The sequence below is a fragment of the Rana temporaria genome, chromosome 1, assembly GCF_905171775.1.
Source record: "Rana temporaria chromosome 1, aRanTem1.1, whole genome shotgun sequence".
Classification (NCBI taxonomy): Eukaryota; Metazoa; Chordata; class Amphibia; order Anura; family Ranidae; genus Rana; species Rana temporaria.
In genome coordinates, this window is record NC_053489.1 from 403370861 (window position 1) to 403504775 (window position 133915).

The 133915-nt window shown below is 43.6% G+C and overlaps 1 protein-coding gene across 7 annotated transcripts; it reads right to left on the minus strand.

Annotated features, from left to right (window-relative positions):
* Nucleotides 1-10913: 10913 nt before the first annotated feature.
* PWWP3A (PWWP domain containing 3A, DNA repair factor) lies at nucleotides 10914-111390 on the minus strand. 7 transcript variants are annotated; one of them, XM_040323611.1, is made up of 15 exons: nucleotides 111223-111390; nucleotides 105559-105608; nucleotides 99693-99779; nucleotides 90976-91049; nucleotides 78781-78851; nucleotides 73553-74272; nucleotides 58717-58836; nucleotides 58182-58252; nucleotides 57990-58075; nucleotides 48808-48868; nucleotides 36754-36829; nucleotides 33475-33525; nucleotides 32901-33328; nucleotides 12029-12117; nucleotides 10914-11942 (listed from the first exon to the last, which is right to left on the minus strand). In XM_040323611.1, the coding sequence occupies exons 3-15, from the start codon at nucleotides 99747-99749 to the stop codon at nucleotides 11876-11878; spliced, it is 1971 nt and encodes a 656-aa protein (XP_040179545.1). In that variant the 5' UTR covers nucleotides 99750-99779; nucleotides 105559-105608; nucleotides 111223-111390; the 3' UTR covers nucleotides 10914-11875. The 7 variants fall into 7 exon arrangements, with proteins under 7 accessions (XP_040179545.1, XP_040179554.1, XP_040179563.1 ...); XM_040323620.1 differs by lacking the exon at nucleotides 111223-111390 and adding an exon at nucleotides 111015-111191; XM_040323629.1 differs by lacking the exon at nucleotides 99693-99779 and having other exon boundaries at nucleotides 111223-111389.
* Between the last annotated feature and the right edge of the window lie 22525 nt (nucleotides 111391-133915).

Consider the following 133915-nt stretch of genomic DNA (forward strand, 5'->3'; position numbering starts at 1 on the left):
CAGTAAAAATATTTAAAGCGTCACCTATGAAGTTCCCTTACACTGTACGGGGGGACTCTGCAGACTCTGATTTAAGAGGGAACACTGAGAACTCTGTTGTACGAAGAAGACTCTGATGTAAGGGGAAACACGGTGGCTTCTGGTGTACTCTGATGCAAGGGGTGCTCTGAGAACCCTGATTTGCCTTAGTGTACTTACTCAGAGGCAGGACAAAGAAGGGGGAGACTTCAGTCCCAGACAGGGATGGATGGTGAGCTCACACACCCCTTGGCAGTCATCACCTCTCATCCAGATGTATCTGAGGCTGCTGGACTTCAAATTTCCAGCCCCCACTTTCTTTTTCTGAGGCACAGCGCCAGGGATGAGTGTAGACAGACACAGAGGGGTAGGTGTGTTGGGGGGGGGGGTTTAGTGCTGGCTTTGGGCAGTGTGATAGAATGTAACAGACACACTCAACTTAGACAACTGCAGCCAGCAACTCTGCTGGGAAGACATAATCCACTCTAAATAATGTGTCCGGGTTTCAGGCAGTCTGAAACCTGGACGCATGATTCCAAACCCGAACTGTCCGAGTGAATCATGGACAGGTGGCAACCCTATGTTGTACCGAAACGAAACTTGCGTCCTTTTCTTCCCACAAATAGAGCTTTCTTTTAATGGTATTTGATTGCCTCTGCGATTTTTATTTTTTGCGATATAAATGGAAAAAGACCGTAAATTTTGAAAAAAAATGATTTTTCTTATAACAAAAAGTAAAAAATATCGAATAAACAAAATTTTAGTCAAACATTTAGACCAAAATGTATTCAGCCACATGTCTTTAGTAAAAAAAAAACGCAATAAGCGTATATTTATTGGTTTTCGCAAAAAATTATAGCGTCTACAAACTAGGGTACATTTTCTGAAATTTACACAGCTTTTATTTTATGACTGCCTATCTCATTTCTTGAGGTGCTAAAATGGCAGGGCAGTACAAAACCCCCCCAAATGACCCCATTTTGAAAAGTAGACACCCCAAGGAAACTGCTGAGAGGCATGTTGAGTCCATTGAATATTTTTTTTTTGTCCCAAGTGATTGAATGATGACAAAAAAAAAAAAAAAAATTTACAAAAAGTTGTCACTAAATGATATATTGCTCACACATGCCATGGTTATATGTGGAATTGCACCCCAAAATACATTCTGCTGCTTCTTCTGAGTACGGGGATACCACATGTTTGGGACTTTTTGGGAGCCTAGCCACGTACGGGACCCCGAAAACCAATCACCGCCTTCAGCATTTCTAAGGGCGCAAATTTTTGATTTCACTCCTCACTACCTATTACAGTTTCGAAGGCCATAAAATGCCAAAATAGCACAAAACCCCCCCAAATGATCCCATTTTGGAAAGTAGACACCCCAAGCTATTTGCTGAGAGGCATGTTGAGTCCATGGAATATTTTATATTTTGACACAAGTTGCGGGAATATGACAAACTGATTTTTTTTTGCACAAAGTTGTCTCTAAATGATATATTTCTCACACATGCCATGGTTATATGTGGAATTGCACCCCAAAATACATTCTGCTGCTTCTCCTGAGTACGAGGATACCACATGTGTGGGACTTTTTGGGAGCTTAGCCGCGTACGGGACCCCGAAAACCAATCACCACCTTCAAGATTTCTAAGGACATAAATTTTTGATTTCACTCACACAAATCTTGAAGGCGGTGATTGGTTTTTGGGGTCCCGTACGCGGCTAATATATCATTTAGTGACAACGTTTTGTAATTTTTTATTTTTTTTGGTCATTATTCAATCACTTGGGGCAAAAAAATTAAATATTCCATGGACTCAACATGCCTCTCAGCAAATAGCTTGGGGTGTCTTCTTTCCAAAATGGGGTCATTTGGGGGAGTTGTGTGCCATCTTGGCATTTTCTGGCCTTCAAAACTATGATAGGTAGTGAGGAGTGAAATCAAAAATGTATGCCCTTAGAAATCTTGAAGGCGGTGCTTGGTTTTCGGGCCCCCTATGCGGCTAGGCTCCCAAAAAGTCCCACACATGTGGTATCCCTGTACTCAGGAGAAGCAGCAGAATGTATTTTGGGGTGCAATTCTTTTTTACAGTAAATGGGGTGCAATTCTACATATAACCATGGCATGTGTGAGCAATTGATAATTTAGTGACAACTTTGTGCAAAAAAAAAATCAGTTTGTCATATTCCCGCAACTTGTGTCAAAATATAAAATATTCCATGGACTCGACATCCCTCTCAGCAAATAGCTTGGGGTGTCTACTTTCCAAAATGGGGTCATTTGGTTTTTTTTTGTGCTATTTTGGCATTTTATGGCCTTCGAAACTGTGATAGGTAGTGAGGAGTGAAGTCAAAAATGTACACCCTTAGAAAGCCTGAAGGCGGTGATTGGTTTTTGGGGTCCCGTACGCGGCTAGGCTCCCAAAAAGTCTCACACATGTGATATCCCCGTACTCAGGAGAAGCAGCAGAATGTATTTTGGGGTGTAATTCCACATATGGGGGGAGTATGCGTTGCGCGTGGGTGTAAGCGTTACTGGCACTAACTAGCTACCTAGCGGCACCAGCGACACTAATACAGCGATCAGAAAAACGATCGCTTAGTGACGCTGGCAAAAGGGGGTGAAAGGGTTAACTCTAGGGGCAATCAGGGGTTAAAACCTCTATTAGAAAATGTATGGGGGTACCCAACGCTATAAAAACCTAGCGGGCGAACCTCAAAAAATAACTAGCTACCTAGCGGCACTAATACAGCGATCAGAAAAACGATCGCTTAGTGACGCTGGTAATAGGGGGTAAAGGGGTTAACTCTAGGGGCAATCAGGGGTTAAAACCTTTATTAGAAAATGTATGGGGGTACCTAACGCTATAAAAACCTGGCGGGCGAACCTCAAAAAATAACTAGCTACCTAGTGGCACTAGCGACACTAATACAGCGATCAGAAAAACGATCGCTTAGTGGCGCTGGCAATAGGGGGTGAAAGGGTTAACTCTAGGGGCAATTAGGGGTTAAAACCTTTATTAGAAAATGTACGGGGGTACCTAACACTATAAAAACCTGGCGGGCGAACCTCAAAAAATAACTAGCTACCTAGTGGCACTAGCGACACTAATACAGCGATCAGAAAAACGATCGCTTAGTGGCGCTGGCAATAGGGGGTGAAAGGGTTAACTCTAGGGGCAATTAGGGGTTAAAACCTTTATTAGAAAATGTACGGGGGTACCTAACACTATAAAAACCTGGCGGGCGAACCTCAAAAAATAACTAGCTACCTAGCGACACTAATACAGCGATCAGAAAAACGATCGCTTAGTGGCGCTGGCAATAGGGGGTGAAAGGGTTAACTCTAGGGGCAATTAGGGGTTAAAACCTTTATTAGAAAATGTACGGGGGTACCTAACACTATAAAAACCTGGCGGGCGAACCTCAAAAAATAACTAGCTACCTAGCGGCACTAATACAGCGATCAGAAAAACGATCGCTTAGTGACGCTGGTAATAGGGGGTAAAAGGGTTAACTCTAGGGGCAATCAGGGGTTAAAACTAGGGTTGTCCCGATACCGATACTAGTATCGGTATCGGGACCGATTCCGAGTATTTGCGGGAGTACTTGTACTCCCGCAAATACCCCCGATACCGAAATAGAATACTTGCACCCCCCCGCCGCCGCTTGGTTAATACGGGCAGGGAACATTACAGCTTTCATTTGAATAGCTGTAGTGTTTCCCGCCGCGCATAGACACTCCCCCTTGCTCGGGTGAACTGTCCAATCCCGAGCAAGGGGGAGTGTCTATATGCAGCGCGGCGCGAAAGACTACAGCTATTCAAATGAAAGCTGTAATGTTCCCCGCCCGTATTAACCAAGCGGCGGCGCGGCAGCATGTACGGTAAGGGGGACATGGCTGCATATGTGGGGGGGACATGGCTGGATATGGGGGGGACATGCTGCATATGGGGGGGGACATGGCTGCATATGGGGGGGACATGGCTGCATATGGGGGGGACATGGCTGCATATGGGGGGACATGGCTGCATATGGGGGGGACATGGCTGCATATATGGGGGGGACATGGCTGCATATATGGGGGGGACATGGCTGCATCTGTGGGGGGACATGGCTGCATTTGTGGGGGGACATGGCTGCATTTGGGGACACATTTAAAAAAAAGTATCGGTATTCGGTATCGGCGAGTACTTGAAAAAAAGTATCGGTACTTGTACTCAGTCCTAAAAAAGTGGTATCGGGACAACCCTAGTTAAAACCTTTATTAGAAAACGTATGGGGGTACCTAACGCTATAAAAACCTGGCGGGCGAATCTCAAAAAATAACTAGCTACCTAGCTGCACTAATACAGCGATCAGAAAAATGATCGCTTAGTGACGCTGGCAATAGGGGGTGAAAGGGTTAACTCTAGGGGCAATCAGGGGTTAAAACCTTTATTAGAAAATGTATGGGGGTACCTAATAAAGGTTTTAACCCCTGATTGCCCCTACAGTTAACCCTTTCACCCCCTATTGCCAGCGTCACTAAGCGATCGTTTTTCTGATCACTGTTTTAGTGTCGCTAGGTAGCCATTTATTTTTTGAGGTTCGCCGCCATGTTTTTATAGCGTTAGGTACCCCCATAAATTTTCTAACGCTATAAAAACATGGCGGCGAACCTCAAAAAATAACTAGCTACCTAGCGGCACCAGCGACACTAATACAGCGATCAGAAAAACGATCACTTAGTGACGCTGGCAAAAGGGGGTGAAAGGGTTAACTAGGGGGTGATCAAGGGGTTAAAACCTTTATTGGGGGGGGGTCCCCTCATCCCGGATCGCTCCCAGAGCCACGGGGACCGCCGCAAGTACCAGGGGGGGGGCTCTCGATCGGACCCCCGACCCACATCTAGGCAGGGACGTACAGGTACGGCAATGTGCCTGTACGTGCCATTCTGCCGACGTATATGTACATGTGGCGGTCCTTAAGTGGTAAAATAAAAACTTTTGTGTGTAGCAGCCACCCCAGCACCCCCCTAATACCTGAGCCCCATTTCTCTCGTCTTGTCCACAAATGTCTAAGCCGTTCAGGACACTCCTGATTGGCTGAGACACAGCAGCTGTGCCAATGGCTCCCACAGCTGTCAAAGTCAGTCAGCCAATCAGGGGAGAGGGGTGGGGTTCATTGTCTGAATAAACACATGGAGCTGTGACTCAGCTCTTGTACCCCCATAGGAAGCTGCTGACTGTGGGGGCACTGGATTGAGGGGAGGGGCCAGGAGCAGTAAAGAGGGACCCGGGAAGGAGAGGATCTAGGCTGCTTTGTGCAGGTAAGTAGAATTTTTTTTATTAAAAAATAAGAGACTTTACAATCACTTTAATGGATGTAGTCATTTCATTATATATATGTTTCCCTTTTTTATGGTTTGTTGAGCCCATACTCTGGGTGTTGTTTTTTTTTTTTTCTATATCATTACCCTGTGAATTGGAGGCTTCATAGCACCATGATACACACTGTAGGACCTCGAGACAACCCTTGATTTTTGAAGGTCTAGCGAATCCACTGTTTCTGCTATAGGATTCCTGTTCAGTATGTTGAACTTGTGGGGTCTACATCCAGCACAGGCTCCATTCCCCAGGTCCATATGCAAATGTTTCAACAGGGTTTCTTCTTTTGTTGCGTTCTATTTTTTTGGTGAACGTTTTTCTAATCCACCGACCAATCTAGCAGTTTCTAACTTGCCAATGAAAAGCAGATCCCACTTAAAGAGTATCCTGCATAACCTAGATTGGTACATGGGTCCACGTAACCAAAAGGACCCTTACTAAGAAGTTGACTGGGGAAGTGATCCTACCTGTTTACAGTGCCTTGCGAAAGTATTCTGCCCCCCTTAAAATTTGCAACCTTTTGCCACATTTCAGGCTTCAAACATAAAGATATAAAACTGTAATTTTTTTTGAAAAATAAACAAGTGGGACACAATAGAAGAAGGAAAATCACCGCTCAAGGTGGGTCTGCTATAGGGTCATACACAGGTGTAGGATTCCAAGGGTGCTGGCAGTGCACTAGGCAAGCATGGGCGTAAAATGAAGGATGGATGGCCGCACTCCAAACCAAACAGGTTGTCTTTATTTAAACAAACAGCAAAACATACCAGATCACAGCAACAGAAACAGGAGGATAACCGACGTTTCGCACTGAGTTAGTGCGACACAATCATGAAGTGGAACGAAATTTATTGGATATTTCAAACTTTAACAAATAAAAAAAAACTGAAAAATTGGGCGTGCAAAATTATTCAGCCCCCTTAAGTTAATACTTTGTAGCGCCACCTTTTTCTGTGATTACAGCTGTAGGTCGCTTGGGGTATGTCTCTATCAGTTTTGCACATCGAGAGACTGAAATTTTTGCCCATTCCTCCTTGCAAAACAGCTCGAGCTCAGTGAGGTTGGATGGAGAGCGTTTGTGAACAGCAGTTTTCAGTTCTTTCCACAGATTCTCGATTGCATTCAGGTCTGGACTTTGACTTGGCCATTCTAACACCTGGATATGTTTATTTGTGAACAATTCTATTGTAGATTTTGCTTTATGTTTTGGATCATTGTCTTGTTGGAAGACAAATCTCCGTCCCAGTCTCAGGTCTTTTGCAGACTCCATCAGGTTTTCTTCCAGAATGGTCCTGTATTTGGCTCCATCCATCTTCCCATCAATTTTAACCATCTTCCCTGTCCCTGCTGAAGAAAAGCAGGCCCAAACCATGATGCTGCCACCACCATGTTTGACAGTGGGGATGGTGTGTTCAGGGTGATGAGCTGTGTTGCTTTTACGCCAAACATAACGTTTTGCATTGTTGCCAAAAAGTTAGATTTTGGTTTCATCTGACCAGAGCACCTTCTTCCACATGTTTGGTGTGTCTCCCAGGCGGCTTGTGGCAAACTTTAAACAACACTTTTTATGGATATCTTTAAGAAATGGCTTTCTTCTTGCCACTCTTCCATAAAGGCCAGATTTGTGCAATATACGACTGATTGTTGTCCTATGGACAGAGTCTCCCACCTCAGCTGTAGATCTCTGCAGTTCATCCAGAGTGATCATGGGCCTCTTGGCTGCATCTCTGATCAGTCTTCTCCTTGAATGAGCTGAAAGTTTAGAGGGACGGCCAGGTCTTCGTAGATTTGCAGTGGTCTGATACTCCTTCCATTTCAATATTATCGCTTGCACAGTGCTCCTTGGGATGTTTAAAGCTTGGGAAATCTTTTTTTATCCAAATCCGGCTTTAAACTTCTCCACAACAGTATCTCAGACCTGCCTGGTGTGTTCCTTGTTCTTCAAGATGCTCTCTGCGCTTTAAACGGACCTCTGAGACTATCAAAGTGCAAATGCATTTATACGGAGACTTGATTACACACAGGTGGATTCTATTTATCGTCATTTAGGTCAACATTGGATCATTCAGAGATCCTCACTGAACTTCTGGAGAGAGTTTGCTGCACTAAAAGTAAAGGGGCTGAATAATTTTGCACGCCCAGAATTGTGGATTCTTCAAAAAAAAAATTAAAGTTTTATTTCTTTATGTTTGAAGCCTGAAATGTGGCACTATATATAGATAGAGATTCTGCTGCAGCATCAGCAATGTGCCTTATTGCTTCGATAGGATATCCCAAAACAAAGGGAATCGGGTTCTCAACTTAAAAAAGCATCTTAAAGCACCTCATCAGTGCAGCCTCATCAGCACACATCAGTGAAAGAGAAAAATGACCCGTTTGCAAAATCTTATAACAAACTATGAAATGTCCCCCCCCCACCCACAAAAAAATAATTTTTTTTTTTTTTTTTTTTTTGCTAAATAAACATAACAAACAGTTATTAAATACCACAAAAAATTAAGCTCCAATTGTGTGAGAAAAATGATAAAAATGTTATTCGTGTGTGTTGTCATGCGACACTAATTGTCATTCAAAATGAAACCTGAAAATTGGCCTAGGCAGAAAGGGGGTAAAAGAAGGCAAGTGGTTAAAGAATTAGGAAGAAAAATCACCTGGTCTAAAGATTACATGCATAAGACCGTTGCAAGAAAATAAATGGCTGCACATCCAGGAATTCCGATTGCCCTTTATTGTTCAAAGTGATAACACCAAAGACACCAACACGAGGTCACGTATACGTGTTTCACACAAACATCTTGTGCTTAATCATGATAAGACCGTTAGTGCCGAGACTTGTTTCACTGAGGTGAACTGTACAAGTAAGGACATCCTTACGGGCAAAACAGAAGCACAGATGCAACAATGTGACCATCCCCTAAAGGCCCTTACCAGTGAGTGGATAGAGGTTTCTGAGAGAGAATGCTCAAGTTTTGACTTTGGCCAATCAGGGTGCTGAAGGAAAAATGTTGTCTCAGCCCAGACTGGAGGGAGGAGAAACAGCATCATGCAAAGTAAGCTTGCAAGTGTGCAGCCAAGCATCAAAAGGGTCAATTTGCAAGCGTTATTCAGCATAGGAAAAAAAAGGCAGGCGAGAATCCAATATCTCAGGACTTGGGTTTTAACAGATAAGCCATTAAAGGCAGCAACCAGGAAGAAGGATGGTAGACAGCAAGTGGAGTCAGCCTGGAAGTGCCCACAGAGTGAGTTAGAGCATGTTCAAAATCCAAGTCCTTCTGGGTCAACTTGGCACCAAGATCACTGGAATGCTCTCTATCTTGATCCTGCAAAGCAATCGAGAATCACATGGGCTTGAGTCTACAAGTAGGATCACAACCTATGTATAAACAAAGTAAAAAAAACAAACTCTTGGTATCTCTGAGACGCTGGAACACAGCATCTCCCCGTAGTCCCAAGGGAGGGGGAGTGAGCACGCTGACTAACCCCCAGCCAGAACGGCTCGGAAGATGGGGGCAAGCTTACTGAGGAGGAACAGGAAGTGAGAAATTCAGACAAAGAAAAAAAAAACATTTAGAAGGGAAATGGTTCGAAGGCAAGGGTAAGTGAACCAACAATGCACTAGCTTAAAGGAACCTATTTATAAAATAGAAAACAAACCTTTACGACCCCTTTAAATACTGTGAGGAGTACAGCTTTTATTTGGACTTTGTAGAGTATCTCCATTCTACTTGCCTCAGCATCCAGGCCCAGTCTACTGGTGCATATCTGCTTGGAAAGGGTGGGTTCCCCTGCCACTAGTTCAAAGACTGAAATAGAAGGTACTACTATGACGTTGTTCCTGCTAGGCCAAGGAAACTTACAAAATATTTGAGCCAGACTTGCCACAGAAACCTTTTATTTGAGGCAAGTCTTGTTACCCGTTTTAGATGGGTGCAGCCACTCTGGTGCGGTCCTTGAAGATGCTTCATGTTATTTAAGGTACTTTTGATTTCTATTCTGACGGGAGTAGTATTTAATAAAGCCACTAAACATCGCCTCCTACTGTAATGTCCACAAAAGGTAATCGCTAGGCTTACATGTGTTTGAACTTCGAACGTGTCTATTAGGCCCCTTTCACATTTGTGCGACCTAAAAGCGATGCAACTTTGATGCGACTTGAAGCAATGCCTGTGTAATCTTGAGGTCTATGGACCTCAAATCACATTTAAAGTCCGAACAAAGTAATGCAGGGACTACTTTGAAGTTGCACAGAAATGAACGGTACTCATTGGATACCATGGGGTACGACTTGTCAGTCCCAAGTAGCACAAAGTGTGCCTTACAGTTTCAGTTAAAGTGGATGTAAACCCGAATTTTTTTTTTTTGATGTCACAATGTACAGTATAAGATTTCCTATCATCTGTGCCCAATCTTGCCACACAGAGTTAATCCAGCTCTGAGCAATCCTCTTTTATTGTTCAGTGAAACAAAACAGACTTGGAGAAAAACCTTAGTCCGCCCCTCTTGCTGTGAGTGACAGGTTATTTACATATCTCATGTACTAGCCTGTAGACATCATAGCAGAATTTAGTGTTGTGTTTAGTGCATGTTGACAAGGGGAGTGTAGAGGTGGGCGGGGAGTCTACTGACATCACGACTCCACCCACCGAGCTCCAGACAACATACCCCCCCCCCCCACACAGAATCTGCAGTTTTTCAGTTCTTATAACAGACAGAGGGGAAACATTTGACAGGTATGGATACATGTAGGAGACATGTATTTCCTTATAGATCAGCACTATGGCAGTAATTTAGAAAGGATGAGAGTGGGTTTACATCCACTTTAAACCATTATAAGCCAACTCTGGGATAAAAAAACTTTTTTCCTTCGATTTTTAAACCCTGCGGCATTAGTTACCACTACTATATCATGTGATATATAATTTTGGCTGGGTTATATACATGAATTGTGTTTTTCCATTTTACTGCCAAAAAAACTGTACTCTTGGCAAATTTTGAATTTAAAATTCAAGAATTTTGGAAAGGCATAATTTTATTAAAATAAAAAAACGATCTCATGAAATGAAATAGTCTTCTGCAATTTGCCACCCACAATTCCAATAATTTAACATTTTTGAGCAGGAAAAAGATCAAAAATGGTGTTGGACATGAACTAAACCTGCAGGTGGCAGACTGTCAGGGACCATATCATTTGAAGCAATACATTTTTTTTCAAGTAATCAACTGCTGGAATGCTTCAAATAATCTTATACAGCCAACATGTATGTGCACATATATGGTTTTGCTTCCGCACAATATCCATAAAATATCCACAACACGGTGGCGCCTAAAACTTCAGCAATGGAGACCCACTCAACTGCAGTATTGCTGGCCTTATTTCTGGCCAAGCAAGATTTTTTTATGAAATTCATGCTCGAACAATGTCAAAAACTCACTCATGGTGCATACCCTTAAGGACCTTTTCTGCTTGCTTGATATGGGTTACTGCACATTACAATGACTAAATAAGACTCATAATCATACAGTAAAGAAAAGGCTACATGTAAACATTTATTTTTCAACCAGTATTAATATGTTCGCATGAATCTGTCTGCAATGGTAGCAATAATGGTTTACAGAATCAGTGCAATCTGAGCTAAATAATCCCTGATTATTTCTGGTTGGTCACTCTTCTACAAGGCAATACAGTTCATATGGGTTTATATCGCCTCATGGCTTCTGGTTAGTAAAGAAAAATCAATCAGGGGTTAACACTTTGAGGTAAGCTATCAAGTAAAAAAATATAGTCAAATATTATCTGTAATAAAAAGGCAAACAGATGATTAGTTGTCGTCACTGAAAAAAACAATAAAGATTCATGTGATAAACAGCAAAACAGCCACCGCTGGCGAGTGCGCCAGAAAGAAAAAACTCCACGGTGTCCTGTGATGATTATGGGAGAGACCACCTCAGCCTGGGCCCTTGCTGGCATCACCCACACTACTCCCCACAGTGATCGAGCCTGAGCGGCACACTAACAAATCGTGCATCACAGTGTAGAAAAAAGGTGGTGCTTACAGCAACCAACCAGAATTTAGTTGTCTGCATTTCCAACTTCAGTAATGAAATCAGGTTCCCGATTTGTTGGTGTGGTTTACAATTTGGTCCAATGTTTATAAATGATCTGCATGGATAAAAACAAATGCCTAGACAATTAAAGCACAGCAGAGAAGACCGGCTTTAACTGCATGTGCTGGCCCAGTGCAATACATAGCAGCAAGAGCTCAATAATAAACTATTGTACAGAGACATGTAGAATCACGTACACAGAGATTGGTTTCTTACGGCTGTCTGTAGTTTGTAAATGGTACTTACTCTCAAGATAGTCAAACAATACATTTAATAGAAAATGCAAAGGCAGAACTTTATATAGAATAAGATTGGTTTCAATGTATTCAAAATGTCCAATATTTGCTAGTGGCAAATTCAAAATAGTGCGATCTCCTTTAAGGCTACAAATTTCCCTCAAGTTTGATCCTCTTCTTATCCATAATCTGCTTCTCAAACTGTTTTCTTTCTCTGCAAAAAACAAATATTGTACTACATTAGAATTTTGAAATGATGCATTTTTCAAACACAATTGTAACTATAGATGTTTTTGTTACCTCTTACTGAGTAAAGGTCCTGCTAAAAATTTCTTCTCTGCTTTTTCAAAACTCAAGCCTTCTGTAGCAGATAGAGCAAAAATGACAGCCTGCACATGAAACAATTGAAAATGAATATTCCTGAAAAATTGCAAATGTAGGGCATTTGTATAAGCTGCAGTGTACAGCTAAGGATTACAATTTAACAGTATGTCCTATACATATTTGTACTAAACTGCTAAAATTATGGCAAGTATTTTGCACCATGTGCTTCAAAAGGACAACTTTGTACACCTGCTCTTAAATAATCTCCTCCTACCCCTCTGAGTACATCCAACTAGAACAAATACTTTTCATTCATTCCTCTGAGAAAAATGTACTTCCACATGACCACCAGAGGCCACCATGAGTAAGGCTTTCTCATAAGAATAAATGTTACTATGGTGTGTATGCACAGTACAAAGTGGCTGTGTGGCCACATAGTGAAAATTGCTGGATTGAGGCGGAGTGCATCTGTCCCAGTGGGATGCACTCAGGAGGTTGTGGGGAATTTATCCAATGACAATTGTACAGTTTTCCCTTTAAAGTAAGCATGTCCAAGAGAAATACTAGGGCCAACACCATCTGTTTAACCACTTAAGCCCCGGACCAATACGCGGTCATGCACTGTTGTACCGAAACGAAACTTGCGTCCTTTTCTTCCCACAAATAGAGCTTTCTTTTGATGGTATTTGATTGCCTCTGCGATTTTTATTTTTTGCGATAAACGCAAAAAGACCGTAAATTTTGAAAAAAAATGATTTTTCTTATAACAAAAAGTAAAAAATATTGAATAAACGAAATTTTAGTCAAACATTTAGGCCAAAATGTATTCAGCCACATGTCTTTAGTAAAAAAAAAAAAATCGCAATAAGCGTATACTTATTGGTTTTCGCAAAAGTTATAGCGTCTACAAACTAGGGTACATTTTCTGGAATTTACACAGCTTTTATTTTATGACTGCCTATCTCATTTCTTGAGGTGCTAAAATGGCAGGGCAGTACAAACCCCCCCCCCCCCAAATGACCCCATTTTGGAAAGTAGACACCCCAAGGAAACTGCTGAGAGGCATGTTGAGTCCATTGAATATTTTTTTTTTTTGTCCCAAGTGATTGAATAATGACGAAAAAAAAAGGGATTTTTAATACAGCTTACCTGTAAAATCCTTTTCTTGGAGTACATCACGGGACACAGAGCAGCATATTCATTACTATGTGGGTTATATGGAGTACCTTCAGGTGATGGACACTGGCAATCTCAAACAGGAAGTGCCCCTCCCTATATAACCCCCTCCCATAGGAGGAGTACCTCAGTTTTGTAGCAAGCAGTATGCCTCCCAAAATGGTCCCCACAAGAGGGGTGGGAGCTCTGTGTCCCGTGATGTACTCCAAGAAAAGGATTTTACAGGTAAGCTGTATTAAAAATCCCTTTTTCTTTCTCGTACATCACGGGACACAGAGCAGCATATTCATTACTATGTGGGATGTCCTAAAGCAATGCTTTACTGAGGGGAGGGAGAAATCTTCCCAAGACACAAGGATTTAATTCAGAGATACTCTCAAATAATAATAAATCCAACTTAGTTGAGAAAATTAAATTTAAACTTAAATTTTAACTCAAGGGTGTCCCCGATTCTGAGGGTCTTAAATCGCAGCCCGCAGCACTGCCTGCCCAAAGGCTGTATCTGTATTCCTTCTTACGTCCAACTGGTAAAATTTTGTAAACGTGTGGACTGAAGACCAGGTTGCCGCCTTGCATACTTGAGCCATAGAGATCTGATGGTGTGCTGCCCAGGAGGCGCCCATGGCCCTGGTAGAATGGGCCTTTACTGACAACGGAGGAGGCAACCTCTTCAAGCCGTAGGCCTGAATAATTAACTGTTTAATCCATCTCGAAATGGTGGATTTTGCAGCTGCCTGTCCCTTCTTGGGCCCATCTGGCAAAATGAATAACACATCTGTTTTCCGAATCTTCTCTGTAGCTTTAAGATAGGCCTTCATGGCCCTGACAATATCCAAGGTATGCAGCAACCCTTCCTTTCTGGAAGTGGGCTTTGGAAAAAAGGATGGTAATACCAAATCCTGGTTCAGGTGAAAACTGGATATAACCTTTGGTAAAAAGGAAGGATGAGGACGGAGAACCACCTTGTCCTTATGCAGAATAAGATATGGCTCCTTACAAGATAAGGCTGCCAACTCTGACACTCTTCTAGCGGAAACTATGGCGACCAGAAATACCAACTTCCTTGTTAGTAAAACCAAAGGAACTTCAGCCAACGGCTCAAAGGGTTGTTTCTGTAGAGTTGACAGAACAAGATTCAAGTCCCACGGACAAAGTGGTGACTTAACCGGAGGATTAATACGCAAGACCCCCTGAATGAAGGTCTTAACCAGCGAGTGGGTGGCCAGCGGCCTCTGAAACCACACTGACAAAGCTGAAATCTGTCCCTTGATTGTGCTTAATGCCAATCCTTTATCCACTCCTAGCTGGAGAAAACTTAATACTCTATCAATGGTATATTTGCGGGAAAGCCATTTCTTGGACTCGCACCAGCCTACATAGGCCCTCCAAACCCTGTAATAAATTACTCTGGAGACTGGCTTTCTAGCCTTAATCAGGGTAGAGATTACTTGTCTAGATAGACCTCTACCCCTAAGAATCAGGGATTCAGCCGCCAGGCCGTCAAATTTAGACGCCGTAATGCAGGGTGGAGGATCGGGCCTTGTGAGAGTAGGTCTGGTCGTAGAGGAAGCGTCCAAGGGTCTCCCACTGACATCTTTAGGATTAGTGAGTACCATGCCCTTCTGGGCCATGCTGGAGCTATCAGAATGACTGGCTTGTGCTCCACCCTGATCCTGCGCAACAGGCGGGGTAGTAACTGGAGCGGAGGGAAGGCATATAGAAGATTGAACTGATGCCAAGGGTAAACTAATGCATCGGTCCCGCAGGCCATAGGGTCCCGAGTCCGGGACATGAACCTGTCTAGTTTCTTGTTGAGCCTTGATGCCATGATATCCACGTCCGGCATTCCCCACTTCTGGCAAATTATCTGAAATATTTGCGGATGCAGAGACCATTCCCCTGGCGACAGAGTCTGACGACTCAAGAAGTCCGCCTGCAGGTTGTCCACCCCGGGAATGAATATTGCCGATATGCAGGGCACATGATTCTCTGCCCATAGGAAAATTAAGCTCACTTCTCTCTGAGCTGCTTGACTCTTGGTTCCCCCTTGGTGATTTATATATGCCACAGCCGTGGCATTGTCTGACTGTATCCTCACCGGGCACCCCTGTAATTTGGAGGTCCAAGCCCTGAGGGCTAGCCGAGCAGCTCTGAGCTCCAAGATATTGATGGGCAATTGACTCTCCTCCTGTGCCCACGTACCTTGGTGAGTGCACCCATCCAAGATCGCTCCCCAGCCCTTCAGGCTGGCATCTGTGGTCACTATCTTCCATGTCACGGGGCTAAAAGATTTTCCCTTCAGTAGATTCTGAGGGTCTAACCACCAACACAGACTCTGCCGGACTCTTGATGAGAGTGGCAACGGAAATTCCAAGGCCTGTGGCCTCTTGCTCCATGCTGACAGAATGGCTGCCTGCAGGACACGAGTGTGACTTTGAGCGTATGGCACCGCTTCGAAGGTGGCCACTAGCTTGCCTAGTAATCGCATGCATAGGCGAATCGTTGGTTCTCTCTTGCTTAGAACCAGATGTATCAATTCTTTGATAGCCTCGACCTTTATTCGAGGCAGGAACACCCTTTGTTGTTCCGTGTCTAATGACATGCCGAGATATTCCAACCTCTTTGTGGGTTGGAAAGCTGATTTTTCTCGGTTTAGGACCCAACCGAACCTCTCTAGGTATCGAACCGTGAGAGCCACTGCTCGCTCCAGGCCAGGAGATGAATGATCTATGATTAGAAGGTCGTCCAGGTATGCTAGGACAATGATCCCCTGGATTCTTAGGTTGGCTAGAATTGGAGCTAGGACCTTGGTGAATACTCGAGGAGCCGTAGCCAACCCGAAAGGGAGTGCCACAAATTGAAAATGACGCCGAGCCACTGTGAAGCGTAGAAACCTTTGATGTGGCTGAAAAATTGGCACATGAAGGTAAGCATCCTTTATGTCTATGGAGGCCAGAAAGTCGTCTTTCTGAAGTGCGGCGGCTGCCGATCGCACGGATTCCATCCGGAACGAGCGTACTTTTAAGTACGCATTTAATCCCTTTAAGTCCAAGATTGGCCTGACATCGCCGTTGGGCTTTGGGATGATGAACAGATTGGAGTAGAACCCTAGCCCCTGTTCCTGGGCTGGTACCTCTACTATCACGCCTTGGTAAAGCAAACGATTTAATGCCGCCATTAAGGCGGCCTTCTTTGTCGGCTCGACTGGCACTCTCGACTCCTGATAATGAGGTGGAGGGATTCTTAGAAATTCTAATTTGTAGCCTGTGGCCACGGAAGACCAGACCCACTTGTCGGGAATGTCGGTCTCCCAAATTTCTGAAAAAAGACGCAGCCTTCCCCCCACCTTCGTGGGTGGGGGCGTCCCTTCATGAGGCAGACTTAGGGGCTGTCTTTGCTGGTTTACGATACCACTGCTTCTTGCCTCCAAAGGCTTGTCCTGGTGGCTTATTGTTAAAGTATGATCTCGCAGGAGGCCGTCGATACTGCCTGGAATTGGCGGGCCCCTGAGCAGGGGGAAGCTGCCGTTTGAACGCAGGTCCCCGGACCTTCTTTTTTACTGGTAGAAGTGTACTTTTGCCACTTGAAATAGTCTGAATGTATTTATCCAGATCTTCTCCGAAGAGTCGTTCTCCATGGAAGGGAAACCCTGCCAGGAGCTTTTTGCATGGGGGCTCAGCCTCCCAGTTCTTTAACCATAAGAGCCTTCTCATATGTACTAAAAATAGTGACAGACGAGACGCTTGCTGGATGGAATCCCTTATAGCATCCACCGCGAAGCACATGGCTCTAGGAATATCAGATAATTCTTCCGCCTGTTGGGCCGGAATAACCTTAAGCATTTGTCTTGTCTGGTCTGTTAGTGCCTGACAAACTCCAATAGCAGCCACCGCTGGCTGTATTACTGCACCCGCCGTAGTAAAGGATGCTTTTAAAAGCGTCTCCAAACGCTTATCAACCGGTTCTTTAAACACCTGTATGTTTTCTACCGGGCAAGTCAAGGACTTATTTACACAGGAGATGGCGGCATCCACCACTGGGAGAGTCCACTTTTTGGCAAATTTTTCTTCCATAGGATAGACGACGGAAAATTTTTTAGGTGGTAAAAAGATTCTGTCTGGTCGTGCCCAATCCTGGAAGATTACTTCCTCTAAAAGAGGATGGACTGGAAAAACAGCGCTACTGCGAGGCGTTTTCAAAGAGCCTAAAGATGATACGGCCGGACCCTGAGGTTCCGGCAAAGGCAAATTAAACGCCAAGTGGACCATGTCTGTCAGAGAATGAACCCAGAAGCTTTCCGCTTGGGAGGCCGAGCAAGGCTCTTCATTAGCCGAACCCTCAACCTCTGAACCAATTTGGTCCCGGTCCAAATGATCCTCCTGCAACTCAAATCCCCCCGGGGAGAGAACCTCAGCATCTGAGGGTCCACACTCAGGCGACGGAGACCTAGTCCGCTTTTTACCCGGTGTAGATTTGGCTATCATAGCCGCCAATCTTTTCTCTAGCCCCTCCAAGGAGGCGGCTAGCATACTCTCTGTGATAAACACAGGGTTGGGTGGATCTGATGTAGCCTCAGCACCAGATCTCCCTAATGGCTTAACCAAGGTGCCCAATGGTGTAATAACCTGTGGGGAAAGTACCGGCATAGGCCGATCTGAACCGTCAGAATCTGAGGGGGGGGCCCCTTTCTTTTGTACCCCCTGATCCTGAACCTTTGGAAGCCATGGTACAATACCGAGGTACCCCTGCTTACAACCCTTGATGGTTGTAGCTAGGAGAAAGAAATAGTACGGTTTTAGGGAACGGTATTAATAATTAACGTCCAAAAACCAAAACGGGAAGACCAGTATGTTTCCTATATATTTTTTTTTTTTTTTTTTTCAAAAACCTTTTTTTTTTTTTTTTTTTTTTTTTTTTTATGAAAACATGCTGTCTTTCCTCAAAAAATTGCAAGTATCCATCTGCTGTATAAGGAATTTTTTAGGCTAGTAACCACACAGCTAGTTCTGTTCACCAGAACTGCAATACTTCCTTGCGCCACTGGGTGCCCTCAGCCGCACTGCAGCCGCTCTGCGTCCTCCTCCTTCAAGCTCGGCAAGCAACTGAGCTACACAGCATAGAGGAAGGGCCGCCCCTTCCTTTTATGAGACTAGATGTCCCGCCCCTCTTTCTCCACAACGGCGCGAATCATCACCCTGCGCCTATATTACAGGGCGCGCGCCCGTGTTGCGGAGGACGGGGCCACGCCGGAAGCGTCTGACATGCTGGAGGAGGACACCGCACGGCACCCAGACAGGTAAGGCCTCAGGTGAGTCACTGACCCCCCAGTCCTGGGAAAGCATAGCTAACACACAGCTCCTTTCCCAACCCAGCGCCCAGCAGACAATTTACAATGCAACACCTATCTTTAGGAAGATCACACATGGGAGCCCATACATAGACCATCCTGTCTCTTTGATAGACATAGTGGCCCAAAAACTGCCAATGCAAGAGCATACTCAGGCACATCCCCCAAAGATCTCCCTAGAGAGCCTGCCGACGAACCAAGTCCCGCAGGCCCCCCCTTTCTTACCTGCTCCATGCCGCAGGACTTTGCATAGCAAGCGGTCCAATCTTCCCCCATCTCCGTGGGTGGCGTACTAGACCTTCAGGCCCTGGGGTCCTAAAAGGAACCCACTGTCCTGGGCCCATATAGCACTCTGGCAAACAGGTTACCTTAGGTACCGCAGAGGTTCTAAGTCCTGGGCCCAGGGTCCAGCTCTCTAAAAAGAGAAGCATTATGGGCAAAACCCCACGGTTTGGGGCCCGGGTACTGTCCACTTTGGCTCTGAGGCACCTTGGACAGATCCGGTTAGCCTGCCTTGATCCCAAGGATGTAGGAGACAAGCTATTCCATGACCAACACCTAAGACACTGGCGAAAAAACTGAGGTACTCCTCCTATGGGAGGGGGTTATATAGGGAGGGGCACTTCCTGTTTGAGATTGCCAGTGTCCATCACCTGAAGGTACTCCATATAACCCACATAGTAATGAATATGCTGCTCTGTGTCCCGTGATGTACGAGAAAGAAAAAATGTTTACAAAAGGTTCCACATATAACCATGGCATGTGTGAGCAATATATCATTTAGTGACAACTTTGTGCAAAAAAAAATCAGTTTGTCATATTCCCGCAACTTGTGTCAAAATATAAAATATTCCATGGACTCGACATGCCTCTCAGCAAATAGCTTAGGGTGTCTACTTTCCAAAATGGGGTCATTTGTTTGTTTTTTTTGCTATTTTGGCATTTTATGGCCTTCGAAACTGTGATAGGTAGTGAGGAGTGAAATCAAAAATGTACACCCTTAGAAAGCCTGAAGGCGGTGATTGGTTTTTGGGGTCCCGTACGCGGCTAGGCTCCCAAAAAGTCTCACACGTGGTATCCCCGTACTCAGGAGAAGCAGCAGAATGTATTTTGGGGTGTAATTCCACATATGCCCATGGCATGTTTGAGCAATATATCATTTAGTGACAACTTTGCGCAAAAAAAAAACGATATATATATTTATATTTCCCGCAACTTGGGTCAAAATCTAAAATATTCCATGGACTTGAGATGCCTCTCAGCAAATAGCTTGGGGTGTCTACTTTCCAAAATGGGGTTATTTGGGGGGGTTTTGAATTGTCCTGGCATTTTATGCACAACAATTAGAAGCTTATGTCACACATCACCCACTCTTCTAACCACTTGAAGAAAAAGCCCTTTCTGACACTGTTTACATAAAAACATATTTTTTTGCAAGAAGGTTAAGTTGAACCCCAAACATTATATTTTTTTTTAAAGCAAAGGCCCTACAGATTAAAATGGTGGGTGTTGCAATTTTTTTTTCCACACAGTATTTGTGCAGCGTTTTTTCAAACGCATTTTTTGGGGAAAAAAAATACACTTTTTTTTATTTTAAAGCACTAAAACACAATATATTGCGCGAATTATTGATGAAATAAAAATTATGATCTTAGGACGAGTACATGGATACCAAACACGACATACTTTAAAATTGCGCACAAACGCGCAGTGGCGACAAACTACATACATTTTTAAAAGCCTTTACAGGTTACCACATTAGATTTACAGAGTAGGTCTACTGCTAAAATTACTGCCCTCGATCTGCCTTCGCGGTGATACCTCACATGCATGGTGCAATTGCTGTTTACATATGACTCCAGACCGACGCTTGCGTTCGCCTTTGCGCAAGAGCAGGGGGGTACAGGGATGCTTTTTTTTTTTTTTTTTTATATATATTTATTTCGTTTTTTTTATTTGTTAACTGTTCCTTCCATTTTTTTTTTTTTTTACCATTTTTATTGTTATCTCAGGGAATGTAAATATCCCTTATGATAGCAATAGTTAGTGACAGGTACTCTTTTTTTTTTTTAAATGGGGTCTATTAGACCCTAGATCTTTCCTCTGCCCTCAAAGCATCTGACCACACCAAGATCGGTGTGATAAAATGCTTTCCCATATTCTCAATGGCGCCGTTTATATCCGGGGGGGGGGGGGGAACATTCCCTCCCACTGAATGTAAAAGCAGTCTAGAGGCTATTTTTTTTTCCTTTAACACTTTTTTTTGTAACTGTTCAACTTTTCGGTTCCAGGTTTGGGTCTCTCAAAATGCGATGGCATCTTGGGAGACCCTGTGTAAGTGAGCCTAGCCTGTGAAATGTTTCACCCTACACTAAAAATTAACTTCCCCAATACAAAGACCAGGATTGTCAAGACAGCGGGGACAAAAATAACGGGTGTCACGCCTAAATCTGCGCTTGGTACAGACACGACATCTTCTTTGGGGGGCTCGTTGGGTAGGGGTACTCTCGAGGACATAAGAAAAATGCCTCATGCAGTCGGCTTACTGCATTTGGTAGGGGATGGTGAGGTACAGTACCGCCTGGATACAGGAGTTCTGTGATGATCTCCCTCTGGAATTGAAGGAAGGATCCATTCTGTCCTGAAGCTCTGTATAAGACATGAGCATTCAGTAGAGCCAATTGAAATAAATGTAGAGACACTTTTTTGTACCAGCGTCTCGTCTTGCGGGCAATATGATACGGCACCATCAGCTGGTCGTTGAGGTCCACCCCTCCCATGTTTTGGTTATATTCGTGGACACAGAGGGGTTTCTCCACAACACCAGTCGCCGTACGAATTTGTACTGTCGTGTCTGCGTGAAGGGTGGTAAGAACGAAAACATTCCTATTGTCCCGCCACTTCACAGCGAGCACATTTTTACACTTGCAGCAGGCTCTCGCCCCCAGGCTAAGACGGGCATTTACAAGCCTCTGGGGAAAGCCCCGGCGATTAGGTCGCACGGTGCCACATGCTCCAATCTGACGATCAAACAAGTGGCTAAAAAGTGGCACGCTGCTGTAAAAATTGTCCACATACAAGTGGTACCCCTTTCCGAATAAGGGTGACACCAAGTCCCACACGATCTTGCCAGCGCTCCCCATGTAATCTGGGCATCCTTCCGGCTCTACCTGACTATCTTTGCCCTCGTAAACCCTAAAGCTCCATGTGTAGCCTGTGGCCCTGTCACAGAGCTTATAGAGCTTGACCTCGTATCTGGAACGCTTGCTGGGAATGTACTGTTTGAAAGACAAGCGGCCAGCAAATTTAACCAGGGACTCATCAACGCAAACAACCTGCTGGGGATTAAACAAGGCTGCAAAACGTTTGTTGAAATGGTTTACGAGGGGCCGAATTTTGTAGAGCCGGTCAAATTCAGGGTCTCCACGTGGACGACAAAGTGCATTGTCACTGAAATGCAGAAACCGCAGGATCGCCTCGTATCGTTTCCTGGCCATGTGAGCAGAGAACACGGGCATATGGTCAATGGGATGTGTGGACCAATACATCCGCAATGACGGAAATGTGTGTATGCCCATGTTGAGGGTAAGGCCCAGAAAGATCTTAAATTCGGAAACCTCAAGAGGTTTCCATTCTTTGGCAAGGAGAGACTGGGGGTCAGCGGCGATGTAGGTACCAGCATATAAATTAGTCTGGTCCACAATAGATCTATAGAGATCTTCCGTAAAAAAACAGGGAATAAAAATCAAGTGACGTAAAATTCGCTGTATCCACCTGAATACCGGGTTGGCCAGTGAATGGGGGAAGTACGGGTTCTGCAGAAGTGGTGGGGACCCAATCAGGATAGGCGAATTCTGCAGGAAGGGCACTATGGGCACGACGGGCCTGTCTTTGTCTTCTTCTTGGTGGCAGCGGGACACTACTTGTGCTTGCCACCTCGCCAGCTTGAACTGCACTTATGGGACTCGCCACGTCTTACTGCAGTGCTGGATGAACGACCAGGGTGTACTAGGCCGCTGGTGCTTGCCAATCCACCAGAAGGAATAGCGGCGCTAGTACTGGCTCTCTGCTCCATACGAGGGACCTGCGGTTCTTGCTGCTCAACAACATCAGAATGGGGTCGGGTACGCCTGGCCTTAGCAGGGACCACCACTCCGTCGTCCGAACTATCTGACATGGAGCCGCTGTCGTAAACAGGATCGTATTCTGAGCCAGATTCTGTCAGATGCGTGACCTCCTCTTCTTCACTATCTGACATGCACAGAATCCTGACGGCCTCTTCACCAGTGTACATTCGCTTTGCCATTTTGGGTTTTAAATTTAGTGGTACACTGGTGATGATTCACAGGTAAAAAAAGCACCTGACTATAGAAAGGAAAATGTAGAAAAGGCTTCCAAAAAAACTGTTAGCGATCGCAGGGATCAACCTGTCTCTGCGAACGCTGCAGTTGTGTGTTGTGTTTTTGAAGTGACAGTGATCGATCGATACTGCACTTGGGTGGGTTGGGCTGGGCAGAGGGGGAAAACGCAGGTGCTAGCGGGTATCTGGGCTGATTCCGCTAACAATGCGTTTTTGGGTACCCTAAACTGCTGGGTACGCTAGTATAGATCTGATCAGATCAGGTATCGATCCGTTCAGATACTATACCACTAAGGGGGGTGTATGCTTTGCGAGTGGGTGTAAGCGGTACTGGCACTAACCTAACACTGCCTGGGGCGACGCAGACCCTGACTGACGCTAAAATTTAATTTATATCACCCGCAGGGCGATCAGGGGGTTAAACCTTTATTGGGTTATATACGGCGGGTGCCCTGATGCTATAAACAGCAAACTAACTAACCAGCGTCAACCGTAACACTTATACGGTGATCACTGGTGAAAGGGTTAACTAGGGGGCAATCAGGGGTTAAAAACTTTATTTATGGGGATACCCAACGCTATAGAACCTGGCTGCGAACCTCAAAAAAAACTAACTGCCTAGCGGCAACAGTGACACTAATGCAGCGATCAGAAAATCGATCGCTTAGTGACACTGGCAATAGGGGGTGAAAGGGTTAACTAGGGGGCAATCAGGGGTTAAAAACTTTATTTATGGGGATACCCAACGCTATAGAACCTGGCTGCGAACCTCAAAAAAAACTAACTGCCTAGCGGCAACAGTGACACTAATGCAGCGATCAGAAAATCGATCGCTTAGTGACACTGGCAATAGGGGGTGAAAGGGTTAACTAGGGCGGTGATCAAGGGGTTAAACCTTTATTAGGGGGGGGTAGGGGCTACCCTGGACCTAAAGGGGGCTAAAACTAACTGCCCTAACACTTTTTTCTGTAACACTGACACTAAATGCAGAAATCAGAAAATAAATGATCCCTGCATTCAGTGACACTGTTACAGGAGACTGGGGGGGGGGGGGGGGGGCGATCGGCGGTGACTGGAGGGGTTAAATGTGCCTAATGTGCTGGTGTCAGTGTGCTGTTTAGGTGCCACTTACTTGTGTGATGTCTTCTCTCCTCAGCGGTGGTGGTTATTACCACCACGAGGAGAGATCACACTGTTCCTGCTTCCTGTGTTTACACTAAACACAGGAAGAGGAGGGGGGAGTTCAGGCATTGGCTGAGAGCGATCGCAGAGGGGGAGCTGAAAACGAACAGCCGCCCCCTCATCACGGATCGCTTCTACAGCTTACCGACCCGCGCCATGTACCGGGGGGGGGGTCCCGATCGGACCCCCCACCGCCGTCAAGCAGAGGACGTACAGGTACGTACATGTGCCTGTCCGTGCCATTCTGCTGACGTATATGTACATGAGCAGGTCGGCAAGTGGTTAAAAAAAAAAAAAAAGCTAGCTAATACATCCGTATGTGTGTTTTTGTGCTGGCAGGGGATTAGGTATAGTTTTCTTGCAGGTTTGTTTTCTACAGCATTGAAGGGTACTGAATGCAAATTGTACTACTCATTGTAAAACACATAGGGGTTGACTTACTAAAGGCAAATAGACTGCAGTTGCACTTACCGTATATACTTGAGTATAAGCAGACTTTTTCAGCACATTTTTGTAAGCTGAAAACCCCCCACCCCCCCCTCGGCTTACACTTGAGCATCCCTGTGTCATAACTGCAGTCGGACGCCCTTGATTGTAACAAAGCCCTGCCTCCTCCTCGTCCGTGATCGAGCATCCCTGTGCCATGCTGCAGTTGGCGGCCGTCCGTTGTAACAAAGCCCCAGCCTCCTCCTCATCTGTGACGAACGGACGAGGAGGCGGGGCTTTGTTACAACGGATGGCTGCCGACTGCAGCATGGCACAGGGATGCTCGATCACGGACGAGGAGGAGGCAGGGCTTTGTTACAAATGGATGGTCGCCACATGACACACTAAGATCAAAGGTAAATGAGTGAGGGCACACACCCCATCGCTGAATAGGTTACAATTTGCCAAAGAACACATGGACTGGCCTAAAGAAAAATGGTGCAACATTTTGTGAACTGATGAAAGATTATGCTTTTTGGGTCTAGGAGCCACAGACAGTTAGTCAGAAACCCCAAACACTGAATTCAAGCCACAGTACACTTTGAAGACAAGCATGTTAAGCAGTTCTCAGAAACCATGGCTATACTAACTAAACGAATAACTAAATATCAGTTCGGCGATTCACAGGAAAGCTAAATCTTCAAGCATGTTTCAGTTCATACAGTAAGCCTAGAAAGCCTATCGCACGATTGCAACTTGGCAATGCAGTCCGACTTCAGCGGCGATTTGACAGACATCTGTGCAGGTTTCTGCACAGATTTTTCTACAAATCACCCCCCGAAGTTGCAAAAAGTAGTTCAGGAACTTCTTTTGAAAATCAGGACGGTGCAATTGCTGGCAATAACCGCCGATTTGTCAAATTGCATGCCAACTCGTACCAATGTGAACCTAGGCTTAAAGGGGTTGTAAAGGTTTGTGTTTTTTCACCTTAAAGCATCCTATGCATTAAGGTGAAAAAACACCTGGCAAACACGCCCCCCCCCCCCCCCAGTTTTACTTACCTGAGCCCGTTCACCTGCTCTGCATGTCCCCCTGCATCCTCTTCTCCATGGAGACTCAGCATTGATTGGATAGATTGATAGCAGCGCAGCCATTGGCTGTCAATCAAATTCAATCACGCGTCGCAGGGCCCGAGTCATACACTCGGCATCTATGGACACTGACTGTATGACACAGGAGCGTGCCCGCAAGGTAACCCCCTCAGGAGAGAGCTTCCCAGAGGGGGTTAGCTATTGCAGGGAGGAGCCGCGAGAGCCACCGTGGGACCCCTGAAGAGGATGATCGGGGCCACTCGATCAAAACGAATTGCACAGTGGAGGTAAGTATATGTTATTTAAAAAAAATAAAAAATTAACCTTTACAACCCCTTTAATGTTTGAGTTTGTAAAGAAAAGGGCAGACACTATTTTTTGGAAAAGCCTAATGTTCCCCTTTCTTCACTTTCTGTAAAGTAATTGGAAAATCTGAACAAACTTGAAACATTTTTCTTCATGTTTTGAGTTGGAATAGACTGCAGTGTTCCCAATGTATTTGCATGTATGCAAATAAAAGCCATTATAAGGATTTTGAACATTACACACTTTTTTTAAACACACTGCCATCATTTTTAACACAACTGTATGTTTAAAGTTCATATGCTCCTGATGAAGTATTCAAATTTTTTTTTTCTTGTTGCTGTTTATATTGTTCTCAAGTGCCGCCTATGTAAAAAACGTAAGCTTGGGTTGCCAATTGCAGTCCGTTCCCTCCACCGTGAGGTGGTCCTAAAAGAGCTGCCATCATTGTGCTTTCCCTATGCACCATTTCAGGTAGGTTGCAGTTTCTAGTTTTTTTGTTGCGCACCCTACACCCACCCAAATGTCACCAACTACCCCCACTATGGTGATACTTGGGTGTATTATTTTCTGCTGTCGCAGACATTTCTGACTTCTCGCCTTCACTTGCTTCTTCTTCCCGTACTACAGGCTTCTTTTCTCTTTCATCTTCTCTTCGCCTCAAACCATCCCTCTCCTCCGGCTGTCATGGAGGTTCTCTTGCCCATTTAACCACTTACGGACTGCCTGCTGTCGTTCTAAGTCACTACTTTGAAGAGGAATACCGTTATGGTGGCAGCTAGCTACCATAACCCGGGTATCCTCTTCTTCAGCGGGCGGTCCTCTTTCAGATAAAAGTGGTCTCTTAAGATCGCTTTTATCGGCGGCAGGGAAGGGCCCCCCTCCCGCCACTCTCCAGTACCCTCCGCTGCTTACCGGAGCTGTCCGCAGCGGCGGAGGCGATCGTGTGTCCCCTGCCTGCGTATGGAGATGAGTGAGGGGGAGATGGCCCCCACCTGTCTCCATATCACTGCAGGGTGGAAGCCACGTCAAAACGTCACTTCTGCCCAATGCTCTTAAAAAAAAAAAAAAACTGTGCGAGATAAAAAGTTGCAATGACCGCCATAGTATTCTCTAGTCTCTGCTAAAAAAAAAAAAAACAGTGTTTGGGGGGTTCTATGTAATTTTCTAGCAAAAAAATATGATTTTTACATGTAGAAACGAAGTGTCAGAATTGGCCCGGGCCTGAAGTGGTTAAGGAAGTGGTGTGACATCCATGATGGGAGTGAGGAGTAGACGGATAGATTTGGGTGTCATCGGGGTATAAGTGGTATTGGAAGCCAATGGTCAAGTGACAAAAGGAGGAGGTGTAGATAGAGAAGAGGAGTCGTCCAAGAACAGAGTCTTGTGGTATGTTTTTAACAACCATATCTCCAAGGTTTGGGGCTTTTTGTATATGTAGCTTGGTTTATTTGGGAGGGAGGAGCCTATATGAATCTTTTCTTTTAAGATTTCTCCAAATGCTTTTTTATAATCTTCTCTACTGCCTTATGTTGATTATAATCCATCACTACAGATAGTTTGATGTTTTTACTCTATTTTCTATTCAATTTTCCTCTTTTAAGTTGAATATTTCACATTGGGATTGTGTTATTTGCATAATAAATTTGTTCAAAATAAAGACTATAGGAGATTATAATTTTGGGGCTTAGAAGCCCTAAAATTGTCATTATGGCGCCAAAGGAGTTAAACAAAGATTTTGATTTAGGTTGTTTAAATTAGAAGATATAGGATAAGAGAATTAGGGGGTTACACATTTATATATATATATATATATATATATATATATATATATATATATATATATATATATATATATATATATATATATATATACACACACACACACACAATATATATATATATATATATATATATATATACACACACACACTATATATATATATATATATATATATATAGTGTGTGTGTGTGTATGTATATATATAGTGTGTGTGTGTATATATATATATATATATATATATATATATATATATATATATATATATATATATATATATATATATATATATATATATATATATATATATATATATAGTTATATAGTGTGTGTGTGTATATATATATATATATATATATATATATATATATATATATATATATATATATATATATATATATATATATATATATATACACACACACACACACACACACAATATATATAAATATATATATATATATATATATATATATATATATATATATATATATATATATATATATATATATATATATATATATACACACACACACACACACACACACATATATATATATATATACAAACACACACAGAGTATACCGTTTTAATGAACATACACATTGTTTTTAAAATGTTCACACTAATATTATAGCAACAATATAGACATTGTATTGTGCTAAACCCACGATGCGCCAGCGTCATCGGAGCAAAGATTTGTTTTGTGTCAATACACACACAGATTGAAAGGGGATTGATTGGATTCACCAGTCAGACATAACAGACACACTATGTAAGAGGCAGGTGTAAGCATTAACATAGAACACCTGCAGGCAAAATTTAATTGGGTAGAGTGGATGTAGTATAAAGAGGAGATGGCGTCTTGTCTGACTTTAGGAATCCTTCTGATGAGTCACGTGACCCTGCAACGTAACACGTAGGGGAGGGGCAGATTGGTTTGCCAAGACACTTGAATCTTTCACAGACAGGCATGAAGTAGCTGCAGTATCGTGGTTTTATATTGATATACATTGTATACAGTTGGTGAACTAGAGCACCCAACCAAGTTTTATGCACATATTTTAATAAATTGATAATTATAAAACGATATAAGCACTATTTGGAGCCCTCTTTTCACATATATCGAGTCACAATGGAGAAACATCAACAGAGGAAAGCATCAACAGAGGAAAGCATGATCTGTTAAGTCCAGGGTGACTAAAAAGCTTATTCTGACCAAACATAAGTGTGAGGTCACACTTTGTGAGGTGAGCGCATTTCTAATGGAGGGGGGGTGAAGTCACAAAGCATGGCTTTTGAGGATCTGTAAAGATGAAATACGATTCATCTTTAACCTAACCCCATTAATCAATGACTTGATTACACTCAAGCAGAAGATATATATTTGGGCTATCATAAGAATTATATGAATATATCACATTATTGTATATTGGCACATTCTGTATTTATATTGGCACATAGTGCACAGGAAAATTGATACACTAAGAGATTGGATACAGTTTATTTCACATCAGTTGTACATTTTGTATCCATGTTGGTATTTATTGCACAGGATAATTGATACACCAAGAGTTTGGATATACAGTGCCTTGCAAAAGTATTCGGCCCTTGAACTTTGCGACCTTTTACCACATTTCAGGCTTCAAACAAAGATATAAAACAATTTTTTTTGAAGAATCAACAAGTGGGACACAATCATGAAGTGGAACGAAATTTATTGGACATTTCAAACTTTCACAAATAAAAAACTGAAAAATTGGGCGTGCAAAATTATTCAGCCCCCTTAAGTTAATACTTTGTAGCGCCACCTTTTGCTGCGATTACAGCTGTAAGTCTCTATCAGTTTTGCACATCGAGAGACTGAAATCTTTGCCCATTCCTCCTTGAAAAACAGCTTGAGCTCAGTGAGGTTGGATCGAGAGCATTTGTGAACAGCAGTTTTCAGTTCTTTCCACAGATTCTCGATTGGTTTCTGGTCTGGACTTTGACTTGGCCATTCTAACACCTGGATATGTTTATTTGTGAACCATTCCATTGTAGATTTTGCTTTATGTTTTGGATCATTGTCTTGTTGGAAGACAAATCTCCGTCCCAGTCTCAGGTCTTTTGCAGACTCCATCAGGTTTTCTTCCAGAATGGTCATGTATTTGGCTCCATCTATCTTCCCATCTTCCCTGTCCCTGCTGAAGAAAAGCAGGCCCAAACCATGATGCTGCCACCAACATGTTGACAGTGGGGATGGTGTGTTCAGGGCGATGAGCCGTGTTGCTTTTACGCCAAACATAACGTTTTGCACTGTTGCCAAAAAGTTCGATTTTGGTTTCATCTGACCAGAGCACCTTCTTCCACATGTTTGGTGTGTCTCCCAGGTGGCTTGTGGCAAACTTTAAACGACACTTTTTATGGATATTTTTAAGAAATGGCTTTCTTCTTGCCACTCTTCCATAAAGGCCAGATTTGTGCAGTATACGACTGATTGTTGTCCTATGGACAGAGTCTCCCACCTCAGCTGTAGATCTCTGCAGTTCATCCAGAGTGATCATGGGCCTCTTGGCTGCATCTCTGATCAGTCTTCTCCTTGTATGAGCTTAGGGTTTAGAGGGACGGCCAGGTCTTCGTAGATTTGCAGTGGTCTGATACTCCTTCCATTTCAATATTATCGCTTGCACAGTGATCCTTGGGATGTTTAAAGCTTGGGAAATCTTTTTGTATCCAAATCCGACTTTAAACTTCTCCACAACAGTATCTCGGACCTGCCTGGTGTGTTCCTTGTTCTTCATGATGCTCTCTGCGCTTTAAACGGACCTCTGAGACTATCACAGTGCAGGTGCATTTATACGGAGACTTGATTACACACAGGTGGATTCTATTTATCATCATTAGTCATTTAGGTCAACATTGGATCATTCAGAGATCCTCACTGAACTTCTGGAGAGAGTTTGCTGCACTGAAAGTAAAGGGGCTGAATAATTTTGCACACCCAATTTTTCAGTTTTTTATTTGTTAAAAAAAGTTTGAAATATTCAATAAATTTCGTTCCACTGCATGATTGTGTCCCACTTGTTGATTCTTCAAAACAATTACAGTTCTCTATCTTTATGTTTGAAGCCTGAAATGTGGCAAAAGGTCGCAAAGTTCAAGGGGGCCGAATACTTTTGCAAGGCACTGTATTTTATAAGATTAACGCAGCAATATTTGTTTTTAGTTTAAGATTTGGTTTGTTGGTTTTGCTCACTACATGTATGCCCTTTACAGTTTCTTTGCTACAAGACACATTCTGCTATATTTTTTAGTGGAATGTGGGCATGGTATTTTCTTCCCTATTAAACACCTTCCTTACCGAGTCATTGTAAAATGACGTCGGCGGGAACCCTCCCAACCTCAGAGTGGACGTCATATGACGTCCTTCCATTCCCGGCTGGCTAGGGGGCGCGCGCCGCCACATTGCTCGGGACCCGGTGCGCGTGCCCGGCGGCCGTGATGTCCGCCGGGCACCCGCGATTGCCTGCAGTCACGGCAGGACCATGGATCTGGGCTGCGATTCTTTGGCAAATCAGATGTCTGCCTCCCTGGAGCGCATTCACCCGTGAGTGCCCAGCGACGCGCGTGCGTGAGGCCCCGGAACGAGGCTTGGTTTCTGTTAATGTTTTGTTTGTCGTCCATAAAAGAGGGGATGGCTCAGTGCGCCGCTCGTGCCCCGAGACATCTTTTTCTTCTTTATACCCATGCCATTGAGCGCTGTGTGATCCCTTATCTTGCTGTGGATAAATCAACCCCCATTCCCTATGGTGTGGACACATCAGTTTCTAGCCCCCATTGAGGAGCGATATGCTGGGTTTAGGACCTTTTTTTCTGGTAAGCAGATTTACATACGGTGGTGGATTCACAAGTGGTGACCGGGATCAGTTACTATTGGGATTGTGCACGGTGTTTTCTTCAATCTGAACCCTTCATGGACTGTTTCTGCACCTATTCAGACAAATATATGGACTTCCTCTACCATGTCTGAACAGTTTTAGATTTAGATGCCCATGTATGATTGTTCTCACATGAATCAATCATTTTGGTTTTGAGGAAAAAAATAGTTTAAAAAAAGTATAAGATAGTGTTTTTTTTCAAAATTGTCACTCTTCTCTTGTTTATAGCGCAAAAAAAAATTTTAAACCGCAGAGGTTATCAAATACCACCAAAAGAAAGCTCTATTTGTGGGAAAAAAAGGGCGTCAAATTTGTTTGGGAGCCACATCGCATTACCGTGCAATTGTCATTGCAAGTGCGACAGCGCTGAAAACTAAAAATTGGTCTGGGGAGGAAGGGGGTGAAAATGCCCTGTATGGAAGTGGTTAAGGGGAAAATGGAGATGAAGAGGTTAATGTACAAATGTGCATGGTAAGTGAGGGGGTTACCATACATGTCAGATTAAGGACAGGATGGATCTCACATATGATGTAGAGAGGGCTGTATGTCAGGGTTTCTGATAGTAGTTACTTATTTTTTTAATGTACAGGCTACAATTAGGAATTTCCTTTTCATTTCAAAAGTAATCTTTTTCATCTCATAAGTAATCTTTAGGCCTTAGAATATGTATGTAAAAAAATATAAAATGGCTAAAGAACTGATAGGGCTAAAATGCATTGAATTATTTCCATTTCTTTTAGAACAACATGGTATGAAAATAAAACCCAAGGGACATAACACACACAGTTTCATGGTGAGAACTGTTGCCCATTACTCCTGGAATGCTGCATAATGTCAGGCTGGGCATAGATGTGCAGATATCTTATTAATTGTAGTGGTTTTCATGTTCCTATATGCCAGGGGCTCCTCCAGAGGTTGCCAGGGGTTTTCTTGAACAACTAGCAATTTCTGCCTCTTGAAAGGTTCCCATGGACACTACTGAATCTTTATAGCTATTCGTAAGAGGGTAATTATTCCCAATGTCAACAAGTGTAAGGTGCATTCCTTCCACTGACAATCACACTAATGTATCGTAAGTTGTAGATCTAATCATTTTTAGCAGGGGTTCCTCTGTGTTAAAAAGTTTGAGAAAGGCTGCTATATGCAACATGCAACATAAAACAAGGATTTCATGCTCCATAGAAGAAATGGAGCAATACTCAAGTGGCTTTTGAAATTTCTAAAACATGATGAAACAGAGTAATGTGATGAAACAAACTTTACCTCTGGAAACATCACCTCAAGAATGAATTTAGTTTGATCGCCATTCATAAGCTTTTTTGATTGTATGCTCAAAGTTTCACAAAGCATCTGCAGATAGCCCACCACCAACTCTGCCTGTTCTTCATCTTCAATATAGGTCTCCTGACACTCCACACCTAAGTTTGAGGACTGAAACTTCTCCAACCAATGTGACTTTTTCTTTCCCGTGAGGATGCCTTTTAGATGACGTTCTGCTTGCCTACTCTTCACGATGCACTCCACCAGTTTCTCATTTGCTCTATCTCTGGATGCCCGTGCCCGGTCCGGTAGAATCTTCTTTATCACATGAGAATCACTGTCTGTGATGTTTGGCACAGGGTCACATATTTCCTGACATATTGAGGGGAAATTCAATTTTGTTTTACAACACTCCCTTCGTACTGGGTAGCCTGTAACAGATAAAATACAGTCATATTTCCACAACTCATTGTTGCTCGTTAAACTCCCCCTATTAAAAGATCTGTCTAAGGGAAAGGGCAGCATTTTTACATACATTTTTTATTAAATATAAAACCACAGATCTGAAACTACTTACTGATTGCCGATGTGCAGTATTGCAAGAATGAACCAGAAAATGAACCACAGCCTGTGTCAAAGTGAAGAAAAAAATATGTATGTCAGTTAGTCAGTCAGTCATAGCAACTCACCACATGTTACATAGTTAATTAGGTTGAAAAAAAAAAAAAAAGTCCATCCAGTTCAACCAAAAAAAAAAAAAAAAAAAAAAAAAAATCATACAATCCTTCACCCACAGTTGATCCAGAGGAAGGCAAGAAACCCAGCAGAGCATGATCCAATTAGCTACAGCAGAAGAAAAAATTCCTTCCTGATCCCCCGAGAGGCAATCAGATTTTTCCTGGATCAACTTAACCTATAGATGTCAGTACCCAGTTATATTATGTACATTTAAAAAATAATCCAGGCCTTTTTTAAAGAAATTTAGTGAGCTTGCCAGAACCACCGCTGGAGGGAATCTATGCCACATTTCCACAGCTCTTACTGTGATGAAACCTTTCCATATTTGGAGATTAAATCTTTTTTCCTCTAGACGTAGTTCCCCTTGTCCTTCTCTGATGACCTTCAAGTGCAACTCCACTTTTGTTGAGAAAAAACATTCCCCTCTGGGTGATTTATGTACATTGTAAGGAATTATAAACAACCTTTGTTGTAAATTCCTACCTTTTGTTATACTGAAGAAATCCCTGTTTGTTCCTCTGTGCTGAGTAGGTCTAATGGGAGCAGTTTCATAATTATCTATCAGGTGTGCACAGGCACAGCACCAATGAGGAAATCTGCTGGGCCTGCATCCCTTTAGACGTGCTCCCATTTAAAGTAACTCACCAAAAATGTTATTTTTGTTGCAGGGGAATTCCCAAAAGTAGTTTCTGTACTACTTTTGGTGATTTAGGAGTGCGATCTATATTGACGTCTGTGCAGAAACCCACACGAATGTCTCTGAAATCACACCCGAAGTCAGGACTGACATGCAGGAATTAAATTGTGTGATTTCAGCTCAACTCGCACAATTTCACATTGGCTCCAATAGGCTTCAAAAATAGGCTTTAAAAAAGGTGGAGACTCGGAGTGCAGAGGATTGAGTTCTGAGCCCACCCAGGTGTGTGAATATTTGCTTTTCTAACATTGAACCGCCTCTCAGCCAGTCAGGAGACGTGGGTCCAATACCCATCACCTGATTGGCTGAAGGCACAGGTGTGCCGATTGGACACCTAGAAGGAAGGAAGGAAGGAAGAAGAGACAAATGGGAGGACACAGGAGTTGCCGCCTGACACGCTGCCCATCCCACAGTTTGCCGCCACCTGCTGCCTGATCTCCCCAAGATGGGGTAAGTTCTGGGCAGTCAGAGAGCTGGCAGGGGGGTTTACTGTGGCTGCATTTGACGGGCACAGGGACAGCATTTTGGACAGGCACAGGGGCGGCAACTGATGTTTTTTTTCAGTATTTTTTTTATTTGTTTGCGCCCCCCACCAACCGGCACTGTCTAAATGGAACCACAGTCCGGAGCCATGGCATTGGACCAGACAGAAAGAATCTGCCAGGTTTAAATAGGTTGCATAGCAGGGCCTTACAGGTAGAAAAATGCTTAAAAGAGGGCCTTTAACCTTTTGTCCACAGAGTCTTAATAAAAAAACATCCATCGGTGCATTAGGGTGTTAAGACAAGAGATGGCAGCGTTCACGATTGGGACAGCCCACTTCTTCAGAAAGGATATTGCCAAGCACAATTTTTGGTAGGGGAGAAGGATTTTGTCAGGGAGGGGTCAGTCACTGTATAACACTGGCTGTAAGAGCAAGTGAACCAAGAAGGTTGTTGCAGGCCAAAGCATTTTTAATACAACAAGGCAGGTCACTTTTGGTCAGGCTGATGCAAGCTGCTCTAGGGAAAAGCATGTGACCTAGTAAGAAGTCAAACAGAGGTGAGCACATTACTTGAGAGGTGGTGGGGATCACCGAAGCACCAGCACTTTGATCACGGATTATCCTAATTACTGTATTTATCGGTGTATAACACGTCCCCCCCCCCTTTAAAATCAGGTGTGCGTGTTATACGGCGATATAAGGCTGCCTCGGAGGGGGAAGGAGAATTAAAAAAAAAAAAAAAAAAAAAAAACTAAACAGATGATGCCTTATTAGGAGAAATGCGTCAGACAGGTTCTACTGATGCCATCGCGTTATTTTGATCCTATTTGCTTTTACTTGTCTTCTTAAATGTGAGTGCCCATTTTATATTTTATTTAATGACCACTTTTTAAACGGAATTATACAATGTGGCCCAATTTCTCTCCTTAACATATGTTACACTGGGAGGATTTGTGTATGAAGTAATGTTGCTTAAACCTATGGCGGATACCCATTGATGTCAATATAGTGGAATATCGTCGCCTGGCCCCATTGGAAGCTGTGCTTGCTGTACCTCTCCCTGGGTGTGTTACACCAACAAGCTCATTCGATTCTTCAGGCATATGCCCTGCTGGGTCCATCTTGTCTGGTAAGCCTTTGATCTTCATGGTGGTGGATTGCCTACAGACAACTATATACAGAGTCACTTTGATCACAGTGGATCAATTTTGGACTTTATATTTCATTTGTTCACTAGCACTTTTTTGGCTTATTTCCATCTTTGGTGCTTCAATTTGAATTTATTATATTTATTTATATAATATTGGTTATTTATGCAGTATATTCATTTGGTGCATTTTCAACCTACACATTATTTTGGATCATGTCCACATTTTGAACAACACAATTTTGTTCAGTCAATGATTGTGTTATATTATCACTTTGATTAACCATTTGTATAGTTTTCTTATTATGTGTGCAATTAAATTAATTTATTAAGTACAACACGGAGGTTATATGTACACTTATAATCTTTTGAGCATACCGAGTAATATTTGAGAGCCACACTTTCCCTTTTCCATATGGACGCGCCTATGAACTGCTTATGTTCTTTCCATCCTATGAAACTCAAATTTTAAATTACCATGGCTTTCTTTTTAGGTGACAATGGTTACCAATACGGGTGGGGGGAGGGCTATAAAGTGATATAGAGACAGCTATTGCCTAAAAGAGGGTCTAACCTCCATCCCCAAAAAAGATTTGCCTAGAGATGCACTTTATGGTTGCGTGGCGCTGCACAATAATTTATTGAAAGACTGTTTGCTTCTTTTTTTTTTTTTGACTCCTCTTACTACAACCTGACCAGTTATTTTGTCTCATTAAATCCTAAAAATGTCTGATTAAATGCGAGTAAAGATCTTACGGAATAAAATGTCAAGTACAGCCAGGGAGCTCACCCAATCGTATTCTGTAGTCACATATTAGAGAATCACACCAATCCACAGATTTCCCATAATCTTTGCGAGCAACATCCTTAAATAAATAAATAAATAAATAAACCAAATGTTTACAAAAACAGAAACAAATATAGCAAAATATCAGAAATGGAGAAGCTGGGGATATTGTATTGTGGTATACAGTGGTTATAGAAAAGAATCTTCCCCTTTAAAGCAATTACATTTTGTTGCTTTGCAGCCTGAACTGAAGACACAAAGTTTTTGTTTTAAAAACAGCTGTATTTACTAGTGCAACTTATAACATCCAAGTGATAAAAATATATAAATGTAAAACACCTTTTTCTCCATCAACCACTGTGTGGTCATTTTTGCTGTGGGGTCATTGTCATGATCAGGGTTTGACAAATTTGCTTGGAATCTAGGAGCCAGCTAAAAAAGTTAGGAGCCAGAAAACGCACCCCGTCCGGACGAGCTTGCGCGCAGAAGCGAACACATACGTGAGCAGCGCCCGCATATGTAAACGGTGTTCAAACCACACATGTGAGGTATCGCCGCAATTGGTAGAGCGAGAGCAATAATTCTAGCCCTAGACCTCCTCTAACTCAAAACATGCAACCTGTAGATTTTTTTAAACGTCACCTATGAAGATTTTAAAGGGTAAAAGTTTGTCGGCATTCCATGAGCGGACGCAATTTTGAAGCGCGACATGTTGGGTATGAATTTACTCGGCGTAACATTATCTTTCATATTAAAAAAAAATGGGGATAACTTTACTGTTGTCTTATTTTTTAATAAAAAAAAAGTGTAATTTTTTCCCCAAAAAAGTGCGCTTGTAAGACCGCTGCGCAAATACGGCGTGACAAAGTATTGCAACGATTGCCATTTTATTCTCTAGGGTGTTAGGATAAAAAATATATATAATGTTTGGGGGTTCTAATTAGAGGGAAGAAGATGGCAGTGAAAATAGTGAAAAATGACATTAGAATTGCTGTTTAACTTGTAATACCAACGGCCACCACCAGATGGCGCCAGCTCACATCTGGTGGTAATAACTTGAAATACCAACGGCTCACCACCAGAACTGTCTGCTCTTGAACAAACCTTCTGGAAAATCTGCTGCCCTCTGCCAGAAAGTTGTCTATGGGAAGAAGTATTACCTTCCAACATAACAATGACCCAAAGCACACAGCAAAAATTACCACACAGTGTTTGATGGAGAAAAAGGTGAATGTCCTTGTACATCCCATTGAAGACTGCAGTCCACAGTCCCCATCAAATTTAATTGAACTTGAGCAGCTCTGCAAAGACGAGAGGGCAAATATTGCAAAGTATAGATGTGCAAAGTCAATAGAGACAGATCCCAACAGACTATAGGCTGTAATTAAAGCAAAATGTGGTCCAACAATATACTGACATATAGGGGGTGATCCTTTTTCCAACTCAGCGATTCTGTTTTTTAATAGTATTAATTTCTTCTGACATGTTAGGCTGCGTACACACGGTTGGTCCAAACCGATGAAAACGTACTGAAGGACCTTTTCATCGGTCCAAACCGATCGTATGTGGGCCCCATCGGTCAGTTATCCTTCGGTCAAAAATGTTAGAACTTGCTTTAAAATTGAACCGATGGACGCCTAACCGATAGGTCAAAACCGATGGTTAGTATGCAAAAGCATCGGTTAAAAACCCGCGCATGCTCAGAATCAAGTCGACGCATGCTTGGAAGCATTGAACTTCATTTTTCTCAGCACGTCGTTGTGTTTTACGTCACCGCGTTGGACTTGATCGTTTTTTAAACTGATGGTGTGTAGGCACATCAGACCATCAGTCAGCTTCATCGGTTAACCGATGAGAACGGTCCTTCAGGGCTTCAGTGTTAGATCTTTTATTTGGATGTTACAAGTTGCACTAGTAAATAAAGCTGGCTAAAAACAAAAAAAACGGTGTCTTCATTTCATTTAAGGCTGCAAAGCAACAACATTTTATTATTTTAAAAAGGGGGTGATTATTTTTTATACCCACTGTATATAATGTTCCACATCCAAACTGTTACGATTCCAATTTCTCCTGTGAAACCAGTAAGGAGAGCAGTTATATGGAGTTAGGCAAGTGTTTATAGATGGGACAGGGTCTAAAACTGTTGTCAGTTATTCAAGAAACGAATTGTAATAGGTGTACTTTCTTGGACTCTAGCTCTAATGTTGCAAGGTTGTTAATCACGGATTGTTCACTGGCTTCAGGGGAGTCAAGTCAGTTTATACTCTTCATATAAAAGTGTTTAATCGGGTGATTGCTTGGCATTGGTGGTAGTTTGTGCGATTCATTCCCAACTATAGTAATGATTTTTAAGGCCAACCCCTGATGTTTACATGCAAAAAAAAAGGGGTGCGCCGTTTCTTAAAATCATACTACACAACATATGACAAATATAGTGACACCATACAGTGAAACAAATTCCTAAAACACAAGATGCGACAATCAACATGCAAATTAACTACTTAACCTATTCCGACACTTCTCACTTATATGTAAAAATCTACTTTTTTTGCTAGAAAATTACCCAAACATTATATATCATCCACTTGCCGACTGCCCACCATCGAATGACTGCGGCTGAATGGCACACTGTAGAGGAGACAGATTGTGTGTTCCTATATAAGAACAAGTGTGAATTGGATCCTCTTATGGAACTTTATAAAGGCTGAAAGTCTGAATAAACCAATATCAACATAAAAAATATATTTGAATAAATTGAAAAATATATGAAAAATCGAATAAAAATGGAAACAAAACCACTTGATTCCATCCCGATATAAAACAGGGCACAGAGGTGCCCAGGCACCTCTGTGTCCTGTTTCTTATATCAGGACGGAATCAAGTGGTTTTGTTCTTGCACTACTGTAACCATTATTGATGCATTTATGTTATATGTTCTGTACAGTCTACATACATTTTTATTCTATTTTCATATATTTTTAACTTTATGAAAATATTATATTTTTGATATTAATATTGGTTTATTCAGGCTTTCTGCCTCAAAGTCCCATAAGAGGATCCAATCAAAATTTGTACGTTGTGGGCAGATTGTCACCATCACATACTAGTATACACGATCGGTCTCCTCCCCAACCCAAGTCAGTCCCCCCCCCCCATATTTAGAACACACACGCACACACTGAGGGAACACATGTAATCCCTTGATTGCCCCCTATTGTTAACCCCTTCCCTGCCAGTGAAATCGACACAGTAATCCGTGCATTTTTATAGCACTGATCGCTGTATAAAAGCGTACGATCTGTCAAAAATCACAGATCGCCATTACTAGTAAAAAAAATAAATGCCATAAATATATCCAATTTGTAGACGCTATAACTTTTGCACAAACCATTCAATATACACTTATTTTTACCAAAAATATATACTAGCCTAAACTGATGAAGAATTTTAATTTTTTTTTTTAACTTTAGGATATTTATTATAGCAAAAAGTAAAAAAAAAAAAAAAAAAAAGTGTCTTAGTGCAAAAAGTAAAAACCGCAGAAGTGATCAAATACCCCCAAAAGAAAGCTCTATTTGTGGGGAAAAAAAAAAGGACATAAATTTTGTTTAGGTACAAGGTTGCACGGCTGCGCAGTTGTCAGTTAAAACAATGCAGTGCCGTATCACAAAAAATGGCTTGGTCAGGAAGGGGGTAAATCCTTCTGGGGCTGAAGTGGTTATTTAAAGCAGAGACCCTGGAGAATAAAACGGTGTGTGTTGCAATTTTTTTTTTTGTCAAACGTTATTTGCGCATTGGTTTATCAACCAATTTTCTGGGGAAGAAAAAAAAATACACTTTAGTGAATTTTAATGCACAAAAACACAATATAATACCCAATTGTTGGTAAAATAACAGAAGATGTAATGCTGAGTAAAATAGATACCCAACATGCTATGCTTTGAAATAGTGCACGCTCGTAGTACTTCAAATCGGTGGCACTTAAAATGCCTTTACAGGTTACCAGTGTAGAGTTGAATTACACAGGTCTGGGGCTAGAAATGATTGCTCTCGCTATAACATTCATGGCAAAACCTCACATGCAATGGATATAAAAAGTCTACATACCCCTGTTAAAATGTCAGGTTTCTGTGATGTAAAAAAATTACAAATATAAAATAATTTCAGAACTTTTTTCACCTTTTAATGTGACCTACAAACTGTACAACTCAACTGAAAAACAAACTGAAATCTTTTAGGTGGCGGGAAGTAAAAATAAACTAAAATAATATGGTTGCATAAGTGTGCACACCCTTAAACTAATACTTTGCTGAAGCGCCTTTTGATTTTTTTTACAGCACTGTCTTTTTGGATAGGAGTCTATCAGTATGGCACATCTGGACTTGGCATTATTTTCCCACTCTTCTTTGCAAAAACCTTCCAAACCTGTCAGATTGCGAGGGCATCTCCTGTGCACAGCCCTCTTCAGAACACCCCACAGATTTTCAAATGGGATTCAGGTCTGGGCTCTGGCTGGACCATTCTAAAACTTTAATCATCTTCTGGTGAAGCCATTTCCTTGTTGATTTGGATGTATGCTTTGGGTCATTGTCATGCTAAAGGTTGAAGTTCATGTTCAGTTTTCTAGCAGAAGCCTGAAGGTTTTGTGCAAATAGTAACTGGTATTTGGAACGGTTCATAATTCCCTCTAACTTGACAAAGACCCCTGTTCCACCGGAAGAAAAACAGCCCCCAACGCATGATGCTGCCACCACCATGCTTCACTGTAGGTATGGTGTTCTTTGGGGATGCTTAGTGCAGTTTTTGCACCAAAATGGAATTATGGCCAAAAAGTTCAACCTTGGTTTCATCAGACCATAAAACAATTTTCCCACATTCTTTTGGGAGACTGTTTTTGCAAAATGTAGCTGGGCTTGGATGTTTTTCTTTGGAAGAAAATTCTTCCGTCTTGCCACTCTATTCCATGGCTCAAACTTATGAAGACTACGGAAACTTGTTGTCACATGTATCACACAGCTCCTTTAATGTTGCTGTAGGCTTCTTGGCAGCCTCCCTGACCAGTTTTCGTCCCATCAATTCTGAAGGGACGTCCAGTTCTTGGTAATGTCACTGTTGAGTCATATTTTCTCCACTTGATGTGCTTCATATTATGCCTTGAAGATTTTTTGGTACCTTTCTTCTGACCGATACCTTTTAACAATCAGATCCCTCTGATGCTTTGGAAGCTCCCATGGCTTTTGCTGTAGGATGCGACTAAGAAAATGTCAGAACTTTATTTGGGGTTAACCAGAGGCACGTTAAATGATGGCAGGTGTGTACCGACTGTGAGAAAGTGGTAATTAGATGCACAACCAGTGGAGGAGGAGACTGCCAGCGAAGGAGAGGATCGGGGGGAAGGGTTCCACCAGCTGATGACATCTGTGCTGAGCTGATTTGATCTCTGCAATAGGGATCCTACATATCTGGTAAGCAGCCCTTTCTTATACATGCTCTGTGGAAATATTCTGAGGAAGATGCCTACACCTATTCCATCTGTCAGAGGAATAAGATTACATTGGAGTTCCTGTAGCTGTGTTTCAGAAACAGACACCGTTTTAGTTGTTTTTCTTTTGATAATTTTTCTATTATTGAAAAGAGGACTTATTTCATATGCAATTTTATTTGCTGTTATTTGGATGCACATCTAATTTACCACTTTCTCACATACTATACTAGCCAAATATTCAAGCTGTTTTACTTCGTTGCAGCACCTTCATTGTTATAAATTTGTATTTCTATTTACACTCATTCACTTGCACTAGTGCACTTTGCAACAGTGGGGGTAGCGCGGATTGTTTACGCCACACAGGTGTGTACTGACTCCTATTTAACATTAGTTTGAATGTGATTGCTTATTTCTGAACACAGCTACAACCCCAGTTTTAAGAGGGTGTGCACACTTATGCAGCCACATTATTTTAGTTTATATTTTTACTCCCCCCCCCCCCCTTAAAGATTTCAGTTTGTTTTTCAATTGGGTTGTACAGTTTATAGGTCACATTAAAAAAGATAGAAAAAAGTTCTAAAATGATTCATCGTTGTCTCATTTTTTTTACATCACAGAAACTGGACATTTTAACAAGGGTGTGTAGACTTTTTATATCCACTGCATTTAGTGTGAACACAGTTTTCATATGCGTGTGTGACCTACGCATGTGTTCGCCTTTGCACGCAAGCAAGTTTTTTTCATTTGATTATTTTATTTAAGATTTTTTATTTAGTTTGGTTAAAGCCCAACTCTGGGCTGCTAACGTTTCCCATGCAGCCGGGTCCCCTCCATATGGCATGGGCTAAATGCTTCTTTGTCTATGGGGAAAGGAATAAGTACAAATGCTTACCTTAATCCTTGCTTCACTAGCAGCTGACACTCATGTTCCAAAAAATGGATGGGCCATCACTGTCCAATGCAGGACTGCTGGTCCTGCATTGTATGTCATGTCGTCACACAGCTGCGAATGAAGTAGCTTCAGGGGATTGGTCACTGGGAAGTTTGCAGGAGTGGGCCGTAAATAAGAATTTATACTTATTCCTTCCCACTAGCCAAATGAGCATTTGACCCATGCAGTGCAGGGGGGACCTCACTGCATAGGTACAGTTGTGCTCATAAGTTTACATACCCTGTCAGATTTTATGATTTCTTGGCCATTTTTCAGAGAATATAAATGACAACACAAAAACTTTTTTCACTCGTGGTTAGTGTTTGGCTGAAGCCAGTTATCAACTGTGTTTACTCTTTTTATATCATAATGGCAACAAACTACCCAAATGACCCTGATCAAAAGTTTACATACCCCAGTTCTTAATACTGTGTATTGCCCCCTTTAACCACTTAAGCCCCGAGCTCGTTTTTCAGACTCGGTGTTTACATGTTAAAAGCACGTTTTTTGCTAGAAAATTACTTGGAACCCCCAAACATTATATTGTTTTTTTTCCTAACACCCGCGAGAATAAAATGGCGGTCATTGCAATACTTTTTGTCACACCGTATTTGCGCAGCGGTCCATTTCATCCCTTGTAATAGAAAAAAGCATGACAGGTCCACTTAAATGAGATCTGGGGTTAAAAAGACTTCAGATCTCATATTTACACTAAAATGCAAAAAAAAAAAAATTGGCATTTGGAAAAATGACAACAAAAAAAATGTGCCTTTAAGACACATGGGCGGAAGTTACGTTTTGACATCGCTTCCGCCCTGCTATGGAGACGGGTGGGGGCCATCTTGCCCTCACTCGTATCCATGGCAAGCGGGAAGAAGGACCCGTTCGCCTCCGCCGCTACCGACGGCTCCGGTAAGCGACAGAGGGCACCTCTCCCGGCGCCGATAACGGTGATCTCGTGGTGAATCCGCCGCCTGAAGAGATGGATATCTCGGTTGTGGCAGCCGCTGCTGCCGTTACTGAGATATCCATCTTCAAAAAGAGGAAGTATATAGTCGTGCGGCGGGGCTTAAGTGGTTAACATCAATTACGGCTTGAAGTCTTGTGTGTCATTTGTAGATGAGGCTCTTTATCTTCTCAGATGGTAAAACTGCCCATTCCTCTTGGCAAAAAGCCTCCAGTTCCTGTAAATTCTTGGGCTGTTTTTCATGAACTGCATGTTTGAGATCATGGAAATGGGGTACTACGCGCCAATATGCTAAGCTATCTGATAAGTTGCTACCCAAAATAATCAAGTGATTATGCAATTATGTGTAGGTGAATGGGTGCGCTAAAATAATAATAATAATAATAGTAACAATATTTGTGCAAATAATACAAATACTATATCATCTTTAGAGAAAAAAAAAAAAATTAATGTGATTCAAGCCAATAAAGTCCAGAAACACTAAAATGCTGTGAGTGATAGTGTTGGTATAACAAACGTAGGTCCACAGTGAAGAAGTCCAATGAAAACATAAATGGCTGGAAAAAATGCTTCCCATGTGTGATTCTTAGTTGAAAGTAATAATGTGCTTCCAATCAAGGTTGTGATCCACCTTCACCATAACGTTATCAAACACCCAATGTGAATGAATAGGCAGGCTCCTTACCAGATGAAGTTGCCCCCAGTTTTGATACCAAAAGGGAGGGCAAATAAAGCTTTAACAGGATCACCTGTATAAGGATTGGATGCGTCCTGGCAGCAGTGATGGTCGCAATCAGTGATTTTCAGATGTATGCATGTAAAATAAATTGTGGCAAAACATAGTGTAACTCGTTTCAATAAATCGTTAAAATATGTACAAAGGGAGCCGAGTGGCCGCTTACTTTGAGGGTGCCTTGAACCCGGCACTGAGGCTTAATAATGTAGGGTCAGCTATGAGGGATCCTGAGCGCTGAGAGCTGAATGCTCTATGGATCTCCGGAGCGTGCGTTCCGCGGCCGCGGCGATGTGGAGCCAACAATGCAGGAAGTGACAGGTACTGGTGCGTACGATTGCGTGGTTGGGTGCCGCCCCAACCACGCAATCGTATTGGGCGGCACCCAACCACGCAATCGTACGCACCAGTACCTGTCACTTCCTGCATTGTTGGCTCCACATCGCCGCGGCCGTGGAAAGCACGCTCCGGAGATCCATAGAGCATTCAGCTCTCAGCGCTCAGGATCCCTCATAGCTGACCCTACATTACTAAGCCTCAGTGCCGGGTTCAAGGCACCCTCAAAGTAAGCGGCCACTCGGCTCCCTTTGTACATATTTTAATGATTTATTAAAACGAGTTACACTATGTTTTGCCACAATTTATTTTACATGCATACATCTGAAAATCACTGATTGCGACCATCACTGCTGCCAGGACGCATCCAATCCTTATACAGGTGATCCTGTTAAAGCTTTATTTGCCCTCCCTTTTGGTATCAAAACTGGGGGCAACTTCATCTGGTAAGGAGCCTGCCTATTCATTCACATTGGGTGTTTGATAACGTTATGGTGAAGGTGGATCACAACCTTGATTGGAAGCACATTATTACTTTCAACTAAGAATCACACATGGGAAGCATTTTTTTCAGCCATTTATGTTTTCATTGGACTTCTTCACTGTGGACCTACGTTTGTTATACCAACACTATCACTCACAGCATTTTAGTGTTTCTGGACTTTATTGGCTTGAATCACATTAATTTTTTTTTTTTTTCTCTAAAGATGATATAGTATTTGTATTATTTGCACAAATATTGTTACTATTATTATTATTGTTTTAGCGCACCCATTCACCTACACATGTTTGAGATCATCCCAGAGTAGCTCAATGCTATTGAGGTCAGGAGACAGATGGCCACTCCAGAACCTTCACTTTATTCTGCTGTGGCCAATAACAGGTCGACTTGACCTTGTGTTTTGAATCATTGTCATGTTGGAATGTCCAAGTACATCCCATGCGCAGCTTCCTGGCTGATGAATGGAAATGTTCCTCCAGTATTTTTTGATAACATACTGCATTCATCTTGCCAACAATTTTGACCAAAATTTCCTGTGCCTTTGTAGCCCACACATCCCCAAAACATCAGCGATCCATCTCAGTGTACCATCTCAATAGGATTGGTGTACCTTTCATCATGGGCCTTGTTGACTCCTCTCCAAATGTAGCGTTTATGGTTGTGGCCAAAAAGCTACATTTTGGTCTCATCACTCCAAATGACTTTGTGCCAGAAGGTTTGAGGCTGGTCTCTGTGCCATTTGGGAAATTTTAAGCGGGATACTTTGTGGCATTTGCGTAGTAACATCTTTCTTCTGGCAACTCGACCATGCAGCCCATCTTTCTTTAAGTGCCTTCTTATTGTGCATCTCGAAACAGCCACACCACATGTTTTCAGAGAGTCCTGTATTTCACCTGAAGTTCTTTGTGGGTTTTTCTTTGCAACTCGAACAATTATTCTGGCAGTTGTGGCTAAAATTTTAGTTGGTCTACCTGACCATGGTTTGGATTCAACAGATCCCCCAATTTTTCCACTTCTTGATTAGAGTTTGAACACTGCCGATTGGCATTCTCAATTCCTTGGCTATCTTTTTATGTCGCTTTACTGTTTTATACAGTTAAACTACCTTTTGCTGCAGATACTAAGAATTCTTTTGCTTTCCCTATGGCTCAGAATCCAGAAACGTCAGTGCAGCACTGGGTGAAAGATGCAAGGGTCTGTCAGGAGTCCAGAAACGCATTGACTTTTTATTACACACACACACTAATTACAAACAGATCACAGGTGAGGATTGTTACCTTTAATATCCATTCAAACACCCTGTGTATCAACTTGTATGCATGCTATCAGGCCAAAATCACCAGGGTATGTAAACTTTTGATCAGGGTCATTTGAGTAGTTTCTGCTGTCATTATGATTTAAAAGGAGTAAACACAGTTATTTGATAATAAATGGCTTCAGCCAAACTCTAACCATGAGTAAAATAAATGTTTTTGTGTTATCAATCAAATTCTGAACAATGGCCAAGAAATCATAAATTCTGCCAGGGTATGTAAACTTATGAGCCATGTACATTTAAGAACATCCAAAGTTTGGCATTGACCACTTCAGGACCGGCTCACGCCGATGTACTTCGGCACTTTGAAGAGGGAAATCTTTGTTATGGCAGCAGCCAGCTGCCATAACCCCGGTTATCAGCGTCTTCCGATTTCTGATAAAAGTGGACTCTGCGGCACATTCGCCGCAAGATCACTTTAATCGGCGGCGGGAGTGTGCCCTCTGCCACTTACTGGGCATGTGTCGGTAGCGGCGGAGGCGATTGGGTCCTCTTCCTGGCTTGGTATGGAGACTAGTGAGGGGAAGATGGCCCCCACCCGTCTCCATAACATTGCAGGGTGGAAGCGGCGTCAAAAAGTCACTTCCGCCCATAGCTCTTAAAGCAACAGTTTTTTTAAAATGACAAATTGTTTTTATTGCATTTTAGTGTAAATATGAGATGAGGTATTTTTCCTTGTACTAGGAATAAAAGTGATTTTTTTTTTTCAAAAAGAATAGTGTAAAAATAAAAAAAGGTAAAATAAAAAATAAACGAAAAAAAAATGTTTCAACTGCGCCCCATTCCAGAGAGCTCGCGTGCAGAAGCAAGCACATACGTGAGCAGAGCCCGCATATGAAAACAGTGTTCAAACCACACATGTGAGGTATCGCCGCGATCGGTAGAGCGAGAGCAATAATTCTAGCCTTAGACTCTAACTCAAAACAAGCAAACTGTAGAATTTTTTTAAACATCGCCTATGGAGATTTTTATGGGTGTTTGTCGCCATTCCACAAGCGGGCGCAATTTTGAAGCGTGACATGTTGGGTATCAAATTTACTCGGTGTAACATTATCTTTCACAATATATAAAAAAATTGGGCCAACTTTACTGTTGTCTTATTTTTTTAATTAAAAAAAAGTGTATTTTTTCCAAAAAAAGCGCGCTTGCAAGACCGCTGCGCATATACGGTTTGACAAAGTATTGCAACAACTGCCATTTTATTCTCTAGGGTGTTAGGAAAAAAACGTATGTTTGGGGGTTCCAAGCAATTTTCTAGCAAAAAAAATAAATACAAAATAGGATTTTTTTGTACTTACCGTAAAAATCTTGACAAGTGGGTTATGTTCCTGTTCATAGGCCTCTCCTATGAACAGGAACATAACCCATTTGTCAAGACTTGTGAGAGAAAAAGTTATTTTTTGTACTCTCCGTAAAATTCTTTTGTCTGTCGTCCATGGACGGACACAGCCTTCACAAGTCTTGACATATGGGTTATGTTCCTGTTCATAGGAGAGGCCTATGAACAGGAACATAACCCACTTGTCAAGATTTAAGGAGCTGTGTCCGTCCATGGATGATAAGATAAAAATATTTTTTAACTTGTAAACAACAAATCTCAGAAAAAGGCACGGTCCTCAAGTAGTTAAAGTTAAATTCTTTAAGCGGTTTCTAAGATCATCAACATAAATATACACTGTCTATTTAAAAGTGCCAATGGTTTCTAGATATGATTGTATGCAATAGAACTTAATCCACTTACAGCAGATATACATCAGTCTCTGATGCACTAGCTTTCCACTAACTTACCAAAAGCTCCTGCTTCTCTGGACAGTCATAATGCTTTAATGTGCGAAGGGATACTTTGAAACTATTTAAAAAAAAAAAAAAAAATATGCATTATGCAACTGATTACTGATGAGGAAAACGGATCAGGTAAATTAAAGATTTCTGGGAACATTGATAGACTTCAACAGTATTCCTTTAAAGTATAGGATACCCCAACATTTTATATTTCATAGGTGTTTATACAAAGAGAACAGGAAAAATCCTGTTCTTTGTATTGTTTCCTTTGTGTAAAACACAAACTGACAACACTGTGCTGGATGTGCTAAAATGCCCTAGTGTGGCCAGTTGAAATTGGAAAGCATTTTAGCACAGCGTTGTCAGATTAGGTCTTTGCATTCTAATCGGGAGCAGAGCCTGCTTGCACTAGTCTGACATGTCCCCTGGTCAAATCTTCACTGGGAGGATCAGAGTACTGCCGTTTCATTGCCTCTTGCTGACATGCTCCTGCCCAGCTCTTCACTGGGAAGATCAGTGTACAATCCCCTTGCCCAGCTTCTCACTGTGTATTTCGGTCTCTGCGTTTTATGCAGGACTGCACCTGTGCTCAGTTTGAGCTGCTGCTGCCCTTCCACCAAATCATGAGTCGCCACACCCACCTCTCCAAGCCCCTTTTGTAGCCATTAACAAGAGGTCCAGTGAAAAGGTATTTCTAATAATGTATGCAAGAGCTAGAGAATACTAATATATATATATATATATATATATATATATATATACACACACACACATTTTTTTTTCATTTTACCAAGACAACAACATGAATTACCCACTTCATCTGTTCAGGGAGAGGGTAGGATGAATAGAAAATAGGATTTTTTAATACAGCTTACCTGTAAAGTCCTTTTCTTGGGAATACATCACAGGACACAGAACCTTAATGGGTTATGTAGTCCCCACAGGTGATTGGACACTGGCAAACCCATGCATAGACAGATGGAAGGCCTTCTTTTTGCCTTTACCACTCAGACCAAGTCTCCTATGGCTTTTGCCTTTGGCTTGGAAAGGAATACCTTGCTTAGGGACGTGTCTATAAATTATGCCCAAGTACTCTAGTCTTTTTTGAGGCTGCAAGGAAGATTTCTTCAGATTGAGGACCCAGCCAAGTACTCTAAATATTACACTGTGCTGTGCACATTATGGCCCAAGCGTGCGGCAGACTGATCTATGATCAACAGATCATCCAGGTAGGCTGTTACCGCTATGCCTTGTGCCCTTAGCTTTGCTAGGCCCGGGGGGCCAGTATTTTTGTGAACACTCAAAGTGCCGTAGCCAGCGCGAAAGGAAGGGCCACAAACAAAGTGGTGCTGATCCACCGCAAACCTTTGGCGAGCGGGAAATATTGACACATGTAGATATGCATCTCTGATGTCTATTGATGACAGGAATTCTCCTTCCTGAAGAGTAGAAACAACTGAACGGACAGACTAAGCGGAAGGAGCGAATGTTCAGAAACGGATTCAGACTTTTCAGATCTAGGATAGGTATGACATCCCCGTTTGGTTTTGGAACCGTAAACAGGTTTGAATAGAATCCTGACCCTCTAGGGCCAACTCCATGATTACCCCTTGGGACAACAGGTGTTCCAAGGCCAATAGTAGAGGCCTTATTTTTTTCTGGATCTTTGTCAACTCTTGATCTCAGAAAACGGGGTGGCGGAAGTTCTCTGAACTCTAGTTTGTAGCCTGAGGACACTGTGGCGATGACCCACTTGTCCTGAACCTCGTTCCGCCAGGCGTTTGCAAAATGCAGCAGCCTTCCCCCCACTCGGCCGAGCGGGGACATCCCTTCATAGGGACGTTTTGGGGGTCTGTTTAGACCTTTAACCCCAAGTTCTTTTCTGTCCTTGGGCTTGGCTCTGGGCTTTTCTCCTAGTATTAGATTGGGGCGGCCATCGCCACTGCCTGGAGACTGAGTTTCCAGGGGCTGGAGAAAGAGTACGTTTTAATGAGGGACGCTTACTCTTTTTCTTAACCGGCAATAGAGTAGACTTGCCTCTGGTAATCTTTTAGATGTATTTATCCAGGTTATCTCCAAACAGGCGTTCTCCCCCAAAGGGGAACGCTGCCAAGTATTTCTTGCAGGCAGCCTCGGCCTCCCAATGTTTTAACCAAAGGGACCTGCGCATGTGTACCTGCAAGAGATTCAAGCGAGATGCTTGTTGAACAGAGTCCATAATCACATCAATCGCAAAGCACAAGGCCTTAGGAAGGTCCTCATAAACCTCAATCTCTTCTGTAGGGAGGAGGTTAATCATCTGCTTCATTTGTTCCTTGAGGAACTGACATACACCAATGGCTGTAACTGCAGGTTGTACTTCAGCCCCAGCCATGGCAGAGGAGGCTTTTAATAGGGACTCCAGCTTTTTATCCATTGGATCCTTAAAGCCCTGCACGTTTTCTAAAGGACAGGTCGTGTTTTTGTTTGCACAAGAAATAGCTGCATCAATAGCAGGTACTCCCCATTTCTTGGTGAAACCTTCCTCCATAGGATAAAGGAGGGAAAAAACTGCTTAGGAGGAGAAAACAGTTTGTCTGGGTGAACCCAGTCATCATACATCAGTTTATCCAGCAAGGGATGAACTGGAAAGGCGCATGCAGCCTGTGGGGGTTTCTGGGAAATCCCAAAGAGGAAACAGAGGGCATAGAAGCTCAACAGGAGGCAATTTGTAAGTGGCACGCACCATTTCTGAATATTTCACCTGCATCTTTGGCAACTGAGAAGTCGCAGGAAACCTCTTATCCTCTGAGTCCTCAGACTGCACATGATCCTCATCACCAGAAAGGGATTTTTCACCCTCAGAAACCTCATCTGAAAAGAGAGCCAGAGCAGATGAAGATCTACCCCGTTTTCTGCCATCTCTATAGGAGGTTGGGACAATATTAGCAATCCTTCCTTAGAGGCCATCCAAAGCAACTTTTAAAGCATCCTCAGTGACGTATACAGAAGCTGCCATAGGCGAAGCTGCAAAAGCAGACAGGGACTCATCCTGGGAGGCTGCTATCAGGCTGACAGAGGGGGATGGTAAACTGCAGGCAAGCTCAGAACCCTTGGCCTACGTGGGGATTTTTCGGTGCCTCTTTTACCCTAGTAACTCAAAAGAAAAAGCCAGCCTGCACCATTAGTGTCAGCATCACTCCGCGCTCTTTGGAACGTTGAGCTGTGGAGGCAGCGGGCAGATCCAGCCTTCCCAAGTCGGGATGAAGCGCTGCTTGGACTGATCCTGGTGACTTCAGCAGAGAGTGGACTTCAGACCGCTCTCCGCTGAAAACGGGTCACAGGAGTGCAAAACGAATTGCATTCCTGTGACCCTTAGGAGAAGCCCAGCCTAAAAAGCTCAGGCGGGACTTCTCCTTTAACCACCTGCACCTCCTCAGTAAGTTCAAGACTTTTCTTTCCCGGTTCTGCTCCTAGGACAATGTTCCTTCAGTGTTGCCTACGACCATCTTCTGCTCCCCACTACCTCTTTCTGTAGGAGTTTCCCAAGGGCTCTGTCCTTGGACCCGACCCCTTCTCATTGCTATCTACACTTCCTCTCTTGGTCACCTGATAACCTCCCACAGCTTCCAATACTATTTCTATGATAAGGACAACCAAATATATCTCTCTCTCCTCACCTCACTCCATCAATCTCCTCTTTAAACAAAATCTTGCTAAAACTAAGATGGAAACCTTTCAGCCCCGAATTCAATCACTTGCCAAAGCTTGTAAAAGTCACCTTTTCAACATCTCTAAAATACGTATGCATCACATACTGGCACATTATGCGAAACTCCTCTTAAAAACAAAACCCTCCGGTGCCACAATGTCACAGCTGAGCTTCCATCTTCACCCAGTCTTCCTTCCAGGTTCACATCCTCCGACTGCATGGATGGCCAGGGGCGCGACAACACCACTCCCGCGCGTGCCTCCAGGAGCCACCGTTTACGGCATGGGCTCTGAAGGTCAGGCACGATATGGTGGAGCAAGAGACAGGCTGATCCCTTCCAGGACCTTCATGGGGACCCTTAAAAAGGACAACGAGCGATTCAAATCATTCTAAAAGATGTGGCTGCAAAATTCGAACAGCCTGTATCACACCCAAACAACGAAGGGAAATCTTCTTGGGATGTACAGAAGCAGGACAAATGGATGGATTTACAGTGTCCTGGTAAAGGTGGAAGAAAGACACTAACTCTGGGAGAAAGGAGACCTGAGGCCTCCAGACAGCCTCACCTCTGTAAAGCACAAGATGGATAAAGCACAAGATGGATGTATAGGTGGAACTTTGGTAAGGACCTTTTGTACAGGAAGTCGCCCACAAATAACGAGAGGTAAGTGGAATTTGAAAGAGAATCAACATCTGATTGCATTTGATACCATCTTCTTAATCCAGACTAGAGTAAGGGCAGGATGCATCTCATTGAGCATTTCACAACGCAAAGTACGCTATTCAAATACTACGATAGACCCTGTGAAAGGATTATTTCCTAGTTATTAGGAGCATAAGATTCATGCATTTGGGTAGCCCAAGGCTTCAACAGCCAAGCCATTAAAGCTAGCGATCGTGAAGCAGGGTGGTAAACCACTGCTTGGAACAGTTGACCCTGTTAATTTGAAGAATTATGTACAAACATTGGGAGATCCTTGGCAATGGCCCCAAGCTCAAAGATCATATTCCAGAAGCTCTAGAGCTGCAGCACAGTGGCCAAGACCAATCAGCGGTTTAACAGGACAGGTTCCACTCAGAACAGACCTCGCCATAGTCGACCAAAGGGGTTGAGTGCACATGCTCATCTTCATATCCAGATGTTATCTTTGGGAAATAGACATGAGTGCTGCCAGCACTGCTCCAGAGGTTAAAGGGGTGTGGAGGGGGGTCAGCCTGTCAGTGCTCATACCATACGCCAAACACTGCATCAAATTGAAAAAATAAGGTAGGAAAATGTTTGGGACTTTGAATGAGGCTGCAGACATGGTGCGGGTAGTAAAAAACGTACAGATTTATTGGTCACACATTTGCAAAACACCTATCAACATCCAGAGGTCATGTAAATGAAAAACATACATTTCAGAAATAAATGACATTACCACATATTAGAGCACATAATATGTGCAGATACAATGGGGGTAGCAGAGATACAACAATGCTTGACCGGATGTCACATGATCATCCGCATGGATTAATGAGTGCATAGGGTGAATATACATATGTACAGATGTCAAGGTACCAGTCTAGGCGAATATGTAAAGGTAAAAACGACTGGTAAAAGCATGTATAAATATAATCAGATCAATTAGAATATTGTAATACAGTATATATAGCATCCGTATTGGCCCGACGCGTTTCGTGTGTGTCACACTCTTCAGGGGCAGATGCTTGGCTTATCTAAAAATATATAGAAATTACGGGTAAGGTATAATAAGTCAATAAAGTTTATTTAAACCAGTATAAGGTGGAAACATAGTCCACCTGAAGTACTCACATGGAATCAAAAATAAGTGAATGCGGTATACATGGAGCCACGGCCAAAGGGATATGTCCGTCTCGGGAGCTGAGGCGGCAGTAAAGCGCACACAAGAAGGGGCAGCGAGGAATCCTCCCACAGCAAATAACATAGGGTTGAGCATGTATGGAATATATAGCAAGAGCAAAAAACCAAAGGGATAGCCAGCTGGGATCTATAGTAATAATAGTAATAACAGACAATTAGTGAATATAAGAGAACGAAAGACAGCCAGCCCAAATAAATGGATAGGTATAATAACCTAGTAGAGGCGTCCAAAATTCCCGGAAAACCAGCAGGAGAGATACTGTAGTATAGCTTGTTACAGCTCATAGGCATTGGGATTTACAGGGAGGACCTTTAAATATACTACAGTATCTCTCCTGCTGGTTTTCCGGGAATTTTGGACGCCTCTACTAGGTTATTATACCTATCCATTTATTTGGGCTGGCTGTCTTTCGTTCTCTTATATTCACTAATTGTCTGTTATTACTATTATTACTATAGATCCCAGCTGGCTATCCCTTTGGTTTTTTGCTCTTGCTATATATTCCATACATGCTCAACCCTATGTTATTTGCTGTGGGAGGATTCCTCGCTGCCCCTTCTTGTGTGCGCTTTACTGCCGCCTCAGCTCCCGAGACGGACATATCCCTTTGGCCGTGGCTCCATGTATACCGCATTCACTTATTTTTGATTCCATGTGAGTACTTCAGGTGGACTATGTTTCCACCTTATACTGGTTTAAATAAACTTTATTGACTTATTATACCTTACCCGTAATTTCTATATATTTTTAGATAAGCCAAGCATCTGCCCTGAAGAGTGTGACACACACGAAACGCGTCGGGCCAATACGGATGCTATATATACTGTATTACAATATTCTAATTGATCTGATTATATTTATACATGCTTTTACCAGTCGTTTTTACCTTTACATATTCGCCTAGACTGTTACCTTGACATCTGTACATATGTATATTCACCCTATGCACTCATTAATCCATGCGGATGATCATGTGACATCCGGTCAAGCATTGTTGTATCTCTGCTACCCCCATTGTATCTGCACATATTATGTGCTCTAATATGTGGTAATGTCATTTATTTCTGAAATGTATGTTTTTCATTTACATGACCTCTGGATGTTGATAGGTGTTTTGCAAATGTGTGACCAATAAATCTGTACGTTTTTTACTACCCGCACCATGTCTGCAGCCTCAAAGTCCCAAACATTTTCCTACCTTATTTTTTCACATACGTTACTAGGGATGGAGGTGCTATACTCATAGACCTCATTTAAAGTCCCAAAATCCCCTTCCTACTTTCACTGCATCAAATTGTCCCAAGTCGTCCCAAAAGGAAGCCTCTTCCAAAGATGATGAGCAAGAAAGAATACAAACCGTTTGCTGAAGACAAGCAGACTAAGGACATGGATTACTGAAACCATGTCCTGTAGTCTCATGAGATCAAGATAAACTTATTTGGTTCAGATGGTGTCAAGTGTGTGTGGCGGCAACCAGATGAGGAGTACAAAGACAAGTGTGTCTTGCCTACAGTAAAGCATGGTGGTGGGAGTGTCATGGTCTGGGGCTGCACGAGTGCTGCCAACACTGGGGAGCTACAGATCATTGAGGGAACCATGGATGCCAACATGTACTGTGACATACTGAAGCAGAGCATGATCCCCCTCCCTTCGGAAACTGGGCCGCAGGGCAGTAATCCAACATGATAACGACCCCAAACACACCTCCAAGACTACCACTACCACTTTGCTAAAGAAGCTAAGGGTAAAGGTGATGGACTGGCCAAGCAGGTTTCCAGACCTAAACCCTATTGAGCATCTGTGGGGCATCCTCTAAAACGTTAGGTAGGAGAGCACAAGGTCTCCAACATCCACCAGCTCTGTGATGTCATCATGGAGGAGTGAAAGAGGACTGCAGTGGCAACCTGTGAACTCCATGTCCAAGAGGGTTAAGGCAGTGCCAGAAAATAAGGGTGGCCATAAAAAATACTGACACTTTGAGCCCAATTTGGACATTTTCACTTAGGGGTGTGCTCACTTTTGTTGCCAGAGGTTTAGACATTAATGGCGGCATGTTGTTATTTTGAGGGAACAGCAAATTTACACTGTTATACAAGCTCTATACTCACTACATTGTAGCAAAGTGTCATTTCTTCAGTGTTGTCACATGAAAAGATAATAAAATATTTCCAAAAATGTGAGGGGTGTACACATTTTTGAGAGATATTGTATATATTTTCTTTAATTTTGTTGGTCTAGAACCAAGATGCTGCTCGCTTACTGGTGTGTTTTGGGGTCATTGTCTTGTTGAAACACTAATTTCAAGGGCATTTCCTCTTCGACATAAGGCAACATGACCTCTTCAAGTATTTTTATGTATTCAAACCGATCCATGATCCCTGGTATGCAATAAATAGGCCCTACACCATAGTATGAAAAACATCCCCATATCAGGATGCTTGCGCCACACCATGCTTTACGGTTTTCAATGTACTCTGGCTTAAATTCAGTCTTTGGGAGGTCTGACAAACTGCCTGCAGCCCTAGACCCCAAAAAAATAACCTTGCTTTCATTGGTCCACAAAATGTTGCACTATTTCTCTTTAGGCAAGTCAATGTGTTCTTTGGCAAATTATAACCTCTTTAGCACAGGCCGTTTTTTCAACAATGAGACTTTACGGGGGCTTCTTGCAGATAGCTTGGCTTCACATGTGCCATTGGTGTCCAATTGTTACAGTACTCCCAGGTAACTTTAGACCTTCTTTGATCACTCTGGAGCTGATCATTCATGGAGTCTTTGCCATTTTGGCTATTCTGCGATCCATTCAAATGGTAGTTTTCCCATTTTCGTCCACATCTTTCTGGTTTTGGTTACCATTTTAAAGCATTTGAGATCATTTTAGCTGAGCATCAGTTTCCGAACTTCTTTAGATGTTTTCCCCTCTCCAATCAACTTTTTAATCAAAGTATGCTGTGCTTCTGAACAATGTCTGGAACGACACATTTTACTTAGATTTGCAAATGCAATATTACACAGCATGTACAACACTTTGCTGCCTTCATCCTTAAATAAGGGCCACCTGTTTGACACCTGTTTTTTCACAGACTGCTGGGTCTTTTGGTTTTCCATTACTTCATCACTACACCTACTAGTAAATTATTTGCCTTGTAGAAATACAATTTATACCAAAAACAGCGATGTATCTGGTTATTAGTGATGTTGGACTGCTATTATTTTTAACACCACTGTTAATTGTGGTGTCGGTTCAGTTCTTAGCTGTGTTTACAAAAATGACCAGGCTGCTGCTGTAGCCCCTCACTTTGTAGCTTGCTACCAAAAATTATAAAATGTACAGTCTGACAATTTGGAGAAATCTTATGCCTGCAGCAGATTAATGCCAACATCTCCACCTGGTTCATTGTCTGGAGCTCCAAGACCGCTTTCTAACTGTAAAATGTTACGTAAGGTTTTGTTTTTTTCTGTTTTTTGGTAAGAGTATACTGCTGTCGCACACCGACAGTAAATTTTCATGCCTGAATGAATAAATTGCTGATAACAGGCTCCCTTTTAACTAATTAAAAAATAGCCATCTTTGTCTTGCATTACAGATTTCACATAGCATCGTTCTTTACCTTTGCTTTTGAGAGTTAGGATCAGAAAGGCACTCCTCCACAAATATTATTGAAGCCCGCTTTTCTTTGTGTCGCACAATTTTTACCTGTCATAGATAAAATATTTATCATCATCGCTTATAAAATTTGAAAAATTGTTTTCACTATCAAATCTAAACAAGTATTGGAACGCATGATAGTTTAAAGCCTTACCAAAGATGGCCAATAAGGGTATCGCTTAAATTTACACCAGACAAACGACCCATTCTCAAAGGAGACTGGTTCTAGAAGAAAATATGTCACTCAGAAATCTGGATTTTTTTTTTCATCAGAATAGGAACACTGCCAAAAATTACCAAAACATTGTAAAAGACAGCAGAAATTAAGAAAACATGGGATACATACAGACTGAAGGTACCATTTAAAAAGGGGAATTGATTCACTTTCTGGGTTTAATTTGTATAAAATGCTAGTTTGGTATATGCTTATTTTAGATGTAGTATGCATTCTATGTATGGCATTAAACACTTCTTTCACAAGTATATAAATATATGAGAAGTTAGAAGAATTGTGGGATCCAAATACTGCAATGGGATTTAGTTATAACATGTATAAGAGAATAATGTCTGACAGCAGCTGATTTTGGTTAGTCTAAGGAAATGACAACTGCAGTCTGCAACAGTTTGCCATAGGTAATAGCACCATATCATTTCTCTAGTAATATAAAAAGGTTCAGCAATAACACTACCTTTCTTGAGTTCAATGACAGGAAGATCTACATCATCCTCTGTATCGTCATTTGGCCACACCTCTGGAATAGCTTTGAATTCTGGAGAACTACATTCCATAGACAAGTCTGAAGATAATTCTGAAACAAAATACACACATTTTAAAATAAAAATAAACTGGCACATAATCTCAAAGGATAAACAAACCAAAAAAAATAAAAATAATAAAAATTACCATAAAACCAAATACAGTAAATCAGACTATGTGCTCAGCAACCCCCTCCAAAGCCAGTATCAGGCCAACAAGTGAGCAATACATGAATCATACATTTATTCATACAAGATTTGGAACAACGGACATTGCAATTAATTCTACTCAAGGGTACGTTTATGTAGCTGGTATTTGACCACTCTTTCATAGTATAGGCACGTGTAGAATAGACAACTGCCTCATCAAATCATATGATGTAGCCCAGGGGAGGGCAACCTTTGAGAGGTGGAGATCTGCCTTAGCCAGATGGAAGCGATCGGAGATCTCGGGGTGCGTCGGCCTTAAAAAAAATAAATAAAAAGAAGTGCAAGGCCCCCATTAAAAATTTGTATATAGTAGGCCAGTGGTCTATATACTATATCCAGTGGTCAGTAGTTTCCAGGGTTGAGTACAGGGGGCACAAGTGTGTAGGGCAGATTAAAGTGGTCAGCAATGCAGTGTCAAAGAGATTTAAAAAGTATTTATTGGAATCAATTGACACCATCAGCGAAACAAAGTTTAAAAAGCACAGCCGTGGCACATAACCTGACCGGCTCGTGCGTAGTGACGTCAGGGATAATGGCTCCAACCAACGCATTTCCCCTTACAAGGATTCTTCTGGGAAAGGAGACCGTGACGTTTGTTTTGCTGTCAATTGATTACAGTAAATACGTTTAAATGATCTGCACCATGAAGCTTTCTTTTCTCTGCCATATCTAAACTACCACCGGCTTTGGAAGTGTATTCTGATACATATCTGCTGCGGGATGTACCGAGGTTGGAGCTCCGCTTAGTACGGACAGGCCACCTTTACCTTCACGGGAGTCCTTGGATGCTGGTCCGTAACCAGCTGATTGTGTTTTGACATGCCCTTCTGATCTCTATAACTTGAGATCCAACAGATCTGGTAAGCGGTGGTGATCGCCTCATTTATTGATGAACAGAATTTCTATCTCATCTGCAGTCAAGCTTTTCTTCCTTTTTTGTCCACATGGAAAATTGAGAACTCTTTTTGTCGAACTGTGGTGTGAATGATCCATCTGGGTTTCTTATCCATGGACTAGATTAAGCCCTTGTCCCTTAATTATTCACTCACCAATTCAACTATTTTCATTTGTCTACAATAGTTTATTTTTATGGTGTATCTATTAACCTTTGTGTGGTAGTGAACAGATTTCTGCTTTATATAATCAGAGGGTGCAACCAGTTGCTGAAAAGCAGGAGGAGGAACGAGCACCAGAGGGAAAACTGCAGCTATAAAATGACCACTAGCTCAGGGAATACTCATGGGCCGGCTGGGGAGATATGGTTGTGTGACCACTGTCACTGCAGGTGGAACACAATACTCACAGTTGTGTTTGCCGTTACTCACCGTCTGTCAGCAGAAAGGAAAATCTGCTGCATAGGAAAAGAAATTCGGTCTGCCTGACATTTCTCCACAGTGCTTCACAGCTGATTTTCACATCTCTGCCTTGCTGTGTACAGCCGAGTGTCCCTCAAACACTGCTCTGTTTCTGGCAGAACTATTGTGAGGGGAGAAGCAGCGTGGGTAAAACAGAGCCCAGCAGGAACACAAGGCAGGCTTTCAATACAGACAGCCAATGAGCTGAGCAGTCGAGAAGCGGACAAAGCCAACAGCCAATCACAGGTGGCAGAGACTTCCCTGCCCGCCACATGTGATTGGTGGTTGGGTTTGTCAGCTTCCCAAAGGCACAGCTCAGCTAGGTTTAGATTAGTGATTGAGCTTAGCTCATGCCTGCGATCTACCCGTCACCTACTCACGGTCAACAGGTCGATCGGGATCGACAGGTTGCCGACCTAGGATCTAGCCCAAATATCATAAATTTCCTTTAGCAAACACAGTGACTAATTAGTCTATATATAGCCAATACAGCGACAAATTGGTTTTTATTAAGTTCAGATCAGCAACATGTTGTCCAAATGTCATTAATCTTGCTATACCTAGCACCACTTGGCTTCCTGAAACGCGTATGGGTTGCTCTTTATTGAAGATCTACATAACAGACTTACACATAAAATATTTCCAAAGAAAAATAATCCAGAAATAGGCGACTCTCCAAAACTAGTAATCTGAATACTTGTGAGACTGCATATCAAAAAACTAGTGATCATTACAAGTACGCAGTGACAAATCGGAAGCATAAAAAAATCTAACACCATTTTCAGGAAAGTCATCTGCCATTTATAGTGCCTACATTTCCACAAGTCATCAATTTTACTACATAGTAGCAGGACGTGAAATGCAGAAGACTAAAAACACAGGAACTGAACAGGAGAGTGTCAGGGAAATAGCCAAGTTATTGGCATTCCTGCCAGTGTCCATCATGGCAGCGCCAGACTTGCTCCATTGCGCGCACGGTGGATGGCGCGCACACACGCCGTGACTGTGTGGGCGCACCCCCGGCCTATTTAAACCTGTCACTGGTGCATACAGGTTGCTGGATTATCATCAGCTTCCTGTGACTGCTTATCTCCTCGCACTTGACCCAAGCTTGGCTGACTACTCTATTATCTTCTGCTCCTGTGTATGACCCGGCTTGTTCCTGTAAATTTCCTTGGACCGATTCCTGTGTATGACCCGTGGCCTGGCTTCAGACTCTGTTGTTGGTTTACCTACGGTACCGCACCAGAACCCTTCCTTGCACGGCTACCGAGTCCGCTCTTCCAGCACACCCCAGCTACCTTCTGCCTGCATCTACCCAGTCAGCAGCAGTACCGGCAATCCGTGCACCTTTGGGCCCTGCACTCCCTGTCTCATCCCCAGGGGTGCGGTGTACTTAGCCGCAAGGGGCGCCCTCTCAGCAATCTGGGCTCACACCAGAGACTTGGCAGAGAGCATTGAGATTTGCCCCTTAACCAGTTAAGCCCCGGACCAATATGCAGCCTAAAGACCCAAGGTGTTTTTACAGTTCGGGACTGCGTCGCTTTAACAGACAATTGCGCGGTCGTGCGACGTGGCTCCCAAACAAAATTGGTGTCCTTTTCCCCCCCACAAATAGAGCTTTCTTTTGGTGGTATTTGATCACATCTGCGGTTTTTAGTTTTTGCGCTATAAACAAAAATAGAGCGACAATTTTTAAAAAAATGCAATATTTTTTACTTTTTGCTGTAATAAATATCCCCCAAAAACATATATAAAAACATTTTTTTTCCTCAGTTTAGGCCGATACGTATTCTTCTACCTATTTTTAGTAAAAAAAAAAATCGCAATAAGCGTTTATCGATTGGTTTGCGCAAAATTTATAGTGTTTACAAAATAGGGGATAGTTTTATTGCATTTTTATTAATTTTTTTTTTTTTACTACTAATGGCGGCGATCAGCAATTTTTTTCGTGACTGCGACATTATGGCGGACACTTCGGACAATTTTGACACATTTTTGGGACCATTGTCATTTTCACAGCAAAAAATGCATTTAAATTGCATTCTTTATTGTGAAAATGACAGTTGCAGTTTGGGAGTTAACCACAGGTGGCGCTGTAGGAGTTAGGGTGCACCTAGTATGTGTTTACAACTGTTTGGGGGTGTGGCTGTAGGAATGACGTCATCGATCGTGTCTTCCCTATAAAGGGAATGACGCGATCGATGCGCCGCCATAGTGAAGGACGGGGAAGCCGTGTTTACACACGGCTCTCCCCGTTCTTCAGCTCCGGGGAGCGATCGCGACGGAGCGGCTATAAACAAATAGCCGCGCCGTGGTCCCGGATCGCTCCCCGAGCGGACCCGACCTCCGCATGTAGCGGGGGGGGTCCCGATCGGACCCCCCACCCGCTAATAGGCGAGGACGTACGTGTACGCCCATGTGCCTGTACGTGCCATATTGTGGACGTATATGTACATGCGGGGGTCGGGAACTGGTTAAGGGCTGGTTCTCACTGCTGCAATGTCAGAAGATGCACGTGATTCGCACCAAACTGCGGGGCAAATTACATGCGAGGTCTGTGCGATGCGAATTCAGCCATACCGCTTGACACATTCATTCACACCAAACTCGCACAGGACCCTTTTTGTGGTCCGCACCAGAATCCAATCGCATGGGTTCACACGAAGGAGAAAAAAATAAAATGTTACGCCGCGAGAATCGTAATCTATATATTCCAAGCAAAAAGATATATTCTCATTTTAGCCAGAATCGTGCAATTCTACCCTCCATGCAGTCACATACATTGAATTCAGCCCTTAAGTAGAAAAAGGTTGCTGACCCCTGGTGCATGGCCTGCCCAAGATCTACACTCCAGTGCACACAGCTCACCAACAATGCCACTAGTAAGAGCTACACCCCAGAACACAAACCGCTTACTCCACACTATCCATGTCACCAGGGAGAACTACACTGCAGAACAAACCGCCCACTCCTCACTTCCAAATGTCAACAGGGAGAGCTACATTCCAGCTCAAGTCAAGCTTTGTCAGTCTACTACATGTGAGGACATACGAAATTTCACATATCACAGGGCCACGGTGCTACATACGAATGAAACATAATTATAAAACACAAAACAACAACAACAACAAAAAATTTGTGTATATACACACACATTAAAAAAAAAAAAAAAGAAGTATCGGGGGAGAAAATGCTCTGTATCGGTACCGATACTAGTATCGGTACAACACATACATATACACACACACACAAAAAATATATATATATATATCACACACAAATACACACACACATACAAATTTATTTTATAAACCTATGGGACCTACACAACTGTGCATATACTGTATATGTCTAAAAGTCTTTGTAGCAGCAAGTGTTTATAAAACGATCTAGTGCATATTCAAGGGTAAAGAGGGGATGTGAGTAGGGCCGAAACTAATCAATAAATTGACAACTAATCGAATTATGAAATTAATCGAATACAATTTTCATAATCGATTAATCGGCCAGTAAGATAATGGGGTTAAAACAACTAAAATTAGCCCTTTATAGTACAAAAAAGCAAATCGCTACTGTAAATATTACTTTCACTGTCCACAGTAAAAAAATGAACCCCTTACAGTAGCGATTATTTCAATTGAGTGATAATTTGCTGAGGAATTACTGTATTAAATGCTGAGCTAAAGTCAATGATCAGCATTCTAACATAAGAGTCTCTGTTCTAAGTGGGTAAGGGCCAAGTGGAGGGTAGAGGATACTGCATCGTACGTGGCGCGGTTTGGACGGTATGCAAACCGATATGGGCCCAGCGTGTTTGGAAGACTGGACTTAATGTGATGCATGACTAACCTCTCAAAACACTTCACCATTAATGGAGTTAGTTTTATGGGACGATAGTCATTCAAACAGGCCACAGGTGTCTTTGGCACTGGATTTAAGACACGTAGGGACAACCGCCTGGCTCAGGGAAATGTTAAAGATATCTGTAAGGACATCTGTCAGCTGTACAGCACAGTCTCTCAGTACACATTCAGGTATGTCATCAGTTTGATCCTGAACAAGGTCTTCCTTATGTCGGCTGGAGAAAAGCAGAGCACCCGATCGTTTTGGGACATAGGTCGTTTTTGTGAAGGTGTCCTGCATCTCAAACCATGCAAAAAAAAAGTGGTTGAGTGCATCAGGGAGGGAAGTGTCATCGTCACTGGCCTGTGGCAGGGGCTTGTAGTCAGTGATGGTCTGGATGGCTTGCCATAGGGCCTGTGTATCTTTGCTGTCACTAAAGGGTTTGATTTTTTGAGCATATTGTTGTTTTGCCCTCTTGATGCCACGAGACAGATTGTTTTGAGAGCTGCTTTATCTCCTGATCTGAATAACTAATCTCTGGTCTTTAGCAGCCCACGAACCTCTGCTGTCATCCATGGCTTCTGCTTGGCACATGTGATAATCTTGGTGACTGTCACAGTTTCAGTGTACTCTTGTAAGTCTGTATGATTGTTGTAAACATGTTCCAGTCTCTGTGCTAAAAGCAGTCCTGAGGTAGCATTGTCTGGCCATACAGCGATTTGTTTTTGAACTGGTTTCGCAAGTGTAAGCAACGGTTTGTATGCAGGAATTAGCATAGCAGATGTGATCTGAATACCCAAGATGGAGGTGAGGTTCAGCCTTGTATGCATTTTTCTCTGTTGTATAAAACAAAGTCCAGTATGTTTCCCCTTGTTGCAAAATTCACATGTTGGCAGAACTCCCCATTATCCATGGCACAAGTGAAATTTACACTCCAGCACGCGCAATAGCTCACTCCCCACTATCAATGTCATCAATGAGATCTACACTCCAGAACACACAGCTCACTCCACATTATCCATTTCATCAGTGACATGAACAACCCAACACACATGGCTCATAGTATAGCATCAATGGACTGAAACAGAAAATGTGATTCATTGGCACCATTAGCAAATGGGAACTTGAAGAATACTCGTATCCGAGGGCCAGAAAATCAAACACCGCAGCTTTAAAAGCAGGCAGTGCCATCATTCTATGATGAAAAGTAAAAAAGTCCTATAAATTATCCGAGAAAGAACAGTTTATCATGTGTACATTGTTCTGAGTTTTGGATGACCGTCCACAATCACAGGCATTTCCTAGACAAGTCAGAGTGCAGAGTATACATAGGAGGCATAAAGAGGAATCATTTAAAGCAATATTAAAGTGGTATTAAGTTATTTTTTTCCCAACTTGTACCTACAGGTAAGCCGATAATAACGCTTACCTGTAAGTACAGTGAATATCTCCTAAACTTGCAGTTTAAAAATTATTAGGGCTGCAACTAACGATTATTTTCATAAATCATTAGTTGGCAGATTATTGTTTCGATTAATCGGATAATAGCCTTAAAAAAAAAAAAAAAAAAAAAAAAATCATTTTCAAAAAAATTTGGCCCAATTTGTTGTTGGGCAGATTACAAAACACAAAATTGCCGCAAAAACACATTACATGCTTTAATGCAGCTTCTCCATTGAAATATATTGAACCAAAACGGCACCGCTTTGCGTTAAAAAGTCCTTGCCCTTTCCAAATACGCAGCAGCTGAAAAAAAAAATCATTGATGTGAACGTGTCCCATAGGAAAACATGTAAATGAACTGTAGTGCGTTTCTGCAAAAAGCACCAAAAAACAGAGGTGTGAACCCAGGCCTGAGATGTTTAGTAACATAATGGGGTTAAAAAAACAAAAATAAAAGTACAAAAAGAGCAAATAATCGCTACTGTAAGGGGTTAATTTTTTTTTACTGTGGGACAGTGAAAGTAATATTTACAGTAGCGATTTGCTTTTTTGTACTATAAAGGGCTAATTTTTGTTTTTTTAACCCCAATATGTTACTGGCCGATTAAACGATTATGTAAATTGTAATCGATTAGTTGTCGATTGATTAGTTGTTTCGGGCCTAAAAAATATTTAAACTGCATGCAGCTGGTGACGTCACCAGCGTATGCGCTTTGAAGGAACGGCATACCCATTCTGTCCCTTCAGAGCTTTGTGCTGCGGGAGCGACACCATTGCGGCTCGGCCAGTTGGATGGCCGGAGCACTCAAACCCACAAGGAAGATGGAAGCCCTGTTGGCAGTGACAGCATGCCACTGGAGAGCTTTGTTCTAAGGCAAGTATTTCATAATGTGCTAGTATGCAACACAGCCATTGTCTTGCAGGGTTTAAAAAAAAAAAAAAAGCGCATTTGCTTACAGGGATGAGACAATCCATTTAAAGCGGAGGTTCATCCGAAAAAAAAAGTTTCTACCATGCCATCCAGCATACTAGCGTGAGCTACAGTATGCCTTTATTTTATTTTTTTGTGCCGTACTCGCACTTTAATCCTTTAGTTTCGTTTCAGACTCCCCGCGGGGAGTAGGCGTCCCTATGCAGAGCGGAACATGATTGACAGCCGGCTTTGGCGCGTCACGCTTCCCAAAAATAGCCGGAGTAGGACTCGGCTCTTCACGGCGCCTGCGCACAGACTAGGAGCTGACTGCGCAGGCGCCGTGAAGAGCCAAGTCCTATTTCGGCTATTTTCGGGAAGCGTGACGCGCCATAGCCGGCCGTCAATCATGTTTCCCTCTGCATAGGAACGCCTACTGAAACTTAACTAAGGGATTAAACTGAGTACGGCGCAAAAAAATAAAATAAAAGCATACTGTAGCTCGCGCTAGTATGCAGGATGGCATTGTGGAAAAAAAGATTTTTTGTTTTAGGGTGAACCCCCGCTTTAACAAAGCAGAAGCTTTTATTTATTCACATAAAACCTTTATCCCTAAAAGAAAAAAACTGTTTGCTGTAACTTAATATAAAGTAGGGGTGCAACGGATCAAAAAACTCACGGTTCGGATCGTTCCTCGGATCAGGAGTCACGGATCGGATCATTTTTCGGATCAGCAAAAAAAAAATTTGCAGCCTCCCTGTGCCCCAAATTGCCGCCTCACTGTGCCCCAAATTGCCACCTCACTGTGCCCCAAATTGCCGCCTCGCCAGGGTGGAAGAAGTGAGAGGGCAGCCAGCAGGGCTGGATTTCCTTTCCCTGCCACCCCAAGGCCAGGTTTTGCAATGCACCCCCTCCCCACCAACCGAACCACCCCCCCCGGAGAATAGCAGTTGGATGGCAGGAGCGGCACGGTTAGTTCAAATATTTTTTGTTTCTTCTTTTTTTTTTATTACATTATCACTTTTTTTTTTTTTTTGTAGCTTGTCGTTTTTACTTTTTTAATTTTTGTATAATTTTCTTATTTTTAATATTTTTCTTCTTCTTTACTTTTTAATTACTTATTTTTTTATTAATTGAATTATTTCTTATTTTTTTTTACTTTTAACTTTATTGCTATTACACAAGAGAAAACAATTCCCTGTGTCATAGCAATTGAAGGTGACAGGTTCTCTTTGTTAACCCTGTCAGCTCCAAAAACAGTCCTCACAGTTGAGATGGGAAGAGCATAGCTTACCCATCTCACTGTGTGCTATTTGCAGCAAGGACAGGAGACTCGTCAGCTGGGGGAGGAGGAACGAACGGACGGAAGGCAGCTGGAAGGGGGGGGGGGGGGGGCGGAACGGACGGCAGCTGGAGGGGGGGGGGGGAACGGACTGCAGCTGGAGGGGGGGGGGGGGCGGACGGACGGGAGGGGGGGTTATCAGAGCCAGCAGGGAGAAGTGTGGGGGGAACGGATGGACGGCAGCAGCACATGGTTTCTAGCAGAGACAAACTGAACTCACCGCCGTCTCCACTCCTGCTCGTACACAGCCCCACCTCCTCCTAAGCCCACGTTGTAATAGACAAAACACATCAGCGCATTGGACACGCATTCTGTCTATCACAGCGTGGTTAGGAGCAGGCGGGGCTGTGTGCAAACAGCGGAGACAATTTCAATGTGTTTTTTTACCACTTTGTTCTGCAGTCCCGCGGCACACCACGGATCACGTGTGTGCCGATCCGAAGTCATTGATCCGTGCGGATCACGGATCAATGACAATCCGTTGCACCCCTAATATAAAGTGTGAGCTGGAGTTTGGCTGTGTTTACATCTGCTAGTACATTTACTACCCTTACCCCCAAACTGACAATGTTGTCTACGGTGCCCCCTGATCTCATTCATCTAGAGAGTGGGGGCATTCCAAAACAGGTTACTTGACAGATCACCTGGTGAAAACAGAGGGAGGGAGGGGAGGATGAAGCCACCGTATAGCTAATAAAACACTATCATAAAATAACATTTTTGGTTTAACCGGTTTCCCGACCGGCTCACGCAGATATACTGGGGCAGAATGTCTCTCCTGGCCGAAATCCCCTATATAAAAACACGGCTTTGCCTAGAAGAGCCACCAGAGGGCGCGTGCCCACTGCACAATGGGGAATCCGATGCGCGTTTCCGGCAGGCGCGATCGCCGCTGGCCACGCATGAGAACACACAATTCCCTGTGCTGTCTGAAGAGAGGACAGATCGCGTGTTTCTACAAAGTAGAAAACACGATCTGTCATCTCCTATAGTGAGTCCCCTTCCCCCCACAGTTAGAACACACATTACGGAACACAATTAACCCCTTGATCACCTCCAGTTAAACCCTTCCCTGCCAGTGACATTTACATGGTGCATATTTATAGCACTGATCGCTCTGTAAATGGTCCCAAACAACAACAAAATAAGCCATTTAAATGCCATACATCTTTCCCATAGTTTGTAGACGCTATAACTTTTGCGCAAACCAATCAATATACTCTTATTGCGATTTTTTTAACCAAAAATATGTAGAAAAATACATATCGGTTTAAACTGAGGAAAAAAATTACTTTTTTTATATATAAAAAAAAAAAAATTGGATATTTACTATAGCAAAAAGTAAACGTTTTTTTTTTTTTTTCAAAATTGTCGCTTTTTTGTTTATAGCGCAAAAAATTAAAACCGCAGAGGTGATCAAATACCACCAAAAGAAAGCTCTATTTGTGGGGAAATAAGGACTTAAATTTTGTCCATGTACAACATCACACGACCGTGCAATTGTCAGTTAAAGCGACGCAGTGCCGCTTCGCAAAAAATGCCAATTTTGGCCCAGTAATTGAGTAGCCAATTCTTCCGGGGCTGAAGTGGTTAATACCGCTTTGAATACCATGTAAACCCAACATTTCATATTTCTGTACTTGTATGAGAAAGTATCCTGTTCTCTGTGTATTTTCCTTTATGTGAAATCACTGGTGTTCCTGCCAGTCCCTCCGCTTTCCTATTAAAAACCGACCACACCAAGCATGTAGAGTAGCCAATTTACTTGAATGGACTGCCCTATGCATGACAAAATACCAAAGAAGTGGAGTGTGGCGCGTTTCTTTACCTTGCTTTTTGGTGCATTTGCAGCACGTTTGTCATGCGACAAAATCCATGGCAAACATGCCCCTGATACCCATGCTTGGGGTGGCATTAACATTTATTGGCAACGCACGCGCCATGTATATTTGCAGCAAGTTACCGATATGTGTGGCAAAGTGTGCATTTTTTGTTCAGAAACACGCAGTGTATGGAGCCTCGTTGTTCTTGTGTAAACATACCATTACTTTTAGACACCATTCACACCTAACAAAGTGGAACCATACATTCTTTGCTTGTTTTTCCCCGCGCAGCTCATTGATTTCAATAGGATGCCCTACATGCAGCAAAGTCAAGTGACATTTTGGCGTGTTGCTGTTAGCACTTTTTTTCTGTGCATTTTTCTGCATTTGCGTTCATTGTATTGCTTCCTTTGTGTGAAATCCGTGGACTTCCTGCCAATTCCTCTGCTTTTCTATTAAAAACTGACCACACTAAGAAGAGGAAAACACTGTGGTCAGTTCTCTAGCTGTGCTGGGAACTCAGCCTGCTCGCTCTCCTCCAATAATCAGATTTGTCCTGACATGCCACCCCTGCACAGCCATTCACTAGGAAGACCAGTGTGTTTCAGTTTTTCCTCCCAAAGCATTCTGAGCTTCTTATGTAGCGGAGAACAGAGGGTATGTAACAGAGGGTGGGCACGATTATATAAATAATTAAAAAATAAAAATAAAAAAAAACACACACACACACACACACACACACACACACACACACACACACACACACACACACACACACACACACACACACACACACACACACACATATATATCTTATATAAAAAAATGTTTTGCCTTTTCACTTCTATTTTAAACTGAATGGGTTATTTTACAAGGAGAGGGTTTGCATGTACTTTAAGAAATTATGACTGTAAAAAGAATGAAAGAAAAAGGTGAAAGAATAAAAAATAAATAAAAAGGTAGGCTAGGAAATACCAAACAGTAAACAGAACTAACTAAGCAAAAGGCGGCAGCATATGTACAAAGGATAGCAAGCCCTTTTTAACCACTTCGCTACTGGACTTTTACCCTCTTCCTGCCCAGGCCAATTTTCAGCTTTCAGCACTGTCGCACTTTGAATGACAATTGCGCTGTCACACAACACTGTACCCATAATACATTTTTAGCATTTTGTTCACACAAATAGAGCATTCCTTTGGTGGTATTTAATCACCAGTTTTTTTTATTTTTGGTTAATACATAATAAAAAAAAAACTCCCCACATGTTTTGCTTCAGTTATAAAATTTTGCAAATGATTAATGTTTCGTCATGAATTTAGACCAAAATGTATTGTGCAGCATTTCTTTAGTAATAAAATAACCCAAATACAGTGCATATTATTTAGGTCTGTAGGAAAGTCAGAGTCCACAAACTGATATACATCTGAAAATTGATAGATCCTAATATACTGACGGCCCATCTCATTTCTTAATGCCCAAAAATGACAGGACAGATATCCCCCAAATGACCCATTTTGGAACGTAGACAGTCAAAAAGTAAAATAAAAACAAAAAAATAAAATATATCTTTAAAAGTACCCCTGTGCAAAGGTAAACCGCGCCGGTCGGTTCTGCACGCAAACAGCAATCGTCCCACACATGTGAGGTCTCACAGCAAACATCAGATAATGGGCAGCATTTCTAGCACCAGGACTCCTGTGTAAATCTAAAGTGGTAACCTGTAAAAGGCTTTTAAAGCGTCTCCTATGGATAGTAAAATTGACATTGGTTATTGCTATTGCTTGGGCAAGTGCAATTTAAAAAAGTGTGACATTAAAGTGACTGTAACTTTGCCCCGGTCTATAATCGTTATGGACCTCTTGAGGATTATTCTGATGAGGAAGAAAAAAATCATCAACATTAAATTTCACAGTACATTCAGCCTCGTCAAGAGGGATCTGCTAATGGAGCCCCTTTAAAATATCGGGCCCAAGGTTTTTTATGCAAGGGCAAATGAAAAGCCAAGGGAAGAAAATTAGAGGATGTAGGGGGAGGAAGGAGGAAACAAAGAAAAAGTGATGTCCAACAGCAAGTCTGATCTCTGTAATAGGGATCCATCATATCTGGTAAGAGGCTAACTTTACTTTAACAGAGCTTGACACATTTGCTTGGAATCTAGGATGCCAGCTAAAAATGTTAGGAGCCAGGAACGCGCCCCGTCCCGCCGAGCTTGTGCACAGAAGCGGACGCATACGTGAATAGCGCCCGCATATGAAAGCGGTGTTCAAACCACACATATGAGGTATCGCCGCGATAGTTACAGCGAGAGAAATAATTCTAGCCCTAGACCTCCTCCGTAACTCAAAACATGCAACCTGTAGAATTTTTTTGGACGTTGCCTATGGAGATTTTAAAGGGTAAAAGTTTGTCGCAATTCCATGAGCGGACGCAATTTTGAAGCGTGACATGTTGGGTATCAATTTACTCTGCGAAACATTATCTTTCACAATATAAAAAAAATTGGGCTAACTTTACTGGCGTCTTATTTTTTAATTAAAAAAAATGTGTATTTTTTTCCCAAAAAAGTGCCCCTGTAAGACCGCTGCGCAAATCCGGTGTGACAAAGTATCGCAGCGACCGCCATTTTATTCTCCATGGTGTGAGAATAAATTTTATATATATATATATATATATATATATATATATATATATATATATATATATATATATATATATATATATATATATATATATATATATATGTGTGTGTGTGTGTGTTTGGGGGGTTCTAATTAGAGGGAAGGAGATGTCCGTGAAAATAGACAGGGGAAGCTCCATCAGCATTGCTATTTGTCTTGTCAACGGCCACCACAAGATGGCGCCAGATCACAGAAGGAAGCATAGGCCTGCAGAAGGCCGCAAAAAGCCAGGTGGCACAGCCCGACGCGAGGGCGCACGGAGACACAAGATACCCCAGCTGTGCCGCCCCAGGTCGCCAATTCTAGTCGCAATTGCAACCTGACACCCGGGGTTTATCGAATCCTGTTTTTATTAAACATCATATTTCAAGTCATAGGAGATCACTTACAAGTGGAATCCAGTAGACATCTTGCAAAATTTCAGTCCTTTTCAGGAGATCAATGCAGGAATCTGTCCGAAAAGATTCCACATGCAGCATCTTTGCTCATGGATATGAACTTTGTGCGATTATAATTGTTTATTGCATAAGGCACATTTTTTTCCATACATAGATTGTTTATACATACCGTTTTGAGCACCTCAGAGTGCACCAATCTATTTATTATCAGTCTGAATTTATAAAGACAATTACCTCACATACTATTGTGTACACATCAGTCTCAGTCACTTTGTTCATCCAATATATTGTGTTACATTAACACAGGGAATAGCACACCATTTATATTATTCGATTGTAAACGATCACCTTGTAAAACAACCCATCCAGTTTAACATAAAGGCAAAACATGCGTTTAGATATTAAAAAAAATTAATTTTTTTTTTTTTTTTTACATAAGTGATCACATGCACTCTGTGCTCAGCTGCACAACAGCTGGGGAGGAGAAATAGCAGTACACCGAGTTCCAAGCACATCTAGAGAACTGACCACAATTTGTTCTACCGACTAGTGTGGTCAGAGGGACTGGCAGGAATACCATGGGTTTCACATAAAGGAAGCAATACAAAGCGAACAGGATAATTTTTTCATACAGGTACATGGCATAGCAGGAATATGAAATGTTGGGTTTACATACTCTTTACAGCAAGTTATGTTCTAGGTTACCGTAATCAGTCCAGATTACTGTATGTGCATTACGTGATGGTATATTCACTTTGTATTACCTGTCTCAGTGAAGCTGAAGTCTGGCAAAGGTAGCTGGTTGTATTTACGCTTTCTGTGGGAATCTTCTTCTTCTGTATCAGATCTAAACTCCTGTATGGTGGTGGGCACCTGTACATTGCATGTTTTTGAAGGCTTTGAAACAAGGCATTTGGTACGCCGATTTACATTCCTTGTGGGATTTTCCTCTGGATCAGGTGACGCAACAGTCTGCATTTCCTTTGTGGAAGAAAGATGGCGCTTAAGTTTGGCCTTTTTGGTCTTGCCTTTTTCAGAATTCTGTTCTGTAGTACTGCCGTCAACGGACACGATTTTGGGCGTTTTCTTGCCACCACGAAAACTGCCCTTTTCTGTGCTTGTGTCTTCCACCCTTTTTCTTTTAACATCGATTTCTGTCTGGGTGGGTTTGGGCTTATTTGGTGTCCTGAGACGCATTGAGCATTTAGTTATTCTCATGCTTACGTCCCTTTTGAGTGTTTTGCCATCTAACATAATAGAGCCTGAGGCTTCTTTCTCCATAAGGTTTTTTCTTGAAGATGTGCATTCATTACCCCCCTCGTGTTTTACTGCTTCTTTGCAGGCTTCAATAGTGGCTGTATTTCTGTCATTCTGCAAGAGTGCACTTTCACCTGCAGACACCTCTTTTAAGAGGTTCATTGCTGTGCCGAGTGCCCTTCGATACTCTAGTTCCTCAGCAGTAACTTTGAGATTTTTAGATCTGTCTGTAGGAAAACAAAAACATGTCCTTAGAAACACATTAATATTAAATATTAACAAGTCAGGCAACCTAAAAAAAAAATTAAAGAACAGGTTTTTTTTTCATCTGTGCATCAAAAGGCCTGCAATGCATGCAATAAAAAAAAATGGCTCCTGTTTCTGTCCATCAAATCCAGTGAGGGAGTGGGGGTGCCACAATGTGTGATAATGGACAGACACAGCCTGGCTTGGGAGCGAGCCCACAGGGGTACCACCATAGATAGCCGCTTCTTATGGTACACAGAGAAGAGGAGCAGCTAATAGCGCTCCTCCTGGCAGAAGACCCCAAAAAAGGAGGTCCCTAACTGCTCTGTGCAATACAATTGCACAGAGCAGGTAAGCATACCATGCTTATTATATATAAAAAAATTAAATACCCTTAACAGTTTTTAAGGCAAAACTGACACATTTAGTTGGACCTGAAGATTAATGGAGTTTTTATTCTTGGGGTTGGGATTAGGTTGAATTTAGCAGGACCCCCAGCCAAGCATCTCTGCTGTAGCAAACCACAAAACGCACTGCTCCATTTCTGCAGAGGAGGCAGGCCACAATTAGATCAGATGCTTAGTCGCACCAGATCCAAGTGTTTAAAAAATATATAAAAAAAGTGTTCAGTAAGTGACCATCTTTGATAGATTTTATAAGAACAGCTGTTCCCATTGGAGGATTTTCCTATTACTTGTTGCACTGGTGACCAAAGATTTACATTTCCCCTCAATTTCAATCTCTGTGACAATGGTCACCATGACAAATAAAGCGGTGAATCTACCAGATGGGGACAAAAAGTATCACTTGTTGACTCATTTCAAACTTAACCACTTCAATACCGAGCCTATTCTGGCACTCTACTAAAAATCTTTTTTTGTTAGAAAATTACTCAGAACCCCTAAACATTTTATATAAAATTAGCACACTCTAGGGAATAAAAACAATTGTTGCAACTTTTGACGTCACACGGCATTTGCGCAGGCATTTTTAAAATTTATGAAATGGTTTACATTTTTCATGAAATTAACAAAAACAGTAAAGTTAGCCCAATTATTTTTGCATAATGATGATGCAGATGATGTTATGCCGAGTAAATGGATACCTAGAATGTCACACTTTAAAATTGTGCCCACTTGTGGAATGGCACCAAACCAGTACTTAAAAATGTCCTTAGGCTACGCTTTAATTTTTATTTTTTTACAGATTACCAGTTTAGAGTTACAGAGGAGGCCTTGGTATAGAATCGTTGCTCAAGCTCCAACACACGCAGTGATACCCCACGTGTGCGTTCACTTCTGTGCAAGAGCACCTGGGGTGCTTTAAATTTTTATTTTGCCTTTATTTTTGTATTTGTACACTTTCACATTAATATATATATATATATATATATATATATATATATATATATATATATATATATATATATATATATATATATATATATATATATATATATATATATATATATATATATATATATATATAATCACTTTTATTCCCATTACATGGAATATAAAAGTGTCCCTTGTAATAGGAATAGTTTGTGACAGGTTCCAGGATGGAAAGTCCGGAATCAAATAAAATAAAAATATGAACTGTCTCAGCCTTTCCAGTCGAGTCTTTGGCATGGTCCGGACGTGATGTCATAATGTCGCGCCTGGGCCTCTGAGGGTCATAGATAACTGGGGACCATTTGGTCACCAGGAATCTCTATGCCAAAGCACCGGAGTGGGGGGCAATGTCCCCTCCCACCACCTGCAAGAACGACCAAGTGGCTGAACTGCTGCTATGATTGTTCTTACCGTGCACAGAATCGCTGTCCGAAGAAGAGGATCTCTGAATGATGCATGTAGCTGCAGGCATCATTCAGATATCCCCACTCAAAGTCCAGGACGTCATTAGAGGTAGACCGATATGGGTTTTTCTCTGGCCGATGCCGATATTTCAAAATTGGGGCGGCCGATGGCCGATATTTTAGGCCGATTTTTTCATTGTCTCAGAAAATCTAGGTTTATTGGTTATTGTTTAGGGTGGAGAGGTGGAGTGCAGCCTATCAGTGTCCATCAGTGCCCACCAATGCAGCTCACCAGTGTAGCCTATCAGTGTCCATCAGTGCCTCCTCATTAGTGTCCACCAGTTCAGCCTGTCAGTGCAACCTCATCAGTACCTACCAGTTCAGCCCATTAATGCCACCTCATAATTATTAAAAAATAAAAAAAATACAAGTCATTAGTCATTTTAAGGAGGGGGGGTACAGAGAGGTGGTTGTGGAGGAGGGGGGTACAGAGAGGTGGTTGTGGAGGAGGGGGGGTACAGAGAGGTGGTTGTGGAGGAGGGGGTACAGAGAGGCTGGCTGGCTGTAAAGCCACCTCTCTGTACCCCCCTCCTCTACAGCCACCTCTCTGTACCCGCATCCTCCACAGCCATGTGTTGTGGAGAGGGGTGGATGGTGCTGGGCGTGGGTGGGGATGCATTGTGGAGAGGGGTGGATGGTGCTGGGCGTGGGTGGGGATGCATTGTGGAGAGGGGTGGATGGTGCTGGGCGTGGGTGGGGATGCATTGTGGAGAGGGGTGGATGGTGCTGGGCGTGGGTGGGGATGCATTGTGGAGAGGGGTGGGTGGAGATGCATTGTGGAGTGGGATGGATGGTGCTGGGCGTGGGTGGGGATGCGTTGCGGTGATGCGTTGTGGAGAGGGGTGGGTGGGAATGCGTTGCGGAGAGGGGTGGGTGGGAATGCGTTGCGGAGAGGGGTGGGTGGGAATGCGTTGCGGAGAGGGGTGGGTGGGAATGCGTTGCGGAGAGGGGTGGGTGGGAATGCGTTGCGGAGAGGGGTGGGTGGGAATGCGTTGCGGAGAGGGGTGGGTGGGAATGCGTTGCGGAGAGGGATGGGTGGTGCGTTGCGGAGAGGGATGGGTGGTGCGTTGCGGAGAGGGATGGGTGGTGCGTTGCGGAGAGGGATGGGTGGTGCGTTGCGGAGAGGGATGGGTGGTGCGGAGAGGGATGGGTGGGTGGTGCGTTGCGGAGAGGGATGGATGGGTGGTGCGTTGTGGAGAGGGATGGGTGGTGGTGGTGCGTTGTGGAGAGGGATGGGTGGTGGTAGGCGTAGGTGGTGCTGCGTTGTAATGAAGATAAATTGATTTGCAGTGCATTGTGAAAATGAATGAGGATGAGAGTTACATTGTGAAGAGGATCTCCACAATGTAACTCTGATATACACCCAGAGTCATCCTCATCCATTTTCTAAATGCCTCAGCCAGGATTCCCTTTTAAAAGGAGTTTAAATACATTCTGCAAGGGGGGGGCACAGTAGCACATAATTTGGGCAACTTACCCTCCATACATGCTGGTATCATACACTAATTCTATCAGCATGCACCTAGCCTATTAGGTGCATGCAGATAGAATTAGTGTATGATGAGCCAATCATTGTTTAGAACTTGGTGCAGGCTCCGCCTCAGCAGGGAAGGAAGACAGAGCTATTGCTGACAACAATCTCCTGCTGGGGGGAGTTACATTAGTCAGGCGGCAGTGTAAGCCAATCATTGTTTCTCCCTGTCCCTAATACAGCATGCCGAGGGAGGGGGCGGGGCACGGCTGGCGGCGCGATGTCGGTGAAATCCATGTCCCTTCTGTGGTGGCTGTGCAGATGGAGGAATTGGATGGGAGCGGGGTCAGTACTGCAGGACACTTTAGCCGCGAATTTAGCCGCAAATCGGCCGATTCCTTCTCAAAAAATCGGCCGATGCCAATGTCACAAAGACGGCCAAATATCGGCCGATCGATATATCGGTCGACCTCTAGACGTCATATGATGTCCCTGGGCTGAAGTGGTTAAAGCAGAGCTCCACCCAAAAGGAGAAACTCCACTTGCATGCCTTCTCCCCCCCCCCCCCTTCCGCTGCCACATTTGGGGGGGGGGGGGGGGCTGGGTTTGACAGGTACCTCCTTCCACTCCTGGCTGAGCTTGCTGCGGGGAACATAGCCAAAAGTTCGGCCTCCTTCCCCTGCAGTTGGCCCATTCACAGAGTGCAGCGCACTTCACGCATGCGCAGTAGGGAATCGGTCCCAAGGCTTCACTGCCGGTTTCCATTAGTGGAGCACGCGATAGCTAATTAAAAAAAATAAAAATAGGCTCAGGTGAGGACAATCGTTTTTTTCTGAACAGGCAAGTGTCCTAATATTTAAAGTCAGCAGCTACAGTATGTAACTGCTGACTTTTTTTCTGAAGGAGCCTGGAGCTCCTCTTTAATAAAATACACAGTAATGTACATTTACATGCACTTTAATCATCAAAAATATATCAGAAGGCTATAACCTAGCCCTCCTCACCCCAATTTTAAACCAAATACTGGAGGTAAAAAAAAAAAAAATGTAAATCAAATGTATTCTGTACTCTAGCCACACCAATCAATGACTGTAGATGCGACCTGCTATTTGGACAAAAAAAAAAAACAACTGAAATCTTGTAAAATGTAAAACGATCACCTAAATCGTCACTGATTTTCTTTAGTTCAACCATCAGAAATGGTTTCGTATCGCTGTACTTTACTGATGTCCTGTGAAGGAAAAGAAAAGAAAAGAAAAGAAGAACAATGTAACAGGATAATGTAGTCTTACATAATTTAAACGTGAAGTTTTACAAGATGTGTTTATACAGATTAACTGTGCCCGTTCGTCCTCCCAGAACTGTGCCTTGTGCCCGTGACCACTTTGTCCACCAGACACAGCGCATCACCGATCCGAGTCATAGGAAGCTGTGCTCTGCCCTGGTACCATGTGATTTATGTTACCAATCACAGCGATCCAGGATGTATAAGCAATCACAGAAAAAAAAAAAAAAAAACTCAATCACCTCCCTAGAGCAGTGCAGGGTCAACTATGGTAACACTGCATTGCGCTGGTGACAAAGAAAAATCGTAAAAAAATATTTTATTTATTAGTGTCACTATAGTGACATCATCCCACGGTGGTGGTGATCATGTACATTAGCTAGCTGCTCTGATATCACTGTCACCAGCCATGACTAAAACCACTAAAAACTCTTACTAAATGCATTGGACTGTCTACTCTACAAAAAGGGTTCAATTGGGGGATATTTACTGTCCTGACATGTTGGGGCCTCAGGAAATGAAATGGGCAGTTAGTACATCAGGATTGGTCAATTTTCAAATATATATTCCATAGTTTGTAGACTAACTTTCACAGACTAAATATACACTGATTTGAGTTATGTTTACCAAAGAAATGTAATACACTTTGGCCTAAAGTTATGAAAAAAAAAACACTGTTTATTTGCAATATTTTCTCCAAAAAACTTACGGTAACTTTTTCGCTTATATATTATATATAAAAATTATAAAAAAAGCAAGTGATGAACAAACCAAAGGAAAGCTCGATCAGTCTGAAAATAAATAAATAAATTAAATTTTGGGTACACAGTTAATTGTCAAAGTGGGAGAGCAGTGAAAGCTGAAAATTGGCCTGGGCAGGAAGGGGGTGAAAGTGTCCAGGATTGAGGTGGTTAAAGCGTATTTTCACTTTTGCAGTCAGATTTGAGAAAACCATACTGTATTTTGTTATGTGTTCCTATTTACATAGCATACCTAAAAAAAAAATTTTAGATTTCTTACCCTTTTGGATATTTTCAGGAGAATGGGTCATGGGTGACAGGGAACAGGCCATGTTCCGTTTCCATTACCATACATTGGAGAATCTTTATGACTAGTTCACGCCACAAAAACGTCCTCCAGATTCATTCCGGATGAGTTTCTGCATTCACTTTTATAACACACTTTTATGCATTTCTTTGGTTTACTTGCAAATTTTTTATTTTTTTTTGCGTGCTGCTGTGTAAAGATGTCTGCACTGGCAAGCTTATTCAAGGTTATGGGCAGGGGTTGACAAATTTGCTTGGAATCTAGGAGCCAGCTAGAAAAGTTAGGAGACAGAAAACGCACCCCGTCCCGACGAGCTTGCGCGCAGAAGCGAACACATACGTGAGCAGCGCCCGCATATGTAAACGGTGTTCAAACACAATTTTGAAGCGTGACATGTTGGGTATGAATTTACTCAGCGTAACATTATCTTTCATAATATTAAAAAAAATGGGGATAACTTTACTGTTGTCTTATTTTAATTTAAAAAAGTGTAATTTTTTCCCAAAAAAGTGCGCTTGTAAGACCGCTGCGCAAATACGGCGTGACAGAAAGTATTGCAACGATCGCCATTTTATTCTCTAGGGTGTTAGGATAAAAAATATATATAATGTTTGGGGGTTCTAATTAGAGGGAAGAAGATGGCAGTGAAAATAGTGAAAAATGACAAATCTGGTGGTAATAACTTGTAATACCAACGGCTCACCACCAGATGGCACCAGCTCACAAAAAAAAAAAACTTTTTTTTTTGCCCACCTTCCAAGCCAAGTCGCCAGGACACTATTTCTAGTCGCCATGGCGACCTGGCGCCCGGGATTTGTCGATCACTGGGTTATGGCCATAGCACTGTTGAGACTGCATGCCTGCAAGAGAAGGCTTTATTGCAGGGGTCTCAAAGTACCGGCCCACGGGCCATTTGCGGCCCGCGGACCGATTTTAAATGGCCCGCGGGCAGGGCGGGTGCCGCGGAAGTGTAGATCGAGGTGCATGAAGAGTAGCGCAGGAAGCGTCTGTCATAAGTTCACTTGTCTCTCATGTCACACTGCTACTCCCCGGTGGCCCCTCCTCTCTTCTCGTCCATCCCCATTTGCTTGTGACATCATCTGAGATGGATGAGAAGAGAGGGGGCGGGGCTGTCGGGGAGTAGCAGTGTGACATGAGACAAGTGAACTTATGACAGATGCTTCCTGCGCTACTCTGCCTTTGAAGAAAACAACAAGTAAATGCTGACCTGTGCCCTGATGTGCCCCATGTACCCTCATGTGCCCCAATGTGCCATATGTGCCTCATGTATCCTCATGTGCTGGGCTCTGTACATCAGGGAACCCTGTGCCCTGATGTGCCATGTGCCCTTTCCTGATGTGCTGTGCCCCATGTGCCCTATGTTCCCTGATTGTGCCCCATGTGCCCTGATTGTGCCCCGTTGTGATCATATGTGCCCCATGTGCCCTGATATGCCCCATGTGCTCCGATTGTGCCCTGATGTGCCATGGGGCACATGAGAGCACAATTAGGGAACATGGGGCACATGAGAGCACATCAGGGCACATGGGGCACAGCACATAAGGACAGGGCACATGGCACATCAGGGTACAGGGCACATGAAACAGCACATCAGGGTACAAAGCCCAGCACATCAGGGTACAGGGCACATGAAACAGCACATCAGGGTACAAAGCCCAGCACATCAGGGTACATGGGGTACCCTGATGTGCTGGGCTTTGTACCCTGATGTGCTGTTTCATGTGCCCAGTACCCTGATGTGCCATGTGTCCTGTCCTGATGTGCTGTGCCCTGATGTGCCCCATGTACCCTGATGTGCTGCTTCATGTGCCCTTTACCCTGATGTGCCCTGTCCTGATGTGCTGTGCCCTGATGTGCCATGTCCTGCACTGTGCCATGTGCCCTGTCCTGATATGCCCTGCCCTAATGTGCCGTGCACGCTGATGTGGCCTGTTGTGCTGTACCCCTATGTGCTGTGCTCTGATGTGCCCTGTACCCTGATGTGCTGGGCTTTGTACCCTGATGTGCTCTGTGCACTCATGTGTGCTGTACCCTGATGAGTGGTCAGTGTGTAGTGGTCCGTGTGCAGTGTAGTGGTCAGGGTTAATAATGCGTTCGCTGACACCAGTACTGTTTTTGAAGTTTGAAAGTTTGCATGCGGCCCCCCATGGGATATGGAAACTTGTCTTGTGGCCCTCAGGTAATTTGAGTTTGAGACCCCTGCTTTATTGGGTACATCCACTGTTGGAGCCTATAAGTGTCCAGATACACAGATACAGCATTCTATGCTTCACCTTGTCCAGATGGGAATGTGGCCAGAAGAGAATCATGGGAGGAGTTGAAATACATTTGTATTCCCTTTCCTGTCTCTATACTGGGGTCTTACTAGCCCCCTCATAAAGAAAATATATACTCCAGTATAAGCCGACCCGATTATAAGCCGAGGCACATAATTTTACCACAAAAAAAAAATCCATCTGCATGCCTCACTGTGCTCATGCCTAGACTGACGTTTAACATGGGAGTCTATGGAAGGGGTGCCCGGCTTTGAAGAAGAAGAAAAAAAAAAAAAAATATAGGTGCTCCCCGGCCATAGGTCCCCCGGACAACAAACTTTGCACACTTATAGAGGAAGAGTGAGGCTACATGTGTGCCAAGTACCGGGCCCCCAAAGTCCGAGAGATCAGGCGCAAAAAGGTGACTTGAGTATAAGACAAGGGGGGGCATTTTCGGTAAGTAGAATTTTTCCTTGCTGGGAGTTCCAGAGGAGAGCATTTAAAAAAGGCAAGCTGGAATTTTTAAATTGCCATTTCAATGGGGACATGTGAAAAATTTAAAGTTGGTATAGTCCACAATTTTCTGCAAAAGTTGAAACATCCTTTAAGTTACCCTATGAGTTAGATTTAAGATTTCGTTACTGTAAAATATCTTCAAATACATTGAGGGACACAGGAATGTGCCCTGATGTGCTCTCATGTGCTCCCATGTGCCCTGATGTGCTCTCATGTGCCCTGATATGCTCTCATGTGCCCTGATATGCTCTCATGTGCCCTGATATGCTCTCATGTGCCCCATGTACCCTCATGTGCCATGTGCCCCATCTGCCGGGCTCTGTACATCAGGGAACCCTGTGCCCTGATGTGCCCTGTCCTGATGTGCTGTGCCCCATGTGCCCTGATGTGCTCTCATGTGCCCTATGTTCCCTGATTGTGCCCCATGTGCCCTGGTGTGCTCGTATGTGCCCCATGTGCCCTGATATGCCCCGATATGCCCCATGTGCTCTGATTGTGCCCTGATGTGCCATGGGGCACATGAGAGCACATCAGGGCACAATTAGGGAACATGGGGCACAGCACATAAGGACAGGGCACATGAAACAGCACATCAGGGTACAAGGCACATCAGGGTACAGGGCACATGAAACAGCACATCAGGGTACAAGGCACATCAGGGTACAGGGCACATGAAACAGCACATCAGGGTACAAAGCCCAGCACATCAGGGCACATGAAACAGCACATCAGGGTACAAAGCCCAGCACATCAGGGTACATGGGGTACCCTGATGTGCTGGGCTTTGTACCCTGATGTGCGGTTTCATGTGCCCTGTACCCTGATGTGCCATGTGCCCTGTCCTGATGTGCCATGTGCCCTGTCCTGATGTGCCCCATGTTCCCTGGTGTGCCCCATGTTCCCTGATTGTGCCCTGATATGCTCTCATTTGCCCCATGTGCCCTGGTGTGCTCGTATGTGCCCCATGTACCCCGATGTGGCCCATGTACCCCGATGTGGCCCATGTACCCCGATGTGGCCCATGTACCCTGATGTGCCCCATGTACCCTGATGTGCCCCATGTACCCTGATGTGCTGTTTCATGTGCCCTTTACGATGTGCCATGTGCCCTGTCCTGATGTGCTGTGCCCTGATGTGCCATGTCCTGCACTGTGCCATGTCCTGATATGCCCTGCCCTAATGTGCCGTGCACCCTGATGTGGCCTGTTGTGCTGTACACCTATGTGCTGTGCTCTGATGTGCCCTGTACCCTGATGTGCTGGGCTTTGTACCCGGATGTGCGCTGTGCCCTGATGTGCTGTACCCTGATGAGTGGTCAGTGTGTAGTGGTCAGTGTGCAGTGTAGTGGTCAGGGTTAATAATGCGTTCGCTGACACCAGTACTGTTTTTGAAGTTTGAAAGTTTGCATGCGGCCCCCCATGGGATATGGAAACTTGTCTTGTGGCCCTCAGGTAATTTGAGTTCGAGACCCCTGCTTTATTGGGTACATCCACTGTTGGAGCCTATAAGTGTCCAGATACACAGATACAGCATGCTATGCTTCACCTTGTCCAGATGGGAATGTGGCCAGATGAGAATCATGGGAGTTGAAATAGGCACATAATTTTACCCCAAAAAAAAATCCATCTGCATGCCTCACTGTGCTCATGCCTAGACTGACGTTTAACATGGGAGTCTATGGAAGGGGTGCCCGGCTTTGGAGAAGGAAAAAAATAAAATAATAATATAGGTGCTCCCCGGCCATAGGTCCCCCGGACAACAAACTTTGCACACTTGTAGAGGATGAGTGAGGCTACATGTGTGCCAAGTACCGGGCCCCCAAAGTCCGGGAGATCAGGCGCAAAAAGGTGACTTGAGTATAAGACAAGGGGGGGCATTTTCGGTAAGTAGAATTTTTCCTTGCTGGGAGTTCCAGAGGAGAGCATTTAAAAAAGGCAAGCTGGAATTTTTAAATTGCCATTTCAATGGGGACATGTGAAAAATGTAAAGTTGGTATCGTCCACAATTTTCTGCAAAAGTTGAAACATCCTTTAAGTTACCCTATGAGTTAGATTTAAGATTTCGTTACTGTAAAATATCTTCAAATACATTGAGGGACACAGGAATCCAGAAACAGTCATGTTATACTGCCACCAACAAGACGTTGGGACACTGGCAAACAAACAATTGTAAGTCAATCCCTCTTGTAAGCAGGAAGTACACAGGCCCAAATAGAGGGGAGGGACCTACGTTATCCAATGGACTTGAAGAAAACATTTTAAAGTAAATAATAATTTTCTCCTTTGCCCAGAGGGACCTGAGAATTCAGAAGCAGCTGGATGTCTAAAAGCAGTCAAAACTAAGGAGGTGGACAAAAACCATTGACAGACCCCCAAAAAATTGGGAAACAGTCCATATTCCAGAATTATGAATCACCTGATGACAGCTAGATGAGCTAAAGATCTTCATGGCAGGAGAACTGCTATGAACAAGGGGAGGGCACAGAGAAACAACCTGGTGCTTCAGATTAGGACAGAGAATCGCCTCAACGGAGGAAGGTACTACCTGAGGAAATAATGGGCCTCAGCCAGCGAGAGACTGGAGGCCCAAACAGCAATCTGCAAAAAAAAAGTGAAAACCACTACCAAAATACAAAAACAAGTCAACAGGAGAAATTTGACCCCAGATGGTGACGGTTTAGTTGAAACGCGTCGGGAGACCCATTCACGCACATCGCTCTTGCACTTTGTGATATGCCTATGATGTTCTTCCAAATGTGAGTGTTCATTTTTTAATCTTTTTAATAAATACTACCTTATACAGTATCACACTGAGGTTTTTCCCCATTACGCATGTTATGTGGTTACTGCATCTCTGGCTCCAACAAGACTACATGTATTTACACTTCCTGGTGTTTACTGGAATTTGCGGTGCCGACTGATATGTGGATTCAGGACCAGCTGGATACATCTTGCCGACTGATTATATAAGCCTGTTTTGACTCTGGTGGTATAAACCTCACCAATTCAACACCATATGGTAAGCCTCCCCCCTTACATCGGTGTTGGTGTCTCTATCCTTTCACAGAGAGGGTCACATCCATGTGGGACTCTTCATTTCAACCTTGCAGTTTTTTTCTACACTTTGGGACTTTTATTTATTTATTTGTGTGTGGTTACAATAGAGGACTGCTTCGTTCTGATTTATCACACTCAGTCACTTGGTGTCACTGAAATTAAGAAATATATATATATATATATATATATATATATATATATATATATATATATATATATATATATATACACACACACACACACACACACACACACACACACTTACTTACAACATTTGATATGTGTTAACTGACTTTCACAAAAATAAGCGCTACACTTTTTCATATTCACCAGTTTTTGCTTTGTCTCAGCTGTGTTGGCAGCTAATGTTTGTGTTCACTTATTGCACAGTGCAGTATATCCCATATATAATTTTTTGAACAGGAGAAAAATGAAAAAGGAGTCCTAAAAGGAGGAAAGTTTGGAAACAAAACAAGTCCAAAAAAGACGACCAGCCAGTCGACAGGAAAAGGCTAAGCCTAGAAGGAAACACATACACAATATTGGTACAACGTTCAGCGCTAAACCATCTGATCTGACATTTTTTTTTTATAAAAAAGGCATGCACCTCTGCATGCAGATACATGGAGGTGCAACCATGTGAATGACGAGTGGAATAAACCCCTAAAAATGTGTCTCTAAAAATGGAGGCTGTAAAGGGAGCGAGGCTGCTTCAGGCAGTGGCTGTGGAACCCAATCAGTGTAAACAAAAAGGAAAGCAAAAAAAGGAGGAGAGAGAAGCGCCAAGCCATTCCTTTAAACAGCTTAGGAATTTCGGTAAGCCTCATGGAGACGTTGGCTGTGTGTCTCTGGCCAGCAGACATCCCCATTAGGCCTACCAAGGCTCTAGCTAACACACAGCGCTTGTGGATCCTTCAATAGACACTTCAAGGCGATGCTCCTGTGACACTGCATGTGGAAATTCCCACCCGCTCTAGCACTCTGCAAGTGCGCCAACATTTTTGACTGAAGTTTTTAGCATTTTATGCTTATATACTGAATAAATTCCTAAGTTGTTTAACCACTTCCATACCAGGTACTTACGCAGCTTCCCGCCCAAGCCAATTTTCAGCTTTCAGCACTGTCGCACTTTGAATGGCAATTGCGCGGTCATGCTACACTGTACCCAAACAAAATTGGCGTCCTTTTTTCCCCACAAATAGAGCTTTCTTTTGGTGGTATTTGATCACCTCTGCGATTTTTTTTTTTTTTGCGCAACTAAAAAAAGCTGAAAATTTGGAAAAAAAATTACGTTTTTATTTTTTTCTGTTAATTTTTTTGTAAATAAGTTTTCTCTTTCAATTACGGCACTGATATGGCGGCACTAATGGGCACCGATGAGATGGCACTGATGGACATCGATGAGGTAGTACTGACGGGCACAGATGAGGTGGCACTGATTGGCGGCGCTGGTATGCGACACTGATGGGCACACATAGGCGTCACTGATGGGCACACATAGGCGTCACTGATGGGCACACATAGGCGTCACTGATGGGCACACATAGGCGGCACAGATGGGCACACATAGGCGGCACAGATGGGCACACATAGGCGGCACAGATGGGCACACATAGGCGGCACAGATGGGCACACATAGGCGGCACAGATGGGCACACATAGGCGGCACAGATGGGCACACATGGGCGGCACAGATGGGCACACATAGGCGGCACAGATGGGCACACATGGGCGGCACAGATGGGCACACATGGGCGGCACAGATGGGCACACATGGGCGGCACAGATGGGCACACATGGGCGGCACAGATGGGCACACATGGGCGGCACAGATGGGCACACATGGGCGGCACAGATGGGCACACATGGGCGGCACAGATGGGCACACATGGGCGGCACAGATGGGCACTGCTAGGTGGGCACTGGGCATGGATGGGCACTGTGGGGTGGCGCTGATGGACACTGGGGTGGCGCTGATGGACACTGGGGTGGCGCTGATGGACACTGGGGTGGCGCTGATGGACACTGGGGTGGCGCTGATGGACACTGGGGTGGCGCTGATGGACACTGGGGTGGCGCTGATGGACACTGGGGTGGCGCTGATGGACACTGGGGTGGCGCTGATGGACACTGGGGTGGCGCTGATGGACACTGGGGTGGCGCTGATGGACACTGGGGTGGCGCTGATGGACACTGGGGTGGCAGCACTGATTGTTGCCAGTCAGTGCCCATTTGTGGGCACTGACTGGCATCTTTTTTCTTTGTTTTTTTTTTTTTATTTATTTTTTAACTTTTTTTTTTTTTTCTGGCTTTTTTTTTTTTTTTTGCCCACCCTGGTGCTCCAGGGTGGGCATCCCTGGTGGTCCAGTGTGGCGATCCGAGGGGGGGCTGCGCTGATAAACAATCAGCGTGAACCCCCCCTGTCAGGAGAGCCGCCGATCGGCTATCCTCTACTCGCGTCTGTCAGACGCGAGTGAGGAAGAGCCATCGGCGGCTCTTCCTGTTTACATCGTGATCAGCCGTGGTTGGACACGGCTGATCACGTGGTAAAGAGTCTCCGCCGGAGGCTCTTTACCGAGATCGGAGATGCAGGGTGTCAGACTGACACCCCGCATCACCGATCGCCGCGATGCGCGCCCCCACGGGCGCGCGCGGCATGAAATCCTGCAGGACGTTCTAGAACGTCCTGTCAGGATTTCATAACCACTTCCCGGACGTAAATCGGCCATAGACCGGGCGGGAAGTGGTTAAAGGATTAGCTTGGCGCTTTTCTCTGCTCCTTCTAAAGACTAAGCCTAGCACTTCAAACTTCAATTACAGGGCCATATAGCTAGATACTTCCCTCAAAACATTAGGTGGGGTACTCAAGTGCTGAACCCTTACCCATCAATGTGAAAACCATTGGTTGAGGGGATCCAGGTGATGTATTGTCTCTATGACAACTAGTGTAGTCAGGAATAACACACTCCACCCTACCCGTAGCAGGGAGAGTTCCCAAACCATCCCTGAAAGCAAGATTCTGCAGCTCTCAGGTGATTTCCAAAAGAGGTCAGTCAGGCCAGGATACCAACCCACATAAGGATACCTGACAATTCTAAGTCTGCTCTGGGGAACCAGATATATATATGCCCCTGCTAGCGAATTATATCAGGAAGATCCTTTCAGTGAAGGGTGGAGGACCAAGACATCTCTTGGTCCAATAAGAATCCTAGTTTATGAACTGACTCTTCTGGGAGGGTCTTCTGAGTACCACAATGGATATACCAAGAAAAAAAAAGCAAACACCATATAAAATCTTATTTTAACCACTTTAGCCCCAGGTGGTTTTACCCTCTTAATGACCAGAGCATTTTGTTTGCGATACAGCACTGCGTCCCTTTAACTGACAATTGTGCGCCGCTGTACCCAAATTATTATTATTATTTATTTTTAACAAAAAAAAAAAAAAAAGTTTGGTTTGCGCAAAAGTTATAGCGTCTACAAAAATAGGGGGTATATATATGTAAAGGTCACCACCGTTTACGACCTTCCATCACAACCTTCCGATCCATAAGAATCCCCCCCCCCCAGACACGAGACACACAGCTCTGTGCTTCTGGTTTCAAAAGTAAAGATACTTTAATGGTTTCTTCTCAGCTTTTTATACAGTACAAGGCATTAAAGGAACAATGAGATCTCCACCCCCCTAATCACACACTAAGGCTAATTACTTAAACATTCTAGACAGGTCGGCACCGGCCTATAATTATCATGTCTAATCACTGCACATTCCTTAATTAACAGCATAACAAACAAACCCATCACACACTGAGTTTCCTAGGCAGACGTTTCGTCTCCGCATGCAGCTTGACACCTATTCACACCTCTGAGCATCAATAGGTTTTAGACCGTGTTATCACACAATTAAATGTCTTCCAGGAGCCTGACTCAATTAGCATGTCACTAGTCAGGGCTAATCATAGAATGAGTCACTATTGACTGGTTGGGCAAACATCCTGCAGTATCTCAAAATCCTGCAATACGAACTATCAGTGATGTCAAATCTCATGTAATACATGAATTATGATTCACTTGCCACCCCATGCCCAAAAGGCACAGGGTGGACTCAGACCCATGAGTTATCAGTGACGCCGACATAGGAGTATCCTCCACCCTCACAAAGTCTTTGGGTGTCACGGGTCATTCCGTTACAATATATATAGCATTTTTTTTTTTACTAGTAATGGCGTCAATCTGCGATTTATAGTAGGACTGTGATATTTCGGTGGCTAGATCAGACACTTTTTTTGGACCATTGACATTTATACAATTGGTCACGTGCATAGGGTCCCCCGCCGTGCAGCGCGTGTGCCTGCTATGGCTCTAAAAAAGGAGCCGCTGTACATATATGGCGATTTGCGCAGGAGAGCATTCCCGCCGTCGTATATGTACTGAAGCCAGTGGGGAAGTGGTTAAAGAGTACTAAAGGCTGAGACGTTTTTGCATGGATATAATTATATAAATTATTATAAAATATAAATTCACATTACTGGTAAACTTTTACTTTAAATTGGTTGTAATGCCTTAAAGTGATTCTGATCGTCTCAGGTCCCCCACCAGCGCTCCTGGTTCCTCCTGCAAGCCACCAACTATGGGGGCACTCTTGCATGCTCGCTCCTGAGCCCCGCTCTGTGTGTCTATTGATCCACACAGAGCGGGACCTGCTACCTCTTCACTGGCAGCAGCAGGAGCCAACGGCTGGGAAGAGATCTGCTTGCAGAAGGCCATTTACCCTAATGCAGGAAGGGGAAAAAAAAAAAAAAAAAAAACACACACTTTTGCCTTTACAACCACTTAAATTTACCTCCAATTATATCAGCCTCCAGTTTCTTTGGATTCAAATGCTGATCTTCCCTGCACAGAGCCCTTAAAGTGATAAAGGCTCACTTTTTTTTTTTTTTTTTTTAAATAAACAAACATGTTAAATGGTAAACTATGTCTGGCAGCTCTACATGGGTGGTGGTGCACTTTGTTTACATAGCATAATCCAAAAACATAAAAAAAATTGTAATTGTTCAAATGGATAAAAAAAAATTATCATCCCCACTTTGGAGTCATTGGCTTATGAATGTTAGAAAGGAGAGATAAGTTTAGCACTGTGTGATGCATTTTATAAGACTGGAAAATATACTTAACTGTTTAAGCTCTTCAAATATTTCTACTTGTAATTTGCTGTTCTTGGATAAAGGTTGCTCCAATTTCGTCAACACCTTAATTATTAGGGGGAAAAAAAAAAAAACACACATCTTTATATACAGACTCAAAAACAGAATATGTGAACAATCACTTCCTATTATGTAAAATGCACTGGGTAATACATCAGAACAAATGATCACATTTAAAAGCTCACAGTTTATCCCGTTTTCTCAGAAAAACAAGTGAGAAGTATTTCAAGCACGTTTTAAAATAAAACTTGTGCCATACATTATAAAGGAATTAAGTTGAACTCCAATACCAACAGTGGGAGATTGTCAGAACACGACAGGCTTTTAGAGTTTTGGTTTCCTATACATTAGTATTCAAATATAAATTTTTAGGATTTCAAAATGTATTCTTTTTGTTGCAGGCTCAATCATGACCCAACGTCCTGCTAGTGCACCACTCCAGTGTGAAAGCACTTTAACTGTCACATTGGGGCTGGCAGGGGAGGCATTTTTCAGGCGCTTTACATGTGCCATTTTTAGCCCTTTAGTGCCTGAAGAACGCCTCTAGTGTGAAAGGGGTCTAAGATTTAAATAAAGCCCAATTATAGCCTTATTCAAATGCAGAAGTATTCAAGTATTAAAAATAATAATCCTCCAAACCAGGTCCATTCACAGCCTTGCATGATACCACACAACTAGTTCATGAAGGCTAGCAAGTAATTTTTTTTATTTTTGGCTTACCTGTAAAATCCTTTTCTTGGCGTACTTCATAGGACACAAGAGAGTTAATTCTTAGACCCTTAACCACTTAAAGCGGGGGTTCACCCAAAAAACAAATTTTTAACATTAGATTGAGGCTAATTGTGGGAAGCACAATTGGTTGGTTTTTTTTTTAAATCAATGCAGTACATACCTTTTTAGAGATCGATGTTCTACGCCGCTTCCGGGTATGGACTGCCGGACTGGGCGTTCCTATTTGATTGACAGGCTTCCGACCGTCGCATACAGCGCGTCACGAGTTGCCGAACGTCGGTGTGCAGGCGCCGTATAGAGCCGCACCGACGTTCGGCTTTTTTCGGCAACTCGTGACGCGCTGTATGCGACGGTCGGAAGCCTGTCAAATAGGAATGCCCAGTCCCGAAGATCATACCCGGAAGTCGTGGAGAACATCTCTCTAAAAAGGTATGTACTGCATTGATTAAAAAAAAAAAAAAAAAAAAACACCCGATTGTGCTTCCCACAATTAGCCTCAATCTAATGTTAAAAAAATATTTCAGGTGAACCCCCGCTTTAAGGACCGAGCCCGTTTTTCAGACTCAGTGTTTACAAGTGTAAATATTTTTTTTTTTTTGCTAGAAAATTACTTAGAACCCCCAAACATTATATATTTGTTCTAAAACCCTAGAGAATAAAATGGCGGTCATTGCAATACTTTGTCACACCGTATTTGCGCAGCGGTCTTACAAGCGCACTTTATTTTATTTTTTAGGAAAAAAATACACTTTTTTGAATGAAAAAAAATTAGACAACAGTAAAGTTAGCCCAATTTTTTTTTATATTGTGAAAGATAATGTTACGCCGAGTAAAATGATACCCAACGCTTCAAAATTGCGCCCGCTCATGGAATGGGGTCAAACTTTTACCCTTAAAAATCTCCGAAGGCGATGTTTAAAAAAATTCTATAGGTTGTGTAGCGGGGCATCACTTTTTTTTATGTGATCTAAAGACTTTCATCTGCTGATGAGCTTCGAGTTCGAGAACTCCTGTTCGACTCGAACATTGCCTGTTCGGCGAACAATTTGGGGTGTTCGCGGCAAATTCGAAAAGCCACGAAACACCCTGTTAAAGTCTATAGCAGAAATCTAAAGTGCTAATTTTAAAGGCCAATATGCAAGTTATTGTCCTAAAAAGTGTTTCGGGACCTGGGTCCTGCCCCAGGGGACATGCATCAATGCAAAAAAAAAGTTTTAAAAATGGCCGTTTTTTCGGGAGCAGTGAATTTAATAATGCTTAAAGTGAAACAATAACAAGGGAAATATTCCTTTCAATTTTGTACCTGGGGGGGTGTCTAGTATGCCTGTGAAATAGCGCATGTTTCCCGTGCTTAGAACTGTCCCTGCACAAAGTGTAATTTCTGAAGGAAAAAAAGTAATTTAAAAATCACTCGCGGCTATAACGAATTGTCGGCTCCCGACTATTCATAAAAAAAAAAAAAAAAAAAAAGCGTGGGGGTCCCCCCAAATTCAATTACCAGGCCCTTCAGGTCTGGTATGGATATTAAGGGGGAACCCCGCCATCAAAAATAAATAAAAATGACGTGGGGTTCCCCCCAAATATCCATCCCAGACCCTTCAGGTCTGGTGTGGATTTTAAGGGGAACTCCACCACAAATTTAAAAAAAAAATGGCGTGGAGTTCCCCCAAAAATCCACACCAGACCCCTTATCCGAGCATATAACCTGGCCGGCCGCAGAAAAGGGGGGGCGAGAGTGCGCCCCCCCCCTCCTGAACCGCACCAGGCCACATACCCTCAACAAGGGCCTCATCCCCACAACCCTGCCTGGTGGTTGTGCGGGTCTCCGGGCGGGGGGCTTATCAGAATCTGGAAGACCTTTTTAACAAAGGGGACCCCCCTATGTAAATTGGTAATGGGGTACATTGTACCACTACCAATTCACTAAGGAAGTGTAAATAATAGTAAAAAACACACACACACACACACACCGTGGAGAAAGTCCTTTATTAAAAAAATAAATCCAGCGGTGGTAATCCACTCTCGATCCCCGCTCCAACCAACGTTGTCGGTATCCAGCGACGGGTGATCTCCTCTCCGCCGGGGTCCAGCGATGAGAAGATCCATCCAGATCCGGGATCCAGAGCGCACACATCGCCGGCTGCCTGATTCTGATAAGAACCGAACGGGGGTGTGTTCGGCTCATCCCTACTGCTGATCAAGAAGGATCTCCCTCCGGTGGTCAAGTTGTGTTATAGCCACCTGTTATTTACTTTTGCATTGAGTACAGGGAGAAACAGACTACGTTACCTAGAGAGCAACTGTACAATACCAGAATGCTTTGCTCCCTGCACAGCCTTCTGGGGGAGGTAATTTAAGGAAGAGGATGTCTTTGGCCCTCTCTCTGGACCGCCTCTCCAAGCAAGAAGGAGGCCTGTGTGAGGTGTCTCTCTGGGAATCTAGGCCCAAGCCTGAGGCTTACCCACACCTGATTGGATCACCATCGAGAGAGGGAGCATCCCTGAGGGAGTGACCGGACAGTGTTCCAGCACAACAGTGACTTGAGAGAACCGGAGAGTGTCATCCTGAAGAACTGTGAATCGGAGTTCGCAGACGGAGTGTTCCGGAAGGACAAGGCCTGATCTGGTTGGGTGAGACGGGCACCTGCCTAAACCTACTGACTGTGTTGCAGAGGGGTGGACCGTTTACATTCACCACTGTGGTTTAATTGTTCAGGCATTTTTCACCAGTTGACTTATTGCCTTTTTGGATTACAAATTACTCTTTGCGTCCCAAAGCATGCCTATGCAGGATTGCACGGACTGCTGAGATAATTTGTATTGAGGTTTGGTCTGGCCCACCAAACCAAGGTAGTGAAATATACTATCTAGAGACTGCCCATTATATATAGCGAAATGTTGAGATCTATTCACATACTCTTTAGTTAGGTAATTGGTTTCATTATTACTGTACAGCACTGTTATTAAAAAGAGCTGGGTGAGGCTTGGCAAGGAGGTGCTTCAGTGTGGATGTCTTGCTGAAGGGCTCCATTTGCTGTGTGCTTACCCAGGTCCGCATAGTTATTATAATTGATTTTGTATTTATCGGTTACCACGAATTCTGACTTTTTTGAATTTCTTTGCTTTTATTTGGACAAGTAAAGAGTTACATTGGATAAGCTGAATTTGTGTGCGGTCCATCTGAAGCAATACAACTCAAGGCAACCATTTGTTTACACAATTTACTGTGGTGTGACAGGACATTGTGCCCTCCAACATCTATTGGGGTTCACAATTCCCACTGATACCAGTTGTGCCAAAGGAGGGATCGAGCCAGTTTGAGGGGTTGATAGCAGTACAGATACCCAAAACAAACCAGCAGCTTCTTCGGGGGTAGTGCTACACGTGGGGGGCTCATCTGGGATAGGCTGTTACCTCAAACAACCAAATTGAGAAGTTTTATTCTGCCATTGAAGCAATGAATAGTCATGGTGTTGGACTGTGCTGGTGAGGAGAGAGTTACCATCAGGTAGTTAAAGTCTGGGCGCTCGTGCAGCGGAGTGACGTGTGCCTGCAACGTGCAAGAAAAAGAACTCAAGGTGGGAGGAGTTACCCACCCCTGCATGAGACGTAGGGGGAGTTTGGCGCCAAAGGACAGAGTGATTGCCCGCCCATGAGAGTCGTGCAAGCATGTCTGTGCCTCCGACACCGTTTGAGAGATTGAGACCCCCGATGTCTATGCCGGGGGTCAATCCGATGCCTGCTGCCACCGGAGTCCCCCTGACCGATACCGGGATTCGAATGAGGACCCAGGGGAGGTTAGTGCCATTTTCCAGTGGTAGCGTTGAGGCCCTTGGACTGTCCTGCCCCCGATATGTGGAGCTAGCTGTCCGGATCCTGCCTTTTGCTCGGTACAAGAAGTGCAGGGAATATTTGTTCCATGTGGAACAACCAACGGAGTCTCCCCGTGAGTACAGGGTGGATTGGGTCGCCGGAACGGTGACCGCAGAAGAAGAGGTGCCATGGCCTGCCCCTGCTTCCACCGCTACTATTGCTGATCCCGATGTTGCGACTGTCTCTTCCACACTCACTATGCCATCGGCTGCTACCCTAGATTGTGTCGTCGGAAGTGACACTGAAAATAAAGAAAATGTGCCTGTGTGAAGGTGGATGCTACCGAAACAGTATGCATGGCGGTGGTCCCCGCTTGGCTCACCTCTGGGAAAATGGGCCCCGTCACGGCTGTAGACGAGGCCTACCGATGTGTGGACATGACAAAGATTCCAGGGAGAGCATTGCCCCTGGCCAAGACAAGTCCAAGGACAAGGTCAGTACACTTACTAAGGAACATGTCTGTTTACCTGCAGAAGAATACCACACTTCTGAACTTGACTCTTCCTTGGATGTGGGGGATGATCAGTGGTTTGAGCCTGAGCTGCCCGAGTCATAATGGGGCAGAAATTCCCACGCTTCCAAACCCCGCAAGCACAAGAGACGTTCCAGGGATACCACGCCACGGGCGGATGTCCCGCAGTTAACTTGGGGATTTCAGGTGCCAAATACCAGTGTTACTAGAGAGACTGCTCCCATGCCAGCTGCATTGCCTGTCGTGAACAGAGCACCTGACGCCATTGTTATGTCAGGACTTGGAAACCCCCATACCATACCGAAACTGACACTCCTTCAGCGCATCGTAATGAAGAGGGTGGCCCTGGACTACGGGTGGGAATTTTCCTACGTGTCCCCAGCTCTCATGACACCAATTAAGGAAATGAGAGAGGAGTGGTGCAAGGATGTAATTTGGGAATATCTGGAAGTACCAAAAGCCAATCGCGGCACCGAGTATGCTTTCATCTGTACTGGCCACCGGTTTGAAGGTTGCCTAAAGGAGTGGAGCCCTGGTCGGTACATCTACAGTGACAGAGTGGTCATCAAGAGTCTCGGAAAAGTGGATCGGGTTTATTCAATTACCACAATGAATGACCAAGGGGACATCATCACTTTGCCGGATCCTAGATTTTACCTGTAGGATCGATGCCTACAGTGACAATTTTTTTTGTTTCTGCTGCCATTGAAGAAATCATGGATGGGAGCGATCACCCCTTTTCAGTTTTTGTTTTCATTCTTCCTCCGGGTCCACATTTGGCGGTAATGTGAAGAACTTCGGGAAGATATAATAAGTTAGTAAGATCAGGGTCCTGCGGATTTCATCACAGCAAGAAAAGAAGAAAAGTATTTTTTTCTCCTCTCCGATTGCTCTAATTTGAGGTTGGACTGCCCTTTGCTGGTAGTACCAGTGCACTGACCACTAGGGGTAGTGTTCTGCAGTTTCTACCACCGCAGACAGACTAACTTGTATATATACACATTTTCTCTTATGCCCTTGCAGTTTGAGAAAATCTTGGCACTTATTTTGAATGTGTCTCTTTGGGAGAAAAGGAGGTTTCACCTTAGTTGGCAGAGGTGCAGCTTCAATTCACCCTCAGTGACTATAAATGTATATTAATGTATATTTTTTTGTGCGTTCTTCCACTTTTGTTTCTCAGGATGTTGATCATCTATCAAAACTGTCGAGAATGGGGCAGAATAGATAGATAGGAATGTTTAATGTCATAATGTATCACTGTAAAGATTATACAAAGTAATGTTTTATATATTTGTCTATCTTCTCTATTTCTTCCCTTTACTGTTCAAGCAGATCAAGGTCAGGTTTTTCTTTTATTCAGGAGTAAATAAATAGTTTTTCAACCCGACTAACTATGTAACTATGATGTGGGTTTAGGTACACTTTAAGGAGAGATATGATTGCAATATTCAAATATCTGAATGCGGAGTCTAGGCTGAGTCAAGATTTTCTAATTGCCAGTATCGAATCACCTAGGGTGGGGTATAACTCAATGGTCCAAGAATACATTTTCTTGTAATGTACAATTAATGTCCCTTTTAGCTACAATTTTGGAGGTTGAGGGGTTGTGTTTTAGTCAGTAGCTGGGATTCCTTTATTTAAATATCAAAATTTGTTTAGCTTATTTGAAAATACTTGTGAAAGCAGAGTTCCATCAACATTTTTTACTTGCGCTTTTCGTAATCCTCCCCCCTCCGGTGTCACATTTGCCACCTTTTGGGGGGAGGGGGAACATACCCTGTGTAATCCAGGTATTTGCTCCCACTTCCTGGTATAGATCGCCACAGTATCCGCAGCGAACTACGCCATGTCCGACCCCTCTTCCGCCCCCGCTGTCTTTTGGGAGACACAAAGGTCCCAGAAGACAGCAGGAACCAGTGGGATCGCACACACAGTAAGGAACCAGGCTGTGAGGCCGCAAGGCTTCACTTCCCGATTCCCTTACCGAAGATGCCGGCGCCTCCACCGAGAGACAGATCGGCTTTGGGTGCCGACATCGTGGGCGCCCTGGACAGGTAAGTGTCCATATTTTAAAAAAGTCAGCAGCTGCAGTATTTGTGGCTGCTGACTTTTAAAAAAAAAAAAAAATTTTGGGTGGAACTTTAAATAGGAAATTTGGCAGGAAATGGAAGAAACTAGAGATACGTTTAGTGTAAAAACAAAGATGCAGGATGAATGGAACAGTGAGCAGCCATGCTCGTGTTCCCAGACCAAGTGAGGACTCCATCACTGGTCAATACTAAAGCTTCGCTGTGATAGAGAAATTGATCGAGAGCGAGAGAGTGCCAGGATCAGGAACCAGTTTTCTTGTGATTTTGCTTAATGTTGGTAAAGTTAGCCAAGTAAGTCGTGGAAAAGCCAAAATACTTTTCTTTCCAGGGTATCACTATTGTATAGAGACTATTGCCAATGTTCATTTGCTAGGAAATGATAGCATGAGTTAGTGTATGCATATGTGTAGTACCCTGTACTGTATGTCTTGTAATTCTTTCCTGTAACTGTAAGTGGTTTGTAAAAACCTTTTAGTAAAAGCATATTAATGTACTACCGAGTTTGTTTCAAGACAAAAGGAAGAGACACCGCTCCAGGCAAGTCTGCTAAATACACTGCTGCTAACACATTAAACAGGTGCTTGCCCAGTTCACAGTTGTCTTCATAAGAAAAGAACCCAGTTGGCTGCACTTCCGAAACCATCTTTATTATACAAATCTTCAATAAAATCAAAATGGTAGGAACGCAGCATAGGGAAAAACAGAGAAAACATTTTTTAAATGTGAAACAAATACTGTTTTTCCCCTATGCAGTGTTCATGTCATTGTGATTTTATTGAAGATTTGTATCATAAAGGTGATTTTGGAAGAGCGGCCAACCAAATTACTTTATTTTCCTACCGAGTTTGTTTCCTTGAGTGTTTGATTGCAAAAAATTACTCAAATCAGCCATGAAAAAAAAGCAAAACAGGTGTTATGCCGCGTACACACGATCATTTTCCGGCTTGTAAAAAACAAAGTTTTTTTAAAATGATCGTGTGTGGGCTTCACATAATTTTTCGTCTTCTGAAAAAAAAAACAAAAAAAAAAATAAATCCAACAAAAAAAAAAAAAAATAAAATCGAACATGCTGCATTTTTTAACGACGTTTTAAACTATGTCGTTTTTAGGGTTGTAAAAAATTATCATGTGTGGGCTAAAAACGTGAAAAACCCACGCATGCTCAGAAGCAAGTTATGAGACGGGAGAGCTCGTTCTGGGAAAACTACCGTTCGTAATGGAGTAAGCACATTCATCACGCTGTAACAGACAGAAAAGTGTGAATCGTCTTTTACCAACACAAAATCAGCTAAAGAAGCCCCAAGGGTGGCGTCATCCGCATGGAACTTCCTCTTTATAGTGCCGTTGTACATCACCACGCTTTGCTAGAGCATTTTTTTTAAACGGTCGTGTGTGGGCAACGTCGTTTTAATGATGAAGTTGGAAAAAACGTCGTTTTTTCGAGATGCTGAAAAACGTTGTTTTTTTACAACCTGAAAAATGATCGTGTGTACGCGGCAATACACTTTAACCTGCTACTCACCTTTGCAGGCCAGAAGCGGCTCTTCCAGTTACAGAAAACGAAAGCCGGAGAATCCATAGTTCATCTTCATACAGGTTTGTTGTGGAGCTTTCAGAATAAAATAGGTGTCAATATTCATTTTTCTCAGTGGTTTTAGTACAATTATTGAAGAAGGGAGAGATAAACTCATCACTTAAGTTTTTCTACAAATCACTGGCACAATTCATGAAGTTTTACACAAGTTTACGGATCTTTATTTAAAGCCATATTATTTTCAAATCTCACTGGTCTTTTTTTTGAAAATCAGGAGAAAATCTGTGGACTGACTTGAAGACTACAGTCCACAAACTGTCAACCTCATATTTAAAGTGAACTAGCTGAATACCCGGCATTGCCCGGTCTTCCTATCTTAACCTTTTGGGGAGGAAAATCATAGTAATATAAATATACCCATCTTTTATATAAGGGTGTAGGTAAGGGTTAATTGAACTGTCATATTTTTATTTGGCATAGAAGTAATATGTGTACCAGGTATTATTGAAATATCTCCAGGCGTGCAGAAGTTATGTGGGAACATACATTTCCCATTGATTTGCATGGGACTTTAAACAAAAACCCTGACCCTCACAAATGGGGGTAGTTAAGGGATAATTTAACTATCCTATAGTTTAAGTGGAAATATAAGTAACATGTGACCAAGTGTTATCGAAATATCTACAGCCGTTTGGAAGTTATGAAGTAACATGTATTTCCCATAGAGTTGAATGAGACTTTAAAGGAAAACCCCGACCATGGCAAATGGGGGTGGGTAAGGGTTAAACCACCTATCCTATGTTTGTTGCCGACATATAAGTAACATGTGTGCCAAGTTTCATGTTAATATCTTTAGCCGTTTGGACGTGATGCTGGAACATACATACACTGAGTTTTATATATATATACATATATATATATATATATATATATATACATATACATATACATATACATATACATATACATATATATATATATATATATATATATATAGAAGATAAGTAATACTGAGCTGTAAAAATGAGATAAGGCGAATATACCTAAGGTAAGGAGGAAGTGCTATATCAAGTGTATAATAAACATGTAAAACATAAAAGCATCAATGAATGAAAATAAATATATCTCTGCTAATAAAGGACATCAAATCCAAGAATGTAATAAATACAAAGTGCCGGGTGCAACTGTAATAAAGCATGCGCTGCTAGCATAAGTCCTCAAAATGGCATGACTATAAACAAGTGATGCATGTGAAACATATGTGAATTGAAACATAGGTGTTCATGCATAAACAGCAAAACAAATATGATCGCCCGAAGTTCCAGCACATTGATCGGCAGGCGGGATTCTTCCTGCGTCCAGCGACCCTGTGCCGACTGTACGCCCCAAACTCCCCCCCCAACCGGTCAGGGCCTGAGACCTCCGCCACCAGATCAGGGAATCCCTGACTAGCTGGCTCACCCGAATTTGCCAATCCAGAGACAATGGAGATTTGTCCCATTTGAACAGGATCTCCTTTTGCAAGGCTCGAGTGTGGAATTGAGCATATGGTACAGCCTCGAAGGTAGCTACCATGAGACCCAGGACTTGCATGCAGAAGCGCATCGACGACCACTTGCGGGACGCCAACAGAGTCTGCAGTTTGTCCGAAGGGAGAAAAACTCTTGCCTCTGAAGAGTCCAGAATCATGCCCAGGTACTCCAGGCGTTGAGGCGGTACCAACACAGACTTCTGGAGGTTTAGAACCCAACCGAACTCCCGAAGAGTCCGACTGGCGATAGCCATATCCTCCTCTAATTCTAAAGGGAAAGCTGCTCTCAGAAGGAGGTCGTCCAGGTAGTCCCAGATTGCGATTCCTCGCTGTCTCAGCAAAGCCAGAAATCGGGACGAGCACCTTGATGAAAATCCTTGCTGCAGAGGCCAGGCCAAAAGGGAGAGCTGCAAATCGGTAGCGGTCGTCCCTGACCGCAAACCGCAGAAACCTTTGATGCCCGGCGCATATAGGGACATGAAAGTATGCGTCCTTGATGTTGAGGGATGCCAGAAAATCCCCCGAATGGAGTGCAGCGACCACAGAGCGAACTGATTCCATCCTGAACGTTTGCACCTTCACAAAGCTGTTGAGGGCCTTGAGGTCCAGGATCTGACAGACCCCTTCCTTCATTGGGACTACAAACAAATTGGAATAGAAGCCCTGAAACCGTTCCTGCGATGGCACCGGCACTATCACTGCACGCAGCAGCAGGTCCTGCACTGCTCCAAACAAGGCTTCCCAAAGAGCTGGAAGAAGATGGAGGTTGGAGGTAAAAAGCCTGTTTGGTGGACAAGAAAGAAACCATCTTGTATCCTTATGAAACCACTTCGCAGACCCACTGATCTGAAAGCAGGGAGGTCCACCGAGCTGTAAACTCCCGAAGGCGACCCCCCACCCGAGAATCGGGCAAACCTTCATGCTGCCATAGATTTGTTCACAGGCTTGTTTGGCTTGCAAAACCAGGGACGCTTCTGTCCCTCAGCGGACACCTTGTCGGTCTGGGAACGCTTAGCTGCTGACCCAGGCAGATGAAAAAAACGCTTCCGAGCGGAAAATGAGGGCCCTGGCCTAGGACGTGGCTCCTTATCTTTTCTGGATTGAGGGAGCAACGTACTCTTAACCCCCCCTAAACATTTTTAATAATGTCATCCAGCGAGGCTCCGAAGAGCCTCTTTCCCTGGAATAAAAAAAAAAAAAAGACAACAATTTCCAGGACCAATGGTCCCCACCAGGAGAAAGGTTCTTCTACATTAGGCAGAAAAAAAAAACAGCTGCTGGATGCAGTTTGAGGGGTTATAGCCAGTAGGACTGCCCCCGTGGCGGTACTGTGCCGTTTTTCTGTTTTTACATGTTCTGCCTAGTCCTCTCCGGAAGGTGGCAATATAACCCCAAGGTCAAGATTTAAAGTGCTGTGTCCGTCAATGAAGAAAGACATTTATTTTAAGGGGGGAGATTCTTTACTATACCCACTGTACTTGCCTTTATACCTCATTCCAGCAGCATCCCTCCAGCACCACAATCAGTCCCCTGCAGCCTGCTCTGTAAGCAGCATTTGTCTCCAGTCACACATCAGCCTTGCCTGTATTGTACGTGATGACGTCATGCACAGAACAGAGCTTTAGGAGGAGAGCACCACAGCCAGAGTGCAAGGCAAGTACTTCAACCTCTATTTTACCTCCTTGGATTGATAAGCATTTAGCCCTTGCGGTGGCAAGAGACCCCGCTGCAAAGGTGGATTTTTTGGTTTACAATTCCTAGTTGGGCTTTAAAAGATTGCATCTTGATCTGGTTAAGATCTAGAATTTAGCTACAGACTTGAGACTCAGAACGGCACGATCTGAAGATGGCAGACATGGGAATACTGTTTATTTTTGCCTCACAAAGGAAAATTGGCTCTTCCCAATTCTTGTTAAAGAAAAAAAGCTGTTCACTATGCAAAGTATATGTTTACTTTGTAAAGTGAATGTTAATAACTTAGGCAAAGCTGTGTTTACTTTAAATACCCAACCATGTGCTGAGAGGGAGATTTTCCCTCACAATTGATTGGGTATTTAAAGTAAACACAGCTCCTATATCACTTCTAGCATTGACTTTATTAGGTGAATATTTTTTTTCATGTAGAGCAGGGGTGGGGAACCTGCGGCCCGCGAAATCATTCCATGCGGCCCCCCATGCGATCAGAAAAAAAGCGCCGCCGATTGTCACTATGGAGCGGAGTAAATGTATTGCTAAACACACTGACAATGAATGAATGATCATGGCGATCATTCATTCATTGTCCGTGTGTTTAGCGGCCCGCCCCTGTTAGCCGGCGCCAGCCTCCAGCCAATAGCATTTACTCTGCTCCTGCGGCCCGCCCCTGTTAGCCGGCGCCAGCCTCCAGCCATTGCACTGCAGCTGATGAGCTGCTCCCCTAGGCTTACAGCCCCGCCCAGTGGCGTGACGTCACTCACGGCGGGCGGGGATTACATTCATGGCTGGCTGGGATGGCACTAGCCAGCGCCACCGACGAGGAACCATTTCCAGCAGCAAATAAGGCAGCCATAAATATGCTGACAGCATCATGAAATACGGCGTATTTTTTTAATATGCAGCATAGCGGCGGGGGGAGGGGGGTAAATGTCCTGCACAGTGCACAGGACATTAATACATAAGTTACCATGACCAGTGCAGGACATTTACCCCCCCCCCCACATGCTGCATATTAAAAAGATCATATTCATCATATTTACATTTAATAATTTTCAAATTGCATCAATGATTCAATTTGAAAATTATTAAATGTAAATATGATCTTTTTAATATGCAGCATGTGGGGGGGGGGGGGGGGGTAAATGTCCTGCACTGGTCATGGTAACTTATGTATTAATGTCCTGTGCACTGTGCAGGACATTTACCCCCCTTCCCCCGCCGCTATGCTGCATATTAAAAAAATCACAGACAGTCATCAAAGTTAATAATCTTCAGACTGCATCATTCTGTATGCAGTCTGAAGATTATTAACTGTGATGACGGTCTGTGATTTTTTTTAATATTCAGCATGGCGGCGGGGGGAGGGGGTAAATTTCCTACCTACACAGTTGCACTGGTCATAGTAACTCATGTATTAATGTCCTGCACTGTGAGTTACCATGACCAGTGCAGGACATTTAACCCCTCCCCCCATGCTGCATATTAAAAAAAAAATCACAATGTCATTAGGGGAAAGTTCTTATCTTTATTCAGCAGTTCTGAGTCCCGACAATCTAATCTCCCCACGTCCTCTTCTATACAGATACCCTGGCTGAGTAATGTAATTGCCGAGAACCTCTTCTGCACAAGGATTACTCCGCCTGAGCCCGAAAACCATCAAATAGTCCCTGCAGAGTAATCCTTGTGCTGCTGATCCCGGCAATTACATTACTCAGTGTATCTGTATAGAAGACGACATTGGGGCTCAGATTAAATTGTCCGAACTGCTGTATAAGGATAAGAACTTTCCCCTACCAACTTTAACTACTAGTGTTCTTCCACCAGCTAAGCCACAGTACAGTTTGAATCATGTGTCCGGGTAGAAGGCGGAAGGAGACCCGGACACATGATTCAAACCCCGTACTGTCCGGGTCAATCCCGTACAGGTGGCAACCCTAGGTAAATGTCCTGCACTGGTCAATGGTCATGGTAACTCATGTATTAATGTCCTGCACAGTGCAGGGTGCTGTGTAATGTAAAGGGGACCAGTGATGCAGGGTGCTGTGTAATGTAAAGGGGTCCAGTGATGCAGGGTGCTGTGTAATGTAAAGGGGTCCAGTGATGCAGGGTGCTGTGTAATGTAAAGGGGACCAGTGATGCAGGGTGCTGTGTAATGTAAAGGGGTCCAGTGATGCAGGGTGCTGTGTAATGTAAAGGGGTCCAGTGATGCAGGGTGCTGTGTAATGTAAAGGGTCCAGTGATGCAGGGTGCTGTGTAATGTAAAGGGGTCCAGTGATGCAGGGTGCTGTGTAATGTAAAGGGGTCCAGTGATGCAGGGTGCTGTGTAATGTAAAGGGGTCCAGTGATGCAGGGTGCTGTGTAATGTAAAGGGGTCCAGTGATGCAGGGTGCTGTGTAATGTAAAGGGGTCCAGTGATGCAGGGTGCTGTGTAATGTAAAGGGGTCCAGTGATGCGGGGGGGGGGGGGACACGTTTAATCCCCGCTATAACAGGCTAATTTTTAAGTTGATCATTTTGTACAGCCCCCGAATGATGTTACAAAAATCCAAATGGCCCTTGGCAGAAAAAAAGATTCCCCACCCCTGATGTAGAGGTTAAAGCAGTCAGCAAAGAACAGCCATGTACTCACCTGCATGATTAAACTACATGATTCAAAGGCAATGCAAGTTCTCCAATATACTGAAAAAAAAAACAAAGCACAAGTTACGTTTGGTTTGAGCTCTTAAAATCACTGCACCAAGAAAAAATATTGGCAATTTATAATGATCCTTCTTTAAAGGTCAAATACATCTTTCACAGCATGTCTCATGTTACACCGATATTAGGGTGCTAATTCCCACCATGTTACATCTGTCAACTATTCACATAATCTGTGAATAGAGAGACAAGTCCTATTTTCCACCGCTGCTCATTGTTGTGAATGAACCCTCAAAATTTTGGACGCTAAACATTTTAGCAGAATTTTAGCTCCGGGGAAAAAAAATGTCTTTACTCCTCATATGAATCACAGTTCGTATTGCACTCCTGTGACCCATTTTCAGCAGACAGCGGGCTGAAGCCTGCCGTCGGCTGACATCACAGAGTCTGTCCAGGCTGGGGGCAAGATCACAACAAGACCACAGACCAGCGCTCCAGTATGTTCGGGGAGGGGGGGGGGGGAGCTGAGAGCAGATGACTGATAGTATGTGCTTTATATAAGATGGACAGGTTTAGAGAACCATATAAAAAGGTATTTACAAAAGGGATTGTAGAGACTTGTCTGGAAAGTGAATGACTTTTTTGACATTTAATGTGAAAGTTTAGTTATTTTTTTGAAAGTGAGGAATTCTGAGATGGAAGTCCAATGGCTCCCATTGCTTTGTCGCTGTCAATGAGCATAGGGAGACCGGGAAAGTCGATGCTCCTGTGTACATCACGGGATCGAGAGAGGGCTCAGGTAAGTATTGGGGCGGAGCAACACACAGGTGTTTTTTTTTTACTTTCAAGCACTGCCCCCAGCTACATGAAGCTACGTGACCAACCTCATCTACAGATATTGCCAAATCACCAGCTCCGCTCCTCCCAAAACCTCCTGCACTCTTGCTAGTTGCTACCTTGTTACCGCCTCCCATGCTCGCCTTCGGGACTTCTCTAGAGCAGCTCTCATCTTCTGGAACTACAGAATGTTCGCCTTTATGCGATTCCTGAAAACTCACTTATTCAGGGAAGCCTACTCCACCCAAGAACTGTACCCGAGTCACCTCCATCAGATCACCCCCCACAGCGATTACCTTTTGTACAACCTCCTCCTGTAAGCAGGACCCTTCTATATTGAACTGTTTTATACTGTCCCCCCCTCCTCATTGTAAAGTGAAGTGTAAACTGATGGCGCTATATAAATCCTGTATAACAGAATGCATGAAGGTAAAAAACAAACTTCAGCCTTTAGCCCAGGTTCACACTGGGCTGTAAGAATGAAGCCATACGAGTTCACTTCCGCTTGTTAGTCCGGATTTCAGCCGCGATTACAGACATCTGTGCATGTTTCTGCACAGATGTCAATGTAAATCGCAGCCCAAAATTGCACCAATTAGGACGGTGTCATTGTTGGGAAATGCCGCTGATTTGACAGGTCAAAACGCAAAAGTGTGAACCAGGGCTTACAACCACTTAAAACCGAAATAAAAACACACACACACACACACCCCCTGTAAGACAAAGGATTATGAAATAACCTCTGATCGAAGCTGTTGCAGCGACCCGGCACACCACTGTGACCGGTGACATGTCTCCCAGAGTTATTTCCGGGTTCACAGGCTCCGGTGCTGTGATTAGCCAGAGCCGCAATGATGTCACTCCCGCACGGGAGCCACCAGTCACGGCAAGGCTGCTGAAGAAAAGGCACGAGTGGCCCGTTTCTTTAGTGCGCATGCGCCAATGACGGCGCAAGCCTAAATGGTAAATATCTCCTAATACGTGTCGGTTTAGGAGATATTTACAGTACCTACAGGTAAGCCTTATAATAGGCTTACCTGAAGGAACAAGTGGTGTAACCAAGTTTACAACCACTTTAAAGTTTACTGAACAACACAAACTAAAACCAGGGAAGTTCAGCTTATCCCCATTAGGGATGCCAACCATATACGGGTGGCAAGTATGTGATCCTGCACTTCCAGGTCTGGGGCGCACATGTGCTCCATGGGATGCCAACCATATATGGCGGCAAGCATGTGATCCTGCACTTCCAGGTCTGGGGCGCACATGTGCTCCATGGGATGCCAACCATATATGGCGGCAAGCATGTGATCCTGCACTTCCAGGTCTGGGGCGCACATGTGCTCCATGGGATGCCAACCATATATGGCGGCAAGCATGTGATCCTGCACTTCCAGGTCTGGGGCGCACATGTGCTCCATGGGATGCCAACCATATATGGCGGCAAGCATGTGATCCTGCACTTCCAGGTCTGGGGCGCACATGTGCTCCATGGGATGCCAACCATATATGGCGGCAAGCAGGTGATCCTGTACTTCCAGGTCTGGGGCGCACATGTGCTCCATGGGATGCCAACCATATATGGCGGCAAGCATGTGATCCTGCACTTCCAGGTCTGGGGCGCACATGTGCTCCATGGGATGCCAACCATATATGGCGGCAAGCATGTGATCCTGCACTTCCAGGTCTGGGGCGCACATGTGCTCCATGGGATGCCAACCATATATGGCGGCAAGCATGTGATCCTGCACTTCCAGGTCTGGGGCGCACATGTGCTCCATGGGATGCCAACCATATATGGCGGCAAGCATGTGATCCTGCACTTCCAGGTCTGGGGCGCACATGTGCTCCATGGGATGCCAACCATATATGGCGGCAAGCATGTGATCCTGCACTTCCAGGTCTGGGGCGCACATGTGCTCCATGGGATGCCAACCATATATGGCGGCAAGCAGGTGATCCTGTACTTCCAGGTCTGGGGCGCACATGTGCTCCATGGGATGCCAACCATATATGGCGGCAAGTATGTGATCCTGCACTTCCAGGTCTGGGGCGCACATGTGCTCCACCAGCAACACAGAGGAAGCTCATCTCGATGTCCACCTGTACCCACCAATCTGTAAACAAGGCAGATTGCTATTTTATCAGTAGGTAATGCTTTATTGCAAAGCAGGAACGCTTGATCTTTGCCTTCCTATAGTAAAAGTAACGCAGTGCCGTATCGCAAGAAATGGCTTGGTCAGGAAGGGGTGGTAAATCTTCCATAAGTTTAAGCAACACTAAAAGGCAAACTTTTTTTTTTTTAAATAACAAACATGTTATACTTACCTCCACTGTGCAGCTCGTTTTGCACAGAGTGTCCTCTAACCCTGTCTTCTGGGGGCCCTCAGCGGCTGTCTCGGCTCCTCCTCGCAAAAGCTTTCCACCTTCATGCGAGCGAGCTCGCATGGTGGAAAGCTTTTGCGAGCGCACTCCCGTGATACAGCGGCGGGCATAGCCGCCGACAGTATCACTCGGCCCCGCCCCCTCATCATCCGCTGTGATTGACAGCAGCGCCAGCCAATGGCTACGCTGCTATCAATCCGTCCAGCCTAGCCAATCAACGGCCAGGCTGGGAACCGAAGAGGATCACGTGGACGTGCGCGGGACTTTCGAGGGGTCAGGTAAGTAAAACGGGGGTTCGGGGGGGGGCGGTACCGCCGGATGTTTTTTCACCTTAATGCAAATTTGTATGCGGGCAGGAGCGTGTGCACAGACTTAATCATATGTCAAGGTTTGTATGCGGGCAGGAGCGAGTGCACAAACGTAATCGTAAGTCCAAGTTTGTATGCGGGCAGGAGCGAGTGCACAGACGTAATCATAAGTCCAAGTTTGTATGCGGGCAGGAGCGAGTGCACAGACGTAATCATAAGTCCAAGTTTGTATGCGGGCAGGAGCGAGTGCACAGACGTAATCATAAGTCCAAGTTTGTATGCGGGCAGGAGCGAGTGCACAGACGTAATCGTATGTCAAAGTTTGTATGCGGGCAGGAGCGAGTGCACAGACGTAATCGTATGTCCAAGTTTGTATGCGGGCAGGAGCGAGTGCACAGACGTAATCATAAGTCCAAGTTTGTATGTGGGCAGGAGCGAGTGCACAGACGTAATCGTATGTCAAAGTTTGTATGCGGGCAGGAGCGAGTGCACAGACGTAATCGTAAGTCCAAGTTTGTATGCTGGCAGGAGCGTGTGCACAGACGTAATCATAAGTCCAAGTTTGTATGCGGGCAGGAGCGAGTGCACAGACGTAATCATATGTCAAAATTTGACATGTGGTCAGGAGCGAGTGCACAGACGTAAATCGTATGTCAAAGTTTGTATGCGGGCAGGAGCGTGTGCACAGACGTAATCATAAGTCCAAGTTTGTATGCGGGCAGGAGCAAGTGCACAGACGTAATCGTATGTCAAAGTTTGTATGCGGGCAGAAGCGAGTGCACAGACGTAATCGTATGTCAAAGTGTGAATGCGGGCAGGAGCGAGTGCACAGACGTAATCATATGTCAAAGTTTGTATGCGGGCAGGAGCGAGTGCACAGACGTAATCATATGTCAAAATTTGACATGTGGTCAGGAGCGAGTGCACAGACGTAATCGTATGTCAAAGTTTGTATGCGGGCAGGAGCGTGTGCACAGACTTAATCATATGTCAAAATTTGACATGTGGTCAGGAGCGAGAGCATGGATCCAAACACTGCATTTAGTAGTGTGCACCCGCTCCTGTCCGCATGTAAACTTTGAAATATGATTACGTCAGTGCACTAAGGATGAGCTCAGGCGTGTTCAAACCGCACATGCAGAGCCCGCCAGGAAGTCAGCACAGCGCTAATCACAAGCAGTGAGACATTTCCCGATCTCTGCAGCTGCGCATCGGGACAATGTCTTGCTGCTTGTGATTAGCGCTGTGCCAACTTCCTGGCGGGCTCTGCATGTGCGGTTTGTGAACACGCCTGAGCTCATCCTTACTGTCCACCTGCTCCCGTCCAAACTCTGACATACGATTACGTCTGTGCACTCGCTCCTGCCCGCGTGCAAACTCTGACATACGATTACGTCTGTGCACCCACTCCTGCCCGCATGCAAACTTTGACATACGATTACGTCTGTGAACCTACTCCTGCCCACATGCAAACTCTGACATACGATTACGTCTGTGAACCTACTCCTGCCCGCATGCAAACTTTGACATACGATTACGTCTGTGAACCTACTCCTGCCCACATGCAAACTCTGACATACGATTACGTCTGTGCACCTACTCCTGCCCGCATGCAAACTCTGACATACGATTACGTCTGTGCACTCGCTCCTGCCCGCGTGCAAACTCTGACATACAATTACGTCTGTGCACCCACTCCTGCCCGCATGCAGGCGCTGCGCCTATATCTATGGATTTCCTGCATGCAGCACTGAGGTGGATGCAGTAAAGGCGCCCTCAGTACAGAGGGCAGGGCTCAGCACCCGTCTGTATGAGCCCTAGGAATGCCTATAAAAATACACATAGGAGGGAACAGAAATACAGGAAGTGCCTGCACACACACCCACGCATCATGTATACATAGGGAGATCAGTCCTACCATTGCCGTCATTTGTAGAGGTAATGCAGTGCTAGAAACTCCATCTAACAAGTCCTCTGTGTACATAAACATGTATATAAAAGTATAGAGAAACTCAAATTAAGCCAACGTCTCCTGGCCCGCACTTTAAAACTTTGCATTGCTACAAACAGAGAGCTGAGCTACAGCCATAAACCCCGCTCACTCACTCACACGCAGCACTACGTACCTGATCCCTCTGTGCACACAGGCCGCCTTCCCACACACACGCACACAATCTCCCCGATGATTGGCAGAGGAAGGCACGCCCAATCCAACAAAACGACATTCAAACCCGCCAGCCTGAACGCGCACGAAACTGAACGGCGGGGCCAGCAGACTCCGCCCACTTAGACGAACAGGGCGGTGTGTAGTGTGGAGAAGGGGGAGTTGTTGGTAAACACAGGCGTGGAGTAGAGGGCGGGAGTGGCGTGCTCTGCATTGGAGAACATCTCACGATAACAATACATTGGATGAGCTTGGAGCTGATATAGTAAAGCAGGGAGGACTTCATACAGTTACATTGTGTGACTACTCACTGCAGTTATCAGTAATGTGCAGAGCCATTCAGGGAAACCTTCCACGGGACTGGTCACCAAGGTAAAAAGCAGAACAACGCCTGTAATCTGCCCCAAAGAAGCGCATGTTCTTTTTTCAGCTACTTTTTCTGGCGTTTAGCTTCAGGTGACAAAACGTGCAGATGTGAACAGGTGCCATTGAAATGAATGGGATTTTGCTTGTTGGGTGTTTTTTCCGGGCGTATCTGCAAGCGTTTTATGAGCTGAAAACGCTCAGGTGTGAAGGCAGCCTAAAGGCGAACTTACACTTTAAAGTGATTGTAAAGGCTAGGTTTTTTTTTAACCACTTGAGGACCGCCGCGCGACGATATACGTCGACAAAATGGCACAAGGGCGTACATGTACGTCCCCATTAAGATCTCAGCACGCTCGCGACCCGGTCCTCTTCTCCGTGACCGTCCCCGCGGGAACAGCGGACCCGATCGCCGCCGGTGTCCCGCGATCGGGTCACAGAGAGGAAGAACGGGGAGAGGTAAGTGTAAACAAACCTCTCCCCGTGCTTCCTAGTGAGCCTGTCACTGATCGTCTGTTTCCTGTCATAGGGAACGACGATCAGTGATGTCACACTTAACCCCTACAGTGCCCCCTCCTGGTTAACACCTTCACTGCCAGTGTCATTTTTACAGTAACCAGTGCATTTTTATAGCACTGTTCGCTGTAAAAGTTACAATTGTCCCAAAAAAGTGTCCGCCATAATGTCGCGGTCACGATAAAAATCGCTGATCGCCGCCATAACTAGTAAAAAAAAATATTAATAAAGGTATCCCCTATTTGGCAGACGCTATACATTTTCCACAAACCAATCGATAAACGCTTATTGCGATTTTTTTTTTACCAAAAATATGTAGAAGAATACGTATCGGCCTAAACTGATGAAAAAAAAATTTTTATATCTTTTTTTGGGGATATTTATTATAGCAAAAAATAAAAAATATTGCATTTTTTTCAAAATTGTCGCTCTATTTTTGTTTATAGCGCAAAAAATTAAAACCGCAGAGGTGATCAAATACCACCAAAAGAAAGCTCCATTTGTGGGGAAAAAAAGGACACCAATTTTGTTTGGGAGCCACATCGCACGACGGCGCAATTGTCAGTTAAAGCGACGCAGTGCGAAATCGCAAAAAGGGGCCTGGTCCTTTAGCTGCATATTGGTCCGGGGCTGAAGTGGTTAACCTCCACAATACAGGGCACCTGCACCCCCTTCCTGCCCAGGCCATTTTTCAGCTTTCAGCACTGCCACACTTTGAATGACAATTGCGCGGTCATGCAACACTGTAACCATGTGACATTTGTATTTTTTTTTCTCACACAAATAGAGCTTTCTTTTGGTGGTATTTAATAATTTCTTGGTTTTGAATTTTTTCCTAAAAAAGACCCCACAAACTTTTTTTTCTTGTTTTTTTTCAGTACATTTTGTAAATAAGTAATTTTTCTCCTTCACTGATGGGTGTTAATGAGGCGGCACTTATGGGCACTGATGAGGTGGCACTGATGGGGAGGCACTAATATGCTGCACTTATAGGCACTGATCGGTAGCACTGGTGGGCCCAGATAGGCGGCACTGGTGGGCACAGATAGGCGGCACTGGTGGGCATTTATGGGCAGCACTGATAGCCAGCACTGACTGGCATCACTAATGGCCACTGATTGTTGGCACTTCTGGGCACTGATTTCTGGCACTTGTGGGCACTGATTGCTGGCACTTGTGGGCAAAGGGGGGCACTGATTGCTGTCAGTGGTGGGCACACATTGCTGGCACTGGTGGGCACTTAACCACTTCAGCCCCAAGCCTGTTTTTCAGAGTTAAAAAAAAAATTGGGATAGAAAATTACTTAGAACCCCAAATATTATATATATTTTTTACTAACACCCTAGAGAATAAAATGGCGGCCTTTCCAATACTTTTTGTCACACCGTATTTGCGCAGCGGTCTTACAAGCGCATTTTATTGGGAACAAATTCAATTTTTTTATTAAAAAATAAGACAACAGTAAAGTTAGCCCGATTTTTTTTTTATATTGTGAAAGATAATGTTACGCCGAGTAAATTGATACCCAACATGTCACGCTTCAAAGTTGGAAAAGTGGAATGGTGTCAAACATTTACCCTTAAAAACCTCCATAGGCGACATTTAAAAAATTCTACAGGTTGCATGTTTTGAGTTACAGAGGAGGTCTAGGGCTATAATTATTGCTTTTGCTCTAAAAATCACAGCGATACTTCACATGTGTGGTTTGAACATGTGTGGGAGTGACGTCATAGCCAGTCACCAGCCAGTCACAGAACAGGAGTCCGCAAACCCAGAAGCAAGACAGGTGAAGATGGAAGCTGTTTGAAGCGATGACATCGCATCGCTAGAAGGCTTCATTTTTAGGTAAGTTTCACATAATATGCTAGTATGCCTTTGCCTTGCAGGTAAGAAAAAAAAAAAATACACGCACCGGTTTACAACCACTTTAACCACTTCAATACCGGGCATTTTCATCCCCTTCCTGCCCAGGCCAATTTTCAGCTTTCAGCGCTGTCACATTTTGAATGACAATTGTGCAGTCATGCGACTTTGTCCCCAAATTACATTTTGATATTTTTTCCCCACAAATAGAGCTTTCTTTTGGTGGTATTTGATCACCTCTGCCTTTTTTTTTTGCGCTATAAACAAACCTGGCAGGCCGCAGGAAAAGAGGGGGGGGACGAGAGTGCCCCCCCTCCTGAACCGTACCAGGCCATATGCCCTCAACATGGGGAGGATGCTTTGGGGGTCTGTGACCCCTCAAAGCACCATGTCCCCATGTTGATGGGGACAAGGGCCTCATCCCCACAAACCTTGCCTGGTGGTTGTGGGGGTCTGTGGGCGGGGGGCTTATTGGAATCTAGAAGACCCCTTTAACAAAGGGGACCCCCAGATCCTGCCCCCCCCATGTGAATTGGTAAGGGGTACATTGTATCCCTACCATTTCACAAGGAAAGTGTAAAAAACAAACAAAAAAAACACACAAACACCGTTGGGATAAGTCCTTTATTAAAAAAAGGAATAAAAAAAAGATTCCAGCGGTGGTAATTCACTCTCGGTCTCCACTCCAACGCTGTCGGTATCCTGCGATGGATGCTCTCTTGGGTCCAGCGATGGATGATCTCCTCTCCAGGGTCCAGCGATGGATGATCTCCTCTCCATCCAGGTCCAGGATCCAGCGCTGAGATGTCCAGCGCAGCACATGCTGTCTCCACTGGAGACACCCCGGGAATATCGTCGCCGCAGCCTGACAGGTCTTATGTAGCTGAGGACGGGGCCACCCGTCACGTGACCCCATCCCCCTCTGACGCAAGGGGAGACCGAGAGTGGATTACCACCGCTGGATTTTTTTTTTTTTTTTTTTAATAAAGGACTTATCTCAACGGTGTCTGTGTGTTTTTTTACAATTTTTTACACTTTCTTTGTGAAATGGTAGGGATACAATGTACCCCTTACCAATTTACATGGGGGGGCTTCCAGATTCTGATAAGCCCCCCCGCCCACAGACCCCCACAACCACAGGGCAAGGGTTGTGGGGATGAGGCCCTTGTCCCCATCAACATAGGGACATGGTGCCTTGAGGGGTCACAGACCCCCAAAGCATCCTCCCCATGTTGAGGTCATGTGGCCTGGTATGGTTCAAGAGGGGGGGCCGCTCTCTCGTCCCCCCCTCTTTTCCTGCGGCCTGCCAGGTTGCGTGCTCGGATAAAGTCTGGTATGGATTTTTGGGGGGAACTCCACACCATTTTTTTTTTATTTGGGGTGGAGTTCCCCTTAAAATCCATACCAGACCTGAAGGGTCTGGTATGGATATTTGGGGGGAACCCCACGTCATTTTTTTTAATTTGACGCAGGGTTCCCCTTAATATCCATACCAGACCTGGAGGGCCTGGTAATTGAATTTGGGGGGACCCACCCGAATTTTTTTTTTTTATCAGTGACTTTCAATTACTTTTCTCTGTATTGCCCGGACCCGACAATTCATTATAGCCGCAAGTACTTTTAAATGACCTTTTTCCTTCAGAAATTACACTTTGTGCAGGGACAGTTCTAAGCTCTACTTCACAGACATACTATACACCCCCCTAGGTACGAAATTTAATGGAATATTTCACTTTTATTGTTTCATTTTAAGCATTATTAAAATCACTGCTCCCGAAAAAACTGAATTTTTTAAAACTTTTTTTTTGCATTGATACATGTCCCCAAACACTTTTTATGACAATAACTTGCATATATGCCTTTAAAATTCGCACTTTAGATTTCTCCCATAGACTTTTACAGGGTGTATTGTGGCTTTTCAAATTTGCTGCAAATACCCCAAATTGTTCACTGTTCGGCAAACAGGCGAGCAGGCGAAACTTGAGTCGAATATGAGTTCGACTCGCACTCGAAGCTCATTCCTAGTCTTGGCAATCTTCTTTATGTAGAGCAAAAATATATTTTTTCAGATCCTCTGAGAGTTCTTTGCCATGAGGTGCCATGTTGAACTTCCAGTGACCAGTATGAGAGAGTAAGAGTGATAACACCAAATTTAACACACCGGCTGCTCCCCATTCACACCTGAAACCTTGTAACACTAACGAGTCACATGACATCGGGGAGGGAAAATTACTAATTAGGCCCAATTTGGACATGAAAAGATCTAATAAAATATTTACAAAAATGTGAGGGGTGTAATCACTTTTGTGAGATACTGTATATACACATGCAGTTGGCACTGAATACAATGCTGAGATCGCTGAATAAATATTTTTTGAAATTTGAAAGGCGGAAATTCGAAAATTCTAATTTCGGAAATTCGAATTTAGGAATACCGAAATTTCGGAAATTTGAAAATTAGGAAATTCAAATTTCAGAAATTCGAAATTCTATATATCGGAAATTTTGAAATTAGGTATTTGAATTTCCTGTCAAATGTGGCTGTTAGTAAATGTTCCGAAGTTACAAATTATCCAAAATAACGAGTGCCACATCTAAACGAATGGAACGTAACGATCTAATAATAATAAATAATACTAATAAAAACTTTTTATTATTATTATTATTATTAATTTGTTCCATTCCATTTGTTAAGATTTGTAATTTCGGATAATTCGTAACTTCAGATAAATTTGTATTTGTTACATTTACTAACAGCCAAATTTGAAAGGAAATTCCAATACCTATAATTTATAGTTTATAGTTAGTTAGTCATTATTTCAAATTTTACTGCTAAAATAAAATAGCAGTGTTTTACCGCGAATTTACCGCAATTTTAACGCTCCGCTATAGGCGTATCCAGTGTGAAAGGGGTCTAATGAAGAAACATCACTGGCTGTCCTAGCTTCATTCAGCAAGAGCCCACAGCGTAGCACTCGCCGCATGTCACTGGAGAGCACATTGAACACATTTTATAGGTGGCCAGAAACTTGTAAATAACTCATGAAAGAATAAAGTTACGTTAAACACCATTGTTTTTCTTGTGAAATTCCCAATAAGTTTGATGTGTCACATGAGCTTCTTCCTATTGAAAAAACAAAAGTTGGATTCAAAATGGCCACCATGGTCACCACCCATCTTGAAAAGTTTCCCCCCTCACATATACTAATGTGCCACAAACAGGAAGTTAATATCACCAACCATTCCCATTTTATTAAGGTGTATCCATATAAATGGACCACCCTGTACAATAATTTCACCATTCACCAGCCGGTGTATCAGGAAGTAAGTCTGTCATTAGTTATTGCACATATTGCTGGAGCTCTGAAGGGGACAAAGACTTCCGCTACGCACTGCAGTTTAACATTGTTTCTAGGGCACCTGTCCTCCGGGTCCCCCATTTTGCCTCATCTTTGTCATTGTGCACATTTACTAGCTCATTGGGGGCTGATGCAAACTCAGCCATCTTGTTTTCTACATGGTTGACGAGGTCCCCTATTTCAGCTATTTCAGATTTCATTTGTGAGACACACTCCGTCAAGTTCCTATTAATAGAGCCTCGCAGCGACACCTGCATCTCCTTCATTGTAGTGTCACTGAGGGGTTGCCCAGTAGTGGGGAAATCATGTATCTGCTCAAAGAATTGTGACATGTATCTGCTCAAAGAATTGTGACATGTCTCCCCCCTTTTCTCCCCTGCATATGTATGTGCAGAGGAGAGCTTCAGCGCTGTATTCTGTGGGCTGTGCACTGGGGTGTTACCCAGGGATGAACGGCTATTGTTAGGAGAGGGGGATCTGGGTTTATTGCTGCCTCCTCCTTCACCTTGCATGCCACCCTAAGAGTGGCGCTGCAGTCTGGAGACCACTGTGCCATTTTGGGAACCTGGTGTGCTAGCCGTTTTTGAGTTTATTCTTACCAATGCTGGCCGGTGAGTCAGCGGGAGTCTCGGGACCCGAAATGGGTTGTTTGTGCCACTCTGCGTCTCTTCTGACAGGCTGGGAAAGCTGGATAACACGGAGCTCTGCTCTTACGCAGCCATTTTTCTCGGCACGCACCACAACAGCCTTTTTCAACCAGGGTACCTTCAGGGGTGCCATGGCAAAGCCACATTGTGCATAATTACAACCTTCTAGCCACCAGTGTCCTAACAACTAATTACATCATCGGCTGATAAGAAGGACGTCGGGCACCTGGACAGCATCCTTGCTTGCCACTCTCCATCAGCAATGGAGTCACATTAGTTGAGTGAGGGAAAAGAGAAACATTGGAATACTAATTAGTACCAGTGTGCAAAGGTGTGGTTGCATTGGAAGAATAAATCACTTCTAAAGTTGGATGTGGATGTTGCTGCATTATGTAAAACTGTTAATGTTGTTTTTTACAATTTAGAATGGGGTGTCGTGAATTTTAAAGGGTGCCTTCACTGAAAAAATGTTGAAAAACACTGGACTACAACAATATGGGGACTATGTGGGTTTTTAATATATGGATCATTTGTTGCACATAACTAACTACAGGTGCTATTGTGTTGCTAAATAAAAAATGTATTTTTTGGCCCTGAAATTTTGGTTTTATTTTTTACACCCCAAAAAACATCCTTGGACTTTTCATTTGCATCATATCCTCCCTTAGTCTGTTTTTTTTTTTTTTTTATTACCACCCAGGGACTTTATATCTTAACTAATGTTTCAGTAAACACTTCTTAGAATTGACATGGGGTAACAATGCAGGAAACCCCTTGCAGAAAGATTGTACTAATTGTATGCAACAATAGTTAAAAATATTAATAAATAAGAAATAACAATGTTAATATTCAGTATATACTGTACATTCATCCTGAATTTATAATCTGTCTTCAAAGAATTGTTTTGTTTAAAAACTCATAGCTTGCAAAAGCAACAAAAATTATCTGCCAAATACAAAATATCTTAGTTCATTCTAGGCATTTAGCCAAATTAGCATCTACATAAACAAGAAAATATGAGTGTCTAAGGTACCACACCCATATCATTGGGAAGGCAAACATCAAAGAAATATGTCAGTAGTGGGGAAATCGTGTATCTGCTCAAATAATTCCGTAGTACTGTCTTGTGACATGTCTCCCCCCTTTTCTCCCTTGCATATGTATGTGCAGAGGAGAGCCGAAGCCGTGGCCTTTCCTAATGCTATGGCCGCGGCGGCAATCCGCAGCCGAACCAAAAGGGGTGACACGTTCGGGTTTAGGGATCAACGGTGATCCGTTGCACCACTAGCGGGCAGGTTAAATATCAGCCTAATTTGGATAAAAATCGGCCGATGACGATTTCTCCGAAATGGCCGAATATCGGCCGATAATTCGGTCGACCTCTACTCAGTTCCCTCATCAACACAGTCTGTGTTGATGGGGAATCCCTCCCACAGAGCTATTGTGTTCTCCAGTGGGTGTCGAAATCAAGAAGAACCTTCAGTTCATTCCAAACTGCAATTACTTGTTACCAACCTTTGGTTTGTATACTGACTCTTGCTTCTGCTTGATCCCTTCATGCTTTATCTGCTACTGGACCCCAGCTTGTGGATTTCTACAGCTGGAATCACAGGTAAGTTACATAGTTAAATAGTTAGTCAGGTTAAAAAAAAAACATAAGTCCTTCTAGTTCAATCATAAAAAAATAAATAAAAATGTAAAATATCGTACATTCCCATATACCCAATTCTATAACAACAGTTGATCCAGAGGAAGGCAAATAACCCCGGCAAAGCATGATCCAACTGGCTACAGCAGGGGAAATAATTCCTTCCTGATCCCCCGAGAGGCAATAAGATTTTCCCTGGATCAACTTTATCTATAAATATCAGTATCCAGTTATATTATGTACATTTAGGAAAGTATCCAGGCCTTTTTTAAAAGCAATCTACTGAGCTGGCCAGAACCACCTCTGGAGGAAGTCTATTCCACATTTTCACAGCTCTTACTGTGAAGAAACCTTTCCGTATTTGGAGGTGAATTCTTTTTTCCTCTAGATGTAAAGAGTGCCCCTTGTCCTTTGTGTTGACCGTAAAGTGAATAACTCAACACCAAGTTCACTATATGGACCCCTTATATATTAATCTCCTCTTCTCAAGAGTGAATAAATTCAGTTCCTCTAATCTTTCCTCATAGCTGAGGTCCTCCATGCCTCTTATCAGTTTGGTTGCCCTTCTCTGCACTTTCTCCAGTTCCCCAATATCCTTTTTGAGAACTGGTGCCCAAAACTGAACTGCATATTCCAGATGAGGTCTTACTAATGATTTGTACAGGGGCAAAATGATATCTCTCTCTCTGGAGTCCATACCTCTCTTAATACAAGAAAGGACTTTGCTCGCTTTGGAAAACGCAGCTTGGCATTGCATGCCATTATTGAGCTTATGATCTACCAAAACCCCCAGATCCTTCTCCACTACGGATCCCTCCAGTTGTACTCCCCCTAGTATGTATGATGCATGCATATTCTCAGCCCCCAGGTGCATAACTTTACATTTATCAACATTAAACCTCATCTGCCACTTAGTCGCCCAATTAGACAGTGCATTGAGGTTGGCTTGTAAATTGGAGACATCCTGTAAGGACGTTATTTCACTGCTTAGCTTAGTGTCATCTGCAAAGAAAAACATTTTACTTTTTATCTCAGACCCTATATCATTTATAAAGATATTGAAAAGTAAGGGTCCCAACACTGAACCTTGGGGTACACCACTGATAACCTTCAGGGCCGTCTTTAGCGCAGGGCAAACGGGGAACTTGCCCTGGGCCTAATCTTTGTAGGGGGCCCTGCGCTATCTGTGAATTAGGGCCCTGATGACGGCTTTGCAGAGTGCAGTAGTGCACAGAGGACACGGGAGGCTGTATTCCAGATCTAGCTAGCAGTGAGGGGGCGGGGCTGGAAAATCCACTGACGTGATGACCCCGCCCTATGTAGCCTGTATGCAGAGCGGCTGTAGTAAGAGCATTGATCGGAGTGGGCGCGTCAGTGAAGCTCCCGGCCCCGCCCCCTCTATACTGGTTGGGGAATACAGAGGTCTGGGAGCTCCACTGATGTGCCCACGCTGATCACTGGCTCTCACTACTGCTACTCTGTTCCGAGTGGAGCTCCCAGCCCCGCCCCCTCTCTGCTGGCTAGCATGTGAATACAGCCTCCTGTGTCCTCTGTGCACTCTGCAAAGTCTGTCATCGGGGGCCCCAATTCACAGAATCACAGGTAATCTAATGCAGTATGTTCACAGTATCTGGTAATCTAATGCAGTAAGTCACAGTCTCTGGTAATCTTGTGCAGTATGTCCATAGTATCTGGTAATCTTGTGCAGTATGTCCATAGTATCTGGTAATCTTGTGCAGTATGTCCGCAGTCTCTGGTAATCTCGTGCAGTAGGTCCACAGTCTCTGGTAATCTCGTGCAGTATGTCTGCAGTCTCTGGTAATCTCGTGCAGTATGTCCGCAGTCTCTGGTAATCTCGTGCAGTATGTTTGCAGTCTCTGGTAATCTTGTGCAGTATGTCAGAGTCTCTGGTAATCTCGTGCAGTATGTTCGCAGTCTCTGGTAATCTCGTGCAGTATGTCCGCAGTCTCTGGTAATCTCGTGCAGTATGTCCGCAGTCTCTGGTAATCTCGTGCAGTATGTCCGCAGTCTCTGGTAATCTCTTGTAGTATGTCCGCAGTCTTTGGTAATATCGTGCAGTCTCTGACCCTCTCCTGTTGTATGTGTATTAATGTGCCGCTTTACTTGCTAAATTATTTGTGATTGCTTCACTGCTCAGTGAGTGGTAATGATGTGCATTAACCTAAAGCAACCAATCAGTGAGCGCTAATAATGTGCAGTAAACCTCTAGCAACCAATCGGCAAGCAGAAATTATGTGTTGTAACCTCTAGCAACCAGCCAGTGAGCCGTAAGAATAGGCTGTAACCTCTGGCAAACAATTGCAATTGCTGCGTGATCTGCTGCAGTAAACTGATTTTGAGTCTATCTGCTATTTTTTTTGTATGTCTCAGAATGGAGGGGGGGGGGGGCCAAGAAAATGTTTGCCCAGGGCCCAATCAAAATGAAAGAAGGCCCTGATAACCTTAGACCATTAAGAGTAATGCCGCGTACACACGACCGTTTTTCGGGATGTAAAAAATGCAGTTTTTTTTTTAATGTCATTAAAAACGATCGTGTGTGGGCTGCAAAGCATTTTTCACAACGTAAAAAATGGGCATTCAAAATTTAGAACATGGTCTAAATTTTCATGTCGTTTTTAACGTTGTCGTTTTTATGTCGTAAAAAATGTTTGTGTGTGGGCTTTAACGACGTGAAAAAAATGTGCATGCTCAGAAGCAAGTTATGAGACGGGAGCACTCGTTCTGGTAAAACTAGCATTCGTAATGAAGATAGCACATTCGTCACGCTGTAACAGACTGAAAAGCGTGAATCGTCTCTCACCAAACTTTTACTTAAAGCGGTAGTTCACCCTGACCCACATGATGTTACCATCGAGACAGGCATTGTAGCGCGAGCTACAGTATGCCTGTCCCGATTTTTTTAACCCCGTACTCACCTCGTAGTCGTCCATCGTAGATTTCGGCTCCCGCGGGGAATGGGCGTGCCTATGGAGAGGGAGGATGATTGACGGCCGGCCCTGGCACGTCACTCTCCCCGAAGACAGCCGGAGTAGGTCTCGGCTCTTCACGGCGCGTGCGCACAGGCTATGCGCACGCGTCGTGAAGACCAAGCCTATTTCGGCTATTTCCGGAGAAGCGTGACGCGCCAGAGCCGGCCGTCAATCATCCTCCGTCTCCAGAGGCACGCCCATTCCCCGGTATCTTCGATGGACGACTACAAGGTGAGTATGGGGGGAAAAAATTCGGGACAGGCATACTGTAGCTCGCGCTACAGTGCCTGATTTAAAGGTAAAAGAAAAAAATTTTTTTTTTTTCCTGTCGATAGGGTGAACCCCCGCTTTAACACAAAATCAGCAAAAGCAGCCCCAAGGGTGGTGCCATCCGAACGGAACTTCCCCTTTATAGTCCCGTCGTACGTGTTGTACGTCACCGCGCTTTGCTAGAGCATTTTTTTTCACGATGGTGTGTAGGCAAAGCCGGCTTAACAATAAACGGGTCAAAATAAACGTAGTTTTTTCTAGACCATTGAAAATGGTTGTGTCTACGCGGCATTAGAGTCATTAACCTCTACTCTCTGAATTTTATCTTTTAGCCAGTTTTCTATCCATTTACAAACTGATATTTCCAAGCCTGTAGATTTTACCTTACACATGAGCCGTGTGTGCGGAACTGTATTGAACGATCTTGCAAAATCCAAGTATATCACGTCCACAGCCACGCCTCTGTCCAGGGTTTTACTTACCTCTTCATAAAAAGAAATCAGGTTTGTCTGACAACTTCTGTCTTTCATGAATCCATGCTTTCTGTTGCTTAAATAGTTTTTTTCCAGGAAGAACTCATCTATGTGGTCTTTTATTAATCTCTCCAGGTCTATAGTTACTTGGTAAAGACTTTGTTCCCTTTTTAAATATGGGCACCACATTGGCCCTACGCCAATCCAGTGGTTCTATTCTCGTCATTAATGAGTCCCTAAAAATGATATACAATGGCTTTGAAATTACAGAGCTCAATACTTTTAGTATCCGTGGGTGGATGCCATCCAGGCCCAGGTGCTTTATCCACCTTTATTCTGTTTAAATATTTCTAGACCATATCACTTTTGAGCCATTGTGGATCATTTGGGGCTGTGTCACTCCCACCCCCATTATGGACATGAGCTCCCCCATGCTCCTTTGTATACACAGAGCTGAAGAAAGTATTTAATACATTTATCTTCTCTTTGTCCCCAGTCACCCACTCTAGATTATTTTGTAAAGGGCCTACATGCTTAGACTTGACCCTTTTACTATTAAAGCGGAGGTCCGGTTTTAAAAAAAATAAAATAAAAAAGTCAGAAGCTACTAACACTGTAGCTGCTGACTTCTAATAAGGAGACCTACCTGTCCAGGGTGCCCGCGTTGACGGCAGCCGAAGCCGAGCAAACGCTCGGGTCTCGGCTGCCCCGCCGCCATCCTCGGTGAGGGAATCAGGAAGTGAAGCCTTGCAACTTCACCACCCGATTCCCTACTGCGCATGTGCGAGCCGCGCGATGTGAATGGGTGATGTCTCCTGAGACACCGCTCTCCCATTCCACAGGAGGCAGCCAAGGAGGAGAAGAAAGAAGATGGACCGCGGATCAGGAAGTGGCAGATTAGGACGATCTGCCTAGCAACAGGCACATCAGCTGTCTCCTGCTCAGTGCATGTATCCTCATATCCAGCAGTTACCTTTGGTTAGGGACAAATGATCAGTCCTGAATGCAAGGCTGAGGGGCCGTAGATAGTCACAAACAACTGTGACTCCAGCAGTAGGAACCATAAATTTGCTGATGGCCCTATTTGCTATTTGAATGAGGCCTGAAAGGCATTACAGAATCACCAGGGTGTAGAAGAAAAGATGCTGCATGCTGTAGAGATCGCATCCTCATTGCCAATCTTGTTGTGTTCTGTAGCCTGGGAGGCATAGTAGTTATTTAGTGCTTTACAAGTTCAGGCTTTCATACTATACATGCAGTATTCTGAGAATAGCATAACAAGAATAAACCTGTACAGAAAGTATAATAGTAGCTACTGTAAATAGTGACATCTAGAGGCAAGAGATATAAACACCACACCTATCAGCAAAAATAGAAATGAAAAGTTGTAGCATGCAAATTGCTTTCTAAAAGTATGCCTTCTATACAAGTGTTGAAGACAGATATTCAAATAGTAATGTTCTGAGAGAATATGGATTCTGAAATTTAGAATGGCATGCAAATTATAATAAATATATCAGACAGACTGTGGTAAACAGTATTATACACATCTTCAAAAACAGGGATAACAATTATATGTGTGCAAGAGAATTCTAAAGGCACATGAGAGTAGTGAAAATTTGACCCAAAACTGTAACTGCACTGTTAAAGTAATTGTAAAGGCAATTTTTTACATTTTTTAAACAATAACAAACATGTCTATACTTACCTGCTCTGTGCAATAGAATTGCACAGTCCCTTGATCCTCCCCTTCTCAGGTCCCTCCTGGCCCCTTCCTCTCTTGCTGGTGCCCCCGTGCAGGCATGCTCCTGAGCCCTACTGCTGCATCCATTGACACAGACAGTGGGACTGTGCCCCCCCCCCCAATCTCTCATCACTGGAGTTGATTGACAGGAGCAGGAGCCGATGGCTCCCACTGCTATCAATCTGCCCAATGAGGAGGGAGACAGCAGTGAGAACTGCTGCTCTCATGCCCATAGCTGGATCGGATTGGGCTCAGGTAATAATAAGAATGCATTAAGGTAAAACAACTTAAGGCTTTAGAACCTCTTTAATTATCCTGCATACAACAGCCATTCTGTCTTTCTTTTTGTGTTTTCATAAATGTATTATTTGATTACATTTTAGCACATATGAAATATTAAAGCGATTGTAAGGCTTTGTGTTTTATTTATTTTTAAATAACAATCATATACATCATAATTGCCTCCACTGTGCAGTTCTTTTTGCACAGAGTGGCCCTGATCCTCCTCTTCTGGGGTCCCCCGGGGCACACACAGCTCCTCCTCACATCAGATAACCCTGTAGGAGTAGCCCAGGAAGTTACCTTGCAGGCGCGCTCCCGAGTCCAGCATTTGCATCCATAGACACGAAGGCCGGATTCGGCCTGCGTCATTGGATTTGATAGACAGCAGCAGGAGCCAATGGCTGTGCTGCTATCAATCTATCCAATCAAGAGCCGGGACTCAGGTAAGTAAAACTGGGGGGCTGGGGGGAGGGCGGTCACTGCCAGAAGTTTTCACCTTAATGCATAGGATGCATTAAGGTGAAAAAACACCAGGGTTTACATCCCCTTTAAACGCTACCATCTATGTGTAATGCTGAGGACATTTCTATACCAGTAGTTGTTTATTGTTTAGAAACTTTGTGGCGTTCTGATTCCCCTCCCTTCCTGTCACAGTAACAATACTATGACCAGTACAGGATGTAAAAAGAAACCTCCAACAGGGCCCAGACATAAATACTGGTGCGAACCCCAGACATTGCATGTGATTCGCACCACATTGCTATGCAGCAGCAGTAGGGTTGCCACATTATGCCTTTAATCTAGGACACACATTAATTACACAGGTTCTGTGCCTGATTAAGGTGGTAATTAAACTCACTTGGTGCCTTATCTGCATTAAATTAGCCCCAGAACCTGTGTAATTAAAGCGGTTGTATAGCCGCAATTTTTTACACCTGCAAGGCTAAAGGCATAATGAGCTAGTATGCACCGCATACTAGCTCATTATGAAATACTTACCTTGGAACGAGGTGTAGAGAACTTACCTGGTCCACGCCGAGCGAGATGTCATCTTGCCTAGGCGTATATTCCGGGTATCGCCGCTCCAGCGCTGTGATTGGCTGGAGTGGCGATGTCGTCACTCCCACGCATGCGCGCGGGAGACTTCATTCCGGCAAGGTCCGGCGGCTGCCGGCCCTTTAGCCAAGGATCCCCGCTACGCATGCGCCGGTGCAATCAGCGGGGGAATATCTCCTAAACCCTACCCTGGGCCGGATTCAGGTAGAATTGCCCATTATTTACGGAGGCGCAGGGCAACGTTTTTGCCCTGTGCCCCCGCAAATTTGCTCCGCTGCCCTTGATTCACGGAGCAGAAGCTCCGTGAATTGCGCGGGCGCGCCGCCAAAATGCCGGCGCTAGAGCACGCAATTTAAATGATCCCGTAGGGGGCGGGAATCATTTCAATTAGGCGCGTTCCCGCGCCGATCGTAGCGCGCATGCTCCGTCTGGAAACTTTCCCGACGTGCATTGCGGCAAATGACGTCGCAAGGACGTCATTTGCTTCAAAGTGAACGTGAATGGCGTCCAGCGCCATTCACGATTCACTTACGCAAAGTACGTAAAATTCAAATTTCGCGATGCGGGAATGACGGGTATACGTAACATGGGCTGCCCCTGCTAATAGCAGGGCCAGCCTTGCGCGAAAACCGCCGTACGTAAACAACGTAAATTGCGTACGCAGGGCTCCCGCAACGTTGTGAATCGGTGTTAGTATGCAATTTGCATACTATACACTGAGCACAACGTGAACGCCACCTAGCGTCCACCGCAAGAATGCAGCCTAAGATATGCGGGCATAAGAGCCTTATGCCGGGCAGATCTTAGGCTGCAGTCGGCGTAACGAGGTTCCAGAATCAGGAGCACTCGTTACGCCGGGGCAAGTAAGCAATTGCGCTGTGTAACCTATTGTTACACAGGCGCAATTGCTTCTTGAATCCGGCCCATTGTTTATACCTACAGAAAAGCCTTATTATAGGCTTACCTGTAGGTAAAAGTGGTAGTAAAGAGTTTACTACCACTTTAATATGTGTCCTGGTTTAAAGAGATGATGTGGCAACCCTACTGTGCAGATCACATGCGATGTATGTGCTGTGCAAATTCAGTCATACAGTTTGTATGGCATAGCTCTCAACTGTCCCTGATTTCAAGGGACTGTCCCTGATTTGTAACAAAGTCCCTCTGTCCCTCGTTCATCCTTTCATCTTTCATTTGTCCCTCTATATAATTTTATACAAAATGTACTGGCTATCTTTCAACTAGTGTTTCTCAGTGCTAAACCTTTCATCCAAATTCTAAATTGATGCATTTGTAAATTTCAAAAGCCAATATAAAGGTAGTGGTAAAAAAAAAAAGCACTTGTGGATTTAACTAATATATATTTTTTTGTATAATTCTCCATTAAGGTAGCGTGGATTTGATCGTATTCGTACCTAAATGTTACAGGATCCTTTTTTTGGTCCGCACTGGAATCAGTTTGCATGGGTGTGAACACCCATGCAATCCGATTCCTGCACCATTTCACAGTTTGCACTGCGATCTGTGAACTGATCAGGGTGACATTAACTTTACATTGACACCTGCAGCGGTTCGCAGAAGGCTGCCTGTGAGTGACAAGCAATGCGGGAACCCACACTGTGAACCCAGCTAAACCCCTTACACCGTTTCTAGGGACACCAACCATTATGCTGAGAAGGTATGCACGAATGCATGTAAAATCCACAAGAACTGTTGTGCTTACAATTACTGCAACAATGTTCCTATATGTTGCTTTGCTTATACTAAGCATACTATTCACAAGCATACTATTCACAAGTTATGATTGCAATATTGGTGAGCTTATAAAGTTTAAAAAAGTGTTTAGTACCAGTAACGGTACAGACATCATTAGGAGGCTTTAGGGAGCACCGAAGCCAGGATAAGATTCAGGATTTTTCTCAAATCCCAAGGATTGATTTCTGTAGGTTTTAGCATGCTGCAGCTAATTATTTCTTCAACAAGCTAAAACCTTTTTTGTTGAGATACCCTGTGGAGTGTGTGTTTGCCATATGTCCTCAAAATTTCAATTTGCCTGCTCGCATTTGGCGAGTGAAATTATGAGTAGTGCGAGTATGGTCAAGGGTGTGCTTTCCCGGAAATGTATAGCCAGTGCCTCCCGTCGCGCACAGGCTTGCAATGAGGGCCATTTCAGAAGGAGCAGTCAGCCGTCCTGGACCGCCCCTCTCCACCTCCCCCCTGCCGCTCGTCCCGCCCCTCGCACAGGCTTGCAGATAGGATCATTTCAGGAGGAGCAGTCAGCCGTCCTGGACCGCCCCTCTCCACCTCCCCCCTGCCGCTCATCCCCGCCCCTTGCACAGGCTTGCAGATAGGAGCACTTTAGGAGGAGCAGTCAGTCGTCCTGGACCGCCCCTCTCCACCTCCCTCCTGCTGCTTGTCCCCGCCCCTCGCACAGGCTCGCAGAGGGGGGCATTTCAGAAGGAGCTGCACATCTAAGGAGTGGGGCGGTGCATGTCATCTAGGCAGTATTAATTGGGCAGGCTCAAACCCTCTCGGCCCGCCCTCAGTGTTTAGGTGACGTCTGACCCCCTGGCTGCAGAAGAAAGGTAACTACAGTATGTCAGTATGCTGTGATTGAAAGCAACACACGGAGGTGTTGAATTAGAAATTTAACAAGATGCGTGCTGGGAGGAAAGGGGGGGTTAATTTGAGGCATAGGTCTGAATCATACTTATGCCTCAAATTCCACCCCCCCCAATCTATCATACTGTAACGGGAGACACTTTTGGGCACAGATTGAGCCAGAAAATAATGGACATGCAGAATATGTCTTGGACTGCAGCCCATCTGTCTGTTGTGATGTAAATGAATCTAGGATAACTTCTAAGGATCTTTCATTGTGGCTTGTGCTAATTGACCCTGTATTGTGTGTTGGCTGTAGTGTACTATAAAGCTTGCTGTGATTGCATTCTGTTGTCTATTGTGGTAATTAAGTCTGCTGCTGTGATAAATGTGTATTGTGAGTTAAAAGACAGCCTAAAGGTCAGGTGTATGAATTTTAAGCTGTAGTTAATTAGCTCATGTAAATTAGGTCAGGAGCCCGGAGACAGGATGTCTACTAAAAGATGTATATTGGGGGGGCTCGTTAGGAACCATTGTATGACGTTGTGGGTGGAGTTGGGTCATTGTTCATTCGGTTACTTCAGTATTCTTTTTGTGCATATAAGAGCCAGGTCTTTTTTGTTGAACCTCAAACAGAGCTGTGTCTCGTTATTGGGGGAATTTGTATGGGTCGTGTTCGCCAGATTGTGGAGTGTCGATAGCTGCCTTGTGTGCGGGAATGGAATATCCTAAACGGCTTTAACCCCTGTCCCATTTGGGGTTCCGTTACAGATACCAATGCCTCAAAATCCAATGCATTGTGGTTGCATTGCTGGGCACTGATAGGGCTGCATTGCTGGGCACTGATAGGACTGCATTGCTGGGCACTGATAGGCTGCATTGCTGGGCACTGATAGGCTGCATTTCTGGGCACTGATAAGACTGCATTGCTGGGCACTGATAGACTGCATTGCTGGGCACTGATAGGCTGCATTGCTGGGCACTCATAGGACTGCATTGCTGGGCACTGATAGAACTGCATTTCTGGGCACTGATAGGCTGCATTGCTGGGCACTGATAGGGCTGCATTGCTGGGCACAGATAGGGCTGCATTGCTGGGCACTGATAGGGCTGCATTCCTGGGCACTGATAGGACTGCATTGCTGGGCACTGATAGGACTGCATTGCTGGGCACTGATAGGCTGCATTGCTGGGCACTGATAGGACTGATAGGACACTGTGCAGGGACCGCCCTGTCAGATCTCCGTTCTTCCCTATGGGGGGATCGGATGAACACAGACCGTCTGTCCGTGTTCACCCGATCTGATCTGCAGACGGATGGAAAGATTGGATTTTCTTTTGTCTGCAGAATTGGAGCATTGCGGACACTGATGAGATGGGGTGTCAGCAGATGTTCATCCGCTGACACCCGCTATCCCATAGGGATACATGTATGTCTGTATTTCATGTAGTCACGGATTTGAGTTAAAAAAAAATCCCTGATAGGTTTAATTGTAGGTTCACACTGACATGCGGGAATGAAATTGTGCACGTTCAGCGGGTTGCTGCACAGATGTCTATGGAAATTGCACCCCAAAGTCGCCAAAAGTAGTACAAAAACGACTTTTGGGAATCGGTGCGGCGTCACACCAATTCGAACTGTGCCATTACCGCCGTTTTGGCATGCATATTGACACGTCAAATTGCATGCCAAATTGCTCCAATGTGACACAGAACTGAATTTAAATTGTGTTGTCACATGAGGTTGTACAGGAGGGACCATATGAGAATCACTTTGTAAAAAAAGACAATAAATGGAAGACTAGTGACCTTTCTAGCATCTAAAAATGTACTGTGGAGGAAATCTCTGGATTGAGGGGGAACATTGCAGCAAAAGCTGGTTTTAACAAATTATCTTAATAATGGGCTATTAATTTTAATTTTGTAAGTATGGCTGAAATTCTGTTTTAAAAAAAACAAAACATAAAAATCATACAAAAATTAAGACACATTCAATTATAATAATAAAAAGATATTTTATTAATTGAAGAAAAACATATAAAACACTCATACATCACAAAGATCAATCTGTCGTGGCATATTTTAAGCTTTTTTTTTAATTATACCAATACTAAATGTGGACATGCCCAAAAAATAAAATACAATTATTTTTTAGCATCATAGGTATATTGACAAAAATATTTCTGACACAAAACATCCCAAAGCAGACATGTCTCTATCAGGTTTTCTCAATATAAACTTCTTAGTACATATGCAAAACTATAACTGATCCATATTATATACAGTATACCATAACACAGTTATAATATGACAAACCTAATTTAAAGCCACTTAAAACATTCCCTGCAGGTCACTTGTATATGGCTCATATTGCACTTTTGCGATTTGTTCTTCATTATAGCAGAATGCATTGTACATTGATCTTGATGTTTCTGAAAGTTACCTCGCTTTTCTTTCTATACATATTTCCCATTCCAATTTAATCCAGATTAGGTTCAAATGCAAGCAACTACACTAAACCAGGGGTTGACAAATTTGCTTGGAATCTAGGAGCCAGCTAAAAAAGTTAGGAGCCAGAAAACGCGCCCCGTCCCGACGAGCTTGCGTACAGAAGCGAACAAATACGTGAGCATATGTAAACGGTGTTCAAACCACACATGTGAGGTATTGCCATGATTGGTAGAGCGAGAGCAATAATTCTAGCCCTAGACCTCCTCTGTAACTCAAAACATGCAACTTGTATAATTTTTTAAACGTCGTCTATGGAGATTTTAAAGGGTAAAAGTTTGTCGCCATTCCACGAGCAGACTTAATTTTGAAGCGTGACATTTGAATATCAATTTACTCGGCGTAACATTATCTTTCATATATTAAAAAATATTTACTGTTGTCTTATTTTTTAATTAAAAAAAGTGTAATTTTTTTCCCAAAAAAGTGCGCTTGTAAGACCGCTGCGCAAATACGGCGTGACAGAAAGTATTGCAACGATCGCAATTTTATTCTCTAGGGTGTTAGGATAAAAAATATATATAATGTTTGGGGGTTCTAATTAGAGGGAATAAGATGGCAGTGAAAATAGTGAAAAATTACATTAGAATTGCTGTTTAACTTGTAATGCTTAACTTGTAATACCAACGGCCACCACCAGATGGCGCCAGCTTACACATCTGGTGGTAATAACTTGTAATACCAACGGCTCACCACCAGATGGCGCCAGCTTTTTTTTGCCCCCCCTTCCAAGCCAAGTCGCCAGGACCCTATTTCTAGTCGCCATGGCGACCTGGCGCCCGGGATTTGTCGAGCCCTGTACTAAACAAACGCAAACAAACTAATGTGCAAAAGTGTGTTCATAGATTCAAAGGTTATCTAGGCGAAACGACTTTTTCAATATTGAGTTAGCAACATGAATTTGATGCAATTCAACATAATCCAGACTCCATCAGCCAGTTTAGGAGTGATTAAATTATGCATATGTATAATCAGGTACAAACTGAACAAAAAGAGACTAACACCTCCAAGATGGTGGTAGTTTGATCTTTATTATAGGGGACTCGTATGTGAAAGACTTTATTCTATGAGCACACTTTTTCACACTCAATTCTTTTGCATTCATTCAGTTCACTGGTTTGTGATTACAAATTGAAGTAAATATCTGAAATATCAAAATAAATGTGCAATACATACTGCTATATTAGCAACACATAGGAAAAGTGCAATATGAACCGAATATGCATGGCCTGCAGCAAATATTTCAATTGGTTTTAAGTGTTTGTTGTATTATGTCTGTGGTATGATATACAGTATGTGATAAAAACTAATATTTCTGCATATGTATTGCAAAGTTTATATTGAAAAATGCTGATAGGACACAGGGACGTAGTTACAGTGGTTGCAGGGGTCGAAATTATGATCCAGCCCCATGCTCCAGGGAGCCTCTTTCCCTGTTCTACACCTGGCTAGGAGGGAGCAGCAGGGGTGGCTTATGGAGGAGCTATCCTCCTCCATTTTTCTCCTGCAGCCGCCAAAAGCCTGCTTCTCCCCCTCCCTCCCCCAGGCATTCAGCAGCTGCAGGGTGAAAATGGAGGGGATCAATTCCTCCATATATCACACCACTTTTTTTCCAGCTGCCACAAGACCCCTGTGTGCTCCACTGCCCCCCCCCCCCCTCCGCAGCTCTGCTAGTTTCCCCCCTCCACTTTCCCACCCGGCTGCTGTGGGAGATGTGTCAGGATGGAGAGCGTGGAAGGGTCCAGAAATGTCAGTTCCTTTTCTGAATGAACAGAGTCAGTGATCAGTACTGATCACTGACTGTTCATTTATAACTAAAGCATAGTAAACTATGTTTACTATGCTTCAGTTTGTAAATGAACAGCAAGCTCTGTACAGAGCTATTCCTGTCCATTCTTTCTGTGTAGCTGAGGCTACAGCAATGGAGATTGAGGACTGTGTCCAAAATCTCTTTTCTCTGTCTCAAAGGTGAAACATCACAGGTCTGTTTAGACCCCTGATATTTCACCAAAGCTCCCCAATGGGACTCCTAAAAAATAAAAAATAAATAGATTTGTAGAAATAATAAAAAAATGTTTTACAAAATATTTTAAAAAAAATAACCAAAATAAAAAAAAATCTGCTGACACCAGTGGCGGAAACACAAGGGTCACAAAGGTCACACTTACAACTGGGCCCTGGTGTTCCACCACCGTGGGGGAGCCCCAAGACAACATGAAGGGGGCTCACTGCAGAACATGTAAAAGGGTCCTGCTTTGGGACTGTAATAAAGGGACCCACAATGGGAGTAAAGAGCCCTGGGATCAGTGAGAAGGTTCCCAGTTGGGGGTCAGGGAGC

Coding starts and splice junctions, on each gene's coding strand:
- PWWP3A (XM_040323611.1), bottom strand. CDS start 99,749: ATGGATTCTCCGGCTTTCGTTTTCTGTAACTGGAAGAGCCGCTTCTGG. Junction 74,273..78,780: donor GAAAATCAGTGACGATTTAG/GTGATCGTTTTA, acceptor GTTTTCCTACAG/ACAGATCTAAAAATCTCAAA. Junction 58,253..58,716: donor TGTCATTGAACTCAAGAAAG/GTAGTGTTATTG, acceptor ATTTTCTTCTAG/AACCAGTCTCCTTTGAGAAT.